We start from the raw sequence: 112,943 nt of genomic DNA, 5'->3' as shown, positions 1-112,943 counted from the left end.
GTGTCACGTTTTTTTTTCTCTCTCTCTAAAGAACTTCTTTTAACATTTCTGGCAAGGCATGTCTACTGACAACAAATTACCTCAATTTTTGTTTGTCTGAGAAAAACTTTATTTCTCCTTCACTTTTTTTTTGCACACTATTTAAAAAATTATTTTTTATTGAGGTATAGTTGATTTACAATATTATATTAGTTTCAGGTGTATAATAGTGATTCAAAATTTTTATAGATTATACACCATTTATAGTTATAAAATATTGGCTATAGTCCCTGTGCTGTAGCTTATGTCCTTGTAGCTTATTTAGTTTGTGCCTCTTAACCTCCTACCCCTATCTTTCCCCCTCCCTCTTCCCTCTCCCCACTAGTTACCACTAGTTTGTTCTCTATATCTGTGGGTCTGCTTTTTGTTATATTAAATAGTTTGTTTTATTTTTTAGATTCTGCATATAACTGATAACATACAGTATTTGTCTTTCTCTGACTTATTTCAGTAAGCATAATACCCTCCAGGTCCATCCATGTTGTTACAGATGGCATTCTTTTTTATGGCTGAGTACTATTCCACTGTAGGTGTTTATGTATGTGTGTGTGTGTATGTATGTATGAATGTATGTATGTGTACATACCACATCTTCTTTATCCATTTGTCTGTTGATGGACACTTAGGTTGCTTCCATAACTTTGCTATTGTAAATAATGCTGCTATGAACATTGGGGTGAGTATATCCTTTTGAATTAGTGTTTTCATTTTCTTCAGATATATACCCAGGAGTGGAATTGCTGGATTATATGGTAGTCCTATTTTTAGTTTTTTGAGGAACCCCCATACTGTTTTCCACAGTGACTGTACCAATTTACATTCCCACCAACATTGTACAAGGTTTCCCTTTACTCCACATCCTCACCAACATTCGTTATTTGTGTTCTTTTTGATGGTAGCCATTCTGATCAGTATGAGGTGATACCTCAGGGTGGTTTTGATTTGTATATCTCTGATTAGTGATGTTGAGCATTTTTTCATGAGCCTGTGGGCTATCTATATGTCTTCTTTAGAAAAAGGTCTTCTGCCCATTTTTCAATTGGGTTGTTTATTTTTTGAAATTGAGTTGTATGAGCTGTATGTATATATATATCTATAGATATAGATATTGATATTAACCCCTTATTGGTCATATCATTTGCAAATACTTTTTCCCATTCAGTATGTTGTCTTTTCACTTTGTTGATTGTTTCCTTTGCTGTGAAAGAGCTTTTAAGTTTAACGAGGACCAATTTGTTTATTTTTGCTTTTGTTTCCTTTGCCTTAGGAGACTGATGCAAAAAATATTGCTATAATTTACGTCAAAGTGTGTTCTGCCTATGTCTTCTTATAGAAGTTTTATGGGTTTTGGTCTTATGTTTAGGTCTTTAATCACTTTTGGGTTTATTTTTGTATATGATGTGAGAAAATGTTCTATTTCATTCTTTTGCATGTAGCTGTCCAGTTTTCCCAGAAGCACTTATTGAAGAGGCTGTCTTTTCTCCATTGTATATTCTTGCCTCCTTTGTTGTAGATTAATTGACCATAAGTGCATGGGTTTATTTCTGAGCTCTCTATTCTCTTCCATTGATCTATGTATCTGCTTTTGTGCCAGTATCCTACTTTGATTACTGTAGCTTTGTAGTGTAGTCTGAAGTCAGGGAGCATGATTCCTCCAGCTTTGTTCTTCTTTCTCAAAACTGTTTTGGCTACTTGGGGTCTTTTTTGTGTTTCTGTACAAATTTTAAGATTATTTTTTCTAGTTCTGTGAAAAATGCCATTGGTATTTTGACAGGGATTGCATTGAATCTGTAGATTGCCTTGGGTAGTATGGCCATTTTAACAACGTTAATTCTTCCAATCCAACAACATGGTTTATCTTTCCATCTGTTTGTGTCATCTTCAATTTCTTTCATCAGTGTCTTACAAGTTTTCTACAGGTCTTTTACCTCCTTAGGTAGGCTTACTGCTAGGTATTTTATTCTTTTTGATGTTATGGGATTGTTCCCTTAACTTCCCTTTCTGATAGTTTGTTGTTAGTGTATAGAAATGCAACAGATTTCTGTGTATTAATTTTATATTCTACAACTTTACTGAACTCATTGATGAGCTCTAATAGTTTTTTGGTGGTATCTTTAGGATTTTCTATGTATAATATCATGTCATCTGCAAAGAGTGTCAGTTTTGCTTTTCCCTTTCCAATTTGGATTTCCTTTATTTTTTTCCTTGTCCAATTGCTGTGGCTAGGACTTCCAATACTATGTTGAATAAGAGTGGTGAGAGGGGGCATCTTTGTCGTGCTCCTGATCTTAGAGGAAATGCGTTCAGCTTTTCACCATTGAGTATGATGTTATCTGTGGGCCTGTCATATATGTCCTTTATTATGTTGAGGTATGTTCCATCTATACCCACTTTCTGGAGAGTTTATATTATAGATGAATGTTGAATTTTGTTAAAAACTTTTAACACATCTATTGAGATGATCATATGGTTTTTAGTCTTCAGTTTGTTGATGTGTTGTATCATATGGATTGATTTGCAGATATTGAACTGTCCTTGCATCCCTGGGATAAATCCCACTTGATCATGGGGTCTGATCCTTTTAATGTATTGTTGGATTCAGTTTGCTAATATTTTGTTGAAGATTTTTGCATCTATGTTCATCTGTGATACTGACCTGTAATTTTCTGTGTCTGTGTGTGTGTGTGTGGTATTTTTGTCTGGTTGTGGTATTAGGGTGATGCTGGCCTCACAGAATGAGTTCATAAGTGTTCCTTCACCTGTGAAGCAAATCTGGTCCTCAACTTTTATCTCTTGGGAGGGTTCTTTTGTTTGTTTTTAATTACTGATTCAGTTTCATTACTGGTAATTGGTCTCTTCATATTTTCTATTTCTTCCTGGTTCAGTCTTGGGAGATTGTACATTTCTAGGAATTTGTCCATCCCTTCTAGGTTGTCCATTCTATTGGCGTATAATTGTTCACAGTAATCTCTTATGATCCTTTGTATTATGTGGTGGTGGTTGTAACTTCTCCTTTTTCATTTCTGATTTCTTTGGTTTGGCCCCCCTCTCTTTTTTTCTTGAGGAGTCTGGCTAAAGGTTTATCAATTTTCTTTATCTTTTCAAAGAACCAGCTCTTAGTTTCATTGATCTTTTTTATTTTTTAAAGCTTTATTTCATTTATATCTGCCCTGATCTTTCTTCCTTCCTTCTATTAATTTTCGGTTTTATTCTTTTTTCCTAGTTCCTTTAGGTATACGGTTAGGTTGTTTGTTTGAGGTAAGCTTGTATCACTATAAACTTTCCTCTTAGAACTGTTTTTCTTGTTTCCCATAGGTTTTGGATCATCGTGTTTTCATTTTCATTTGTCTTCAGGTATTTTTTTTAGTCTTTGATTTCTTCAGTGATCCATTGGTTATATAGTTGCATATTGTTTAGCCTCCAAATGTTTCTGTTTTTTAGTGGGTTTTTTTTTTCCTCATAGTTGATTTCTAGTCTCATAGCATTGTGGTTGGAAAAGATGCTTGATATGATTTCAATTTTCTTAAGTTTACCAAGGCTTGTTTTGTGGCCTAGCATGGAATCAGTCTATCCTGGAGAATGTTCCATGTGCACTTGAATGTGTATTCTGTTGCTTTTGGATGGAATGTTCTCTCTCTATATATATATATCTATTAAGTCCATCTAGTCTAATGTGTCATTTAAGGGCAGTGTTTCTATATTGATTTTCTGTCTGGATGATCTGTCCATTGATGTAAGTAGGGTGTTAAAGTTCCTTACTATTATCGTGTTACTATAAATTTCTCACTTTATGTCTGTTAATATTTGCTTTATGTATTTAGGTGATCCTATTTTGGGTTTATATATGTTAACAATTGTTACGTATTCTTCTTGGATTGATCCCTTGATCTATATCCCCAGAGTGAGCTCCAGTTGCCACCTTCCTCTCCAAGACTCTCCAAGATCAACAGGTAGGTCTGAACCAGGCTCCTTTCAAATGACTGCTTCTGCCCTGGGTCCCAGAGTATGTGAGATTGTGTGTGTACCCTTTGAGAATGGAGTCTCTATTTCTCATAGCCTTCTGAATCTCCTGAAATTAAAGCCCCACTAGTCTTCAAAGCCAAATGTTCTGGGGTTTCATCTTCCTGGTGCAGAACCCCTGGGCTGGGGAATCTCATGTGTGGGCTCAGACCCTCACTGAGGGAGAGCCTCTGCAATTGTAATTATTCTTCCCGTTTCTGGGTCACCCACCCGGGAGTATGTGTCTTGACTATACCACGACTCCACCCTTCCTACCTGTCTTGTTGTGGTTCCTTCTTTATATCTTTAGTTGTAGAAGATCTTTTCTGGTAGGTTCTGGTCTTTTTCATTGATAGTTGTTCCGTAAATAGTTGTAATTTTGGTGTGCCCGTGAGAGAAGCTCAGGGTCTTTCTACTCCAACATCTTGTAACTACTCCTCCCTTCACTTTTTTTTTAAATCTTTTTTTAAAGGTTACATTTATCACTGCGTGATTCCATATATTTGATTTTTTAAAAAAATTATTTTATTTATTTATTTTTGGCTGTGTTGGGTCTTTGTTGCTGCGCGTGGGATTTCTCTAGTTGCAAGGAGCAGGGGCTACTCTTTGTTTTGGTGTGCAGGCTTCTCATTGCAGTGGCTTCTCTTGTTGCAGAGCACAGGCTCTAGGCGTGTGGGCTTCAGGAGTTGCAGCACGTGGGCTCAGTAGTTGTGGCTTGCAGGCTCTAGAGCATAGGCTCAGTAGCTGTGGCGCACGGGCTTAGTTGCTCCGTGGCATGTGGGATCTTCCTAGACCAGGGCTCGAACCCATGTCCCCTGCATTGGCAGGCAGATTCTCAACCACCGCACCACCAGGGAAGCCCCACTTTTTTTTAAAAAATGAATTTATTTATTCATTTATCTTTGGCTATGTTGGATCTTCATTGCTGCACGCAGACTTTGTCTAGTTGCAGCAAGCAGGGGCTACTATTTGTGGCAGTGTGTGGGCTTCTCATTGCAGTGGCTTCTCTTGTTGCAGAGCATGGGCTCTAGGCACATGGGTTCCCCTGGAGTTTTAAACTCAGAGTTGTCCACACTGAACCTCCAGCAATTTGTCAATTATGATTCAGGTTTCCCTACCCCCAGCTCTGGTTCCCACAGGGGTTACTGCTCCAGTATGTTGTGGTTTTCTGTATATGTCGTCTCTCCAATTTTGGAGACAGTACTTTGCCCCGTGACCTTACTTTACTTCCCTTATAGATCTAGGAGGAGTTACTTTCAGTTTGTCAGCTGTTTACTCACTGTTATGATGGACTGGCAATGTATAATATAACCTTCTTACATGCAGGACTGGAAACTGGAAGTCTAGAATTCTTGGGTCAAAGCAATTTGCTTTGTCATCATAATTATCAAAGGGAGCCCTGATGACAACAGTGTTAACTTGTACATAACCTGTTTTTTGGCACCTGGCAGCTTTTAGGATTTAATCATTGTTATTTTGAAATTTTGCCTTTTAAAAATTCATCTAGTTCTGTGCTATATGGGGATGAACCCTTTAATCCTAAGACTTTTCAGACAAAAAAGGAAAAATAAATCCATTCTACTCTGTCTCTGTACATTCTTTTATCTCCTTTCTGTTTAGTCATATATTGGAATATTTGAACCTATCCCTGTGTCTTTTAGCTTTCCTTGATACTTTCTCCATCTATACTTCTAGGTTGTGTAATGAGAGTCTTGCTGGATCATCCTGCTCACAGCTTTGCTCTTAAGTTGTATCCCTCTATCAATCATTCAGCCTGTCTTATTTTCGTTTTTATTTAATGGCTATATCTTATTCTATGCCCTTGGGATATCAAATACACTTACTTACTTATTGTCCTCATCTGTGGACTTTTTTTTCCGAAGCTTTTCTTTGGGCCTTTCTTGAAGTATTTTGGCGATTCATAGTTGTAATTTGTTTAGTTGCTTATTTAGTATCTGATTTTTGTATTTGAGAGTCCCTTTTTATGGATCTTGTTCTAGTTATCAAAGACAGTGATGAGAGAGGTAGGCTGTGCTGCCAGGTAAGGATAGATCAGTATTTTGATTCTGGGTATAGGCTTCTCTTTTCTTCTTGATGGTAAGCAAGTACTTGGGGAGCACTGCCCTGCTTCTCCAGCTCCACTGGCTTCACCCACTGTTATGTTATAGGCTGGGTACAGACACCCCATCAGCCCCCAACTTGGCCCATGTTTGGAGGATGGGACTTGTTTAGTTATTCTCAGTCAGCTCCCTAATGACTCACCCTGCCCAGCATCCATGGGCACCCTCCTGCTTTTTGCATCTATTGATTCTGGGTTCCAAACCATTCCTCCCTTTGCAGTAGTCTACCTGTTTTGTGTTGTGGTTTTCTTTTGTTTTATTTGCCAATAACGTTGATCCCATGGGCTTTTTGGCATTCCTCAAAATTTCAATTCCATTGCTAGCCCTCTCATTTTTCAGTGCTGTAGCAGATTTTCTTGTTCTACTCTAGCACCTTATGGAATTTAGGATTGAGAGAGACAGTAGATTCTTCTGTTCCACCTGCCATCTTGATCCAATCTATTACCATGTTAAGCAACAGAACAAAAACATTTGTAGCCTTCCTTTTGTTCCAGTTAATTTTCTTGAAAAGAACTAGTGTTGCAGTGGCTCCTGGGCTGGTCCTATAGTTACAAAATGTGCTGTACCACTAGCCATTCACGAAAAGTATTATTTACAAGGAATTATTGAAATATCAGCTGTTTGCTTCCTAGTATGCACAATTTTGTGATGAACCTATTGATACTCAAAAGCATATCCTAGCAGTGAACACTCTTGGGGTCATAAAATAGTATTCAGTAATAACCAATTTTATTTGCAATGAAAGAAAGATTAGAGACAATAGAACTATCTATCTTAAAAACTACTCAGTTGGTCAGCATCATGGCAGGGTAAGACATTCCTCCTTTTTGTCCCTCCCATTTAAACAATGAATTAGACATCCATCCACAAACAAAAGCACTGCTGTGGGAACAAGCACCACATGTCAAGGGACCCAGGAGGAGTCTCACTGACCTGTTAATCCATTAACGGGCTGTGGAACAAGCAACACTGTCCCAAACTCTCTTGTCCAGTTGGAAAAAAACCCTGGAGAGTGCTGACCTGGGCAGATACACATGGTTAGGAGAAAATTTACAGAAATCCAGACTTCCCAAGGGGAGATTTCAGCTCACCATGAGAGAAGGAAAATCAAACAAAAAAACCCCCAAAGTCTCGTTGACAGTTTGAGGGACTTTCCCAGTGCTGCCCCCCACCTCCAAGGCAACACTGCAAGGGGCTGAACTATCCAGCAGTGGCAACCTCTGCTGGGAAAAAAGGGAGCAGTGGGTGAGTGCCCAACTACCCCAGTGATGTAGAACACAGCTGAAGAAACCTGTTTCTCTCCAGCAGTACCCAAAGTACTGAGGCAGGACCTCTATGACTAGGGGGTTAGTAGGAAAGAGGCAGATAAGAATATCAAAAGGCATTAAAGGAATGCAGTTTCTGCTGACAGCATTTAGGACTTTAGCAGGAAGTCTACCCACAAGCCTCTGGAAGTGCCTCACCCAAGGATCACCCTACTGGATCCATGGGCATCCCCAATGCCCCAGGTGCTAAACTCATACCTCCCCCACTCTGTGGCCAGCTCCTTATGCACTCTTGGGGTGCAGCTGCAAGAGCAAGTCCAGTGAACACTATCAGAAAAAAAGACCAGGATAGGTGGGCAAGGGAGAAACCACAAACTTGAGGTATAGCGCCACCTTCTGGAAAACAAAAGAGACTTCCTGCAGCCAGTCTGGTGAGTGGTAAGAATCAGAGAAGACATAAAAGGTTAAGAATTCTAACCTACCTAAGGAGACAAAAGACCTGTATGCAGAAAACTATAAGACACTGATGAAGGAAATTAAAGATGGTACAAACAGATGGAGAGAGACACCATGTTCTTGGATTGGAAGAATCAACATTGTGAAAATGACTATACTACCCAAAGCAACCTACAGATTCAATGCAATCCCTATCAAACTACCGATGGCATTTTTCACAGAACTAGAACGAAAAATGTCACAATTTGTATGGAAACACAAAAGACCCCGAATAGCCAAAGCAATCTTGAGAAAGAAAAACGGAGCTGGAGGAATCAGGCTCCCTGACTTCAGACTATACTACAAAGCTACAGTAATCAAGACAGTGTGGTACTGGCACAAAAACAAATATAGATCAGTGGAACAGGATAGAAAGCCCAGAGATTAAACCCACGCACATATGGTCGCCTTATCCTTGATAAAGGAGGCAAGAATATACACTGGAGAAAAGCCAGCTTCTTCAATAAGTGGTGCTGGGAAAACTGGACAGGTACATGTAAAAGTATGAAATTAGAACACTCTCTAACACCATACATAAAAATAAACTCAAAATGGATTAGAGACCTAAATGTAAGGCCAGACACTATCAAACTCTTAGAGGAAAACATAGGCAGAACACTCTGTGACATAAATCACAGCAAGATTCTTTTTGACCCACCTCCTAGAGGAATGGAAATAAAAACAAAAATAAACAAATGGGACCTAATGAAACTTAAAAGCTTCTGCACAGCAAAGGAAAACATAAGATGAAAAGACAGCCCTCAGAATAGGAGAAAATATTTGCAAATGAAGCAACTGACAAAGGACTCATCTCCAAAATTTACAAGCAGCTCATGCAGCTCAATATCAAAAACACAAACAACCGAATCCAAAAATGGGCAGAAGACCTAAATAGACATTTCTCCAAAGAAGATATACAGACAGCCAACAAACACATGAAAGAATGCTCAACATCACTAATTATTAGAAAAATGCACATCAAGACTACAATGTGGTATCACCTCACACCAATCAGAATGGCCATCATCAAAAAATCTACAAACAATAAATGCTGGAGAGGGTGTGGAGAAAAGGGAACCCTCTTGCACTGTTGGTGGGAATGTAAATTGATACAGCCACTATGGAGAACAGTAGGAATGTTCCTTATAAAACTAAAAATAGAACTACCATATGACCCAGCAATCCCACTCCTGGGCAAATACCCTGAGAAAACCATAATTCAAAAAGAGACATGTACCACAATGTTCACTGCAGCTCTATTTACAATAGCCAGGACATGGAAGCAACCTTAGATGAATGGATAAAGAAGATGTGGCACATATATACAATGGAATATTACTCAGCCATAAAAAGAAACGAAATTGAGTTAATTGTAGTGAGGTGGATGGACCTAGAGTCTGTCATACAGAGTGAAGTAAGTCAGAAAGAGAAAAACAAATACCGTATGCTGACACATATATATGGAATCTAAAAAAAAAAAAAAAAGGTTATGAAGAACCTAGGGGCAGGACAGGAATAATGACACAGATGTAGAGAATGGACTTGAGGACACGGGGAGGGGAAAGGGTAAGCTGGTACAAAGTAAGAGAGTGGCATGGACGTATATACACTACCAAATGTAAAACACATAGCTAGTGGGAAGCAGCCACATAGCACAGGGCGATCAGCTCAGTGCTTTTGTGACCACCAAGAGGGGTGGGATAGGGAGGGTGGGAGGGAGATGCAAGAGGGAGGAGATATGGGGATATATGTATATGTATAACTGATTCATTTTGTTATAAAGCAGAAACTAACACACCATTGTAAAGCAATTATACTCCAATAACGATGTTTAAAAAATAAAAAGCTTAAGAATTCTGCCACAAGAGGGAGCAAGAAGAGTGCAGCAGGTATTCCTATACAAAGGCAAAGGAATCTCCAGATATAACAGCTCCAAATAACAGTATACCCCCAATCTGAAGCCAAACAGTAAAGATTTAACTAAGATGTCAGCTACTTCAAATGTGAAAGCAGCAATACCAAACTATAAGGAACATGAAAAATCAAGGAAACATGTCATCACCAAAAGAATAATTTTCCAATAACTAAGCTCAAAGGTATGGAATTTTGTGATGTAGCTGATAAAGAATTTAAAATAGCTGTTTTGAAGAAATTCAATTACAAGAAGACACAATTCAATGAAATCAGGGAAAGAGGTACATGAACAAGATGAGATATTTACCCAAGGGATAGATATTATAAAAAAGAACTAATTCCAGAAGGAGTAGAGAGGGAGAAGGGGAGAGAAAATTTATTTAAAGAAATAATAGTTGAGCAGAAACCTGGGGAGAGATTTGGATATCCAAGTTCATGAAGCTAACAGGTCACCCTATGATCTCAGTGGAAAAAGACCTTCTTTAAGACATTATATAATGAATCTGTCAAAAAATCAGACAGAATTCTAAAAGCAGCCAGGAAAAAAGGTTGTAACCTACAAAGAAACCCCCATTAGGCTATTAATGGAAATACAAAACAATCAGAAAACAAGGAATAAGATGGCATTAGTAAGCCTTTACATATCAATAACTCTAAATATAAATGGATTGAATTCACCAAACAAGAGGTACAAAGTAGCTAGATGGATTGAAAAAAAAAAAAAAGATCCAACTATATGCTGCCTACAAGAGACTCAGTTCAGCTTGAAGGACACACAGGCTCAAAGTTGCAGGATATACGGATATAAAATCAACACACAGAATCAGTTGCATTTATATATACCAGTAAGAAAACATCTGAAAAGAAATAAAGAAAATTACCCCATTTACAATAGCATCAAAAACAATAAAACATTTAGGAATAAATTTAACAAAGGAAGTGAAAGATCTGTACAGTGAAAACTACAGGACTTTGATGAAAGAAATTGAAGTCACAAACAAATGGAAAGACATCCTGTGCTCACAAATTGGAAGACTTAATACTGTTAAAATGTCCATATTACCCAAAGACATCTATAGATTCAATGCAATTCCTATCAAAATTCCCATGGCATTTTTCACAGAAATAGAAGAAACAATCCTAATATTCATATGGGATCAAAAAAGACCCCAAAGAGCCAAAGCAATCCTGAGAAAGAAAAAAGCCAGAGGCATTACACTTCCTGATTTCAAACTATACTACAAAGCTATAGTAATTAAAACAGTATGGTACTGGCATAAAAACAGACACATAGACCAACAGAACAGAATAGAGAGCCCAGAAATAACCCCCTGCATAAACAGTCAACTAATATTTGACAAGGGAGCCAAGGACACTGAGTGGGGAAAGAACAGTCTCTTCAACAAATGGTGTTGGGAAAACTGGATAACCATATGCAGAAAAGTGAAATTGGACCCTATCTTACACCACTCACAAAAATTAACTCAAAATAGATTAAAGACTTAAAAAGAAGACCTGATCCCATAAAACTCCTAGAAGAAAACATACAGAAGAAGCTCCTTGATAATGATCTGTGCAATATTTTGGACATGACACCAAAAGCACAAGCAACAAAAGAAAAATCAACAAGTGGGACTACATCAAACTAAAAAGCTTCTGTACAGCAAAATAACTAATCAAAAAAAAAAAATGGCAACATATGGAATGGGAGACAGTGTTTGCAAACCATATATCAAATAAGAGATTAATATCCAAAATATATAAAGAAATCATACAACTTAGTAACAAAAACTCAAATAATCTGACTAAAAGATGGATGTAGGAACCAAATACACATTTTTCCAAAGAAGACATCCAGATGGCCAACAGGTACATGACAAGGTGCTCAACATCACTAATCATCAGGGAAATGCAAATCAAAACCTCATACCTGTTAGAATGGGTGTCATCAAGAAGACAAAAGAGGGACTTCCCTGGTGGCACAGTGGTTAGGAGTCTGCCTGCCAATGCAGGGGACACGAGTTCAAGCCCTGGTCCAGGAAGATCCCACATGTCATGGAGCAACTAAGCCCATGCGCCACAACTACTGAGCCTGCACTCTAGAGCCCGCAAGCCACAACTACTGAAGCCCGCATGCCACAACTACTGAAGCCCACGTGCCTAGAGCCCGTGCTCTGCAATAAGAGAAGCCACCGCAATTAGAAGTCCGCACACTGCAACGAAGAGTAGCCCCCGCTCGCCACAACTAGAAAAAGCCCGCGTGAAGCAACGAAGACCCAACGCAGCCAAAAATAAATAAATTTATGAAAAAGAATTAAAACAAAAGATAAGTGTTGTGAGCATGTGAGGATAAGGGAACCCTTGTACACTATTGGTGGGAATGTAAATTGGTACAGCTACTATAGAAAACACTACAACAATTCCTCAAAAAATTAAAAATAGAACTACCATACGACCCAGCAATTCCACCTCTGGGTATATATCCAGAGAAATGAAAACAGGATATTGAAGACACATATACACTCCTATGTTTATTGCTGCATTATTCACAATAGCCAAGAGATGGAAACAACCTAAATGTCCATCAACAGATGAATGGATAACATATATATTATCATATATATATATATAATATATATATATAGCTTTATTCACACACACACACACAATGGAGTATTATTCAGCCATGAGAAGGGAGGAAATCCTGCCATTTGTGACAACATGTAGCTAATGCTACACCTCTGTCATGCTACACCTATTTATATATTGCAATATATAAACATATCAAATCATCACACTGTACACCTTAAACTTGTACACCTTAACAATGTTATATGTTAATTATACCTCAATAAAAATAAATTTTTAAAAACCTACTCTGTTGACTTTAGGAAAAGGCCCAACACTGCCCTTAGCTGCCTCATTTGAGAGGGCCTCTTAAATCAAGAATTCTACGTCTAGGCCCTCCTGTAGCTGTGTCCCCATCTGCAGGGCCAATAGGATATGACCATATGGAGCCCATTTCGTTCCATTCCAGGTCATGTTCAAGGCACCCGGGACTCAAATTTCCTGCCTAGACAGCTCAGCTTCCATGGCCTGCATAAGCCTCTTCAGTCAGGCCCATTTTCCCAAAAACGCACCCTAATATCTAAGGGTGGCCAAAAGGTGGCTATTTGCAGGGGGATAAAACTTAGGCATGTAGGCGGAAGAATCCACAAATGTTCCTTAGTGGCTGGTTAAGAGATGGAGCGGTGGAAGAGAAGGAGAGGAATGGGCTGTGGGCAGGCTCTCTCCTGGCTGCCACCTTCTGACATGGAGTTCTGAGAAGTCTGAAAATTCTAAAATCCAAGCTGTCTGTGCATGTTGTTGTGAACATAATTTAATAGCTTGTTAGCTTGATTTTATTACGTAAAAATATTTTCACCTATTGTCTCAGGCCCTGAAAATGTTAGGGGAGGACCTAGGAAGGAGCAAGGTAGTGATTGCTAAGTGGATTTCAGGCAGAGTCCTTGTTAACAGAGATGCCACAAGGGAGTCCTGATCAGTTGTAGGTTAAGTTACTTACAGCTACTGCCATCTTCTTTAGCCAGTGGACACTTACATTCCATATCTAATCTGTTTCTTCCTGAAGTTTGAGTCAACCAGAAGGACAACAGAAAGTTCTAGAATCACTTTGTAGATTCCTAGAAGCCAGAAGACTAATCCTAATTCCTCTCTTTCTTACAGAGTTACAACACCTTATGGTCTTTAATGCCTGTGGCACTGTATGTAGGCTTATCTGAGTAAAAAATTGATTCGTTGACTAAGATCATAAAGGCAGTGTAGTATAGTGTTTAAGAACACAACTCTATAATCAGACTGTTAGGTGTAGTTCCTAGATTGTGAGTCAATTAATGTCCCTAAGCACAGTGACAATATGCTGGACCTGGCGTGCACCAGCTCAATGAGAGCCCATTATATGTTTATCTTCCCAATTCCATGTTCAGTGACATTACATTGGTAGTCTGCTATTGGCCATGGTGGAAGCATTGACACCACAGAAATTGGTTCAAATTAGTTTCTGTTTTTTAACTTAGTAATCACAATAGTTCCCACATTATAGGGGAGCTAGGATGAGAATGTGCGTATGCGAGTGTGTGTGTGTGTATATGTGTGTGTGTATAATCATGTAGCAAATGCTCAATAAGTGCTACCAGTTATTAATACATGGTCAGAATGTACTAAGGCCAGAGTTTATAAGGCAGAGGAAACAAACTTTGGAAACATGAGACATACACTTCCATTAGGTATAAAGTGTTGGTACAAGATCTTTGAGTAGATCTTTCCAATCCTATTCCTTGGAAACTTACTTCATACTGGTTTTGTGGTCTTTCTCAGTAGAGGAAGCAGAAGAAAAAAAAAAAAAAAAGCTAAGATAATATTAGACAGGAATCCTAACTGGTCAAGCCTTTTGTGGTAAAGCGTCAGCAGAGATCTCTGAATTTGTAAATGCTTGTTTTTAACCTCTAACAGCCAAGAGATAGAGCCTATAAACTTGTAGGACTACTGAAGAGCAGCAGTAAGTGAACCTGTTGAAAGTTAGCATCACCTCTCATTACAGCAATGCCTCATATTTGTACAGTGCTTCATTTTCACATATATTCTGGGTTATTTCCATAACAGCCCTGTGAAGTGGTAGATGTGGAAATAAGCTTACAGAGATGAAGCCCTCTGCTCAAAGGTATGGTTAACTGAATTTCAACACAAGGTGACTCTAAGTCTAAGACGCTTTGAACTAGAAATACAATCTAAGCACCCCCATGTTTTGAAGGGGTTTATCTACAAACCAAACATTAGGATTTAGTAGTCAGTTGTTTCCTCCCAGTTGATATAATTCCAACTAAAGCACAATATCTTGATATTCAATTAGTCTTTAGGGCTTTTGATCTATGTGGATGTATTATTCTAGTTATTCTCACGTAACACTGATGTGATAGCAGCATCCATTTTACAACAGTTGATGAAGGCCTAGAGAAATGAAGGACTTGCCTAAAATAAGGAGCAGGAAAACCCAGGGGTTATCTTCTATGAATCACACTGTACTCCTTATCTGATTTTCGGCACAAAATACAAAAGTCCTTTTTCTCAACTGATACAAATTCTCCTTAAGCTCCTGAGTTTCTGAAGGGCTAAGGCCATTTCTTTTGCCTTGGAAGATGAAGGGTCCTCCAAATCCATCTAATGACCCTCAATGTACTGACAAATTCAGGAGTGTATCAAACATTACTAGAAATGAGGCCCATTAAGAAGGGCCTAGTTGGGGCTTCCCTAGTGGCGCAGTGGTTAAGAATCCACCTGCCAATGCAGGGGACACGGGTTCGATCCCTGGTCCAGGAAGATCCCACATGCCGCAGAGCAACTAAGCCCGTGCGCCACAACTACTGAGCCTGCACTCTAGATCCCGAGCCACAACTACTGAAGCCCGCGTGCCTAGAGCCTGTGCTCCGCAACAAGAGAAGCCCCCGCAATGAGAAGCCCACGCACCGCAACGAAGAGTAGCCCCCGCTCGCCGCAACTAGAGAAAGCCCGTGTGCAGCAACGAACACCCAACGCAGCCAAAAATAAATAAATAAAATATAAATAAATTTATTAAAAAAAAAAAGAAGGGCCTAGTCATTTTACCAAGTTTCTTGCTCAATTACTATTCATTGACAAGTCAGGTTTTGACTTATTTCTGGAAGTCATATTTTGGATACAATGGGACAGCAGAGATCTGCTAATCTAGATATGAGTTAGATAAAAGCTATTCCTGCAGGACTAATTTTAGGGCTTCCTCTACGCCTGGCAACCAAACACAGGTCCTCAAGGACTGAAGCTCCTCTTTCTAGTGACCATCTTCCTAAAATGAGCCTGTCTTATTTCCAAGGGGACTGACCCTAGGGAAGACGGATGGGTACTTCATAAGTTTTAACAGTTGAGTTAACTATTGTTCCCCAGATTTTCGTGGAAGTGACTGATTCCAGTTCTACTACTATGTAGCTGAATCAAGTTTGTTTTCTCATTGATTTGAAAAAGGGGTTCCACCTCCTCTTTTCTAAGTCTCTAGATATTGCAATCCATGTATGTAACTAACATAAGAGCAAGAGCTGAGTATCAGCTGGAAATTGAGTGGGTCATTTTTTTCTAGCATAATTTGTAATTCTACCATAGAATGCAGTAAGAGAAAGTACTCCTAGGAAAAGTATTATTAAGGACAATTAATATTTCTCCCTCAGTTCACTGCTACTCCTAAACATCTGAGAGTTCAAGCTGTGATGTGATTTCTTAAAGTTAAAAAAATTTTTTCTTGAACACCAAGCCACCTAATTCTTAGAAGATTAGCTCTTGTTACATTGCACAGATGGCTACATAAAATGGTCTCTCTCCATTCTTATATTCTTAAAAAAAAAAAAAAAAAAAGAATCCCTTATTTGTGTGGTACTTCATAATATACAAGTCTTCACATATATAATATCTCATGTAACCTTCACAGAAAGCAAATATTTTCATCACTTAACATGAGAATACTGATCCTTGTCCCAGGTGATATTACTGGTAATGGGGAGTTTCAGAAATAGAACTTGGGACCTTTGAACCCAGTATTCTTTTTTTTCATATACCAAGCCACCGTTAAGTCTAAAAGATTTTGATCCAAAGCATTTCTATTTGTTCAGAAAAAAATTTTTTTTTAAATCTACTACAAAAATTCACAAAAGATAAAATTACTCGCCATCAAAGCCTTACTGGTGGTACACTGATTTCCGGAGTCACAGAGTTCGGTCTCAGCATGTTCAGCACCACGTGGGTGTGTTCCACACCTACACAATCACTGCCCCACAGCTTTCCAACCAAATCAAGTGCATTACAAGAGAGGCAGGATAATACATTACCACAGACCTGAATAAACGACCTCACAAAGTGAAACAGACTTTTCTGAAAGCTTACCTGAGTGCAAGCTGATTCCATCCTCTGACTGGGAACTGGTAATGGAATATTAAGAAGCCGAAACTGAGATTCCTGCTATGAAACTAACAACACAAAATACTGTAATTTTAGAAAAGTTTGTAAAAGATTGCTGATTGGCTATGTTCAAACTATCAGTGGCTGGAAGCTATATACTGAAAACTTAAATACCAGAAATCCATTTGGACTTTAAGAAGTTTGGGGATTGTGAACATGGCAGGCAGAAAGAGAATCTGTACATCTAAATTCCAACAAAAGGTCTGAGAGCACTGGCCTATTGAGAAAAGCATTGCAATGTGATGACTATTCAAAGTCTTCCAGTTGGCATTCTGGTTAGTATTGTAGGATCTTTCTCTAAAACGTGTATCTTCTATGTGAAAAGGATTTAAAAATTATAATATATTAAGTGCAAGCAAATTATTACCTTCTTAGGGCATTAAAATTGATTAGTTAAAAGAATGTTAATTGTAATCCTCTACTTCAAAAGAAATAATGAACATGGCTGTTCTTTTCTTCTTGCCTTTGGGGCAACTTTCCTATTCTTTGGTAGCACTAGAGGCCCCCAGAACCTGTAAGCCAGATCTCTAAGTAAATAATTTCCTAGCATTTTTTAATGAATCAAAAATAAGATTCCCACTGGGACTTCTCTGGCAGTCCAGTGGTTAAGACTCCGTGCCTCCAATGCACGGGGCGTGGGTTCGATCCCTGGTCGGGGAACTAAGATCCCAAATGCCTCGTGACCAAAAAAAAAAAAAGAGAGAGAGAGAGATTCCCAGGTATTTTTCCCAAACTTGTAAGGCCCCTAGTTGCCTAGCAATCAGCAAGATAATAGCAGGAAAGCAAGAACTCATTTCTTGCCTCTATCTTGGGGTGGGGGGGGTGAATCTCAATAGGAATCCCATCACTAAACCATCAAATGAGGCAAAGCCGATGGCTTTTTACCTAGACTTATGCCCAAGATTCAGGCATAATACCACCACCTCGGGCACTATGTCATGTTTGAAACAACTTGGTTCTCACAGCCACTGAGCAGCTGGAGCTATAATCAGAGCGCCATTCTCTCCAATGTACTTAATTGTACACCGTTTTCTAATTATAAAATATCACAATGCCAATGTTGAAATACCAGGATTGTGGGAAAGACATTTAAAAAGCATTGCCCGACAAAATGGAAAGATGAAAAATTGTACACGGCACAGCAGATTTTCATTCACTCACTCAAGCCCCTTCCTTTCCATGTGGTTCAAGTGGTAGAGGTTACAGTCTATCAGTACTAGCACAGAACAGAATGAATCAACACTCTTACAATATTGAAAGACTAGGACCATCCCTAACACTACTTTCCTATAGTTCCTCCTCCTAAATTTTAAGTCATCCATTCCTTCAATATTCAATATGTCAGCATCACTGCAACAATATTTTATATCTAGAGATTTTCTAAACTTTGTAGGCAACTGGATCAATAAACCGGAAGATGGCTTCTACCAATGAATTTTTATTTTTTTGGCTTAAATGATACCAAAAAATGGTTATTTCTGAGGTTTACTGCAAGTTAATTATTGTCTGCAAAACTGAGTATTCTTCCTCTACACAAACGAGGGTAACCGATAATCTTTAACTTCTCATTCAAAAAGAAAACAACCAAACAATAAACACAAAACAAGAAATTAGCCAGAAAGCTATGGCTTGTTTCCCACTCAGAAAAAAACTATAACCGGTAACAAATAAGGTACAATTTCCGTAAGTGGGTATTTTTTAAAATTATAAGGTTTTCATTTCTAAAAGAGTGAAGAGCTGCAACACTTTTCTAGTCAGCTTAATCTGTCAGAAGATTTCATATCAATATTGACAGCCTCAGTACTTTCTTTTTTGCTATTATATAGTCAACTTTTAAAAGGCAATTCCTCACATTAAATTCATGTGTTCTTAAAAATGTAGACTAAAGTTAAATGGGCAAAGATAAAGGTCCACACTGCATTTTTGGGGAGGGGAGGGAATGTTGTTTCCAAAAAGCAAAAACTCTTTGGTGAGAAGTATTTTACAAACACTTACCAATTCTATTCTTTCACAATTGGATGCATCAACTTGAATCCAATGAGCAGCTGGATTTGCCACATCTCATGATTTCCAACCTTAATCATAATTATGTTTTCTCTTTTTCTAGTCATTTATATAAATGGTGGGCAAGAATGCAATAACTATTTCAGTGATTACACGAATTCTATACTAAGACAGTGTGACCCTGCTAAAATTGAATTTTTGACTCACAGACATTACTACCATGAGATAACTTATTTATTTGCCTGCTGATATTAAAAAAAAAATCTTTGGTCTATAGTAGGCAATTATGGGGTGTCAACTTATGAAAACTGAATATATAAAAATAGAGAACTGCCTGAAGTAATTACAATCAATAATTTTAGAGCTGGAAGGAAATTTAGAAATCATCTCATCCTAACTTAATTCCTAGATAATAAAAAAGTCAGATGGAAAGACTTGGTTGGCTAAAATCACACTTCCCATGAGTGCCAGAGCTAGAATTAGAGTTTGGGTCTAATATTCCAGGTCAATTATTCCTCACACTATACAATACTCATAGTTAAGAATAAATTACTTAAAAATTCATTTCCCAACAGATCTTTGTTAAATTAAGAAAAATCAAACCAAACGAAAATGTTCAAAATCTGGCATCTACTACTCTTCCTTCCTAGTTCATGTTGTTGAATAAATGACAGTTAAACTTTGGAAAGGCAAAAGGTCAGGATCAAGGAAATGGACAATTTAAAGTGGATAAATTCAGTATCTGAGCATAACCCTTTTCTCTAGTCCTGAAACAGGTTGACTGCAACACAAATCCTTAGATATCTGCCACTTACCTTTCAGGCGTATAGATGAGGTTGTAGTAACAGATCTCAAGATGTGCAGTTGATCCAATGACAAAATTCATTTGAGCACTTTCCTTCATGGCTACTGCAACCACAAAATCAATTTCTCTCAAAGGTTTCAGTCTCAGAGGGCTCACATATAATCTCAACCAGTGAGAATAATAGGCAGCTTTCTGTTTATTCTTTAAATTAAATAGATCTTAGATGGAAAGAAAAAAGGGATTAAAACAAAAATTAACCTAGGAAAAATTCGGTCACTGACATAGATTATCTAGACATCAGCTCATAATGCACTGGGAGATCTACAGTATACTATATGGTATATTTAAGGCACAAAGCTTTATGAGGTTTGAGGTGGCTGCTTACAACAGGAGCTTAAAGAAAGAGATGAAAAAAAGATACTTTATAAAAGCGGCAGAATTTAATAAAATTTTAATTGCAAGGAGTAAATCAAAATGAAAATTTGAAAAGTTAAAGCATATTTGTGTTTATTTATAGATTGTTATCACATGAATTATAAAGGAAAAAAAGAATATCAGAATGGAACTGGATAGATGTATTCATGCTATGGCTAAGAATAAACAATGTTCCTACATATTATGGTTAGTGAGAACATTATCAGTGTAACAGGGAATTGTGATTATTTAAAAATATGTAGAACTTACTTAATCTGTGCTTTAGAAATAACTGTGTATAGTGTTATAAGCTGAAAAGACTTCAAAAGAATACCAAATATACACCTGTGTATAAGAATTCAGAAAAGGCTGCATTCTGTAAAGTCAATCAGCTGCATTAAAAATGACACAAATCCAAAACAAGATGCATGTTATATAAAAAAGGACTTTGTAAGATTTGCTTGCTGCATTAAATCCACAGTTTAATCCACGAAATTTCCTTTTAATTATCATTTAGATAGAAGCATGCAAATAGTTCTAGGATCTACTTAGAGTGTTCCCCAAATCCACTACGGCTACATATTCCCTTTTCAGGAGCTAAGCAGGTATTCGGGCAGCTGCTTCCTCCTCTGCATCCGCTCGGTTTGCATTAATTTCTGCAAGTGTTCGGCCGAACCGTGTCCATTCATCATTTCGGGGGACAGCAATCTGCTGTTAAAAAGAAATACAATGTTTTATGTACACTGAAATAAAAGATCATCTTACCTACTATTATTCAGTGTTTTCAAATACTTTTTCCATTAAAAAGTAATAATTGACCTGAATGGCCTTTCCATAATTACAGAGACTATACCAATGATCTATAACATTTCAAAACAAAAGATAGTGTTTGGGAAGTGTGTTGTGACAGCCTCAGAAATGATTTTGCTATTATCATCATCCATGGAAGAGAGAATGACAACGATGCTCTGTAAATATAACTCCTAGGCACTATCTCATGGATTTTGCTGGTGGGCAGGAATTCCTGAAAAATTTTTACTTCTTGCACCATTCCTAGTATGAAATAATTTGTGAAGCATGGTTCATAAGATCTGGTTTCTTGTAAGTGTTTATTTTTGTTTGGAACCTAAGATAACCTTTCCTGATATCTTAATCCATCTTCATCAAAAGGTATGCTACTTCTTACCACTTTAGTGATGTAGCAATAGCAAAAGGGGAAAGGAGGCGTGTGATGCTTTTGCCTAACTAAAGCAGTCCAATAACCAAAAATTTTTGACAGCTGTCATTATAATATTTGAGGAATCTGGCATGCCATATTAGGGCACAAAACATTCAGTGTGGCAAATGGATGTGCCTGCTTCTAAACCTACCATATGACTTTAGACTAGATTGGACAGTGATGCCCAATATGGTAGCTACCAGACAATTGTGACTATTTACATTTAAATTACTTAAAATTAAATAAAATAAAAAATTCAGTTCTTCAGTTGTTCTAGCCACATTTTAAGTGTTCAATAGCCAAATGTGGCCAGTGGCTACCACGTTGGATAGTGCAGATACAGAGTAGTTCCATCTGTGCAGACAGTTCAACTGGCTGTTCTAAATGATTCACTCTACCTCCCTCCACATCTAATTGCTAGAGGCTGTGGGGTTTCCAGAGAGAATGGGGAATCATAAGGCAGAGCAAAAGAAGGAGTGACTAAGGCGCTAGCCAGGGCTAAAACATGAGGAAATCACTCCTGAGCGTCGTGTACAGTCAACCCAAACAGTAAAGATGAGACAGCTGCAAGTCATCCTGTTGGGTTCAATAATAATGGCTTTGCAACAAGGCTCAAGGAGTCAAGACTGACATTTCACATAGTCATCAGATAACTCTTAAAAGATATTACTTTTGATTTCCACTACCTGGCCCAAAGAAATCTATGAATACAGAAAAATAAAATCTTATCTCAATAACAATTCTGTAAAGCCCCAAAGTCCAACTATAACTCTGAATTTCTTCTGCCTGAAGAATTTCTAATTTCCAGCAATGCATGCTTGAAGGTACTTCCAACATATGGATACTACCCTCAAAATCTGCTGCATGGGGACACAGGACATTCAGTTTAGAAAGAAAATTAATCTCAAGAGTTGCTTCTATAGTGAAAAGTAAGTTTTATCAATTCATGAACTTCAAAGACTAGTTTTAGCCACAAAGATACTGCCACTGCAATGCTGTGAAAGCTAAACAGATGTGTCAAAATTATAGGCAGTGAGCCTCATACCTCTCCCACATCATATATAACAATCTGTCCTTCAGAATCACCCACGGCAATCTCTCTTCCAGAATGGGTCCATCTTACGCGATTAAGAGCAGGATTACCCTCCACAGAAATGCTGGCAGTTGGCACCTAAAGTCATTTAAAATATAGTGCAGTGTTAAAAGTTTCATCAGGATTTCTATAAACATGTAAAACTAATTCTTCTTTCCTCCAATCTGGCTACATTTTTAAAAACAAAGATGAAAATAGATAAAGAATTTTCCCAACTTTCTTCCTGTTCAGTGATACATTCTGAATGACATTATAGTCAATGCTTGAAAATGGTTTGGGAAAATAACTTAAGTCCTTGTATAAGAAATTTTCACATGACTGGATACATCATTTTGAAAGATCTTCTCTTTAATAAAGGATTCTTTGTTGTTTTAACTTCTTTAAGAAGTCAAGCCATTTGAAAACAGATGGTCAAAACCTCACTTAAAGAAACATCTCAAAAGCCCTCATAAACAGATTATGGTTCAATTTTAGAGGACAGGAATTACTTTTGTAGCTTGCATCTCTGTTAGCTAAAACCTGTGATTTGATCCACAGTTGCTAGAAACAGTTCATACTAAAGCTGCAGTATGGGTCTTTCCAAAGCCCCTGTTCCCATGAACTGCCTGGAGCAGGGCAGGATGATGTCACCAACACAATGGCACCATCCCCTGGAATCTGACTGTACCCTCTGCTGTGCTAAGGAAAAAAGAAATTATTTGCCACGCATGGAGCAAACCTTCAATGTCTGACTCAGAACAGTATCACAATAACTTTTAAATTTCTGAAATCTGATTAAAAATAATCCTACTATTTGACACGAGTCATCCTCAAATGATTAATTTAACCTTCTAGAGTGCCAAAATTGTTCTAAGAGAAAAATTATAACTTAGATATTTTCTCTGAGTTAGCAAATTATAGAAAAGATCCAAATTTTACTGTAACCACAAATGTCTAACACCAAAATCCAAATTAAGAAAAAAAATTGGTCTTTCTAGGTAACTAGAAATGTATCATCAAGTCCAGTCATCTAGCCAGTCAATACCTTTCCCTAGCAGTATCTGAATGTTCCTCTTCAACCTACTAAAGCACGAGTTAGCAGTGTTAAAATTCTTACATTTCCAGTATATAATTTCCTTGTCCTGTATAACCAACTAATTTACTTCAAGGGATTTTGGACACTTGTCACTAGAAATATGAAGAGATGTGGGAAAGGGTGGGCTGTGGGGGAAGGCACCAAGAGACTTTCTCCTCAAAAACTTTTATTGGCAGAACTGCTAACATTACTTCTTACCACCACACAGCAATACAGAACTCTAAGAACACTTTAAGCCTCTCCACATTGGTAAAAATAAACCTGGTTAAACATAAATAATAGCTGCAGTTAAATTTCATTCCTAATAACTCATTTTAGTATAGCAGTTAGGAAATTTGATGATTTCTATATTAATTTTATAGTAACAGTAACACTCTGTTTTCAGTGTTTCATGGAACAAGTCATCAAAATACGTTTTGCTTCATTCAAATAAGTCAGCCTACGACTAATATTTATGGATAATATACAATTCTATCAAGGCTAAGAGATAATTTAGAAATTCAGAATTAAGGTTAACATATGTCAACGATCTGAAACTATCTGCTTTCTAGCCTATGAATCAAAAATATCCCAGTTGCCTTATGAATGAGACTTTGCCAGGACATTAGAGACAGGATAGTGCTTTTTAGAAGTAAAAGGAAATGCCCCAGTCCTCTTGGCAACAATATTTCTCCCTTCAGTTCTGCACAGCATGCTGTTTATTATTTAGGGTACAAAGCTTATTTGGTTTCTTTGTGATGAAGCTACAATCACAGAGTCCTTTTACATTTCTTGGGATAAAAGGAATTTCACAAATTATTCAATAAATCTCCAATTTTCTATTTTTCAGTGCAATTTTTGTTATTCTCCTGCTCACCTCTGTGTCATTATTGAGATTCCACAAATCCAGCCTACCCATGCCATCCACACAGGCAAACAGGGCTGGGTGGGTGGGTGACCACATAACATCATAAACATAGTCCGAATTATCTTCAAATGAGTACAAAGGCTTGTTATTCTGAAAGGGAAAAGTTGATTTTTAGCACAGTCAAAATATGACATACATTCAACAGGTATGATAACATTTTATGATACTTAACTCAGCCTAGAAAAAGTTCCTATAATTTGTTTCACTAAAGAATTACCTGGAGTTATGGAACTAAGAATCAATGACTGGGGCTTCCCTGGTGGCGCAGTGGTTAAAAATCTGCCTGCCAATGCAGGGGACATGGGTTCGATCACTGGTCCGGGAAGATCCCACATGCCGTGGAGCAGCTAAGCCCGTGTGCCACAACTACTAAGCCTGCGCTCTAGAGCCTGCGAGCCACAACTACTGAAGCCCATGCGCCTAGAGCCCATGCTCCGCAGCAAGAGAAGCCACCGCAATGAGAAGCCCGCACACCGCAACGAAGAGGAGCCCCCACTCGCTGCAACTAGAGAAAGCCCCGCGCGCAGCAACAAAGACCCAACACAGCCAAAAATAAATAAATAAAATTAATTAATTAATTAAAAAAAAAAAAAGAATCAATGACTGGACTGCATTTTCTGTTTAACTTGTAGACACCATACTGTTTAAAAAAAGGAATAGAATGTGCTTTAAAAACATTTCAATGAGAGGATTCCGGAAAGATGGGAGCAATGGCAGTGTACTTTTTGAATCTCCTCTAAATCTCCCCATAAACCCAGACAAAGCAATGAGGATAGCAAAACCAAAGATTCACAGACAACATATACAACAAAATCAGGAGACAAAGCTCCAAATGTAAGCAGGTGGAAACAAACCCTGGACTACTATGAGATCTGCACAGTACAGCTGTGCGGGAAGAAGCATGGGAAGGCACGAGGGCTTCTGACAGCTGGAGAACAGAACAGAAGAGCCTCACAGTCCACAGCGGGTGCTCACTGGACAGTGTGGGGGTCAGTCTGAGAGCAGCAGCAGAGACTGGGAGGGAGTTCAACAGAATTCGATTTATAAATAATTGCAGGCAGACTCCAGTGTGATATAAGTAAGGTCTAATGATGCAGTCTGAGCCTGATAAACTTGCAAAATTAACAAATCAAAGCTCCCTTTTCAAGACAGTCTCACCAAAAAGAAACTGCCAGGAATGGAATCCAAGTTGTGGAATACAGCACAATAGGGACAAAGGAAAGAGACGGTTCAGATAAAGGTGGTGGAGAGGAACGGAAAAAGGTACATTTCAGAAAGTACAAGATAGAGGGATATATACCCATTTTGCAAAAATCCCAGAAGAGCTTTAACCTAGACTATGAAACCAGAAAAGCTAACCTTGCCCATTCCCTTCCTCTTAAATGTAGAGAAAAACTCATTTCACTACTAGACAATAACCAACAAAAAAAGGATCTCACTCAAATCTTACACAAAGTTATTGTGGCAGATCTTTAATAAGTGTGTCATGACAACTAATGGGAAAAGAATAGCCTTTCAACAAATGATGCTGGGACAACTGGATATGCACATGCAAAGGAACGAAGTTGGACCCCTCCTTCCTCACATTATATACAGAAATTAACTCAAATGTATCTTAGATCTAATATAAGAGCTAAAACTATAAAACTTAGGAGAAAGCATAGGAGTAAATCATTGTGACTTTGGACTTGACAATGATTTCTTAGATGAGATAAGAAAAGCACAAATGACAAAAAAAAAAAAAAAGATAAATTGGGCTAAATCAAAATTAAATACCATTATGCTTCAAATAACACCCTCAAGAAAGTGAAAAGACAACCTATACAATAAGCAAAAATATTTGGAAATAATATACCTGATAAGTGGGACTTGTATCTAGAACTCTTACAACATTTTAATAAAAAGGCAAATAACCCAATTAAAACTTGGGCAAAGTTTTAATAGACATTCCTCCAAAGAAGATCTACAAATACAAATAAGCACTTGAAAAGATGCCCAACATCATTCTCCATCAGGGGAATGCAAATCAAAACCATAATGGGCTATCATTTCATACCACCAGGATGGCTCTAATAAAACCCAAAAACCAATGAATTGTACACACTATAAAATGGTGAATCTTATGGTATATGAACTATATCTCAATAACACTGTTATTTTAAAAAAGAAAGAAGAGATAAAGTGAATTTTTTAAAAAATTGATAGACAAAGAAGATTAACAAAGATATACGTATAATGGCAGGCCCTAAAAAAACCCAAAGCAATACTATAGAATACAAAAATCTTAATTTAAGCGAACTCTCCTAAAAGAAAAGACAGCTTGAAACTTCATATTAAAGAAAATCCTGGGCTTCCCTGGTGGTGCAGTGGTTGAGAATCTGCCTGCTAATGCAGGGAACACGGGTTCGAGCCCTGGTCTGGGAGGATCCCACATGCCGCGGAGCGGCTGGGCCCGTGAGCCACAATTACTGAGCCTGCGTGTCTGGAGCCTGTGCTCCGCAACAAGAGAGGCCGCGATAGTGAGAGGCCCGCGCACAGCGATGAAGAGTGGCCCCCCCTTGCCACAACTAGTGAAAGCCCTCGCACAGAAACGAAGACCCAACATAGCCATAAATTAAAAATAAATAAATAAATAAAAATTAAAAAAAAAAAAAAAAAAAAAAAAGTTTAAGAAAATCCTGTGTATCTAGGACATTCAACCCTTAAAAAAAAAAAAAAAAAGATTTGATCATCCAGATTTTTAAAGACCAAGTCTTGAGTAAAGAAAAAAAAAAAAATCAGATTGTCATCATACTTTTTGACAATGCTTTTTGCCAGAAAACAATAGAGTAACATATTTAAGGTAATCAAAAAAAAAATGTAAACTGTGGATTTTACATACAGCCAAACTGACCTTCATAAATAGACAGACTCTTCAGAATATGGGAATAATGCACCCACGAGCACCTCCTGAGGAATCTACTGCAGAGTAAGCTTCAAATGACCAAAAAGAATGAAGAGATGTCAACATAAGGACTGGGGGACACCAAGTGATTCACAAGGGTAAGCTTCTCTTTACAGAATTATAAACATCTACAACTATACACGACAATATGAACAGTACCATAAGAATGCAAAACCCAGGCTGTGAGAAACTAATAGGACAACCAACGTGGTTTCTTCAACAACAGCAGCAGCAAGAAAAAAAGACAGGGAAGGAAACCCTATTTTAAGAGAGCGGCTCAAAAGATATGTCAGTCGCCAATAAATGAACCTCATTTGGATCCTGCTTCAAACAAGTAAATAGTAAAAAAAATTTTTTAATGGAACGCTGGCTATTTGATGAAATTAAGGCATCACTATTCATTTTTGGGGGATGTGACAATGATATGGTAGTATTACAGTTTTTTTTTTTTTAAATGACTACTTTTTAGAGATACATACTGCATATTTATAGATTAAATGATATGTCTGCATTTAAAATAATCCAGGACTGCGGAGGGAATGTAAGCGGGAACAGATCAAACAAGATTGGTCACATGTTGATAATTTTAGAAGCTAGGTAATGAGTACAATGGTTTCGTTATACTCCTCTTTCTGCTTTTGAATCTACTGGGAATTTTCCATAATAAAATGTTTAAAATTATAAATTTAAAATTCTCAGATATCAATGTCAACTGCATGATTATCTTAATAGCCAAAAATGTCTGTTTGTAATTAAGAAAACAAAAATTTTAACAAAACTTATAAGTAAGCTAAAAACAGAAACTAAGAGGTTTTTTTTCCTTCTTAAGATCATTATTTTCCTATAACTCTCCTTGGCAACAATGCCAAGTGAAGTCTCCCTCTGAGGTAGTTTTCAACTTGGGATGAGTATCACAATCATCTGCAGAGTTTTTAAAAAGTCCAGATGCAGGGCCCCACCCTCAATGTACTTCATCAGTCTTTTTGGTGTTGCTCCACTAGAGATTCTGATGCACAACAACGATGAAGAAACACTGTGCTAAGACCTGTAAATCCTGAGGCGATTGTATACTTCTTCAAGAAAATCCCAATTTTAGGCAATTTTATGGTCTCTCATCAAAGACTTAAAAGAGAAGTTGTTCACAGTCTTGTGCACATGCTCGACTCTATAAGAATCTGTATTGGTCTACAAGATTTTTTAAATTAATGTTTAATTTTTATTTTTAAAGAAGGGGTTAGCAGAGAAATGGGCAGACTTAAACAGGCACTTCACGAAATGGCCAATAAACACATGGAAAGGAGCTTAAGATAACCTCTTCAGTCTCAAGGTAATACAAATGAAAACCAAACTGCAATGCAACTATACCCATCAGAGTAATTAAAATGAAAAAAAAGGCAGAAAATACCAAATGTCAGCAAGGTTGTAGAGCAAGGAAAACTTTCATATGCCACTGGTGAATTATAAACTGGTAAAACTATTTTAGAAATTTGCTTGGCAGTATCAACTAAAGCAGAATGCATGCGTACCTTATGGCCAAGTATTTCCCTCCTAAGTATACGCCCAACAGAAATGAGTGCTTGTGTCCATCAAAAGACACCTACAACTATGCTCATAGCAGCATTATCCATAACAACCCCAAACTACAATCAACCCAAATACCATCAGCAGCAGAATGGATAAATTATGGTATATTTACATAAGGGAATAGTATATATCTGAGAGAATAAACAATCTACAACTACCTTCAACAATATGGAATGACTCTCACAAACATAATGTTGAACAAAAGAAGCCAGATACAAATAAGTACATACCATATGATTCCATTTTTATAAAATATGAAAAATGTTATATACAAATTAGATTAAAACTTACATAAAAATTATCTCTCAAGTGAAAAAGAAGATTGCTGAATATCTCAGGAAATTATTAAATAAAATGTTTCATCTGTTCAGGGGACTATGATGCAGCCAGAGGCAAAAAGCAGGATGCATTATAACTGGGTAAAAGATTATATTAAAAATAAAAATACAATAAATGGCAACATGTTCCCAAATTTTAAATGTAATTAGAAACCTTTGAATTTTTTTTCAAGTTTAATTTAAAAAACACAGTCATCCAAGGATTAACAATTTTTCCCCCTCAAAGAGAAAGAAAGCACACAAACAACACCAAAATTGTTTCATAATATATTAATTTCATATATGATACTGCAAATTAAAATCCCAAATGGATCATTTCAAGTACTTTTTAATAGTAATACTTTTTCTTAACTTGAAGAGAACTTCTGCCTAAATGGAAGAGAGGCAGCAGGAAAGAGCTGAAGAGGGGCGTAGGATATAAACTCTTATCTCAGGGCTACCAATAACTAGCTTTAAGGCTTTGGAGAAGTCACTTCATCATTCCAGGCCCCTATTTCCTTATTTACAAAACAAAGGTTCTGTATCAGTGGTTCTGAAACTTGACTATACATTGTAATCCCGCTAACCCTGGAGGGATTTTCAAAATTATGCTGTTGCCTGAGTCTCTTTAGATATTATGATTTAATCAGTCTGGGGTGCCAGGTGAGCACTGGAATTTTTAAAAATTGCCAAGGTGATTCTAATGTGACCAAAACTGAGAATTACTGAACTACATGATGTCTAAAGGTCACTGCAGCTCTAAAATTCTTATGAACAAAAGGTTTGCAAACATATTTTTCAAAAGAATGAATCAAAAGAATGTATCATTCTTTGAACAATAGATAGCATTTGAATAATCAAAGGTAACTCATTCTAGTACAGTGGTGAATAAATAAATAAATAAATAAATAAATAAACACTGTATGGTCAAGGGACAAACCATATTTTTTTCTGAGCTCTTTACAGTAATGGGTTAAATAGTGTCCCCCCCACCTCCCAGCCCCCTGCCAAATTCCAGTCCATTTGGAACCTGTAAATTTGTCGATATTGGAAAAAGGGTCTTTGCAGATGTAACTAAGCTGAGGTTATACTGCTTAGAGTAGGCCTTAAATCTAGCACAACTGTTGTCTTAAAAGAAAAGAAAAATTTGGACAGGGCTTCCCTGGTGGCGCAGTGGTTGAGAATCTGCCTGCCAATGCAGGGGACATGGGTTCGAGCCCTGGTCTGGGAAGATCCCACATGCCGCGGAGCAACTGGGCCTGTGAGCCACAGCTACTGAGCCTGCGCGTCTGGAGCCTGTGCTCCGCAACAAGAGAGGCCGCGACAGTGAGAGGCCCGCGCACCGCGATGAAGAGTGGCCCCCACTTGCCACAACTAGAGAAAGCCCTCGCACAGAAACGAAGACCCAACACAGCCAAAAATAAATAAATAAATAAAATTAAAAAAAAAAAAAAATTTGGACAGAGACAAGTAGGAAAAGCTCCATGCGATGACAGAGGCAGAAACTGGAGTGATGCAGCTGGAAGCCAAAAAGCACAAGATTGCTGGCAACCACCAAAAACTAGAAAAGAGGCATGGAAAGAGGAACAGATTCTTCCTTAGAGGCTCCAAAAGTAACCAACCTTGCTAACACCTTGATTTCAGACTTCTAGCCTCCTGTGAGAGAATAAATTTCTGTTATTTTAGTTACCCAGTTTGTGGCAATTTGTTACGGCAGCCCCAGGAAACTAATACAGTAATTCTGTATTTTTCTGGGGGTAACTGGGGAGTTCTAGACTAATAACCAAAAGAGTCCCTATAGTAAATCCATCAACATAACAGTGAGGTGCTCTCCAGAGAAATGGGAAGTGAGTGTGTCCTCACTTGGATCGGGACAGCAATAAACAGATTCTCATTAAAAAGAAACAATTCCAAGGGCAGAAATACCTTCCTATATAACCTGATGGAAGATACTAACTTTTTCAGAAGCAATGTGTCTATTAAAAGCAATGGAAATATACAGAAGCAGTCTTACAAGAAAAATGAAGACAGTGCCCAATTCAAGCACTGCTCAGGAGACAGCATCTCCGTCAATGGATCCTGAGGATTACCACCCATGGCAAGGTTATCTCTATGTGAAGATGAATGAATCACGCTGTCTTTGCTTGATGCCACTAAACATTCAAATCAGAAACCTTCTTTTGTTCCAATTCCTTGCTCACCAAGCAACCTTCTGATTATAATTTGGCTTCCCATGTGGGTTGTCTACAGGGAAACAATGAGCTGGTCAGGCGAGCATGAGTATTTAGGCCTTCTGGCAGTTGTTTCTCACTGTAAATTAATAAATTGATCTTCTCCAATGCATCAGTGTCTTAGAAGCCTGTGAGTTCTAGTCAGCACTCCGTAGCTAATCAAATCTAGTAGACTGACAAAATTGAGTTTCTGACTATGCAAAGAACAGGCTGGACACTGGCCAACAACACGTTACTATGGTATTTTCTAAGAGTTAAAAAGGTTAAAGCTTTTCAAATAAGTGTTGAGCCTGGAATATACTGTGCATACATTAAAACATTTTGTCCTCCAAATAAATAATTCCTATATTTTGAAAGTAATCTGTAACAAGTATGGTTAAATGTGGTTGGAATTATTAAGCTCATTTATCAGGTCTACCCCTAATCAAGTGCTTATGGAATCCTCAGGTTACCTTCAAGAAGCTTCTACTCCTCACATATTCTTGCTACCATTTTTCAGGACTGCCAAAGTGTTTCTGTTGTGAATTTTCAAATTTGGTATTTTAAAAAGTTAACAGTGTCCTTCAAATATATTAGAAGCAATGTCCTGGTTGGTTTAAATTAACCTTCACCAAAATGTGGAAAACGATCTATCTTCATTTTCTTTACTAAAAATAACTGAGTTCAAAAAAGTAAACAATTTGATGATCCAGAACTCTGTCACTACATTAAAATTCCTGACTCTGCAAAAATTAGAAGCAGACGACAGAAGTAGATAACTTGAAACTAAATTTGAGGCAGTAACAAATTGAGATTTCTAGGGATTTTTTAGAGGACTTAGAAAGGGAGAAAAAGAAAGAATCTCGTTTCGCTATTGGGGCAGAGACAGATCTTAAAGGATACAAAGACACAGCAATATCTAGCGATTTGTTCTCCCCGTTTATGGGGGCTCAATTCCTAGAGTCAGAAAACACTTAAAAAGTAAAGGCAAAGAAAAACATTTAAAATCTGTTAAATTCATGAATGTGAAGATACTGGTGTAAAAAGCTTAAAATGGAACTGGAACAATGTCTTTAAGAAGAGATTATTTTAAAACCTTGCCCATTATTCATTATCATTGTGTTGGAGAGCACAGAGGCTCTACCAAGTTTTCAGGGAAAAAAATGAATACCAGCAACACAATTAACTATGAAGTATAAATCCAAGATCAAAACAATGACCTTGGGAGCCATAATATGGCCAAATAAAAAAAATACTCAGCAGACTGTTGCTGCTCCACCCTTCATAGAGTAGAACTATTTGTGTGAAGATAAGTCAGAATAAAAGGTAATTCTTCTGATAAAGTTCTAGAGGGTACTTGCTATTCTATAAAAACACCCTGTTCTGTGTTGTCCTATCCTTTGGCCACTAACATTGGAGAGGTATGTATGCATGGGGGGGGGGCGGGGAGTGGAGAGCCATGTATCACAGATGAATGAATAAATGAGTTTTCTATATGAAGCTCACAGAAGGAAGCAATGCCTAGCCCAATTAGCAAAGAAAGAGATATGCCTGGCTGTCATTCTTATTCAGTAGGCAGTTCTATGTTGAAATACAGCAAAATACAGGAACAAAAAATATCAACCACCAATCAACCAGCTGTGTAGTACCACAAAAGCAAGCATCAATCAGTCTGCTATCATAAATATAAGTTCTGTTCTTGCTTAGGCAAGATGAAGTCTTCATTTTCCAGTCCTATTTGGTAATATATGTAAGAATGGAAGCCTCAAATTTAAAGGTAAAAGAAGGATGGCAAACTGAAGCCCTGAGATATTAAAAATAATAAATCTACAAATAGATAAAAGATTCTTTTCAATTACTGAAAAAGGAAGCTGGCCAACAATCTAAGAAAGATGTAACGTTTCCTGTGTCTCTATAAAGGACTACTAAGGTGAAAGCATAACCAGAAATCTAGCCACTTACATGGCTGCCTACAGCCTAGAGAGAGAGAGTTGGCTTCATCTTTCCAATTCTGCATCTTGCTTTGGTTTTACTAGCTGGATTATGCGTTTCTTTGCTGGTGGTTGTTAGAATCTTCTACCTCTACCTTTTTCCACTGTATAAATCTCATTCAAAAAAAAAAAATCCAAGAACAATCTAGGAAAGAAAACAGATGATTGACACTATATGCATTCAGACAGAGCGTCTGATCTCCATGAAGAGGAAAAGGAGGAACTGAATGAATATTGTTAAGTGCCTATCATGCTAGACACTGTGTTAAGCCCTAAGCACTATTTAATATGTTTTCCTTCATTAGACTTAAATGCTATTTTTATGCCTGCTAATTAATTCCAAACCTGAAAACGTTCAATTTTAAGAGACAAAGTTTTCTAACTCACTAAGAAAGCATCAAGAAAGGACAAGAGTGAATAGTGAGTTCATTCCTGATTTCTGAGGCTAGCATTTGATAAATAAATGAGTTTCACTGTAATAGTGAAGAATATCTCTTAAGACCACTAGGTTTTCTCAAAGAAATTGAAGAATCAAATAAAGTTAGAATAAGGCAGACGGAAACATGAAAAAACACAGCTTAAAATTTAACTTAATTTAAATAGAATCTGATATTCCAAGTATGCAGCTTTGCCAGCAGCAATGTAATACTGCAGAAAAGCCAGACAGAAAAGTCAAGGCACTTTAATTTTTAAATGGGGCCAAATGAAACTACAAGGCCTATCACAGGAAGAAATGTTCCCTACCTGGATTTGCCTTGAGACTTTCAATGAGGCAGGGCAATGTCACATCTATCTGGAATTGCTGTAGGATCAGGAAGCACTTTATAACATAAATGGTTTTTCAAAGCTTATTAAAACCCAAACAAACTATTTAAATTATGTATTGCAGAAAACAAAAATATATATGCACCCACATATATTTACACAGAAGTATTTACACAATACTTTCTTAATGATTCCAGTTTATGATGTATAGTCTCACTGTATAAGACTTACTGTACATCAGGTTTTATCTATCTTTTCTCCGGTTTCCATCAGCTCTGTGAGCCAATGCAGTTCTGAACAGCCTCTAAAAGCTCTTCAAAGAGCAAATGCACAGCTTTTGTGTTGGGCTATAGGGCAGCTACGTGAGTGCCATGTGAGATCCTCAGGGGCTTTTCCTCCAACTCAGTTCAGGGTAAGCAGTTCTGTGCTTGAAAAGCCTGAAGTGGTGGGAAGATTGGTGTTGGTCATGTGTGGGATTACCACACTTGTCAGCATACTTTTAAGAAAACTTCAACATCTAGTTGTTCACTCATGTTGTGTGTAACGTATTAGGTTTGATCTATCAGTAAATCATTCTAAGCTATTAGGAGGCTTTTTGTCTTTCCCATGTAGTAATAGAGCACCACCTTGTGTCAGAAACCTGAGCACTTGACTAGACATCTGTTTTTAGATACCTTAGTTGTCCAAAGTTTTACTGTCCAGTCAAATGATGAAGTGACAAAAAGATGTGAGAAGTCCACTGCTCCAACAGCTGCATGACAATGAATGCCAGTAATTGGTCCTTGATGTCCCTCGAACATCTCACTGATTCCAGCTTTGCTGTTTCATAAGAGTGAAAATAGGGAAATCTCTTGTAAGTAGACCACTTATAAATATATGTTATCATGGGTTTATTTATTACACTTTGACATAATTTCAACAAACTTAACTCTGTGCTCGTAACACATCAGAATAATTATGTTGAGTGTTACCTATCCAGATTTGATAAGGCTACTAAAGTGGTTAAGTACATTTTGGAACCATAAGCATCATGCTATTGATGACAGAAATCAAAAGTCCAATATCTGAGGTTCTGAGGTGGTGGAATAGAGATAAATGAATGCTACATGTAAGAGAGAGAATCTGGGCTACTTTTAAATCAAAAGCTTTGAAGTGAAGGTGATCTGTACTTGAGATGAAATCTGGACACTCAGTTTTTTTTTAAAGGAAGCAATTGATAAGGTACAGCTAGACAATTTCAAAACAGGTTGAACAGCAGGAGAAATACTAGTCAATTTAAAACGTGTATGTGACATCACTGTACAATTATCAGGAGGACTGAACTAAGGCTCAAAGTCCAAATAAATCAAGATGGAAAAACAGCTGAAAATCTTATTTACAACTTTAAAGGTCAGTATGTGGCATGTGCATTTTGTATTTGTAATTGCTGAATGCTACTTCCTACCACTAACTTTTGTGAGCATGTCCACACGTACAAAAATCACAACACACCACAACCCTCAAAATCCAGAACACATCATGATCCAAAATAACCTTTTATTTTAAAAAAGTATTTAAGTTTTAATTTTATATACCTGAATTTAAATAATTTGTCACAAATAACAAGTGGCTCTAGGACAGATTTCTACTTGAATAAGAGGCAATTTGTTTTAATACGATTATTCAAGGGAGAATTTTAAAGAATTGTAAATTCCTGTTTAGATTTACCTGCCATGGCGGCATGCTGTGTACACAGAACCTTCTTCACTCCCAACAACGAAGTTGTTGACATCTCCAACAGGGAAGGACATAGATGTCACAGCGACTGCCTTTGACTGTTTATGAACCAATTCCATGCTATCCTACAGAGAAAAAATTGAGTAAATTATTTTGTAAACTTATAATTTTTAATTTTTTAAAGAAAATTTTCTAGTCTTAATTAGTTTGTAAACAATTATTTTACTATACTACTTACATAAATTTAGTTTGATTAAGTGAAGCAGGTTTGAAAATGAAGTATATATACCACAAATTACATTTATACATGTTTAGATTTATAAACTATTACTATAATACTATTATAAAACACTTATGAAAAACATAAGCTAGGGTTTATACAGACTTTAAAAAAATACCAATATTTCCCTCAAAATTTCAGAGCTTTCCAAGTTTAACCTACCTGTGGATGGGAAAGCATGTCCAGACTCCATGAACAAATTTTTCCATCAGTAGAGATACTAATCAGATTGTGAGCATTCTGTGTTCCAACAACATTTACACAATATACAGGATGCTAAAGAAAGAGATATTAAAGAAAGTTTTCTGGGATTATTTTACCAAAAAAAAAAAAAAAGAAATAATTTTTACTGTATAATCACAGGTATTCTGTTTCATATCCAGTCTCGTATCTTGACGGCATTTTTAATATGAAGTTTGATGCTATTCCGTAGATTAGCAAAACATTATCTCAGAAGAGAGGTGAGTTTCTAATAAAATAGATTTCCAAAAATACAAAGAAAAAAAAAAAGCCTTCAGTTTTGGTTGCTAAATGATGAGAAATTCACACATCAAAGGAAACACATTTTGAGACTACTCTGATGGACACTGCTAAGTATTTAATGGTGAAAGAAAACAGAAATCTAATGGAAATAACCCCTTTACTTACTGTGTGTGCTGCAGCTGACAGTGGAGTTCTTTGCACTGGAGTTCTTTTATTGCTACGGTTATCCCACAGCACAATCTGGCCTGAATATGTACCACCAACAACCAGATTTGGATGAAATTTTGCAAATGTAGCAGACATAACGGCTGACTGCAAATAAGCAAGATTTTTATATTTAAGGTTCAAATGGAAGAAGCGTGACAAGTTATAAAAATAAATCTATATCCAAAACATTTTCCCCTTTATTGTAAAGTATCAGAGATTATAAAAACCAGTAAATATACTTATAAATTTCATTTTGCTTTAGAACATAAGATACAGCTTTAGAATAGTTTTGCTTAAAAGTCAAATGTAATGATTGTTTACAGAAATGTTTAAGCAATTTATCGAAGAAAGCAAAAATTATTTAATTTGATTACATCATTAAACCAGAAGATAACTGGCTCTACTTTAGCTTCTGACAGTACTCTGACAACAGAGTATATGCTAGTTTTGATTCAGTTAAGTGTTTTTACAGAATTATGATATTATTAAAAGATTATAACTTATGCAACCAGAAAGGCTTGCAAATTCTAACCTCCCACTAAATCCACTTTAAAAATCTGCATCTGTTTCCTACTTCAAACATATGTTTCTACTTAAAACTATCTAGTTCCAACTCCTCAGGCCATGTATAAGTAATTCAGTGGGCCAACCATCTAATTGTATATTCAGCAAATAAGTTCCTGAGAAACTCCCTGTAGAAAAGACATTTTATAAAAGATTCCTTTTATACAATCAATCACAATAACAGAAAATCACAACTGCAAAGGACTTTAGGTGTGATTAAACATAAGAGATGTCAGAAAAGCTAGAAAACGCAGATCATGTTGAACTGAGAAGTCTTCAGTTTTTCGTTAACATCTGTTTGCAAATATGGGGTGGTTTAGTAAATGCCAATCCAATGAAATCATTATGTTGACAAGAAAAGAAGAAAGGCACTTGTCTAAATTCATTAGTGAATTCTTAAACTTGGGAAAGACTCCTAAAAGACCATCTTACCTGGCAGTGAAACACATACTCTGGAGTAGTTTTTTTGTATTTCATATTCCATACAAGGGCCACCCCATCAGGCTCATGAGGAGCATCTTCGTTGTTATTATAGGAAGCCACAAGTAACTCTGGATACTGCTCGCAAGAATCAAGTGGGAAAAAAACGCTATGCATAATGAGAACTGTTTTACATTCCTAGTTACTCAACTGTCTTTATCAAATTATTCTGAAAATACGAATTCCTAACACTTCACCAAGAAATATATCTCTAGAGTTATGCTTGCTGGAACATTAGTAAAACTTTAAATTAGTTTAGTTATTTTAAATGTTTTAATGTTAAAATATGTTATTAAAAATATGTGTTGCAATTCTATCCAAAGGATTTGGTGAGCAATTAAAATTAGTAAAACTGGGCTGTGGCATAAATAAGCTCTTGATTTTTAAATATAGTGTTTCCAATCCTTTCTTCCTAAGTACATAAGACAACCATAACCTTAGAACCATCATCCATTGTAATTTTCAATAATATACATTTATTTAATTACACAAAGTTTCCACAATTAAAACTACCTGCTTACTGGAATTCAAAAATGAGTTAATAGCAACCAATTATGTTATAATTTACCTGAGATGACCAATCCAAACAACTAACAACCCGATGCTTTGACCAACGTTCGTCAAAAAATTGTCGATTTAATGACAGTTTAGCACCTGCTTGAATCTCTCTACAGAAAAAGACAAAAAAAAAAAAAAACAAACCAACAACTGTGTTATAACGTCCCACTCTTAATCTTAAAGTAATTTAACATTGCTGAACCCATAATTTTAGCAATTAAACATTACCCTTCTTTGTCTTCCAAATCTCTTCCACTGTAGTCAAAGAAGATGTTAATCTGCTCAGAAAGAGCTCTTTCTACAATTCTTGTAGAATGGTCGAAGAAACTTAAAAATTCCTCAGAGTGCAAGATTTGCTGCTTTTCTTCTTCAGTCAGCTCGTGCGGGGGGGCTGTGAGGCAAACGTTTTTCTGAAGTCGGATTTATGCCACTCAAATCATGTCACCTCACTATCACAATTTGCGTCAATGAATGCCACTCATTTTTTTCCAAGCAGATTCACCTCTTTGATTTAGAGCATTTTAATCTACTTTAATATATAAATAATAAAAGCAGTCTTAACAGGAATCAACAAAATTTTTTAAATTCTTTTTTTTTAAAGTTGAATTCCTTAAGATACCTTTACTATCACTTTCTTCATCTTTCTTTAAAGTTTTCTCTTCCTCAGGTTCAATAGGTGGTTTAGGAGTCACTACGTCATCTTCTTCCTCTTCATCTGAAAAAACAGAACAATAACACAAAAATTATTCTTATGAAAATAACTGATAACTCTTGAGGTAATTATTTCAGAAAGTATCACAACTCTTTAGATAAAAGCAAAAGTGAACTACTGATAAGACAGAACAAGTACAAATAATATAAATTTTATCAATACAATTTTAAAAAAAGAATTAAGTGGAACTTCTTGGTTTTTATACATACCTATGTGGTAACTCAGCAAGAGTCATATCAAATTCTGTAGCAACATAAACTGAAATAAGATATATAAGCAACTAGGATGAGTCCCTCATGGAAATCTCTAAAAGCTTGCAAGCATTTATCATTCCAGACAGAACAACATGTAACTCCTACATAGTTTTATGTAGCATGCTGACACATTAATGCTGTAAAATGAAGAAAATCAAATGTCTAAAATAGCCTACAGAGCTGGCTGCTTACTTGTGATCTGAAACCATCAGTGTCTAATGGGTCTTCATATGGCATAAAGACGGCTTACATTAACTCTCAGGTTGTTATTTGAGAGACAGATTTTAAAGATAATAGCTATGAGACCACATTTTCTATTCTGTCATTTTAAATGCAAGTCTCATTATCTACCGTTACATGATGTGGCAATAAGCACTTAACATAATGATTTCTTAACTTGAATAAAAATACATATTGAGATAATATACAATGTTTATAAGACTTTTAAAAATTATTAAATCTCCCCTTATACTCCCAAACCAGGAAATAACTTTAAATTACTTATTTTAAAATGTTCTAGAACATACAACTCTGCCTACCTTCTCTTTCACTACATACTGAGATGGATTTTTATTAAGCAAATGCTTATTTTTATTGCCTAAACAGATGTGTCATTTGTCTATGAGGGAATGGCAGCAGGCGTCTGCAGCAGAGTGCATCTCAAGTAATAACAGCCCATTCAGTAAGGGGACTTTACTTGTTAGTTATAGTCATTTCCCCGACCTATGTTCAAAATTATCTAAAACACGCATACATACGACATACACAAAAGAATGGTCAAGGATGGGAACCAGCTGCCAAGTCATGGTCCCAGCAGCCAGGCCAGCTGACTAGATAGCAACAACCAGATGGCACTGCTGGGATTGTGTCTTTCTGCTACAAGGTGGCAATGGGATGGCATAACATTCTTCCGCTTGACTGCTTCCAATCCTGTCTCTCCCCAATGGCGAGCCTGTGCAATTACCCGCACTCCAGGAGGCCTACAGATAAGCCCTTACCCTGCAAACAAAATGCAGCTTGTAGGCCACACCAGCTGCCAAACCACACACATAGTGTTAGGTTTGGAGAGCTATGAAAATCTTTCTAACTCTATAGTATAAGCAATAAAAATGTAACTGTACCTGTAGGAAAGAAAGCTTTAAATGACACTGTATACTGCACACAATGATACAACCTCCAACTTAATCAAAATGATAATGACGTATGCCAATCCTACATTACTTGAAATTGAGCGATTTTTACGTTCTGACAAGTTTACAGAACTAGGATAAATGGCACGAATGATTTCAATATATGCTCATACTTTTGAACCAAATGGTGAAGGTTAAAATTTTTCCTTTCAAGGGCCTCAATCAGCCACAAAGGAAAACAGTAATCACTGTCTTTTCAGCCAGCCCAACCGCATTTGTCAGCCCTTTCTCCGTCAATGCAGCCAGAGCAATCAACCTGCCAAACATTCAGAATGGAAAAACAATCTGAAAATACAGGGTATAATGCACCTGCCAGTGAAAATGGCCATTTCAAGAAAAGCTAGTGATCTCAGTGACCCCGCTGAGGAGGCGGTGGTGCAAAGGGGAAAGAACACGTAAAAGAATTCTTAGTGATCACCACTCTCTTGCACACTGACACTTCCTTACAAAGCATGCCAATTACAGCTTTTGTGCTACTTAAAAAAATGAAAGCTTTTTTTTGGGCAAAATAATCACACAGAAAAACAGAAAGACAGTACTCCTTTTTAGATGAATTCTCATATACAACGGATTATTAATCTGAAAACAGTGTAACTGGTAACAATTCTATACTGTACTGCTTCAACATTACAATGAAATTCTACCATAAAGTCACCTGCCAGTGTAATGTAATAAAATAATTTAACTGTACTTAAGTTGACTTTTAGAATAACAGGATATTTACTTCAATTAAAAATTAAGTCTGGGGACTTCCCTGATGGTGCAGTGGTTAAGAATCCGCCTGCCAAGGCAGGGGACACGGGTTCGAGCCCTGGTTCAGGAAGATCCCACATGCCGTGGAGCAACTAAGCCCGTGCACCACAACTACTGAGCCCATGCGCCTAGAGCCCATACTCCGCAGCAAGAGAAGCCACTGCAATGAGAAGCCCATGCAACGCAACGAAGAGTAGTCCCTGCTCACCGCAAATAGAGCAAGCCCGTGCGCAGCAACGAAGACCCAACGCAGCCAAAAATAAGTAAATAAATAAATTTATAAATTATCTATAAAAAAATTAAGTCTGAAAATACGTATTTTTCCATTTTCTGCTAATACTGTCAGTTATCTTAATCAATTTTGTCAGCTAGTAGGGTTCACTGTATGTAAATCCTAAAATCAAAGAGGGAATCTGAGTCACCCTGGACAAGTCATTCTTAAGCACTGTGAATTATAAATTACAGCCTCCTATCCACATCATATTTCCCTCCCTCAACTTTGTTGCATTATACGGTTTCTAAGTACCATTTCCAATGACAGGTGTCAAATTCCTGTCATAATGCATATGGTCAGTACTTCAGTGCTAAGTGACCTCATAATCTATATATTTAACAGAAAAGATCGTGCTTATAGACACTCTTTTCCTTTTAAAATTTAAAATGTAGATGAAGTATGGTAAACAGTGATCTGTATCTGCCTGCTTTATGGCATTTGCCATGCTAACTTGCCCATATAGATTACTTTAGTTGTATTTGAATGATGAGTATAATCTATTTAAATACTTGTTTTCAGGATTTTATTTTAGAATGAATGTACATAGCTCTCTTTCTAGATGAATTAAAAACTGATTTAAAAACTATGATAGACACTTAAACCCAAGCTTCATAAAAATGACTAAGCTAAATAAAAATTCCAGGAACATTACAAAAATGATCTGTTCTTTAAAAGTACAAAACAGTATTTTTATTATAAAGCTGATTATCTATATATACCAAATATTTGGCAAAAAATGCCTAACATCACTAACATCAGATTAGAGACTGCTCCTCTGAAACAAATACACTTCTCTTATTAAAAACTAATACAATTAGCTACTAAAAAACTATTAACATGACCAAAAATATAGTATTACAATTCTAAAGATTTTCTAGGCTAGTCCCTATTACATGATTATCTATAATATATTTAAAACTAAAAAAGACTGCAACAGAGCAGGAAGACTGAAAAATGGGACTGCCATGTCACATCAATTTATTGATGAATATTCATCACAATATGCTAAGTGGTTAACTCCATGCTTTCTCTGACAGGGAATCTAAGGTTATAAACTGAGCAGTAAAGAATGCATAAAAGTAGCAGTTACTTTTAAAATGACAAATCTCTTGTCAATGAATGCTAAGACTAGGTTTAACGAACCACTGAATTTTTACTGAGTTAACATCAAAATTGTGATGTATTTTGGTGAGATGGAAAGAAAAGCAGGTTTGTAAATTAAGCTGCACCTAGAAATAACACCAAAGAATGAAATTCCAGTTGTTGAAATAATCTGTTACAGTGGAGTAGGTTAATCAAAGTTAAATCATCTGTGAAATGGGTGGCTTTTGTTAAGCTGAAGGAAGGAGTCTTCAGAGCAAGTTTTCTCATCTGTATGTCACGCTACGTTTAAGAGACATCTTAAGAATAAGCCACAAAGCACGCTACAAATTATTTTAAAATATTACAACATATTTAACAGGTAATATGAAAGATCCTAGAAAATCCTCACTAAACAATGATACTCTTTATTCTATCACTTATCACAATGCTCAGTATGAGGTCAAAAATAAATCTCATCATCAGGGCATTAATGTTGTTTAGGAAATACATTTGTTGTCTATAAATTTATTAACTAGTTTCATCATACTGGTGTACTGTATTTTAATATAGTTTAATATCTTATGAAGAATTTCTAATTTACAAAGTAGTCTGATTACTCATGATACAAAGGAAGTTGCCACTGAGTTCCAAAAATCAGGAAATGTGTTGCATATAAAAACATAATTTACAAAAATTCAACTTATAAATAACTTCACAAACAAAATGAGAATATTAGAGGGAAATGCTTCAATCATAAGTTGAAAAATACATGTTAGATATGAATGATTTTCCTTTAATATTTTCAAAATAAGCCTCTCTTTTCTGGATCAACATCCTTTTGAATCACTTCATTTTGATCCATTTGTCCATAATTTCATCTTCTTATACCTTACTCTTTAAAATCAATACTAAGAAAATCTTATATTAGGACAAAACTTCATGAATGTATCAATGGAATTCATTCCTTTTATTTTTTTAAACACCCAGAATCAGATGCAAGGTCACTTGGATTTCCTTAATAATTTAGATCTTCAACAAGGGAAAATTTTAATTGGGAAATATTTTGAATATAGATCTAATGCTAATTTGGAAGATAAATAAAAAGGGAGTAATACTTTAATTATACCATTTACTTTAACACAGAATTTGCCTCTCTACATTGTCTCTTTTTATGTAAAATTCAGATTTTATTTAGGCAGTATTGGCATCATTAACACAGATCCTGTTATCTGCGATCTCATAAATATTACATTTTTCTGAGGCCACAATTTCAGATATGCTGATTAAAGTCTTTCAATCAAGGTTATGAATAAATGCTTCAATTTTCAATTATTTTTATATTCTCACAGATTCTCTGAGGGTTAAAACTAATTTATTACATGTGTTATTTATCCCAGGATTTTTTAAAAAAATCCATTTTAGACAAGGGCACTACTAAACCAGAAGGCCCACAGATTTAGTCTACTTGGGAAGTGTGGATTCCAGATGTTAAGATCATGCAATAAAAAATTAAGAGCTATTTTACATATAACATTTTTCTACACATTATAAATGCTGATCAACACATACCTGAGGAAAAATATCTGACTACTAAATCAATACCAAAAATAATTACAAAACTCCACAAAGATAAGAAAGTGGAATGATATGAGAAACACAGCACTTCACTGGAAATCAAAAACCAGGTTCTGGCTGTAGTCTGATATTCTCTTATATTGTGACCATAGGGTCATCAATGAACTTCCTGGGGTCTCAGTTTCCTCAGGTGTAAACAAGCTGATTAAACTTTGGAATTTCTTCCTCTTTAAAAATCTGTGTCTAAAAATTACAACAACAAAAAAATCCATACTGACGAGGTGAATAAGAAAAAAATAACGCCATTTTCAAAAGAGTTAAAAACTTTTAAAAGAGAAGAAAGTAACTTTTCCAGGAGTGTATCTGTGGGCACCACACTCCTGCCATGAGAAGTTTTTTTACCTGCCGAGAACAAAATTGACTGAGGTCACATGTTCCTAGTCAATTTCATTCACAGTAGGTGCTTTAAGACAGCAAAGCACCTCAGTTCAGAAATGGTACTACCAACTTACAGAGTAAACTTGAAAGCAAGAAGATGGCTAGAATGGGGAAAAAGGAAAAAAAGCAGAATAAAAATTGCTTTTTAATAGAATAGATTCAGCCATTTTTAAAAAATGAAAAAAAAGAGTTAAGCCTAAAACCAATTTTTATCTTCAATTTGGTAACTCACGTTTCTTCTGCACTAATTACACTGCCTACCCAAGTTCAATTTACTGTCTGTTACACTCAAACTGTGATTTCAGCAATATTGTCTCATGGTGAGTTTTGGAATTTGTTACATAATTCTTAAATGCGAGCCAACCAGGCTAAGTTTGAGAGGCACTGTATTAAACCAATGGATAAGCAGACGTACAGTTATGCACAAAGTGTTTTCATTATAAAACCTTAAGTTCAGGTTTTTTTTCTTTCCCTCTTTCTAGAACCTCTACAAATTAGGAAAAGAAACAATGTAAGAGCCCTGGACATGAAAATAATTGTAATGATACAGAGAGGAAATGATTTCATTTTTATCCAAAGGCTAAGGATGGCTCCATGGTACTGGGGTACATTTCGCATTCTCCCTCACTTATATACCTCAGGTTATATACCTGAGGTTATATACCTCAACCTGAAACTAAAAAAAACAAAGAAATAATCGAGTATATAGCATATACACAATAAACTTGCAGAATGCGTGAATTCTTGTTAGGTTGCAAATGAATAAACGTGGACGTTCATAAAACTAACATCTAAGTCTAGTCCACACAGGAAAATTTTTAAGATAGTGGTACTAATACAGACGTACCCATTAGAAACTGGGCTCAGTTCACCCATCTTGCCACTTTCACCTTCTATCAGTGAAGATAAGAAAAATTCTATTTAACACCATAAAAGATCAAAGCTGTTTATTCATTACTCTTAGCCAATCACTATAAAATATTATCCTGATGCAAATTTATCAATAAATAAGTTAATTAAACCATGCTATCTTTTAATGAAGTAATTTTCAAACTACAGGTCTGAGCCAATAAATTTAGTGTATTATGGTCAACACTGAAAAAAATGAAATATAGCAAAAGCAGAGAAGGTGTTATTTCATAAAACTTTTGTATCAGTTACAAGTTTCCCCCACTATTCGAAAGTACAGCAATCCTATGAAACCTTTCTTTCTTAAGCTAAAGTGGTGTAAAGTGAAGAAGTAATTACTTTAGACACATCTTGTTAACAGATGCACAAAATAAATACAGCACAGATGCTCAGAGACACAGTTCAAAACTATGGCAGCTTTCTGCCGAGATGCTGAGTGTAGTTCCCAGGGAAGGAGCTCTCTGCTCTGGTGGATACCACCTCCCAATGTGGTGTAAAGTGAACTTTTGAAATTCAAGGGACAGCTGTACACATCTGTATCTATGTTTGTACTGGATTGTAATATAAATTGAATTTCTTACCATAGGTGACTATCATAAAAGCATGAAAGTGCTGCTTCAGTGACAGCATGAGAGAGAAAGCACACCTTGGAATCAGTCAGACTTGGTTTAGAATCTTAGCTACTAGCCATGTGACCCTTGATAAGCTATCTCTTTCAGCTTCAGCTTCTTCATATGTAAACAGAACCGATATTTAACTCTCAAGGTTTTGGTAAGAGGATCAGAGATAACGTAAAGTGCCTTACACTATACCTGATATGTAGTAGGCACTCTTTGCTGTTAAAATTTTCAGTCATCAACTTGAACGTGAGGTTTGAAGAACCGTTACAACAAGTAGCTAAGATAATATATTTGAAACACGCTAAAAGGTCCAATTTTGTTCATAACATTCAGAGGGATACATAAAACATAAAATAACAGCACATGTTTGTATCTACATACTATGTCATCATGGAATTCAAGAAGGCTATAAAGGAGAATGTATGTTTCATATATGGATCTAAGAGCAAATAATGATTAGAACATGATATGTTCATATTAAAGCCAAGAACTGAGACTAAGTGCCTTTTCACCCAATTTCATCAATAATTATGTTGTAGCATTAACACTTGAAAATAACCTATTTTCCCAGTAGTTACTTCCAGAGTAAAGGCATGAAAAAAAAAAAAAATCCCAAGTAAGTAAATCATTCTCCTGAGTAGGTAAAAGCAATTAATTCCTTCACCAAATATTTACTGAGTTTGTACTCACTATATGCCATACACTATTCAGACCAGGCATTACAGCAATGAAGAAGAAACAATCCCTATACTCATGCAAAATTTGGCAAAGAAGCTGAAGTATGATAATGCTAAAAGCCTTGCCCTAAATAATTTCAAAGTGAAAAAAATACAGTTTATCTTGAACTTCCGGGTCATCAGCTTACTTTACAAATCACAATCTTTTAAATTTTCCAATTACTTGCAAAATAAAAATGGGAAAAAAAATTTTTTGAAAACTGCCAGGCATGTACTATGTAGCTATACATTCAAATTAGTTCAAAGACATTGTTACACATTCACACTTTAAAATTTATATGCATGACAAAAATAAGCAATTAAAAATGCAAATTTCAAGTAGGATATAAAACCATATGTGTGTATATACTTATGTTTGTGTGTGTGTATGTATACATATATAATTTTTGAAAAAAATATATCATGGAAAACAGACTAGAAACAAATGGCTATTGCACAGTGGTATAATAGACACTTCCTACCCTTTCTGTCTTCTCTAAATTCTCTATGATACACTACTACAATTATTAAAAAAAAAGAAAAAAATTTTTTTAAATGGAAGTCTTCACTTAAACTAATTATAGGTATATTATAATAGGCATTACCCAAAATAGCTTCAGAATGCTTTACATTTCAAACAATCCAAAAAGCATCTCAAAGTAAAGCTAAATCTCCAAATTATTATTAGAAGGAAGAAAAGCATAATTTTTTTTTTAAATGAGTCACTGTACCCTCATTTTGGCTATTTTACTCACTTTCTGAGTTAACATATCTAACAATGTAGCTCCCAAAAGACAGACACTATAACACCTGAATATACTAGTTAATAAAATAATATTTTCTGGAAATTATAGAATCCTACAGTATTAGTTTTTTCCATACTGGTAGTTCAACACTTTATCTTTCCTGTTTTCTTTTTCAAAAGTGGCTTATGTCTCAAACAAGTTTACCATCAGGGTTTTTTTTTTCTGGTAAGATGAGGAGTTTGCACCTGTGAAAGCTATCTTACCAAACGACAGAGCAGCAGGAATGAAAAAAATGTATCCATAGAGATGAACATTCACATGGTCAAGTAAAAAAACAAAACTCTTGGATAAAAATGTTATACTGATTTCCTCAAAATTTTCAAGTTTAACTGTATGTACGATAATGTCAACTCCTTTCGGGAATAAGATGAAATTGAAAGGAAAAGTTTAAAATATTTATTTCATGTCCATCCTTAGTAGGCAGGGAAAGGAGAGTTGTTAAAAATGCATATGATGATCTACCATTAAGTTAAAAAAGGTTGTAAATAGTTATAATCCTAATTTTCTTTTGAGGTATATATAAATATGAAAATTTGAAGATTTTCATTGCTAATAGCTAGGGATTTCAAGGATTTTTCCCCCTTTTGCTTACTTGTATTTTCTGGGCTTTCTGCAATGAATATTACTTTAGTTTCTCCTTAATGGAAAAACGTGGTAATTTAACTGAAATTTTAAAGATAAATTAATTTAAACATTTGATAAAGTGCTTAGGTTTGATATTCTATAATTAAACAGGAATAAATCTTCCTGGCTAAGGAGAAAAAAATGTTCTTTATGCACAGACTGCTAAAAGGATTATTTATTATAGGCCCATAATTCCAAAATATCATCAACTCTAAAATCCATAACTCATTTGGTGGTAAACCCTGACATGACTGGAGGTAAAGCTATCTTTAATCATTATCTCACTCAGTTTGAATATTCATATCTTTTGCTGTTGAAATATTAATGCCCAAGATGCTGCTGGAGTGTTTTCATATGGTACATATACTTTATGAAATGTGAAAAATTCTCTGAAATGTGAAAAATTCTGAATTCCTATATATATACCTCCAAAGGTTTCAGATAAGAAACTGTGTATCTGTATTAAGGATATTAAGTAAACCTCTTTTATGTCTAACACATTTATTAGCTTCCCTTGGAAAAGCAAGAACTATCATATTAACTTTATGCTTAAATCATTAGCTATCTGATGAGAATTTAAAAATTAGTCCCCACTGTAAAAATGGTAACTCCTTCTCGTTTAAGAATCAAAGGACTCCACATTCAATATAATGTATACTCCCTCTGTTTCACAGAGATTAAAAACTGCTATATAATCAACACAGTAGAGCCCTTAGATCATAAAAGAGGAAGTTTATGAATTAGGTCTAGATTTGTTCATTAATATGGATTAACAATGACAGTATAACAGAATACAGTATGCTCCACAGAAAATATTGAATAATTTACATGATTTCATTTACTATGGGATATATTGATACTCTCATTTTGGGAAGAATTATGTTCATGACACAGAAATAGAACATGCTTAAGTTTTTCTGCTTCTAAAGCAGCACATGGTAACGACAATATGAAAACGGAAATATTTACATTTAGGTCAACAAAATTAAAAACATACATACAGCTTATATTTCTATTAACTTTTAAAAGAAAAAGTTTTAAAACTCTAAAGAACAAATACATAATACAGAAATCCAAAGCATTACTTTTATAATATTCCCCTAAGAAAATATGCCAAAAAACAAAAAAGGAAGAAAAAAAAAAAAAAGGGAAAGAATCCACTTGTTTAATATGGTGGCTTAATGACAATCATATTAAGGACAGATACTCACCTTCTTTGGGTTGAGCCATAACTGGAGTCTGAGTTTCCTTCGTATATGTGACGATTTCACGAGGTGGAAAGTCAACTTGCGTAATTTTAGCCATTCCAAGTTTAATAGGTCCTCGTCTAAATAAAGTGAACACAAATGTTTTTAAATATTACAAATGATACATTTTAACTACATCAAATAATGTTACTTTAGAAAAGTAAGAATTAAACACTGTATATCCAACAGTGTAATTTAAATCCCTGTTTTATTCAAGAAATTTTAAATGAACAATTGGCTTTATTTTAACAAAAGAATTAGAAGGTAGCAAAAACAAAAGATATTTCCGAATCATTCAAGGTGTTTATTTTTCACTTTAAAAAGGCAAATAATTTAGTTTCTTAGAACAAATGTGTGGGTAATAACAGTGTAAGAGGAGAGGAATTTCAGAGTAGACTGCTGAATACGGTTGGTTATGAGAACTGTTTTTAGCAGGGATACGATTCTGGACATTTTTTCAAGAGTCAAATATGTGGATCTCACTCAGACCACATTTAGTTCACTTCACCATCAGAAAACTTCAGCTTTAAGAGTGAGAAAGAGGTTTCTGTTGAAAACCGTTTTTTCTACTTATACTCTGCAGAAATGGAGAATCATACAGTCAATTTAGGTTTTAAAATAAAATATTTAAACTTTAAATCTCTAATCTCTGCATGGTCAACATGGTCCTTGATTCACATATGGACAAACTATTGTGCAAACATTTTAGACCTAAACTAAAGCCACGTATCTTTTGAATATCATGAAATTACTAAAGTCACTTCTGTTTTAAATAGGGGGGAATACATTCTTTTCTGACAAACAGAAGAAGAGACTTGTGGCTATTACAGTAGATGTCTAAATTCTAAACCAAATATAGCATGCTTCCAAACTCCCAAAGTTCTCAATGATGAATCTGTCTTAAAAGAATATCTAGTAAAAACAATGGTGGAACTTCCAGAATATAAAGGAGGATATCTGAAATATATATATACACACACATATATATATATCATTGGTAATATAACAACTTTTTTCTTATATAAACATCCTTTTCAAAATCCTGTACAAAAAAGTTTAATAAAATTAGTACATTTAAAGAATTAATTTTCTCTAAGGTCCCAAATGTGGGCCATAAGAAATTTTTAATGTGTTTTCTACCTTGGGAATATCTAGCCTTAAAGAAAAAAAAAAGCATAATCAAAGAATTAAATGGGAAAATTTAAGTACATTTGAAGTAATCTAGTATTCTAAGAACAAAATATGAAATAAGAAACTTTATATTCTGATATTTAAGATGTAAACCATATGACAAGTAAGTCACTCACATATCTGATAAAAAACAGTGAAGCCAACATTAGGAACAAGTTACTAATTTGAGTACATATAGGGTTTAATAGATAAAAATCACAATACTAGAACAAACAAACAAAATATTCTAAGATTTAGGGAGGTAATACCTCAGTTAACCAAAGCCACTTTTACTGAGAACAAGCAAGCAACTGGGGGTGGGGAAGCCTCAGGGCAGCCAAGAGAGAGGCCTACCAGCTAATGTACAAGAAGCTCATATACTTTTCTTATATGGCCTAATTCAAGGCTTATTAACTCTTAACTTTAGACAGAATTCCTAAAGGTGTTGGTCATATGTTTTAGAAGCTGCAAAATATCAAGGGAAAAGAGCTATCTGAGTCAGGCACAATGGCAGCAGCAAACATTTACAGTTTGCATTGGAGACTAGAATAAATAAATGAATGAATAAATGAATTAATGAGTAAATCAAGAGCAATCTGGAGCCAGGTGTAGAAACCAACAGCTCTGTTCCTCTCAAAACCTTAGAAATCATCAGGGAATTTTAATATAGGAAAATAAATTAATATTCATGTTGAGTAACCTAGAAAAGGTTCAATTACATGTAGCGTATTTATTAGAAAAAGTTTGGGAAGTTTGTAATACATTGTAGAAAAACTTACATCAAAAATATAGAAATAATAAAAGTAATTTGGACATCTAAATGGGTAGACTTAGGGTACCTCTAAAATCAGATACATAAAATATGTCTTTCACAAATGATAAGAGGATAAATGAGGTGTCACAATAAAATATCACTCTTCAAAGTATTACCTGAATATTAGAAATTTAAGCAAAATAAAATTAGGACAATTTCACAAAGAATCAAATTAATTATAAAAGAGGGAAGGTAATAAATCTATTCAATACCCCAAATCGGAATCTGAGTGAAGCTGAAGAACTGATGGATCTGTATCCCAATGCAGCGTCCTAAATGGTTGTAGGACAACCATGAAGCATTAGCAAAAAAGGCCATAAGTTAGTCAAGCAAATACATTCTATGAATAGCTAAAGTACGGTTCACAGTTAAAACCCACATGTTCTGGTTAGTACAAAAAAACACCAGGTATCACTCAATGCTCTAGTGCATGCAATAAGCATAATATGGTTAAAGATGCAAACATACAACCTAGAATAGTTAAAAGACAGTATTTTCAGATTTTGGGAAACTAATATTGCATAATAATGGCTAAGAACAGCCAAAACATTAACATCCCAAATAACACATTATTTTTGGATGATAACAAGCTAAGCTATAAAAAAAACAGTTGAAATTTTAAGTTTCCTAATGAAAAAAACATTAGTAAAAACATCTTAGTTAACATATTATAATCTTGCCCAAAGCATTAAATGTGTGCAGGAAATTGTCATATTGGTAAAGGAAATGAGTCAACACATAAGCCTTTCGGTAAGAAAACCAAAGACTATTCCACTGGGATACAAAATAGCTAAAGTTTCCAAAATGTGACCCTTATGTAATTTATGGGTTAAGCACTGCCTTGGGCTTACATGTCATCTGCTTTAGAAAGCAGCTAAAGATTTCTGTCTCTAGGAAAAAGTAGATTATTTCCCCCAGGAAAAATATTTTATGTTCAAAGGATTTACCTAAACTAACTAAACTTATGGAGAATATCAATCCTAAATAAATATTCGGTTGTGTTTTAGCCTTGCCTATTGGGTAAACAACTTACATGGGATCTTTTCCAAAAGATTTAAGGAAAATTTAGTCATTACTAGAATAAAAGCTACTTTATGACACTGGTACTCTTGTAAGGTTAGAGATGTATAAGATAATTATGTACAGTACTGTAAGATGCTCATAGTCCCTATTAAAAGGTTAAGCACAATACATTCGGTGCTACCATCTTAGTCAAATATATTTGTTTCTCACATATATAACAAATTATAATATACAACTAAAACTGCTATAATACTTAAATACAAGAAATGATTTCTATACTTGCCTCTACAATTTATCAGTAAAAGCAATCAGATGAACTGAACTAGAGAAATCCTTCATTTTAAAAATATAAAGAAAGATCTTGGGATTTAAATGGTATTGTGTGTACGCAAAGAAGGAAGAGGCCACAGTGAAGATTTACTTTATACTAAGCATTGAACAGAAACAAACTTAGGCTTTGTTAAACCAGAAGGAGTTTTATGAGATGCTCTCCAAAGAATGTTCTGTACATAGCCTTTACATTCTTTAAGAGCTCTAGCTGTTACCAATGACATAGAGCTCCTTGTTGAGGATGTCATTTTAGTCTAAAATCAAGTAAAACTCTACCTCAAAATAGAACCAGTACTGAAAACACATGGCACAACATATGGGATTATATTTATTAAAGGCATCTGCAGACATATAAAGTAAAATTTCAATATAATCCTGAGACATATAATCAAAAGCCTAAGAGATAAACTGATCAAGAATGGAAAAAAGGAACAAGAGGCATGGATTACTCAATTGAGTAACTGTCAACTAAATTTTAGAGATAACAGAAGTGACTAAGAAAGTGAACTAACATCTTAATGAAATGCAACTTCCCAATCTGCAAAGTTAGAGAAATATCATTTTTCATGGCCTCTTATATATTTATTCATAAATTACCACCAGGCCCAATAGAAATTTTTGGCATTTAGTAATAGTGATTCAGATGTTTTGATATCATACTTGGTAATGTCTAATATGTTTTTTCCTACTCCCTAAGTGTAGTAATCTTAGACTGTCTTGGCCAGCTAATGTAAGTGTATAGGTTTACACCTCTCACACATCTTCATGCATTTTCCTGTTTATTCTTTATCATCATGCCTGCTCAATGGAAGTTCATTCTGTTCGTTCTCAGACTCCAGCATTCTTTTTAAAAGCCACATATTTTTAAATGCTATTGTTTCACTGCCAATAGCACCAATTAATCAACAATATTAATCATCTATTATGGAATCCATAGTTTTCTACTGCGTGTGTATACATATATATTAGGCAGTGAACATACTCAGCCCTCCTGAAAATTAACAATTAAAAATGAGTCTGTGCTCACTAAAAAGATATCAAGTCACCTCATTTAAAAAGAGAATTTATTTCCTCTCCTGTTAAACTTAAAAGAAACTAATTTTCTACTCATTCTCTAATAAAAACAAATACCCCTAAAGATATTTAAATACCTGTTTTCTTGTTTTACATCTTATCATTACAAATCTACACTATAAACACAAGTTAGCACACTATTCTTAGGATTTTTCAATACAGTGAATAGCATCTTTAAATTAATGATGTAAATTAATGAACACTAGAATGCAAGTTTCCCAAAGGCAAGGACCAGGAACATTATTTTCTGTGGTAACCTACAGCATTTAACATTAAATTGGCAATTCAATTAATATGTATTCTAACACAATAAATATTTTTCTTAACAGTTATTTACTTCCTATACCAATTTACAATATTCCAATGGGTCTCTCTAATAATCTCTAGGTTTTCCAATGAAACTTGGGAGGACATATTTTAATTCATACAGATGTTACACAGTATTTTTTAAAGCAAACTTGCTGATGTTGCATTAAAATAATCTTTCTACTCCTATTCAAAATCAAGAACAATGAGTTCAGAATTAACACAGTAGAGTATCTGCATTAAAGTAATATATAATATCAAATAAAGAAATTTTTAAAATACCTTTTTTTTTACCTTGGGAAATGTTTTTATTATGGTAATGTATAAGGGGAAAATAAAACCCTTCTCTTGAAAATGCCACCTGTTTACTAGCAAAGGAATACTAACATATTTGCATAAGAATACAGAAGAACGAAAGTATGAAACAAATTTAGCCTTTGAAAATGAATTTAGACTAAATAAATTTAGTTTGGAAAAAACTAAAACAGGTTTGGAAAGCACATCTCAAATTCAGACTGGTCAGCCTTTTGTGCCTTCTAATTATTAATGACAACCTGATTATTCAGAAACTGATTAAAGTATTGAGTTTATGGATTAGCTAGCCCCTTTGCTTCTTTTTTCTTGCCTTGTCTTTTAGATGCTCATTACTTGTAACTTCAATCAGAGGTGCTTGGGCACAATGAAGATAAAACTTCCTAGTTTATTTCTCATTAAAAGGTGTGTTGAAGTTTTCCTGAGGAGGACATTTAACTTCCTAGACCAAAATAAGGATTCTAAATAAAGATTCTAAACTAGCTATGTTTAATCTCATTTCAGCTGCCGTTAGAAGTCAAAATGTAAGATGCTGTTAAACAAAGACTTGGTATTATTGTGTGTGTGACAAAGAGAAGTAATAATACTTTTCTCAGTATGATCTTTGGAAAGAAGCTGAAATCTTACTGAACTTTTGAAAATCAAGTCCCAACATGTGGGCAGCATCCTAAAACAAACATGAAATATTGTTTTATAAGGAAGACCCAAGTTCAGGAAAACTTGGCAGTAAACTTTTTTTTTTAATTGAGGTATAATTGACATATAACATTATATTAGTTTCAGGTATATAACATAATGATTTAATATTTTTATATATGGTCAAATGATCACCACAATAAGTCTAGTTAACATCCGTCATACATAGTTACAAAATTTTTTTCTTGTGATTTTTTCTTTCTTTTTAAGACCTGCTCTCTCAGCAACTTTCAAATATACAATACAGTATTGTTAACTACAGTCTCCATGTTGTACATTATATCCCCATGACTTATTTATTTTATAACTGGAAGTTTGTACCTTTTGACCCCCTTCACCCATTTCACCCACCCCTCACCCCCTTCCCCCACCTCTGGCAACCATCAAAAATTTTAGAAATGAAAATAAAAATGAACCAATCTGTTCTCTGTTATCTATGAGCTTATTTTGTTTTATTTTTTAGATTTCACAAATAAGTGAGATCATACAGTATCTGTCTTTCCCTTTTTGATTTACTTCACTTAGCATAATACCCTCAAGCCAGTAAACATTCTTTTTAAAAATTCTTTAAATTTGTTATTGAAGCCAGTAAACACTCTTAATGTTTCCTTAGCAGTTATTCCTTATTCTTGATATTTTATGCATTATTATTTTCTACCTTAATTAGAAATAGTGACTTAATGGAACAGAATTAGGCTGTTTAACTGAATTGTTTAGATTTTCAACTACTGAATGGAAATTAAGCATAATACAGTAGAGAGGTTTTACACTATCTGTACCCAAAACATTCACATAATAACCAATACAAAATTTGCTTAAACAGAAAAATAATTTTAATGAATTACCACTTCTATTTTTAATATAAAATAATCAGCATAAAATCAGTTAACTAGTCAGTACTCAGTTAATCAAGTGTGACAGTAAAATATTGTTTAAAAAAATTTCCCCCCAATTTACAACAAACAATTTCTGTGCCATTTAGATTTCAAAATGTTAGGACTAACTCAACATAACTATTCAGAGTCCCTGTACAGCACTGACAGTATCTGGGCACTAAATGCATTCTATCATTAAAATACTGAAAGAAAATTACTGTACCTAGATCCCACTGCGCCATCTCCAGAGTCTTGGCTTCCAGCTTCGCTTGGAGTGCTCACAGATTTGGAGGATGGAGACATAGGAGGAGGGACTAAATAGTGAAATAGACAGGTATCCGCTGTTACTACACGGAGAGGTTGCTCAGCTTATGACGTTTCAAAAGTAATTTAACATGAAGTAATTAACAAAAAAGAGAAAATAATGGCAAACCAAAAAACAAAAGTACATGAATGAAAATGAACAGTAGAAAGAAGAGGAGAAAGACAAAGTTAACAATGCATGCTGACGATTCATGCAATTTCTCTGGCAAAATGCATTTGGGCTTTATATTTAAAAAAAAAAGCAAGATTATGGAAGGATGCATCTTCATCTCGGCCAACACCAAATGTGGGTACTAATTTTCAAAGGAGAGCATTCCTTCTCCCTTTTCTAATTCTTTGCTTTTAAGATCACCAGATCATTTCTAACTAGTGTCAAATCAAAACTCTGAATTTTGCTTCAGAAGTCATTTACTGTCTGATTTTCTGAGATTTATTTTAAAATGTTCATTTTTGTCAATTTTTTCTTTCAAAAAGAAATTGATGTCTTAAATGATATTTTCCCCTCACCAAAAATAAAAAGGGCCAATTTAGAGAAATGACTATCACTAAAGGAATGGCTCCTTTAAAAGTCCATTAGTTTCCAGCAATTTGGGTGAAAAATGCAAACAGGCCATAAAACAGCATGCCTTCTAGACATGATGCATAACATAAAGTGATGCATGCAACTTAAACAAGGCAAGACTTAATGGTAACGTCCTTACCCCAGTATTCAGAAAAAACTGAAGTGTACAGACAAAGATACAGACACCCAAAATATTCTTAATCCCTTCTTATAGAAAAATACACATTTTTCATAGTATATAAAACAAACAGCAAATGCTTTCCCCTAACTTGCCACTTTTAACATTATATACCAACAGCTGAACGTGTGTATTTCATGCTATTACATTTGTAAAACATTTTGATTACCATTGCAGGGAGTATAGGAGGATCATCACTGCCATCTTCTGGTTAAATTTTACCATAAATGACCCCAACCCCAAGCATCTTTTTAAAATAATTTTTCAATGTACAATATTAAGTGACCAATATATTTTATGTTGTGCTGCAAGCCCTTCTTTTAATAGTTTACTGAAAAGAAAGTAAGTTCCTAGTTATAGAGAAACCAATCTAAAGAAATATGTATTTAATTAAAAGTCTGTGTTTTTGGAATAGTCACATTCACTGAACCCTTAAAATTATGTTTAAATGTTTATACATGCTTCAGTAAAAACAGTGGGTTTGCTCATCTAACAAAATGCACAAGTATAGTATGATGAATTACATCTTAAACATAGATACAAAACTGATCATCCTTATTTTTCAATGCCAAATTCTACTGGAAACCAATAATAAGATTAGAAGAAAAAAAAATCATAGCTAGAATGTTTGTTTCCTGAGATACAGTGGTTAATTCTTGCTCAAATTTCAAAAGACCATAAAAACATAATAAAAGGTTTCTAATTTTGTGATTAAATCTCTCAGAAACAATGCTAAAACCAGATTGCCTTCATATAATTCACATCATGATACCACTGTGCTAGGGGCTGCATATATAACTCGTAGCTAAACATGACTTGTATCTGAAGTAAAAGAATATTAATGTCCCCTAATTTCTCTTAGGTTACATTTTTCCTCATCTTTTTGTCCAACACTCACTGTGAGGCTTCCCCTAGGCGTCTAAGTTCCAACTGATACAGGATAGTGGTTTGTCTACTACACTGTAAGCACAAATATGTTTATTAAATTATTTAGTATAAATTACTAAATATTTAGTAGTATAAATTTACTACTAAATATTTAGTAGTATAAATTTAATAAATTTATACTACTACAATGTTTTCATATTAAAGATTTCCAAAGAAGAAATTTTGAATTCTTTAAATTACAAAGTTAACTTCAGGCTTAGGAAAATAATTTTTCTAAGTATACATATAGGAAAGATTTGAGGAAAATAGTAATATTCCTATCAATCTAATTATTTGTGATAAATTATAAAATTCTTTTCCAGTTAATGTTTTCTCCCCTTTCTGGTGACTTCAAATATCTATGATTCCACTCAATATGTTCATCACCAGTATCTTAATTGATTAAGACTACATTAAAAGAAAAATACGTTACCTCAAATCCTTTATGAAAACAGGTTAAATAGTAATTATACATACATAAACACACTAAACTAGCCAATTCTCAAAAGTTTCAGAAATAAAAAATAAATTACATGGGTGATGCAACCAAATTATCACAGTTTCTCAGCCAGAAGCAAGATAAATCACCATAACTTCAAATTGGTAATTAGATAAAAATCTCCATCCCAGAACTATATTCTTTCAACCAAAGACAGTTTTCAAGCCAGCTGGTAAGAGACTCATTAAGGACTCAATGTTGTTATCTGGCCCACCAAATTCATCTTTCAATAATAAATAATCTATACCACAGAAGGGACAAACCTAGAAAAAGAAAATTACTATCACTGAAAAAGGAGGAATGGTAATAGGAAAAAAGGGAAAGGTAGCGTTATTTGGTGACTACCATATTTTAACCCAATTAGTCTAGAAAAATCAAAGCATACAGTAATTGCACAATAAGGCAATGTCACTATATTCCCAGACTCCAATAAACGACCCCCCAAAATGAATAAAAGCATGCATTCAGGGAGGTTAAAAAAAACCTAAATAACTCATAGTCTCTCAAATCTCAGAAAGGGCTTAATTCTAGAGTTCATTTTTAAAGATGGTTTAAGAGTACAATCAGCTTTAGAAATAACGTAAGTTATTATTAATTAGCTTTCGCCAAATATCTGAGATATGATTTGCATAGTAAGAACAGTGATTCAATCAGATTACCTTTACTCCACAGTTCTGTATATAAAATAGCCTAAAACAAGGCTTTAAAAATGGTACAAAATAAAAGATTTAATATTAACATATACGAGTTAATCATGTGAATGTTTTTAAACTTCTTAGAAGTTTAGAGCAAAGATACCTATTTCTTTCTTAGAAAACCAAGGAAGAAATGTAAAGTAAACTGAAAGACAGATCTACACCATGGCATTCACTGATCATGCAAGTAATACTGAAAGGCTGTGACTCTGATTCTTTAGGACAAAAAGACAACCAAGAACCAAGAAGGCCTTTCCTGCTAGCTTAGATCTTGGCCTCCCCCAAAGATATAAAATTAACACTACTGCCATTTGGCCTGTGAAGGAACAACTAGAAATTTTACAACCACAAAGGACCTGGGAATGTATCTAGATTTAGAAACCAGAGTTAAGTTTGAGTCAACCACTCAGAACTATACCAAAGTCTCAGAGATGAACAAGGATGGTGCACAGCTCAATTACTTTTTAAGTAGAAAAAAGTCTCTAGCAAGAAGGGGCTCTTGCCAGGAAGAAGAACCTAGAAAAGGTGGACAGCCAAAGAAAGTAAATGTAGGGAGTGGGAGTATTGGCAGAGCACAAATGGGAAGAGAGAGCTTCTGAGATAACCAAAAGTTGTGAGGCCTCTTGTAGCTCATCTATCTATGATACTCAGCACTCAAACATAGTCCGAGTTACACAGTAATGCCCTCTTGTGGATACAAGTGCTCCTAGGCTGGAATATTAACATTTAAATATCTGTTTAAGTTTTCATACTTACTCTTTTTGTCCTGAAAGATGATGCTTTAAACCTCAATTCTCTGACACAGATGTAGAGAACAAACGTATAGACACCAGGGGGGAAAGTGGCGAGGGGGGCGGATGGTGGTGGTGTGATGAATTGGGAGATTGGAATTGACATATATACACCAATATGTATAAAATGGATAACTAATAAGAACCTGCTGTATAAATAAATAAATAAAATTCAATTTAAAAAATCCTTAATTCTCTGAAATATTAATTTCTCCCTTTCATATGACACCTTCTCCTGATAACTTTAAATATCCTCCCCTTACCTCACCTAAATGTTTCCTTTATTCTCTTCAATGTAATTCAGAGCATCAGATAAATTTTTTTAAAAGAAATTAATAAAAATAAAATTTTATAGTATTAAAATACTATAAGGAACTGTTCTTAAAAATAGGCTAAACTTGAAAAAATGACTTGATAACATGGAAATCATTCTATCTAAAAATCAGACTTACTAGTTAGAGAAATAAGTGCTAGGGATGTGATGTACAACATGATGACTACAGTTAACACTGCTGTATGATATATAGGAAACTTTAAGAGAGCAGATCCTAAGAGTTCTCCTCACAAGGAGAAATTTTTTTTCTTTTCTTTTTATTGTATCTATGAGATGATGGATGTTAACCAAACCTACTGTAGTAATCATTTCACTATATATATAAACCATCATGCTGTACACCTTAAACTTACACAGTGATGTATGTCAGTTATTTCTCAATAAAACTGGAAAATTCAGATTTAAAATATTCAAAAGTTATAAGGGAGGGAAATAAATGAAGCAATACTTATTTTGACTACTGAACTTATTTTGTTTATTCCTAATAAAAAAAATTGATTATCACACTAATCGATGTACTGTGCCCTACTGATACAGACTCAGGCTACAGAGTAATGGACAAAACCTGTTTTCATCTCTTTACAAGATGGTTAAAACAGTAGTTACACATACAAAAAGAGATTCACTTTATTTATTTATTTTTTGATCATCAGTGTTTACTAACTCCACATTTGATAAAACATGTCTTGAAAGTTGTGCTTAAAATTAACTTTCTGAAGACTGGCCACTTAAATTTTGTTAAAAAAAAAAAAAAATCAAGCCATACTTCTTTAGTGAAATATTCAAATTTCAATTTCCACTATGCATTTTCCTGAAATTTAAACAAGATTTTGTTGTTATTGCTTTTAAAGCAGATGGCTTTTATTTGGTCTTACCAGGTGGAAAGACACATGACCTAATAATAATTGAACAAACATTTATGTGTCTAGTCTGTGCTGGACACCAGGGATAAAAATGTAATATACTGTCCCTGCTCTCAAGGATGTCTGACAAAAAACAATCAAAGGATCAAATAAATAAGAATCTACCAGCAAAGAGAAGCTAAGAGAGGTTTTATTAGCTGTCTCTTTTTTAAAAAACGAATTCTTTTCAGCAGAATTTTTTTTAAAAAGGGAAAATGTCCATTTTAGGTAAAACCAGACTGATGCTTTTAATAAATCCTTTTGAATATTTTAGTGGTGTTTTTATACTTACTTCTACAATTTAAAAATATTTAATAAATACATTTGTAGTGAAAAGAAAAACAAGTATCCATCCTGGGTCATGATATAAAATGTATTTTTATTGTTACTGTCAAGAAAGTTTGATAGCCACTGCTTTCACCTGTATCCTGTATTCTCCAGGCTTAATTTTCAATAAAATACTGGAAAGATCTTTAGACATCTGTGAGAAAACAGAAGGTGGAAAACTGCACAACTCATTTCATGATGCTACTATAACCATTATAATAAAACCAGACAAAATACAGTAAAAGGAAAAAAACTATAGGTCTGACTCTCTTATGAGTATAGATGAAGAACTCCTAAATAAAATATTAGCAATATATAAGAAAAATATTCTCATAACTAAAATGGGTTTATTCCAGAATGTAAGCATGCTTTGAAAACCTACCAATATAAATTATCATATTAATACATCAAAAGGGAAAAAAAAAGCATATGATCATCTCAAAATATTAGGAGACCTATGAGTCTGTCGTACATATTTTGGTGATTTTAAAGGATGTCGAAATTCTTTGTGAATGTGGGCTGGACTTAGTGACTCTCTTCCCATAGACAGAATGTGGCAGAAGCAATGTCCTCTGACTTCCAAGGGTAAGGATAAAAGGATAGCTTCCTTCCGGCTCTCTTTGTCTTTGGATTGCTCACATTGGGAGAAGCCAGCTGACATGCTGCAAGGATAAGGATACTCAAGCAGTTAGTTCTATGGAATGGCCCATGTGGATAGGAATTCAGGCCTCCCACTAACAACCAACACCAACCTGCTGGCCATGTGACTGAGCAAATCACATGGCCAGTAAAGCAAATCCTCAAGCCCCAATCAAGCCTTCAGACGACTAGAGCTCTGACTGACATCTTGACTTCAACCCCATGAGAGACCCTGAGCCAGAACCACTGAGCTAAGCTACTACCAAATTCCTGACTGGCAGAAACTGTGAGAGATAATAAACGTTTATTATTGTTTAAAAAAACTATCAAACCGATACAAAAATAGAAAACTTGAATGGACTATAACCATTAGAAAAACTTGAAACAGTGAGTAACTCCTGCTCTCCACTATCCTCTGGGGAAAAAAGCATAATCTGAGGCAGTTTTACAGTTGAATTCCACCAAGTGTTTAAGGAACAGGTAATATCTATCTTTTACAACTGTTCTACAAAAGAGCAAAAGAGAAAGCTATCCAATTTATTTTAAAACCACAACCATGGTGGCCACTGAACATGAACAGCACAAGAAAATTATAGGCAAATTTCATTTATGAGCATATATACAAAAACCCGAAATAAAATATTATATAATCTATTCTTTAAATACATGGAAAAATTCATCTGCCACACCTGGATGTGACTACTAGTAACTAAAGTGAAAAAAATTAAGTATGTTTTTTGCTTTCTAACAGGAAATGCATTCAGGGTAACCAAATAGCCCTAGTTAGTGATGGAAACCTCCCCTTTACAGAAGAATTTCAGTCAATAAATGTAGAAGGAATGATGGAATTATAAAAATAATTTTGCAACTCCTAATTAAATAACTGATTTAGAAAAGATTCATCAATAAGTATTAAAACTAGTTGGTAAAAAGTTGACAGAGAAATGAATATTTCCATGGTACCAAAGTATCACCTCCAGATATTACTTGCTAGTCCAAAGGGAAAAAAAGTAACTACAATGGAGAAGCCTGGCTGTCACAATTGTAACCCAGCGATCAATCTCAGCATCACTGATAACAACCCAGACATATGTGCTACTGATGTGACACAATATGAAGTACACAGAATCATCTATGAGATCTTCTTGCCAAAGATGTTCAACCTGAAGCTAATCAAGTTTTTAAAATCTAATTTCCAGTTTAGAGGAAATAATAAAGGATAGAGGAACAAAAGCTTAAATGTGAGAAAACCCTCAGAAAAACCCAAAAGGAGAGACATTCTAGAGACCAATTGGCCCACTCTCCTCAACCAGTCGATGACATGGGGCAAAAAGGAGTATGTGTGTGGAGGATCTTCTAGATTTAGAAAGACTAAAAACATACAACTAAATGCAACATATAGTGCAGGAAGGTTTTCAGGGGAAACTTAAGAAACTAATTTTTTTTGAAGGGAAGAAAAATTTTGTGAAGCTATGGCTATTTTGAAAAAGATGGAAAAAGAAGGGGTCATTTTCTATATAAGAAATTAGAATATACTAATATAGAGCCACAGTAATTAAAACTGTGTTAATAGTATAGAATCAGACAAATGGGTCAACAGTGAACATACAGAGCCCAGAAATGCCCATGAATATATGAGAACTGACTGAATGACAAAGTTGGCATCAGATTATCAGTGGGGGAAAGATGGACTATTTAACAAATGGTACTGAGAAAATTAGGTAACTATATGGAGAAAAATTAGGTTGTATCCCTACCTCATATTATATTCAAAAATATAACACAAATATCTAAAGGTGAAGGCTAAAATAATAAAGAAAATGTAGGAGAATATATTTGTATCCTCAAAGTAGGAAAGGATTTCTTTTCAACGAAAACCAAAAAAAAAAAAAAAAAAAAGTTATAAGTGGTAGATCTGACCATTATCAAAATAAAGGATGTGAACATATCAAAATGAAGGATTCTGTTCAATAGAAGATACTATGATGGAAGCAACCTAAATGTCAATTGACAGAGGAATGGATAAAAAAGATGTGGTACATACATACAACGGAATATTACTTAGCCATAAAAAGGAACAAAATAATGTCATTTGCAGCAACATGGATGGACCTAGAGATTGTCATACTGAATGAAGTCAGACAAAGACAAATATCATATGATATTGCTTATATGTAGAATCTAAAAAAAAATGGTACAAATGAACTTATTTACAAAACAGAAATAGAGTCACAGATGTAGAAAACAAACTTATGGTTACAGGGGCTGGGGAGCGGGGTGGAAGAAAAGGGGAGGGATAAATTGGGAGACTGGGATTGACACATACACACTACTGTATATAAGATAACTAATATGGACCTACTCTATAGCACAGGGAACTCTTCTCAATACTCTGTAATGACCTATATGGGAAAAGAATCTATAAAAGAGTGGATATATATATATGCATAACTGATTCACTTTGCTGTACAGCAGAAACTAACACAACATTTCAAATCAACTATACTCCAACAAAAATTAACAAAAAAAATACTATGAACAGTTAGTAGATGATAGACTAGGAGAAGGTATTTTTTAAAAGACTAAAACAGACAAAGAAGTCCTCCCTTAAGTATACAAGGAATTCCTACAGCAAGGTAAAGAACCCTAATAGTAAATGGGCAAAGGATATGAATATGCAATTCGTAGAAGGGAAAATCTGAATGGTAAATAGATATATGAAGAAATAGTCAATCTCACTGTAAACAGATAAATGTATATTACATTTTGACGTACTACTTTACACTCATCAAGTAGACAAAAATTAAAAAGTTGGATAATATCAAGTTATGTGGATATAGTGAAACAGTTACTTTCTCATCCACTGGTAGCAGGAGCGTAAACTTACAGTCATTCTTGAGAGTGGTATGTAGAACCTAATAAATGTAAGTCAGCCTACACACAATAACATAGCAAGTCAATTCCTCAGCATACGTTCCAGAGAAACTCTTCCACAGTCCTTTCAAGGAAAAAGAATATATTCTTTGCAGTGTTGCTTGGGATAGCAAAGCAAAGAGACAGAAGCAATCTAAGTGCCTATCACTGGGGAACAGATAAGTAAAATATAGTATATGACAGAATATTATGTACCAGTCAGAAGTGAATAACTAGATCTATATATAACAACGCAGGTAAACCTCAAATACAATGCTGCTTGAAAAAAAGGAAAAAACAGAGTGAGACATATAGTACAATGTCATTTATGTATATAAAACATACACACTTAGATATATGAAATCTTAAAAAATGTCAACACATGTTGGACAGATCAAAAGGACATATGTTTAAAATCCAAGAATGGGTACTTGATGCAAGACTGGAAAGGACAATGGAATTGGAGATGGGAAATGAGGGAGAAACACACACACACACCACACCACACACACACACACACACAAACTAAAGAACAGTCTTTCAAGAACAGGTGATGGAGGTGGGCCATAAACTGAGAAACTTGAGCAAGTGAATTTAGTGAAACTAAAGTCCTAAAAAGAATAGAAAAGGAAAACAAAAATCCTACAGGAAAAAAGGAGCTAAAAGCTCAGAAAAAAATGATCACTTTAAGACTATATAGCTGGGCTTCCCTGGTGGCACAGTGGTTAAGAATCTGCCTGCCAATGCAGGGGACACGGGTTCGATCCCTGGCCCAGTAAGATCCCACATGCCATGGAGCAACTAAGCCCATGCACCACAGCTACTGAAGCCCGCACGCCTAGAGCCCGTGCTGTGCAACAAGAGAAGCCATCGCAATGAGAAGCCCGCGCACCACAACGAAGAGTAGCCCCCCTCGCCACAACCAGAGAAAAGCCCGCGCGCAGCAACGAAGACCCAACGCAGCCAAAAATAAAATAAATAAATTTATTTTTTAAAAAAGGACTATATAGCTAACAAGCAACTTGGTTTAGTTACTAGGGTATTTTTTTTAACAAGATAAAAGTGTTCTAATTCATTTACTTTTAAAATTGCAATATGCCACGGAAGCTTATTAAATAAAGACAGAAAAATTAAAGTACTTCAGTCTTCAAATTTTACCAATAAGGAAAAGGCAAATAAGCTGAAAGAAATAACAATGAAGCCGACCATGAAAGTAACCAGCTTTTTCATCTTGAAACCTTTTAGAAATTGTAGCTCTAAGACAGTTATGCTGCAGTTCACAATAGGCATACAGCAGATACTACTTCTGGTATTTGTCCCCTGGACTAGATGGAATTAGCCCACAAACTAACCCTGAAATTTTAGGTCCTTAAATGACAAAGGCCATGTCAAACTAAAATACTGTGTAACAGCACCCAGCTCAGAATTATTTTAAGTAAGTATTTAATGCTTTCTTATATGAAACCAGATTGTTCTCAATACCTCTATTATTTCAGCTTTTTGGTCTAGTATTGCTTTAAAGTGAACAGCCCAGAAAAAGAATAAGAATAAGTCAAACTGCTGCCAAAATAAGCTACAAATATTATTTCCCTTACTAGCATTGAGAGCAGAAGGCTATAAGCTTCTCCTTCCACTCCTATACCTTTGAATATTGACCTACTTTTAGAACTTTGATTCACTATACCTCTCTTCGACCTATAGAAAGGATTATAGAGTTAAGATGAGTAATCACAGTCATTTTTGAGCTTAATATAGTATGGCACAGATAACTTGTTCAACAAACGTTTGTTGAAATAGATTACTGATTTACCAAGAAAAGTCAATTGGTTTATGTTAATAAATATAGTCTTGCAGCTCTTTGAACAAACCAAATAACTATATATTAGCACATCTGAAAAAAGTCAATTCCAAATAAATTATAAGATTAATAATTTTTAAGAGACACAAATAAGAAAAATATACAAAATACATTAAATCAACTCATCTCACGTATGTCTGGGCTGAATAAGATATATGCCTATCTCTTATAAATGGATATATTCTTATCCTTACCAATGGGGGATTCTGGAGTTAGCCCCATGCTTTGAAGCAATGCTTCAGCTTCTCTTCTTTTTTTTTCAAGATCTGATTCTTCTTGCACAGGAGCAGCTGCTTCCTTCTTCTGATCAGTCTAAATTTTTTAAGTTAAAAATTTAAGTTTACATATGGTATGAAACATTTCTGTTTGCAAAAAATATAAATTTTTAAAATAACATGCTAATACTGTATACTTCTGGAGGTGGACTTAGTTTTGAATACACATTATAGTCATTAAATGAAAATCATTCTCAATAGAGTTTTAGTAAGAATCTCCAAATGATATGTATTAAATTGATCCTTTAAAAAATTTTTTTAAATTTATTTATTTTATTTATTTATTTTTGGCTGCACTGGGTCTTTGTTGCGGTAAGCGGGCTTCTCATTGCAGTGGCTTGTCTTGTTGCAGAGTACGGGCTCTAGGCACATGGGCTTCAGTAGTTGCGGCACGTGGGCTCAGTAGTTGTGGCTCGCAGGCTCTAGAGCGCAGGCTCAGTAGTTGTGGCGCACGGGCTTAGTTGCTCCGCGGCATGTGGGATCTTCCCGGACCAGGGCTCAAACCCGTGTCCCCTGCACTGGCAGGCAGATTCTTAACTACTGCGCCACCAGGGAAGCCCTAAATTGATCCATTTTTATACGTAATCAAGGAGTTCTCACAAAAATTTTCTGAACAGATAAATTCAAAAAGTACAGTCAATTTCTATTTATTTACAATATGAAATTGCTATCCATGGTCAGGAATTGTGGAAATCTCACAAATACATAAATACCACAACATTATGAATAAAAAAAAAAGACTGAATCATTTAAGAGATAACAAATTTTAAGTAAATGAACAATTTGATTCATTGAAAAAGTTCAAGTACCTCAAACTTCTTTATGAAGTTTTCATTGTATTTATTCAACTTTATGTAAAGGATGTTTGTCAAAAATTCATCTGGAGACAGGTTTTGTTTTTATTTTATAAACTATAGGTCTTATTTTTATGATGACAAACACACGGTTTGGTTTGGTAAAATTAAAATTTACTCTTGCATAGCACAAAACATTTTTTTGTTATTGAAATTTTTGCCTACATTTATTTCAGCCATTTATAGTTTTAGCAAAATCTTCCAGTTAAACTAGATAAGCCTCAATACTCTCAGATCATCCAAAACATCTCAAGTGAAATTTAGGCCTTCAAGGAAAAAGTTTTATGTATACACCTCAAAAGTCTATTTCAGCTAGACAACTATTACTCATACAATCGTCTGAGGTAAATTTTGTTAGTCATAATATTCTGATACCATTTTAACTTAAAGAAGTCATCAGAAAATTTCATCAAAATAGCCAAACAGACTATACTATCAAGTAGACACTTTACCTGTATATAACAATATATTAGTAGACTCACTGTTTAATAGTATTATAATTGTAATGTCTCTGGTAATGTTTGATAACCTTTAAATCAGATATAAAGCATGTAATAGATATCCCTTAGGGCCACTTATGGCCATCTTTAGAAAACAAAAACCAAATTTGCCCTCAACCCTGAAGGGTTTAAGGCTACACATACTAGTTTGGAATGGCTCTGCCAGTCTGACTCATGCTTCTATCAGTTAGCTTTTAATCAAATAGAGAACTTAAAGGTCCAACCCTCTTATAATAATGGATCACAAAAAGGTTCAGAATAAACTAGAAAATTCTTCAAGTACAGGCCTTTACAGTATCACAGCAATGCCGCACATAAATTGTACCTCCAGTTTTTCTTTTTCCCTAAGAGATTCCTAGAAGTCTTGGCTATTGCTTAGGCTATCACATAGAAAAACTTGGTACTAATGTCACACTTAGAACAAACTATCTTAACACTGGCCATTTAAAACATCTATGATAAAAGTATACAAATCTGCCTAAACAGTTTCCATAGAGATAAATGTACATTTCAATACAGGAGAAATTAAAATATCTCCTGCTCAGGGTCAATGTATATTTGCCATACATGAGGAAGTGGTGATGCCAAAAATCAGAAGATGCAAGTACCTAGTCCACATTTATGATAGTATCAAACCCACTACTTGGTAAAGATATTCCAATGACTAACTCATGATAAAGGAGATACGATCAATTAAATAATCCCCTAATCAATTAATAATCTATTCTATATTTCTCTTTGCCATTACTTATTCCAACAACCAGCAGTTCCAACGAGTAAAATATTCAGATAAGTTCAAAGTCCAAACTAAGTTATGATGTATATGCCATGTTTTATGAGCTATTACAAGGCAGATGCCCCTTACTTTATATAATAAACATATCCCTAGAAGACTAAATATGCATATTGAACTTTTCACCTAAAGTGCTATATTTGCAGTCACAACTGCTGGAATTTTAACTATTCTGAAAGTATTACATAAAGGTATGAGTACTTAAAATCCAATTATTTTATATTATCTTTAAAAAAAATCAAACGTACTTCCTTTTTTTTCCTTTCTTCTTCTTTCCTCTTCTTTTCCTCTCTTATTTGAGCCAACCGCTGCTTCTTACGTTCCAACTCTGCCTTTAATTCACTTTTGTCAGACATGTTTGCGACCTTAAGAAGCATATAATCATTTACAATCATCATTACATTGGTAAAAGCAGCACTCTTCAAAAAAAATTAGTCTTTCAAAAAGAGAACTGTCTCGAGAGCCCATGTAGTTCAATGCTATCTAAAGAGAACATATAAACTCTACTTTTAAAATAACGGAAGCATATATATTACTACGACCTGAAAAAAATTATCAATATAAACAAATGTATATAAGAAATAAATACCCAGAATTGAGCATAGTAACTAGCACCAGTAAGCTCTTTAATGTTCACATGCTCAAATTCAACACAATGTCTCTGGCTCTTAGAACAGAGGACACGGGTTGGCATTAAAAGCTAAGCTATATGACACAGATCAAATCTGCTATTAGAGTTTTGCATTCATCCCTAGAAATTTGATATAACAGGCGGTCACACAGAAAATTTCTATAAATTCTAAAACTACCATGTAATACTAATACTAAGAAGAAGCAAAACACAAATATTACCATCAATAACTATTAAATATACTTTACGTATGTTTTTAGTCAAAGCCCAACAACAAAGTCTGATCGGATAACTACATACAGCTGACAGGTCCGCTCAACCTCCTACAGGCCGGAGCCTCCATGACTGACACGTTCACTTTCTTAAAACTCCAAGGAAGAGAAAGTCTCAGGAATTTTGTGCTACAACCTCCGCGTTCGGGTACTTTCCAACACACACCAAGTAAAGGAAAACGCTGTCAACGCGAGTAATAGCGACTTTTATTTATAAAATGGAGCAAGGCGAAAAGGAGTCACTTCTCCCCTGGGGTCACGGCCAAGAGGGAGCGGTGCAGGATAGGTCCGGGGGAGGGGGCCTCGAACTAGCCTCGAGGCTCCTCGGGGCACCTCCGGAGGGTCCAGAAGGGAAGGGAGTGGACTCGTCTCCCCTGGCCTCCTTGTCACCGCACCTGGCTCTCACCGCCTCTCCTTCCTGAAGCCCGGCCCGGGCGGCGCTGTCAGCAGGAACTCCCAAGCCGCCCTTAGAGTCCCGACGTGAGACACCGCAGACAGAAGGGCCTAGAGGGAAGGACAGTCAACCCACCTGTCAGGTGGTGGGATGGGGAAGAGTCCGCCTGCCAGCAACTTCCTAGTAACGTCCCTCTCCTTTGCCCCCAAAGGCAACAGTCGCGGCCACTAGCTCCGCGGCTTCCCCAAGCACACAAAGAGGGATGGGCGGCGGCTGCTACGGCGAGAGCTGAGGGACAAATGGCTTCACCACAACGAGGTCGCTCCCAGAAAGAAAGGGAGGCGCCCTGCTGCGGGGAACTGTAGCCCCTCTGTGACTTACCTGTGTAAAGCAGAAGCCGAGAGATGAGACAAAGAACCCGCCCAGGGTCCCGAAGTGTTTCCGCTTTGCCAAAACCTGTAAGACTAAGCCTAATAGCCTGGGGCTGGGTAAGCAAACAGCCACCTCGCCTTAAGGATTGACTCGACCAGGGAGAACTACAAGCCCCAGCTACAAGGAAAACCTGCGTACGGCGAGCAATGCACTCTGGGAGTCGTGGTCAACGGTAGTCGCAAAGTATGCTGGGACATGTAGTGTTCCATAGTCTTTCGATTTCCCACTTTGAGGCCTTCCTTCAAGATTCCAAAGAGAAGCTTCCAGCAGTTCTCCTTAATGTAGTCTTGTCCGCTGGTCATTGCTCACAATGTTGTATGTGTTATATCTTAAGATCTTTGACTCAACATTGGCCGAATGTTTAAGAAGTGTTATTTTCAAGTGGTGAACCTATGTATTACACTGAACATTTGGTGAACACTTTCTAGGATATTTATACCAGTATTAGAAAAAAAAACGCCTTATAGAGGTTTAAGCAAAATCTAGAATACAAAATCTAAATTTTGAAAATGTAGTGTAACCTCATTCTGTCAAAAAAATGTGAGAAATTGTCTTTAATTAGAAAAAGATTTGTAAATCTTTACTCAGTTTTCACTAGTGTTCGTGGTTGTAAACTTGCTTAGCTGGGGTGTTACAGTTATGAAAATTAGCAAGAAAACCTCTGATTCCTGTATTTCCTCCCAAATTTCTTTAAATTTAAGTTTCTTTAAATATTCCATGTACACATGGAATATTTATTTGAGCCTGCAAATAAAATAACTGTTGCAATCAATGAATCAATAAGAATATGTTAATCAGCATAGCAAATAATTCCTCAGTGTTTTGTTGCAGTGTGGTAGGTAGCATTTGGGTTTTATCTCAAAGAATTTTTTAAAAGAAAGCATTTCATACTATTGGAATCTAAACCAAGCAAGAAGGTTTCCACAGTTTTAGATGTTTTTAATATACAAAAGTTATTGGAATATGAATTTACCAGAAATGTGTGGATTGATACACATTTTTTAAATTTTTATTTAAAGAATTTAAAGCATTATTCAGCAAGAATTAAAGCTGACACCAAAGCAATGTCTTTCTTATATTCTAGAAGGACATTGCCCAAGTCTAGGAGTAATCCTAGGTTTCAAAATCTAAGTCCTTGGGCCTGTGTCTAGTCTTTTCCTTGTCTTGCTCTGCCTATATACAAGATAAATATCTCAGAAATAAATTTGAGAAAGGAAATCCTTCAATTCCAAGACTTTCCCCCATAACCTAAAATTTCAAAGAGCTTTATAACTATACTCCCTTTTTGTTTTCTTTCTTTTTTGTCCTAATATTTAGTTTTCATTTATTAATTTGAAGAATTGTTATTGATTACCTATTGTGTGCCAGGAACGGTAAGAGCTAAAATGCATATCTCTGTTCTCAAGGGGGAAGGACAGTTGGGACACTCAGTTCAACTAAGTATTATGATGGGATTAAGTAGGGAAGTGATGGAAAAACTCTGAAAAATGAAATGTTCAGGAGGAGGTGATTCCAGAGCTAAGTCTTTGATTCTGGAAGGTTAAGTAGAAGTTGGCCAAGCAAAGTAGATGCATAAGGTTGCCTTAGGAAGAGGAAAGAATATGGCCAATGTACAGAGGAGGTATGAGATCAGGGACTACTGGAGAATCTGGAAATAATTCAGAATGGCTGTAGGCTAAGACAAAAACTGGGGAAATGAAGCCATAGGCAGGGGTGAAGTCACATATTCCAGTTTAGATTTAGTCCTGAAGATGATGTGAATCCACTGATAGATTTTAAGTAGGAAAATGGTATGATAAGTTTAGCATATCAGACAACTGACCTTTTGAAGTGTCTGAGGAAAAGCTGGTGTGCTGGTATTTTCTATTTGGCCCTTGGACTCATTTCCTGCCCTTCTCTGCCAAGCTCATGCCTCTGGGGGTTGACCTCATCTACTTTGAGGTTGGGTTTAATGAAAGTGAGGCTTAGGTAAGGTTATCAGAAGGCAGATGGAAAGTGAAATTGGCACTTCTTCCCCACTCCTTCTCTCCTTTGATGTTATATCTCTAGCAGTAGCTTCATCCCTCCATGACTACAGCTCCTGCCAGGTGGCCCCTCCTCTATTGCTCTGCCTTTCACTGGGCTCTGGAAACTTTATCTTCTCTCATTGTCTCTTTATCTTCTCCTCTGTCTCTAAGTGTTTCATCAACTCTTATTTGCTCCCTTACCCCTGCTAGCCCCTTTGCAACTGATCCTTTCATTAAAAGACCTTCATTTGAACTATTTGAGTGAACTCTGCTTCTTGCTGAGACCCTTATTGATCCTGCTTGGTTGGAAGGATGGGATATGGAGAGAACAGGCAGAGTAGAGACTAGAAGCAGGGAATGCAGTTGGAAGGCTTTTGGATGGAACCAGAAATTACATGTGTATGAGCCAATGCATTAGCAGTGGGGATTAAGTAAAATAGATTAAAGAAATATTAACATTGTGTAAGACTTTTACAGCAATAAAGCAGACTACCCCAACTGACCTTCCCACTGAAAACAACTAAAAATGAGGATAAAACACCTTCTTTCTTGCTTCAAGAAGTTGGCAAGACAGTAAAGAATACTTAGGATAAAAGAAGGTAGGAATCTTGAGGGCATTTACCTAACCTTGTGAATTTTCACAGCTCTGTAGGGGTCAGAACATAAAAGACAAAGCCCAAGGCCTACTCTAGACTGGGATTTTAAAAAGAAACCTCCAAACACATCCTTGATATAAGAAATCCACTCCTACTCCTGAAGGACTGCCCAACAACTTTGCCACTGAGGTGGGTGGGAATAAAGAGGCAATTCTCTGAGAATGTGCAATCACAAATGGGCCTTCATGTGGATTTTCAGCCTGAAATGTCAGTACTTGGATGGTTCGTAAAAACACAGATGGAAAATTTTGTTTAAAGTTGTCCCAGACTTGTCATGTACTCAGGTGCCTAGGAGAAGCAAACATGAATCTTTTTTATAGGAATCCATCCTTATTCCAGGCTTTGGAGAATTCTACACAGACAAATTTTAAGAAATTTGAGCTCAAAAATCACAAAACACATGAAGAAAGAAGGCACCAAAAGCAAGAGCCAACCAACTAAAACAACAGATAGCAGAATAAGACCCACAAGGACTTCAGATATTGGAATTATCAGACACAGAATATAAAATAAGTAAGGTTAACATGTTGAAAAAAATTAAAGAAGGAACTTAAAATATGAGTAAAACAGAAGATTGTTAAAAGAACCAACTGGAACTTCTAGAAATCAATAATGTAATAACTGAAATTAAAAACTCAATAGATGAGTTAAACATAGCTAAAGAGAGCAGTATTGCCCTTACACAGCATTGGACACTATACTTTGGAGAATGTGCAGGCCTTCATCCAGCCACAAAAACTCTGCATGGCTAAGGATATGGTAAGTCACACAGAATCTATATGCCCCCTTCTGGATCATACTTCTGCTACCAGGGGCCCTGAAATTCCCAGTTCAGATGGCCCCAAGCCTGCTTCCGGTTCCTCATGCAGACCTCTTCCTTAGGTCTCTCCCCCTGAGAGTAGACTGTGCCCTCAGGGGGTGGCCAGGAAATGGCTCTCATGGGACTATGGATGGAATTACGATTTGTAAATTGGGTGTCTAAATGTGTACATTTGATGTCCCTTGCAGTGTGGAATGGAGCTGAGGAGAGAAGACAGGAGTTTGGGGTTAAGAGTTAGGAGTTAGCTCTCCCTATGCCACTATATTATAGGGCAGAGCTCTAGGTATCCAAGAATTTTAAATTCAAACTTGGTCTTTGTCAAGATCAGAGGATGGAATCTATTTTATTTAATACTTTATTAGCTTGATTGCTAACTTTTATATATTTATATAGTATGTTGCCTTCCATTTGTACTCTTTCCCAGGGTCCTAGAAATATTAGGAACAGGTCAAGAAGAGAATATTTGTGTATTGGAAGATAGTACTAAAGAAACCATCCAGAATGCAATATGGAGAGAAAAAAAGATAGTATGTTAGAAAGATTTAGAATCATGGCAGATAGGAGAAGTAGGTCTAATGAGCATGTCATGAAGTTCTAGAAGGGAAGGGGAGAGAGAGTAGAGCAGAGGCAATTTCAGATGTAAAGACAATTTTCCACAACTGGTGAAAATCACCATTCCACAGATTCAAGAATTCCAATTAGTTGCAAACAGGATAAATGAAAAGAAATCCAGAACTTGACACAGCTGAATATAACTGTAAAAAACAAAAAACAAAACAAAACAACAAAAAAATCAATCCTGAAAATAACCCAAATATCCACCAACTGGTGAATGGATAAAATTGTAATATATTCATACTGTGGAATACTACTCAGCAACAGAGAGGAATGAACTACTCATATACACAATGGCATGAGTGAATCTTGAAAACATCATGCTAAGTAAAAGAAGTCAGACATAAATGACTACTGATCGCATTTCTATGAAATTCTAAACAAGGCAGAATCCTAGACAATGACAAAAAGCAAATGAGGGGTTGCCTGGGCTGGGATGGAGAGAGTGACTAATTGCCAAGGAGGCAAAAGGAAACTTTTGGAGTCATGGAAGTGTTCCTGTGGCTTTGTAGTATGTTTTGAAATCAGGAAGTGTGAGACCTCCCACTTTGTTCTTTTTTGAGATTGTTTTGGCTATTTGGAGTCCCTTGAAATTCCATATGAATTTTAGGATAGATACTTTTATTCCCGCAAAAAAAGGACATTGGGGTTTTGGTAGGGATTGTATTGAATCTGTATATCGCTTTGGGGAGTATTGCCATTTTTTTTTTTTTTAACTTTTAAACCTTTAGCCAGACTCATCAAGAAAAAGAGGGTGAGGGCTCAAATCAATAAAATTAGAAACGAAAAAGGAGAAGTTACAACGGACACCACAGAAATACAAAGAATCATAAGAGACTACTAAAAGCAACTATATGCCAATAAAATGGACAACCTGGAAAAAATGGACAAATTCTCAGAGAGGTATAATCTCCCAAGACTGAACCAGGAAGAAATAGAAAATATGAACAGACCAACCACAAGTACTGAAATGGAAACTGTGATTTAAAAACTTCCAACAAACAAAAGTCCAGGACCAGATGGCTTCACAGGAGAATTCTCTCAAACATTTAGAGAAGAGTTAACACCTATCCTTCTGAAACTACTCTTCCAAAAATATCACAGAGGAAGGAACACTCCCAAACTCATTCTATGAAGCCACCATCACCCTGATACCAAAATCAGACAAAGATACCACAAAAAAAGAAAATGACAGGCCAATATCACTGATGAACATAGACACAAAAATCCTCAACAAAATACTAGCAAACTAAATCCAACAACACATTAAAAGGATCATACACCATGATCAAGTGGGATTTATCCCAGGGATGCAAGGATTTTTCAATATATGCAAATCAATCAATGTGATACACCACATCAACAAACTGAAGAATAAAAAACCATATGATCATCTCAATAGATGCAGAAAAAGATTTTGACAAAATTCAACACCCATTTATGATAAAAACTCTCCAGAGAGTTCTGCCAACTTAATACGAAGTCTTGCCATCTGTGACCACAGACTATCTTTCCATTGATTTAGTCCTTCTTTAATCTCTTTGAGTAAGTTTTTTTTCTTGGTTTTCAGTGTACAGGTCTTGCCCTCCTTGGTTAAATTTTACCTAAGTATTTAATTCTTTTTTACGTTATTGTAAATGTATTGGTTTTTTAATTTCCTTTTTGGATTGTTCATTGCTAGTATATAAAAATACAACTGAGTTTTGTGTGTTCATCTTGTATCCTAAAACTTTGCTGGATTCGTTTATTTGCTCTAAGAGCTTTTTTGTAGATTCTTTAGGATTTTCTATATATACTATAAGATTATGGGCCTCCCTGGTGGCGCAGTGGTTAAGAATCCGCCTGCCAATGTAGGGGACACAGGTTCGAACCCTGGTCTGGGAAGATCCCACATGCCATGGAGCAACTAAGCCCATGCACCACAACTACTTAGCCTGTGCTCTAGAGCCTGCGAGCCACAACTACTGAGCCCACGTGCCACAACTACTGAAGCCCGCACGCCTAGAGCCTGTGCTCCACAACAAGAGAAGCCACTGCAATGAGAAGCCCGTGCACTGCAACGAAGAGTAGACCCCGCTCGCCACAACTAGAGAAAGCCCACACACAGCAACGAAGACCCAATGCAGCCAAAAATAAATAAATAAAATAAATAAATTTATTTTTTAAAAAAAGATTATGTCACTTGTGAATAGAGATAGTTTTACTTCTTCCTTTCCAGTTTAGATCTAGTTTATTTCTTTTTCTTGCCTAATTTCTCTGGCTAGAACTTCCAGTACTATGTGGAATAAAAGTGATGAAAGAGAGCACCCTTGCCTTGTTCCGTAAGGGGCAAAACTCAGTCTTGAAACTACTGCTTTTTTACAAGGTCAGAATATCTCCTCTTTTCACTGGAAGAGTAGCCAAAATTATTCTGTGGAGTCTGGTCTCTCTAAGACCATGGGAAACCTACTCACCCAGGGAACTATGTCAGCTCTGGGCTGGAGGAACTGAAGACTCCTGCGTGGGAAATACCTAGATATTGTTTGGAATTTCCATCCACTTAATAGGGAATAAAAAATATGTGAAACCCTTTAACTGGTTTCTATATCTTAGTGTCCTGAAATTTCTCTCATTGTGGTTAAAGAATCACTGGCCAAACAGGGATGCATATCTGTTTTTCAAATTCTAAAATCTGATTAAGAAAATAAAGGTATAGCCAGAGAATGCAGTACCATGAAACCTTTAAAATTAGCATGGTAGTTCTCTACATGCTGATGGCAAATGACCTCGATCATAATTTATAATTGAAAAAAGTAAGGTACAGAATAATTTGCATAGAATTATTCCATTTCTGTAAAAAAGGAGAAACATATCTGTGTGTATTATTTTTGCAAGGATACACAAGGAGTAATAATGAATGTCTCTAGAGAAGAGGCTTAGAGGTCTTGGGATCTAGGATAAAATGAAGACTTTGTCCTGTGGCCCATTTGAATTAAAAAAAAAAAAAGTAAATGTGTAATAACAAAAAAATCCCCACACAAGTTTTTATTTCGTTTCATTTTTAACACTTTTTAAAAACTCATTATCAGCATTGATTAGAAAGACTGTAATGGCTGAGAAAAGGTCAGTACTCCAGATATTATTTAGTTCAAACCACCATGCCATTCCTGCTTCTGAAATTGGCAGGGCTGAGGAGGAATCATAGTAAGCAATAGTACTGAAGGGGTTTTTTGTTTTGGGGGGAGAGAGAGGGAGCTTGCATTTTCAAACTTCTCAGATGGGACTTCCCTGGTGGTCCAGTGGTTAAGACTTTGCCTTCCAATGCAGGGGGTGCAGGTTCCATCCCTGGTCAGGGAGCTAAGATCCCACACATCTCGTGGCCAAAAAACCAAAACATAAAACAGAAACAATACTGTAACAAATTCAATAAAGACTTTGAAAATGGTCCACATCAAAATAAATAAATAAATAAATAAAACTTCTCAGAATAGTTTGTAAGAGAAAGTAAAATAGATAAAAACTGCATTTGCTGAACACACTCATATCTAGAATTACACTTGAACTCAATATGCCAACATTTAGAAAATTTTATATAAGTAACATATTGAACACACTGGAGGATTTCATTTATATGAAAGTTTAAAGCAGGAAAAACTAATCTCATGATATAAGTCAGAATAGTAGCTATGAGGTGTGGGGGTATTGATTTGAAGGAGAAATGGGGAGGCTTGTGGTGTGCTGGTCATGTTCCGTATCATGGTCTGGGTGGGGGGGTTACACAAATTTATATAATCTATAAAAAATTCATTGTATAACTGTACATTGTAAAATTGTATCAATTTTATGGATTTATATAATCTGTAAAAAATTCTACCTTAAGCGGGGTCCTCTTTACTGTTTATAAGTTATATTCAATAGAGAAGTTAAGAAAAAAGTAGCATATTAAACTGTGGCACTTAAACAAACTCACAAACTGTCAGAAAGATGCAACACCCAAATCAGAAGAGGAAAGAATTTGAAAGGGTTAGAAATGTGTCACCCAGTGATCCAGGCATCACAAACTATTCAAGGAACTCCAGTAAGTCTTTCCCAGGTAGTCGAATAGCATTTAAAACTGTTGACAACTGTTGTGATATATACCCTCATTGTACAAAGTTTATGAAATTATGTTGTAAAAGAGAAACTTATAGCTGCTTTAGTGATACACAAAGCTTTCTGGTAATTATACTTTTAGTATTTTTCTGTAAATGTCACTTTGGTTATAAACTCTGCTAAAATGAAATGTACTAAAATTTAATATATACATTCCTGTGATCTTTTTATCAGGCAAAGAGCATTTTCCTGGGATCTTTTCATAAATATTGCATCTCTCCTATTTTTTTGACATGTTAATCAAAGGTCCTGTAAGATTTCACTTTGGTTTTGTTCCTGATGTTTCCACCACCCTGCCTTTGTGCCTTGAGACTGCTCAACTTTTGCAAGTTAACAATTATTTCCATGTCGCTTGCATTTTTAATACTTTCTAAATATTTCCACTTCACCTTCAGGAAATGTATTTGACCTTGTCTTTTTGAAACATTGGCACAACTATTTTATTCCAACTTTGGAAACCATCTTAACTTTCCCATTTCCTCTCATGCCTAAGGGAAGCTATTTAAGAAACTATCTTCACTCAGGGAAGTGTTCATGAGCTGACCAGCAAATCTCTCCTCATAATTTAACAGCATTACTTTTCTATTATCCTTATTATTGTTCTAGTCTGTATTTTTCCCTTTGGAGTGTTTGCTGCATTGTTAACTTAATATAGTTTTTCTTTTTTTTCATTATTTCCTCTGCTTGTCTTGATGCACATATTTTCTCTCTTAGTGTCAAAATAAGGTGATGGTGAATTATGAGTCCCTTCTGAGCTGAAGATACTTTTGTAATCTGGTAACCTTTGGCAGGAAGTACATATCCTAGTGAATGATGGAGCACTTAAGAGTGATTCACCACCAAGCATTACAGAAAATAGGCTGAGGGTTCAAAAATTCAAGGCACGTTTCCTCTCCTCAGCATGGTGTATATACTGTGCTCTCACTTTTCTACCCCCTATGATGTGGTTAAGAGAGAGGAGATAATGACGGCTTCTTAAAGTTACCTATAATGCACTCAAAACTCTGTTAGGTGTAATGGTTTTAAAAGGTAGAATGAAAACACAGCTAGGAGATCAACACAAAAGGAATCATTTTCTGATAGAGACAGCAAGGCTTGTGTGCTTCTCGATACACACACGCAACTCCCATTAACTGTAATGGGAATTATGAGTATCCCTTTAAAGGAATACATACCCCCCACCCTGAGTGTGGTAGGGAGATACCTTTCTCCCCCAGAATTTCTTGTATTGATTTACTTTCTTGTGGTAGAATCAAATCTTGTAACATTTTTAAAAAGTTACTCTTGCATATTCAATATGCTGTCTCTCTAATGTAAGGGTGGAAAACAACAATTACTAATTGGCAGGTGCAATATAGCTAAACAACCACAAACCCTATGTAAAGCCCAAACCAGACCCAGACTGACTGATTTTCAGGTTAGAAGCATCGATCTGTAATATTCCCCTTTGAATAAATATTTATTCAACATTTGACCTTACTGACTTCAGGCAAATTTCAGGGTGGTTAAGACTTTTACATTAACATGGAAATGAGCTTCCAATTATACAGAACTGTTGATTAACAACATGTACAGACTTGCATAATGGGAAAAGAACTTTGGTTTGCTCAGTGATCTTTTCAGCTACATATGAATATAGAGATCTTGGTCACTGACAGACGCTGAGCTTTATATATCTCTCTCACTATCCCCCAAGCTCCCAAGCCATACATCCAACTCTCCACTGGATGTATCCTGGAGATCCACAGGCACCTCAAATTCAGTGTGTCTAAAACTGACCTGTCATCTTTCCCAGCAAGCCTGCTCCTCCCCTGTTCCCCATGTCACTGAACGAAACCACAATTCCTTCAGTCATTCCAGCCACAGTCCTGCAAAATCATCCTTTTCACGCTTCATATCTCCCACATCTATCACTGTTGATTCCATCCCCTAAATATTTTCTGGAGGAAACAGAAAGACATCTGTGGTGCTAAGCGGGCAGGCTGCAGCAAGTGTAACTCTAGCTAGCATCAGATCCAGGCAGATGGCCTTCATGAGGGAAGCGTGGTAGCAGGAAATGAGAATCCAGCCACAAGGACTAAAGGGGTTAAGGTTCAACCAAGACAGCCCTGGGCACAGAGAACTAATAGATTAGGGGGAAAATTAGGTAGTGGTAAGGGAAACCAGGGGTGGAGACACAAGATAGGGGTTCCCAGAGTTGGGATGGCAGGCAGGGACTTGGTCACACGTGGCCTGAAAAAATGAATCAGTTGCTAGAAGATACAAAGTGAGAACTTGATCAGCATTAAGGGTGACTTGAGGCAGAGCCACAGAGCAGTAGATCCCGTAGTCCTTATGTTTCCCTGGCCTTGGAGCCAATTAACCTCAGAGGCTGGAATAGGAATGAAGGAACAGGTGGAGTTAGATCCCAACTTTTGGCTTCTAGGACTTCAGGGCCAGTCGTCATCACATCAGCTGTCGCTGGGTGCTGTACTATAACTCTCTCACTAACAGCCCCCTCGTTGTTTTAACTTGCTGCCTAAGAAGCTTTTCTCTGAATGATTGCACAGTTTCAAAAGAACAGTATTCTGCCATTGATTTGACTGTTTCAGGTGTATTCTAGACTATCAAGGTACCAAAGTAAAGACAGTAAATTGCAGGGGCTAGAGCTCCCCTCTTGCTTGGTGTCATGGTCTCCCTAGCCCCGAGAACAGTGTCTAGCCCATGGTGAACACTCAAGAAATAGTCATTGAATTTTGAACGAATTACAATGTAATTATAGTGGTACTTATTACTTTGGACCTTACAGATTTACAATTCTAATAGTTCAAGACTCACAAACCATAATCTCGCCTTCACATTGTAATACAACAAACAAGGAAACTTAGAAGTGATGGCCAATAGGTTGTTTCCAAGCAGCTCTGCAGCAAACCATTTGTATTAAAATCAATGAATGTACTACTTATAAATTATTTTTGACATTCAGAGAACTCACAGAAGTCATAGAAAAATTACTAGAAGACTAGGAAGTAAATAGGCAAAGAAAAAGACAGTTTGTAACAGAGTAACAACGAATGGCTAATAGGTGTGAAAATGTCCAATTCCTAGTAGTGATGCTATGCAAATTTAAACAAGGAAATATAACTTTGTAACTCAAGTTAGAAATTATTTAAAACTTCTAGGCCTCAATAGGTAGACAGACACTCTTAGATGCTTTCAGTAAATGTGCACATTGTTGCTGTCTTTAGGAAAATAATTTTCAGTGCTTGAAAAATATTTGCATCATTCGGCAGTTGGTTCAATACCTGAGAGTGCATCCTAAAAAAATAATTTAAAAAAATATTTACAGAGCTTTCTGTGACTTTTAAAATAATTGTGAACAATTAGAAGCAATCTAGATGTCTACAGAGGATAACAGCATCAATTATGGTACAGGCAATACGGTGGAAACATTTACCACGGCTAAAAATGATGCTTCTGAGGAGCGTGATGATATGAGAAAATCCTTTGTTATAATTGCAAGTGAAAAAAGAAGAATATAAGTTTGTATATAGAGTATGGTTGCAATCACTTGTAAACAATTACGTGGGGAAAAAAACTAGAGGGAAATTCACCAAAATGTCTCACTGCCTCTAGGTAATGAGACAAGGACCCAGGACAGGAGTTGGCAAAGGAGAGTCGAATTGTCCTAGAGGAAAAAGTTTTCATCAACTGGGTGAGGATATAAAACCCCTCAGGGAGAACCAAACCTTTTGGAAAGCATAGTATCATCTATACAAAGGACACAGGGAGTGTGACATCAGAGAACGTCATTATCGTTAGCAGCTTTTAGACAGTTAAGGCTGAGAAAGACCTGCCTTGTGGGAAGAACTCGATGCCGAAACAGTTTTTGTCAAACTGTGTCTCATAGAACCTAGAATTCTATACATAATAGTATTTTAGGAAGTCCATAAGCCTCCGATTGAAATCTCTTCAATGTTTACATTACTAAGACAGCAGTTATCATCCATTAACCCCATTTTCAAATGCATGTGTTTATCCAAAGTGTGCTCTTTGATTAACTTTATAAGTAAATGTTAAATGTTACAAAGCTGACTGCATAAAATAAATCTATGCTGATAAAATGCTGGTCTTATCTATCTTCTATATTGGGGTTTTAATTTTATTTCTAATAAAATTAAAATAAAAAAGAGATGACACACTCAAATTAGGATAATTCAGCGAGGGTTTATTTACCAAAGGGACCATAACTTTCCCAGGTACGAAGGGTTATGAAAGAACCACGAGTGATACTGCAGGATCCAGCATGGAGCTCATAGCTACAGAGCTGTCACCAGCCCTGAGGCTTGAAAGACGAGAGGAAGGAGAATAACAGAATCCAGAGAGGAGAGAAGATCCTAGTGTGTGAGCTGCTTTGAGAGGAGCAGTGACCTTCTTCCCAGGAACCCAGGCACCTAAGTGTATCTTACAGGTAAGCAAGTACGGGAATAAGCATCCTGATGTTACTCTCACTCTGATCTCCTCCTGGGGCTGCCCGTTAGGCAAACCCACTTGGAAGCCAGAGAGCACAAGAAGTGATCCATGCAGGTCAGCCTCTTGAGGCAAAACGCAGGAAGGAGAAGGGTAAAGCACGGTGGAGGGGCAAAGTATCAGATGGCATATTATTTCATTCAATTAATAGAATAAAGTGCTTGTTTCTGATAGATAACCTTGCATTATTAAGTTTTGGATTTCAGCTAACTGTAACTACTGGCTTCATCTCAGGGTAGATATAATACATGTCACAAAACACTTAATAGAAATTAGAACAATGCCTGCAAGGAGTGTATGTGTGTGTTTCTTTTCTAGCCAAGGCAATATTTTCCAGGAATGAGAACCATGTATATTTTGTCACTTATAGAAGAAATTGCATGTGGAAACCTGAGTTAATCGGCACCATATTTTTAATTAATTCTAATTAATTAATTAGAAATTGGGCAATGTCTCAACCATGCCCTTTATTTGGAACTGACTGGATACAGAGGAGTGGAGGAGGTGAAGGACTCTAGAATTCTTTAAAGGCATTGTATTTGATGGGGGTGGATTCATAGCACTCCTTTTTCTCCACTCAAATTTAAGAGAGAGGGGGAGAAAGAGACAGAGAGTCAGAGAGACAGAGACGAAGTCAGGCAGATGGAGATAAAAACATCACCTTATTATTGGTAAAGCTGTTGGATAATGTGGCATGCTAATATTCACCTCTGAACTAGGCAGCCTTACCCAGTCAGTCATTGGCAGCCCTGAACAGCACCTGGTCTCCTTGGGGAGGGGGGACCACTTCTATAAAACTCACAGCAGAGAACAGAGAGTGTACTTTCTTTAAGTACACAGATGCCAAAGGAAAGAAGAAAGAACCAAGGAAGAAGGAAGCTGAATATACTCAATTTTTTTCTCCCAAACTCTCCTAGTATATAATTCTCTCTTCCTCCTACAGGGAGGAATGAGAGAAGGGATGGAAACAGGCCAGGGGTTGTACTCTGGAAGAGATCCTACCACAAGGAAACATAAGGTGAGGAGAAAGGAATCTCTTCTCCAATAGAAGCCGATATCTTGGCTAACTGGATGCTTTCAGGGAATATAGGAGAAGAGGAAAAATTGTGACTTATTTTGGGAAATGTTTGACTTGAGAAGCCAGTGGGCATCAAGATGGGGATGTACGCAGGCAGTTCCATATACGGATCTGGAGTTCAAGAGAGATGTTGGGCTGGAAATGTAGATTTGAGAGTCACATACATATACATAAATGAAGATGGATATGGATAAGATGGACATGTATAACAATGCCTTGGAGTTAATGTACATAAAAAGAGAAGAGAACTCTATATGGAACCCTGGAGAACACCAGCATTCAAGGAACAGGTGGAACAAAGTGATTATAAAATGGTAATGGAGAAAGGTAGGTAGGAGAAAAGCCAAGAGAAGGTGATTATGTAAGCTACAGATTCCAGAAGAAGGAAGCCACTACCTGCTAAACTAGGCTGCTCAAAGTTGTGAGACCATCTTAGACTATATTGTTCACATCTAACTTGGTCAAGGTTACCTTAGTAAACTAGTTTTAAGAGGGACCCAATGACTCAATTGGGATGAGAGAGAAAACACGGGTGAAGGTATTCAGAAGAAGAGTTTCTGAGTTCAATTCAAATAAGTGGATTTTCATTATGCACATTTATAAGGTGCAGTGATTGAAGGTGTAGTGGTGTAGGGAATGCAGAAATTAGGAAGACGTGGGAATTGGCCCAAAGTTGGGGAAGATTCCTTGATTTAATTTTTCTAGTCTCTCCTCAGGCTCTGGAACCTCTGACAGTATCTGAGTTAAGGTAGTGACAGTGGGGAGTCATTCAAGAGTGTGTCTTGGTCAGCTTTGGTAACAGTGAGATAGGGCCCCAAACTTAGGAAAGACCAAAAAGTCAATGTCTCTATACCTTATTCATAGAGATTTTTAAATTTAGGCAGGTTTAAAGCATTAATTGGCAAACCATCAGTTAATTGAAAAAGTAAATTATTATATCCAATTTCTCAACCAGACCAGTTTATTAAAATGTATTGTGTCAAATCATAAATTTTGACAGTGTTGGATTCTATTTAAAGAAAAATCAAAGGAAATACATATATAAAGAGTAAATGGATCATCACACAAATTCTTGAAGCTAAGAACTAAAAGAATAACAAGGTCCATGCCAAAATACGTCTGTGTGTGTGTATTTTTTAAGATCATTCTTCAATTGACCTATCTCTCTTACAGGGTTTTAGGGTAAAATAAGAAAAAAGAAGAAATACATGAAAAGTATTTAGAAAAATGACTATCACACAGTAAGTGTCCATGAACATTTATTATTACTATTATTATCATTACTGTTACCACTACTTCTCCTCTTTTAGGAATACAGGGAGAGAGGAAGTGTGCATGTAGGTAGAGTTTTTCTCCACCTATACTTCCGACAGACAATTTGAGATTTAGAAGCCTCTGGAGCAGTAGTTCTTACACTTCTCTAACTCAGAGAGGCTGGTGAAAATTACAACCTCTCCTTGAATAAATTCACCTACACACAAAATATTGTACACAATTTTGCGAGTGGGGTAACACCCTTAGAAGGGATAAGCCCTTTTAGCATAAACTCTAGACTTCCCAGGGTGGTGGGACAAGGAGCCAGTTGCAGTTACTGTAGACAGTGTTTACAAGCACTACATTAAGGGTGGAGATAGAACACAGACACATTTAAAAGAGACTTTAAAATAGCCACTGACCTCATGTAGCCAACATTCAACGGACTAATAATTAATATGTGTCCAGGCCTCTGTTGAACATTCTGGAAAATGCAAAGATCTATAAGACTCCAGATGTCAGGGTCTCAGATTCTTGTGGTGGAGAAGTACTAGACCAGAGTCATGTTCAAAGTCCAGAGGCACAGGGCCAGGAGCCAGCTTGCTGGAAGTGGCGACTGAGTGGCTACACTCACTACTGTAAAGCTAATGATGAATTAAAAACGTATTTACTGAGCTGATGCAGTCAATAAAAGCCCCAATTAAGGCATCATTAAGGGACTTAACAGCGTAGTGGTGGGGAAGACATTCCTAAAAAGGTTTAATGATCTCAGATCCTGACATAGCCGGGAAGTCATTAGTCATTAATGCCACGTCTGGATCTCAATTATGAAGTTCTCTATAAGAAAACACTTGGCATATAATAGCACACAAGATTATACCTGATTTGTTACAGAGAGCAAGATACACCTTTTCAAACGTATTTTTAAATCTCTAGGTTTTCAGGTAAGAAAAGTGGCCAATTATGAGCAGAAACTGCCGAGTGAAAATCCATAGCATGATCGCATGCCAATTAGATAAGCATTACCATTCAAGTAAAAAATAATAATAATGGAAATACAAAATGGAACATGGTATTGTACTGATTAATAAGACTGTGACTGTGCCTATAAAGTAATTCGATTAATTCCCAGTGTAATGTGTGGAAACTCCTTCAACATAAAGCTACATTGAATCTAGAGAAAATTAAGCAGATAGAGTCTCTGCCTTCTTAAGTATTCATGCACTTACTCCTTCATTCAACAGCTATTCACTGAGAGCATCTGTGTAAGGCTTGGTCGGGGGCACTAGGAAACAGGTGAACAAAGCAGTCAAGGTACTCATGAACGGTACAATCCAAATAAATGATGATCGACTGTGATAAGTACAGTGCAGGAACAAACATGGTGCAGGTAACAGCAGACTGAAGATCTTTTAAGATAAAGTGGTCAGTGGGAGGGAGGGAGATGCAAGAGGGAAGAGATATGGGAACATATGTATATGCATAACTGATTCACTTTGTTATAAAGCAGAAACTAACACACCATTGTAAAGCAATTATACACCAATAAAGATGTTAAAAAAAAAAAAAAAAGATAAGGTGGTCAAGGGAAGGCCTCGGAGGAGCTGGTTCAACAAAGACCTGAACTGTAAAGAGGCCAGACTTGAAAAGGCAAGCAGGGGAAGAAATGAGGGGTGGAACTTTCTGGCTATTTAGCATCTGAATTCCTTCCCTGAATTCCTTCCCACGGTGTGAGTCTTGGTAAGGGGCACGCTTCTCCAAAGCCCACCTACTCACTTTCCTAGCCTTCCTTGCAGTTAGAGTTTGGGAACGTGACCCAGACTTGGTCAGAGTCATCTGTCCAAGGCAGTGAATCAGGAACTAGTGATACCAAAAAGCAGAGCTGAGAATTTCTTTTGGTGGCGATGAGTGTGGTAGCAACATTCAGCTTCTGGAGCAGTGATTCCAGGATATCCTTGTCTAAGGGAGCGTTGCATTCAGAGGCAAAGGCAACAGAGCCCTCTTCAGGCTGGTTCTGGGTGTGATTTTGCCTGAAGTTCTGTTTGTCCAGCTTTGCTTTGTCTCTTCCTAATCTCCAAACCTCGTGTTGCAGCCTTCCTGGAAATTCTGTGAGCCACCCAATACACTCCATTTCTCTTAGGCTTAAATCAGCCAGAGTCGGTTTCTGATGATTCCATCTAAAAATCCTGATAGATTGGAATACATTGCAGGTAGATGCATGTGCAATAGCCCTAAGGTGGGAGGAGAGGGAGAGAGAGCTTGGAGGAACCGAGAAAAACCCTGAGTGGCAGCATTAGTGAAAAAGGTAGCAAGTGAATAAGATGGGCGCAGCCGGCGAGCCAGGCAAGAGCCAGAGCAAGCAGGTGTGCGTAGCAGAAGCCGGAACTGTGCTGGGCCTAGCCTTTTCTCAGGGATACTCAACTTGCTCCCGTGTCCTGATGGGATGTGTCTCTACTGGTCTCTGAGGACTCTGAGGCAGGGCTAAAGGGTTCTGGTTTGGTGGTTGCCACTCTCTGCTGTGCCAAGGAATTCCAGACTGTTCTCTACTGAGAAGTCTAAGCCTGAACTTGCCATTTCCGGCTCTGTGAGATGGCTCTCTCTTTCTCTCCTTGAAGTACCAAGATATGTATCTCTAAAGGCATTTATAGCATTAATTGGGTTATATGTTTTTGAGTGTCATATCCATCATTAGACACTAGCTAACTCTCTGGGGTCACAGTGGGGAGGTGGGATGATTACATGCTTTGGATTAAAACAGATCTGGATTTTATCTCAGACAAGTTGCTTCACCTCTCTGAACCACAGTTTTCTCATTTGAAAAATGAGGATACTAGTACCTCATTGAGGATTACATGCAGTGTAAGTTACTACACAGTGCCTACCACATAGTAGGCACTCTGCGATACTAGTCCTTTGTTCCTTAGTATTTCATGGAATTGAACAGAATCTTCTGCAGCTAGGAAAACAATATAAAATCCTTGCTTTGGTGCTTACCTTATTGTAAAGTGCTAATTTAGAATAAACTAACTTACATTGCTTTCTTAGTTCAGAATTTGATCATGAAATTTCCTTTTTCTTAAAAATTCCCTAAAGTTATTGCCATTCACTCAGTTCACTCCAGCAAAATTACTAGCCAAAAAAAAGAGACCATTTTTCCCCTTCTAACATCCTTACGTTAATGATGTAGAGTACAGTTAAAACACTGCATCCAAAACCAGAAGGTAGATTTTGTTATTCTTGAGAAACAGAGGAAGATATTACTCAAGTCCTGATTGTCTTGGCCAAAATATTCCCTTATGTAATATTCCTTGGGCTTGAGTCTTTTTCATTTTAAGAACTTGAAATCATAGATGTTCTATAGGTTTGTCATTGATTGACCAAGTATGTAACTCAGCTCTGAAGATATTAAAAATTTTAAAACATTACAAAACAAAAATCCTAGCGCCTCCCAAGCTCCTTGCTTACTGACTTAAACACCTTAATTTAACCTAATGAATTAACAGTCTTTCAGAATCCTTTTCTTTCCTCCTTGGTTCCTGATCTTTAACATACATTTTCTGATCTCCATCTTCCTCTGATTTCTTGTTTCCTTGGTTTTGGCGTAGTTTCTCTTTTTGTGTCTGGGGCCGTGTTGAGAAAAAAAAAAGGTTACGTTGCAAATGCGTGATGTTTCCCTTCAAATGGCAAATGAGGCAAAGCAGCCAGGATGCAGGATTCATTTGTTTTTCTTCCTCTAACTACTTTCTGTAAACCACAAGACCTTGCAACCAGTGAGAGGCCAGTCAAGGAAGGTCTTGATTTACATAAGGGGGTTGATAATGCCATTTTTGAAAAACCTACACTCCTCTCTTTAAAAATTCCCATATTCTTGGCACTGAAGTAGCACTCCCAGCACTGAAAATTCCTACACAGCCCTGGTGATTCTGAAATGGAGCGGGTCCTTGCCCCCCATGTCCTCCGCCTGCCTTTTGTCTGTGAAAAAAAACTTTAGCCAAAGAATAAGTTTAATCAGAGAAGTGAGAAAAATGCAGAAGCAAAGAAAAACAGGACAAAACACTAAGAGTTTAGTCGGTAAGCAAAGTCAAGGACCTAAATAGGTAATATTCTGAGCCATATCCTGTGAGCTGTCTTACAGATACTGAACCTCCACCAGGTAAAAGAAGTTAACTACATTGTGACTAGACTGTAGCCACGACATAGGCTACCACAATTCTGAGGACTGGGCTCAAGGAAATGGGAACAAACCGACCCAGAAACTGAAGATTAACTGTACTTAAAACAATCAAGATGACGCTGGTCAGACCACCGATGACCAGTTTCAAGATGACTGTCAGGGCTGACGGTGCTGTTTCTGCATACAGGTCCCTCCCTCCGTCTATAAAAGCTCTTGTGGGCTGATTGTCGGGGGGCGGGGCGGGGGAAAGGGGGAGTCGGCCTTTGGACAGGCGTCCGCCCTCCCCCCACCCCCGGTTGCCAGTATCCAAAATAAAGCAAACTTTCCTTTCCACCAACCTGGCCTCTTTATTGGCTTTTGAGTGGTGATCAGTCGGACCCCACTTTCGTTTACAATTGGAGCCTCAAGTGAAAACATTATCACAACTTCCCACAGAGGGAAGTGAAGAAGCTTTTATTGCTGCTAAGTACAAATGTGACAAATAATTAAGAACTGAAGAATATTCTTATAGGATAATCAGGCGCTCGTAGTTATTTCTTGGCATGTTTGCCTTGGAATTCTAATCACTAACAACAGTTCAGATTCTCAGAGAAAAGATTCTCTGCCTGTGAAAACCCCTAGGCAAGACAATTGGAAATGCTTATTGCAAAGAAAAGCAAAAGTACAGCAAGATATATTTGTAGCATGTGAGAGGAATGCATAGGTGAGCATTGGAATGTTCTTTTGGTATTGGTCCTGAGGAGTAACTGTTTTAGGAGGATTTAACCAAGTCAACTTTGAAAGCATCTTGTCTTCATCTGAAGGGTTAATCACGCTTAATAGGAGGAATCAATGCTCAATTCTGCTCTTTGGTATAAGTTTTATTCACAAATAAGTAACTGATTTCCGGACCTCCAAAACCAAACTCTAGTTAATGAGAGAAAGTGAAATCCCTAACTCAACAAACAGACTAATTTAGGGGACTAGTGCAATTATTCTTTGTTTAACTGTAGATTTCAGGTGGCATGCATTCACCTCACCTTCTGCCTCTCACATCTACATTTAAGGACCCATGTGATTTCATTGGGCCCACTGGAATCACATCATAATCATCTTCTCCTCTTAAGGTTAGCTGATTAGCAACCTTAATTCCCTTTTGCCATGTAACATAACATATTCACAAGTTTTGGGAGTTAGGACATGACTTGGGAGGTCCTTATTCTGCCTACCACACTTCTCAATCAGACTGTAAACTCCTTAGGTGTCTTATATTTTTCTCTGTATTTCTCATAGTGACAAGAATAGGTCTAACTATGTTTGTGTTTTGGTTGATTCTTGAACTAATAGAATAAAGGTTCTCAAATGGTGGTCTAAGGAGCTTTGGTGGTCTTTGACTTTCAGGTATATTGCAAGTTGTATTAAAATTCAAGTCTGAAAAACATGTAGCTAAAAAACCCCCAACAAGTAGTTTTCATTGCCCATACAAGTTTATATTATTTTAAGAAAAGAAAGAAAAGAAATTTTATGACACTCTTCTGCAGAAACAAAGGAGTAAGCCAAGAAAGAAGACATAGGGTCTGGGAAACAGGGGAGGCAATACAGGGCAGGGGAGAAGACTGTTCTCAACATCTAGCAGGACTGGACACAAGCAAGCCAAATGGGAGCTGGAGAATGTGGGACTCCATCAGGATGTCTGTAAAATGATCAAAATGGAACAGCTAGATTACTTGGTGTGTCTCATGTACTGGAAGGATATTTACACTTCTTTCAGAGAGTTTGGGGATGAATCACAGAAAATTAAGCAAATAAAAATATGAGGCAATTGTTGTACCATAAAGAAAATGTATTTCTAGAATACTATGTAGCTTAGCTGTGAATAATATTAACAAAATGATGAACACTGAATTAAATGAAATACTGATTAAATTGATATTGAATATTGATAAAATGAAAATTATAAGTACATAGGAGAATGAAGAGAAGATGGAGAAGTACATAGGAGAATGAGGAGAATATGTGGATAAGAATTAAATTCTCATCTTCCATAGTAGGAAGTCAGATAAAATCTAAAACTGAAAAAAAAAAACCAAGAAATAGTAGCCTAAGAATACTATTTAGAAATAAGGATAAGCAGCTAAAAGAAGAGATATTACTAGTAGGGAAGTTTGGGGCAGAGTCCTTGTATTATTATTTGACTGTTTAAACTACATATGTGCATTAATTAATTAATTAAAAATTAAAATTAAGACAAACTGTAACCACATTTTGAAAAAGAAAAAAGAAAAATGGAGGGATTATTTATAAAGGCAAAATTCTTTTACATGTTGCCCTCTCTCTCTCTCTCTCTGTCTCTTTCTCTCTTTCTCTTTGTCTCTTTTGCCTGTGGCAAGCAGTCCACAGGAACTTTTATTCTAAACAGAGTGATGTTTATTTTATTCCTTGATTCTAAAAATTGAAAGACTTCAGTATGATTTAGCCGATTAACAAACCAACGTGGCAGGCCAGGTAAGGGTCATCAGGTGGTGCCTGCACAAAGTGATCAGGAAGAACTGTACTAGGAATAGCAGGGCATTGCAGGAAAAATGTCTAATGGAGATGAGAGGTTATTGTTAAGGAAACAATCTGGCTTATGTTTCTGTCAAACTGAACTATTCCCGGTTGCCTAAGTGTGCCATGTTTTCTTTCCAGTTGGTTCTTCATATACTTTTATAAACCAAACATAATTAGTCTCATCACTATTGATATTACCTTGGATATCAGAAGACGCTGAGCTACCTATGCCTGCATTATTAACCCTTTTACCTTATTTGTGGGAGGCTGTCCATGCTTGCTTGGTCGGATTTTAAATAACTCTCAGAATGATATATCCAGAGGAGACAATTTAGTTGAATTAAGCTTTGGCAAAACCTCTTCCCTCCTTCCTGTTATCTCCCTACCTTCCAGTCTAATTATAATGAGCTTAACTATAACTATAACATGGTTAAGCAATGATTTAAGGGGCAGTGAGACAAGATTTTAAAAGTTAGAACTGTCTCAGGAATTCCAGCAAATACGGTTATCCCAGGTTCTCAATTATGTTTGTTTGTTTTTTAAGTAAAGTTTGTTGGGCAAGATTATCGATTTATAGGTTAGTTTTCTTCTACTTGTTTTTTTGAGTTGAGAGGCGCTAATCTTCATTATACATTTTCCCATTAAGTTGTGCAGTTTGATTAGTCGATCCTAGGAAGAGGTGTTTGGAAGCAGGAGGAACTGGAGCAACCAGCCCAAAGAAGCCAGTCAAAGAATGGCAGGCTGTGGATATAACCAGGCAACAGGGCAGTGTCTCTCCCTGATACTGAAGATATCCGATGACAATGGTTCTGTCCTATTACAGTTCACTCGATATTTACTGAGCTTCCCTGTGCCTGCCACTGTTCTAGACGCTGGGGATACAGCTGTGGACGGTGTCATAATTCTGCCCGATCGTATATTTTTCAGATGCAGCTGTGCAAATTAGGAAGAATACAGTTGAATTTTCTACACCCTAATCAAAACTTAGTCCAGGGGTCTTACCTGGCTTCATTTGACCAAAAACTTCAGAGGAAAGAGCCCTTCCCATGAAATCTGCAGTGTTCCCAGCTTCTGATCCCTCCGGGGGAACAAGGTTTATTTCTGGAGTAGTTTGCTCCAAAGTGTTCTCCCACCCCACCACCTCTCAGATAAAGGACTAAATTCCTTGAAAAGCCACGGCTACCCCGAAGTAGAAATCAGTCCCTAATGATATTACACTCGCACAAATTGAAATGGGGTTAAAAGCTCAGATTGTGGATTCTTAGATTTCTTGCTAAGCTGGAAGCTTTTATGGGCTCACTTTAAATTGAGAGGCAGAGTTTAGATCCTTTTGTTACTTAAGAGACTGAGCAAATTAGCAAGTCCGAGGCAAATCTTTTTTGATTACTGAACTATTACAAATGCCTCCTGGCCAAAGAATAACCTCTCTCCAGAAGGAAATGTTCAGCGGGACCTTTTGCTTAAATTCATAAAATCTGTTAAAGCAAATCTCTCACTTTTCCATTAAGTCGGTAAATTACTTCTAGGGGAAAAGGATAAAATGCCGGCAATAAAATGGCTGGACTATATTAATCATGGGAGGTGGGGCTGCAAAGGTGGAAGAATTGATGCTACATTTATGGTGCAGAGAATTTCAGGCTTTTTCACATGTTGAACTAAATGTAAATGATGTCACCTTTTCCTCCGCTAGTCAGAGGCAAAGTTATCCGTCCGCAGAGGCTTCACCGAATGCGTTGCGTGGCTGACATTAAAATGACTACAAGGTTATTTCTTTCCATATCTATCCCCTTGGAAAAATTTTCAAGATTTTATTGTAGATGGGAAAAACGCATACGAGAAACAAAGCCCTCGCTACATTCAAAGCCCTCGCTACATTCTTGCTACTGGATTATTGCCATTCTATCTCAATGCTGATTGAAATCCAAGATTTTGTATCGGTGCCTTAATGAGATGCTGGCAAATATCTTTCTGCCCCACTGGAAATGTAATCTTTCTATTGAACATTTTGTCCCAGTGAATTTCATCTGCAGTAGCATTTTGCATTTGAATCAGGGAGGTCAGTGCTTGATAGCAGACCATGTGGTGCTGGCTCTGTTCACTTTTGGGTGAAATTGAACCCTGAAGGTGTTGAAAGTACAGCAGTGAGTCATTATCCGTAATTATCTCATTGCTTCATCCAAATGATTAAAGTCATAATACCACTGCCCAATTTGTTGTGTTTCTAAAAATCAGACTTTCCTATGAAAATGACATGCCAATTCCCATGTCCCCAATGCTTCCCAAATATATGAATTAGCATATTGTCTCAATGCATCTTGTATACAGGCATTACATTTACTTAGGGAAACTCATGCATGTCATAACATTTGTCCCTAAAAGGGTCATATTTTTTTACATTTTTCTCAGTTTGTGTGAGTGAAGAAGTAGTCCATGCTGTGAACTTAACCCAAAATTTAAAGTTAAAATATTCTGTCCCTTGTCTAACCATCAGCATTTTCTGAGCCTTTGAAAAGAGTCAATCATCAAGCAAAGTGCTAAATTATACTCTTGTTTTCTAAGGTTGAGATAGCAGAAAAGAGAGTGTCTAGCTAGTGGTTTTTTATACAGACTAGAAGCAGCAGCAAAACACATTTGCAAATATTTGGCTTGGTAGTTAAATAATTTATTCCATATCTGTAAGCAATAAAGCATACCCCTAGAATGCATCTACACACTTATATGCATATTTTTAAAGTAAATGTGTGCTACCAAGATATAAAAACTTGCCTTTCATGCTGTGCTAATATGGAAAGACTGAGCATTTAACTGCTATGTGGACAAGGCTTTTACAAGTAAATTTGCACATCAAAAAGGCCTAGCATATTCTAATTTAAATTCACCTAATTTAAATAGTGACAGCTTATGGTTCTTTGCAATATGATTAATTTAATCAAAAAATGTATATAACTACTAGAGAGATTTGCCTATATTAGTAGACCAAAAAATTGGGTTACAAGCCCAATTATTTAAATTCCAAGTGTAGAAGAGATTCAAGAAAGTAAGCAGCTGGTAACTGCTTTAACTTTTAGTGAAAATAAGACCTAGTACAATTTCCGAGTAGTATATTCATTGTCATCATAATGTAACCTTAAGTGTGGAAAAAGGAAGTGAAAATTTTGTATGAATCTGTTAAGTAAAGAAAGAGGAAGTGAAAATTTTGGTATGATGACTTAATAATAGACCAATAAAATTTTCTCTGAGTAGAGAATATAATTCATAAAAATATTTAAATGTGCCTCAAATTTTTGTGATACATATTTAAAAACTTAACATTGTACAAACACTTTGAAGTACTGATGAACGTAGTGGCAGGGCAGGAATAAAGACACAGACTTAGAGAACATACTTGAGGACACGGGGAGGGGGAAGGGTAAGCTGGGACGAAGTGAGAGAGTGGCATGGACATATATACACTACCAAATGTAAAATAGTTAGTGGGAAGCAGCAGCATAGCACAGGGAGATCAACTCGGTGCTTTGTGATGACCTAGAGGGGTGGGATAGGGAGGGTGGGAGGGAGGCTCAAGAGGGAGGAGATAGGGGGATATATGTATACATATAGCTGATTCGCTCTGTTGTACAACAGAAACTAACACAGTATTGGGAAACAATTATAATCCAATAAACATCTATTTAAAAAAAAAAAGAAATTATACTAAGGAAATTAGGAGTTTAATAAGGATGCTTAAAGGAGTTTAGTTACAATTATCATAGTGCTGTTAATTATAACAAAAATAGCATTGGAAGAGTCTAAAAATCCTATACTGATGATTTGATTGTGCACATTATTTCCAGTATAGAACATGGATTCTATATAATGGAATAGCATGTAGCTATTAAAATTATGTTGCAGAAGTATAATTATAGAAATTTTTTTTTGATATGGAAATATATTTGCAATGTTATGCTGTGTAAAAAAAACAAAAGTTCAGTTTATACAATAGTACGTAAGTATGATCCCATGAATATATGTATAGGTGTGTGTGTTTGTATTCAGGAACAGTTGTCACCAAAATATTAAGACTGGTGGTCTCTGAGTGGTAGGGTATGTGTGATTTTTATTTTCATTTTGCTTTTCTATTTTTGATTTGCAGAATTTAAAAATTTAAAATATAACAGGAATGGATTGCTCCACAGTGCCAGAAGTGTTATACATTATTCTAGCTAGGATTCAATCTGGCTTTGCCATTATTCTCTTAAAATTGAGGGAATCCAATCTAAGTAACCTTCCAACCCCCTCTCTTCTCTTAAGATTATAAAAGAACCCCCAGGAAATTGGAGAAGAGCCTGTGCTCTTCAGTTCATTGTGGTTGGCACTTCTGATACTCCTCACCAAGGGAGCAGCTCCCTCTGAAGGTGAGTGGCTTTACTGGTGGTCACGTGCTTCCTGCTCAGTGTGGCCACAGGGGCCTTCATCGGGGTTTAGGGCTCAGTTCCCAGGCACCCATTCAGCCTTTTAACTTCATGGTGGTGCTGGTGGGGACTTGGGAGGGGCCGGTCTTTCTTTCCCTCCCTTAATTTAACAGTATTCAACAAACAGTAACAAAAATAAAAAGGAATTCTTTTAAAAAGTAAAATTACCCTGTTATGCCGTTTATTTTAAAAAATGTGCTTAATGCCTTTATTTTGAAGATAATGGCATTTAAATCTTAATTTTAAGTTTATAAGAACAACAACAACTATTCTTAATATTTTCAGGCGATGAATGATACCAATGAAGACACAGTTCTTGTCCCCAAGAAACATAATTAAATTAGCCTTGTTTTTTTCTTTGGAGAAAAATAAAAAGCAGGTCTATGGACAAGAGAGACTTGTTCAGGGCAGGCAGCTACATTTCCCCCTCAGCTTCCACCTCTTCTTCCCATATCCATCCTGCTGCTGATGCAACATTGGGTGTTCTGATAGTCAACTAGATCATACAGCATTAGATTGAGATCCTCTTCCAAATGAATGGACAGGATTTAATGCTGGGAGATCTAGTGACTGACCATATACAGCCCCTTGTTAAAAACAGAACAATTTGCCATAGTCTATCGGGGGCTGGCTCTAAAGGATTTGGTTCTGCAAGGTTAGAAGAGGGAAGGAACCAAAAGGTGCTGGCATCGGTGGCACCTACCAGATTTGAAAAGAGCTCATCTGCAGAGATGAGACTGAAGCCCAGACAGCTGACACAGTAAAGACCACCCCAGTGCCTGTTTGTTGAACGTGTGATGGTGACATCTGAGCCCTACCCTTGTCACACAACTGTGTTCCTTCAATAAGAGCACAGGTTAACTGGACATAAGACAAATAGTTCATAGTTTTGGTTTTAGATATTTAGTTGAGATTAACAAACAAGACTCTTAATAATAATGATCTTCCAGAATATAATGGATTGTTTCACAAGCAAGAAGTGATCAATTGTCTTCCACCTTCACTCAAGACAGGTTGAGAGCCTGAATTACAGCCTGAGAAAGTTCGATTGCCATTTCAAAGAGCCAGTCATTTAGATATCGATTATCTATGTTTCTCCTTATTGTTACAATGTACTCTTTATTTTGCACTTACAGTACATCAGGTTCTGTGCTAAACATTTCACATGCTTTTTTCTCCACTAAATTTGTACAGTAACTCTGTACAGTAGGTATTACATACCCCAATATACAGGTGAAAGAACTGATGTTTAAAGATTTTAATTCTTTTTCAAGTTTACATAGAACAAGTAGGAAACATGTTTGCCTGATTTCAAAGCCTTACCCTTAACTGCTGCTTTTCAAACATTTAGGACGCTTTTGGCTGCAAGTAACAGAAAAACCCCAACTCAAGTTGCTTTAAGGAAAATGCTATAACTAACATAACCAAAGGTCCAGAGGGAATGTGGACTCAGGGCAGTGTGTCAGGGCCCAGGCCCTCTTCACAGAGCTTCCCTTGACTCTGCCCTCACTCCAGCCCACCCCCTCCAACCCCCTATGTTTTGGCTTCATCCTCAGGCTGATACCAAGAGGGCTCATCAGTTCCAGGCATCATATCCAGGCAAAACAACATCCAGAGGAAGAAAGGGACTATGCATTTCTTGTCTCTCCTTTAAGAATAAGAATGAGAAGACCTCTCCTGGAAAGCTCCCCAACCCCCAGAAGACTTTCTCCCACATCTATTTTGCCAGAAATAGATCATATACATTCTTAATCAACTTACCGACAAGAGGAATATGATTACTGTGACTGGCTTAGATCAATCACCTGGGGTGAAACAGATTCTGATGATTTGGGAACTTGGACAACTCTATTGTTATTAATTAATTGTAATGCTCAGAGCCACATTTTAGGTTTACCACTAGCAGCGTCATGAACTTTGGACATTAACATTACCTTGAGCTTTATCTTATTTTCTACCTCAGTTTTTTCATATTCTTACTTTTCAATATATTGAAATATGTGTTAAATTGTAAGTGACCTCAAATCCTTTTTAGAATGAGGTGGAGTAAAAATAATAATGACTAAGTAGCTATTTAGATACTTAAATTTTAAAATAGTGTTGGTTTTATTGCTAACCTGCTTTATTATCTGTGAACTTCTTATGAAGGAACAGGGCTAGTTTAAATTTTGTGCATATTTATGACATTTTGGGTTATTCTGCAAGGCCAGGTTATATTTTTAAGAGGAACTCCTTGACAGTGATCATTGTTAAACCTATGATTTGAGTGATGAGAGAGATTATTGGATTTCCTCTAGAGGTCTTTGCATATAAAAAAATTAAGACTCTAACTACCCGTGTGATTGAAGCAGTTTTGCTGGATGAAGAGGGCTTGATCAGTCAATTATTTATTCAAAACCCATCTCTTATTTTTCTAGACACTGAGCAGACTGGAAAAGTATGAGGTTCAGATTCTGCCCCAAAGGAGTTTACCAACTAGATGGAGAGGCAACTGCTCCTACACAAAATAATCAGATAAAAGTCACAGACACTGCATGGTTCAGGCAACTGTGGGATGAACTCTCAGTTTTCCCATCTACAGTGAAAGAAGGTTGGGCTGCCCACACAACTTCTTGGTTCTGACAGTGCTTTAACCTTCTGTAATCCTGTGATGCTTCTAATGCTATGACTCTGTCTCTATTTCCTCTTCTTTCCTTATCTCCATACTGAGATTTAATAAGGTTAAAAGATGGGCCTAAAACAACACAAAGTCTAGAATCAAGGCAAACCCTGATAGATCAGGACACTCAATTGATAGATTTTGTGGGTCCCTTTGTTAGGGGGAAACAAAATCACAGCAAAAGAATTTTATGTCTGGTTGGAATTTATTCAAAACAGAAGAGAACTTCCAAGACAAATTGTGAGGTCTTCTCCTAAGTCCTTACTATCTACAACTAACAAATGAGGCCTCAGGATGGTCAGCATTAGGTGCTGAGAGATCCTGATTTACCAAAGAAAGATTCAAATATGTTCATTGTGCCATATGTATTTATGAAAGAAAGCACCTGGCACATAGTAGGTGATTAATAAATATTTATTGATGTAATTAAATAAATTGAGTGAGTGAATGAACCAATGAGTGAATAAATGAATGAATAATTTTTATCAAAGTGTTTCAGGCTGATAAAGAAGATGTGGTACATATATACAATGGAATATTACTCAGCCATAAAAAAGAACAAAATAATGTCATTTGCAGCAACATAGATGGACCTAGAGATTGTCATACTGAGTGAAGTCAGACAGAGAAAGATAAATATCATATGATATCACTTATATGTGGAATCTAAAAAATAGTAAAAATGAACCTATTTACAAAACATAGACTCACAGACATAGAAAACCACCTTATGGTTACCAAAGGGGAAAGGGGTGGGGGAAGGATGAACTAGGAGTTTGGGATTAACAGATACAAAATACTATATATAAAATAGATAAACAACAGGAACGTACTGTATAGCACATGGAATTATATTTAATATCTTATAATAACCTAAATGGAAAAGAATCTGAAAAAGAATAGATATATATGTATAACTGAATCATTTTGCTTGTACACCAGAAACTAACAGAACATTTTAAAAAATTGAGCTCTAGTTGATTTGCAAAGTGTTTCAGGAGGGGTTTCCTGTTAAGCAGAATCAAGAGACAGAGAGGGAGGCGAGGGAAGAGGAGGAGGAGAACGACCAGGCAGAGAAGGTAAGCTCTGGTGCAGCCTGAATGAAGCCTTCTTCTGACTACAGTGGAACTGGAGTGGTCTTACAGAGTCATTCCAAGTCGGGCCAAGAAGGCCTGGCCTTTATACTCTGATCAGTTTTGGATGTGGGCCGCCCATAGAAGGCAGCCCTGGACGAGGCAGTTCCTCAAAGAGACAATTTCCAAAGAGAGTTGATAGCGGAGACTGCCTTCTGAGACTCCTACCAGTAGTTGGGGGAATAAGTCTGCAGTAGATTGAACAGTAGCCCCAAAATGATATGTCCACATCCTAACCACCAGAACCTGTGAATGTGACCTCATTCGGAAAGAGCATCACTGCAGATGTAATCAAGTTAAAGATCTCAAGATGAGACCATCCTGGATTACCTGGGTGGTCCCTAAATCCAATGACAAGTGTCTTTGTAAGAGACAGAAGAGGAGAAGACCCAGAGACACAGGGGAAATGTCCATAAGACAGAGGCATAGATTGGAAAGCCAAGGAGTGCCTGGAGGCACCAGAAGCTGGAAGAAACAAGGAGAGATTCTACCCTAGGGCCTTCAGAGGGAGTGAGGTCCTGCTGACACCTTGATTTCACACATCTAGCCCCCAGAACTGGGAGAAACTAAGTTTCTGTTGTTTTAAACGACTTGGTTTGTGACAATTTTTCTTGCAGCACCCCTAGAAACTAATACAAAGTCCTTCTTCCTGAATGGGGATCTGGGTAACTCATCACAATGTCTACCAATACTAGGATTGAGAAAGAGGGGGTTTCTGGTTAAACCCATGAAAACTCAGAAACCTGTTTTTGAATATTCCAATTCAGTTAAGGTTTTTTGAGGAGGGACTGCTCACGAGAAGTGACACAAATCAGACATTAGTAATCGTAACAATCACCATACATGACCACAGAATTAATCCAGATTCCGAGGTTGGTGTATGTTCTCAGTATAAAATGACCTAATTAACTGGTAGGACCCCTGTAGAATTCCCACAGAGGCAGGCTTGTTGGTATTCTTTCAGAGACACCTACTTTACTTACTTTATATTCTTACCTAGAAATGACAGTTTTGCTATATCTTATTTCCAAAAAAGAATTATAATATTTCTTATTCTAATGTGGTAGCTGTGCATTTATAGACCTTCTCCAAAATAATTCCAAATTATATACATTATGTGACTATAATTGCTTATAAACTGTGTGTGCTATAATTTAATTATATTTTGAATAAAAAATATGCATTTTGTAAGAGAATTTGGTATTTAGCTACTAAGTCACTAAAAGAAAAGAGATCAAATTGATATGGAGGGTTTAAAAATATTTACATTTCAACTAAAATAAAGGAAAAAAAGTCCTGGATTTTTCCTACAGAGAATTAATCTTTATGATTCAGAAATAATGTTCCATCAAGAAAATTGCATGTGTGCTATTTGAAAGGAGAGGAGAGGATATATATCTATGAAATATAAAGCACAGAACTGAAGGTTTATAGAAAAACCTGGAAAATCATCATAGCTTATTTTTGAAAAGGCTCTTGCCCCCCATGAAATTTTGATGTGTTCTTTACATAGCTGAATTGTTTCCCTTCATTGTTGAAAGTCACAAGGCAGAGAGGTCTAGAATTACCATGTTATGAATGTGACTGAATTGGTTTCAAAAATATTTCAAGATAGGTAGTTATCAACAGAGGATTGAAATTCCCATTTAACAATCAGTATTATTTTAAAATGACTGCAAGATTTTTTTTCACATCTAGGCAGTACTAATTAGTCACACTGAACACAAAGAAATGTTATATTTGGAAAAGTTAAAAACATCAGTTAAAAACCATCCTGATACTTGGGCTTCAACCCAATTTCCTTGGTGCTCTTTTTTTTTTAAATTTTATATTTTAGGCCACGCCATTTGGCATGTGGGATCTTAGTTCCCTGACCAGGGATCAAACCTGTGCCCCCTACAATGGAAGCATGGAGTCTTAAACACTGGACCACCAGGGAAGCCCCTCCTTGGTGCTTTTAAGTCAAAGAAGCTCTTTAAGGAATAAGAAAATGACTATAGGGCTTCCCTGGTGGCGCAGCGGTTGGGAATCTGCCTGCCAATGCAGGGGACACGGGTTCGAGCCCTGGTCTGGGAAGATCCCACATGCCGCGGAGCAACTAGGCCCGTGAGCCACAACTACTGAGCCTGCGCATCTGGAGCCTGTGCTCCGCAACAAGAGAGGCCGCGACAGTGAGAGGCCCGTGCACCGCGATGAAGAGTGGCCCCCGCTTGCCGCAACTAGAGAAAGCCCTCGCACAGAAACGAAGATCCAACACAGCCAAAAATAAATAAATAAATAAATAAATAAATAAATCAGCTCATTAAAAAAAAAAAAAAAAAAAAAAAAAATCTGTAAAAAAAAAAAAAAAAAAAGAAAATGACTATAGCAGGAGGGAACAAATAAAGAGAGAGGAGGAAGACTGAGGAGATGAGATGAGAAGAATCAAATTAAAAAGCTCAAGGACAAATGGGACAAGCATTCAAGGAAGAGATTTCCAGTCTTAAACTCTTCTAGAGAATAGAAAAATAGAGAACACTATTTAACTCATTTTATGAAGCTAGTATACCCTTGATACCAAAACCAGACAAGCGCAGCATAAGAAAGAAAATTTACAGTGCAAATTTTTCTCATAAACATAGATGTACAAATCATAGGTAAAATGTTGGCAGCCTAAATCCAGCAAGGTGTGAAAAAGATAATAAACCATGATGAGGTTAGGTTTATTTCAGGAAATAATAGTTTAACATAGTTTTGTTATCATTACCATATTAACAAAACAAAGAAGAAAATCACGTGAACATTTCAATCCATGTAGAAAAAAGGTTTGATATATGGCAAGAAGAATTCATGATTTTAAACAATGCTTAGCAAACCAGGAGCAGGAAGGAACTTTCACTCTGATGAAAGGTATCTACCAATTATATAGAGTGAACATTAAATGTGAAATGTTAAAGTCATTCTCTTTAAAGTCAAGAATAAGACAGGGATGCCCACTATTATTAGTACTTCCAGTTCAATATTGTACTGGAGGTACATTGGGGGAGGAAGGGAGAAAAAGAAATTAAATTGTCAATATTTTCAGGGGATATAATTGTATACATAGAAAATCTAAAAGAACATACAGATAAGTTATTAAAAATCCAGACCCCACCCCAAAGTCAGTACATTTCTAGAATCCAGAGACAGAAAATGTATTTCTAAAAATGTTTATCATTTAAAATATTGCAAAAAAAAAATACCTAGAAATAAATCAAACAAAAAATATGCAGGATTTGTATAGAGAAAATTATAAAAGTTAATTGAAAGACATTAAAGATGATGTACATATATGGAGAAATACATTCTGTTTATAGATCAGAATATTCAAATTTATAAAATGTTTACAAAGTTAGATTAATAGATTAAAGAAGAAAAACTATATTATCACATTGAGAGATGGGGAAAAAATCAATAAAATTCAGCAGCTCTTTGTAATTTAATAAACCTCTCACCAAAGTAGGAATAGAAGGAAACTTCATCAACACATAGCAAACCATATACTCAATAGTGAAATAATAGCATTTTCTGTAAATTGAGAACAAATCAATGATGTCACCACTCTGTTCTACATTGTACTGGAGGATCTAGACAATAATAAGATATGAAAAGGTAGTAAGTTACAGACACGTTACTGAATGAATAAGAGAGTTTACTGGGGTCATTTTATACAAGATAAATATAAAAACTGAATTTTTACTTCTATATATCAGTAGCAAAGAGCAAGAAGCTTAAGAAGAACAAAAAATGTAGATAACCCAAGAATTAACCTAACAATATAAGTGCAAGATTTTAATAGACAAAATTATGAAACTCAATAGAAAGATATTAAAGAAGACAAGTAAAAAGAAGAGAACTATGATAATCATAGGAAGAGAGAATTAGTACCGTAATGGTATAAATTTTCTCCAAATTGATCTAAAAATTCAATGTAATTCCAACTAAAATCCCAATAGAACCGTCAGTAGAACTTGGTGAGTTTGTTCTAAAATCATATACAGAACAGCAAAGGTCAAGAATAGCTAAGACACTCCTGAAGAATAACAAAGTGAGGAGACCTGCTCTACCCAGATACCAAAACTTAATATAAAGCTGTAGTAATTAAGCCATATGATATTGGTGTAGGGGTAAACAGGATGGAGACCCCAGAAGCAGACCCACATATATGTGGAAACTTGCTCTAGCACAGAGCTGGTATTGCAGACCACTCAGGAAAGGAGCATTAGTCAATTGACAGTACTGGAAAATTGGATATCCATATGGAAAACAAATTGAAATTGGATTCCATACCCCACACCATACCCCAAGTCTCAATTTCAATTTGGATTAAAGATTCAAATGTAAAAAGCAAACTTGAAAAGTTTTAGAAAAAATTATGGGAGAATATTTTATTACCTCAATTTTCTTAAACAAGGTACGCAAAGTTCTAACAGAGAAGTTTGACGAATTTTATTGTATAAATATTAAGAACTCTTGATCATCAAAGACCACCATCAAGAAAATAAAGACAAGTCGTAATCTGGAAGAAAATGTTTGCAATACACATCATGAACAAATTATTGGCATCAAAAACATATAAAAGTTTATAAATCAATATAAAAAGAAAAAACCCAATAGAAAAATGAACAGAAAGCTTGAACAGGCATTTCACAAACAGGAAATACAAATGTCCAATAAATGTATTAAAGGTTGCTTAATCTTATTAGTAATCAGGGAAACACAAATTAAGATCACAAGGAGATATCATTTTACATCCACCATATTGGCAAATATTTAAAAGTTTGAAACTACCAAATGCCGGTAAGGATATGAAGCAGTAAGAACTCTCACATACTACTGGTGGGAATACAAATTAATATAGCTACTTTGGAAAACAGTGTACCATGATCTAATAAAGCTAAAGATGGGCATACTCTGTGATTCCAGCCTTTCTCTCCATATGTCCTCAACAAAGATACATTCATATATTTTTTTTTTTGGCCGCGCCGAGCGGCATGTGGGATCTTAGTTCCTGACCAGAGATCGAACCTGTGCCCCCTGCAGTGGAAGCGCAGAGTCTTTACCACTGAACCGCCAGGGAAGTCCCTATATTCATATGTTGATCAAAACATAGCTATTCATAATATCCAAGAATTGGAAACAACTCAAATGTCTCCCAACAGAAGGATGGATACAAAATGATGGTATGTTCATACTACAGACTCCCATGGAACAGTGAAAATGAACTATGGCTGCTCAGATCAAGAGCTGAATCTTATAGACATGACACTGAGAGGAAAAGCAAGCTGCAGAAGCATAAAGTATACTATAGGAAATCCAAAAACATGCACAACTAAGCCACATATTGTTGGCACGGTAACCATATGTAAAAAAAAATAAAACAAGAGAATCATAAACACAGTTTCAGGATAGTGGTTATCTGAGAATGAAGGTGGGGCTAGGGAGAGGCAAACAATGGACAAATGTGAGTACATGAGATTTCATTTTTTTAAAAATTTACTTAGATAAAATATACATATATTTTTAGTTTATAAAGTATTTCAGACAGAGGACGCCAACACCACCTTAGCAATACTCCTAGAGCTAAAATAATTCTGACTTTAACAAATGGGACAACTGTGGCCCTTACCTGTGCTTGTTAATCTCAGTCTGTGATGTACTGATGTTAAACCTTAATAATCCAAGGAAAAAGGAACAAAAAATCCAGATGTAAGAGGAAGTTAGAAAGTAGGATGATGGGCAGAAAGACAGAGGGGAGGAAAGAAAATATTTCCAGGTAAGGCAAGTTTAGAAATATTATTGGTGTTTGAAAAATCTGGTCACTACCTCTTTAACCTACCACTTAGAAACATCACCAATTCACATTCCCAAATGCAGAGAGTAAACACCTGCTTGGTGTCTTGTCTCTGGAAGGTTCCAGTTACAAAACACTGACTACCTGGGAGAGCCCTTAGTCTTCTTTCATTAGCACGTTATTTTTTCACTAAGACAATTTTTTTTTAGAGCAGTTTTAGGTTCAGGGAGGAAGGTACAGAGATTGAGAGGGAAGTACATAGTCCACCTGCCCCTACACATGCACAGCCTCCCCACTATCAACATCCTTTACCAGAGTGGTATATTTGTTACCACTGATGGACCTACATTGATACAACATTAACGCCCAAAGTCCATAGTTTGCATTAGGGTTCACTCTTGGTGTTGCACATTCTACTGGTCTAGACAAATGTATAATGACATGCATCCAACATTACAGTATTATTCAGAGTATTTTCATTGCCCTAAAATTCCTCTGGGCTTCACCTAATCATCTCTCCCCAATACCTGGCAACCACTGATCTTTTCATTGTATTGCATAGTTTTGCCTTTTCAAAAACGTCATATAGTTGGAATCATTCAGTATGTAGCCTTTTCAGATTGGTTTATTTAACTTAGTAATATGCAATTAAGATTCCTCCATGTCTTTTCATGGCTTGAGTGCTCATTTCTTTTTAGTGCTGAACTAATATTCTACTGCCTGGATGAACTTCAGTTTATTTATCCATTCACCACTGAAAGATGTTTGGTTGCTTCCAAGTTTTGGCAATTATGAATAAAGCTGCTATTAACATCCATGTTCAGGTTTCTCTGTGGACATAAGTTTTCAACTCCTTTGGGTAAATACCAAGGAGAGTGATTACTGGACCATATGATAAAAGTGTGTTCAGTTTTGTGAGACACCACCAAACTGTCTTCCAAAGTGACTGTACCATTTTGCATTTCCACCAGCAACGAATGAGAGTTCTTGCTACTCCACATCATTGACAGCATTTGGTGTTGTCTGTGTTGGGTATTTTGGCCATTCTAATAGCTGTGTAGTGGTAGCTCGTTGTTTTAATTTTCACTTCCCTAATGACATCTAATATGAAGCATCTTTTCATATGCTTGTTTGTCACCTGTATATTTTTTTGGTGAGGGGTCTATTAGGGTCTTTGGCCCACTTTTTAATCGGGTTGTTTTCTTATTATTGAGTTACAAGAGTTCTTTGTATACTTTGGATAACAGTCCTTTGTCAGATATGGCTTTTGCAAATATTTCCTCCCAGCCTGTGGTTTGTTTTCTCAATCTCTTGACATTGTCTTTCACAGAGCAGAAATTTTTTATTTTAATGAAGTCCACTTTATCAATTATTTCTTTCATGGATTTTGTGCCTTTGATGTTATATCTAAAATGTCTTTGCTAAGCTTCCAGGTTGGTGAACACATGGAAATTCCAGGACAGTGGTGCATCCAGAGAGGGCATGGAAGTTCCTTGCCCCTTCCCACATACCCACCTACCTTTCCCTATTCATCTCTTCCACCTGACTGTCTCTGAGTTATGTTTTTGCATAATAAACTGGTAATACAGAGGCCCCAGGGCATGAGGGAAAGATATGAGCTCTGTGACTAGTTTTTGGTTTTGTTTTTTTTAATGGAGCATCTGGACTTTTTTGTTTGTTTTGTTTTGTTTTAATTGAAGAATAGTTAATGAGACCAGACAGTCTTGGGCTTTGATCATGTCTCCCCTCTTCACAGCACTGAGGCTTTGGGAAGTTCACTTATGTTGATTTTTGAATGTTGAAGCAACCTTACATACCTGGGCCACTGGCACATTTTAATACTGATTAGTTAATTACATTAGTTAGTCGAGATGTTGGACCTGGAGAAGATGAAAGTTAGGGTCAGTAAACTAGGGAAGTAGTGCAGCAGGGAAGGAAGAAAGCCCAGGAGGGTGGGTGTGGAAACTCCAGGTTGGGGAAGGAAGAGGTATGATGAGAGAGCAGAGGAGAGGGTGCCTGGAAATCCAGCCCCAGATAAGGAAGGGGTGGTTTTGTCCAAGATCAAACCCAAACCTGAAAAAAAAAAAAAAAGAAGGAGAAGGAAAACAGATCATCACTACGTCAACACACACTCCATTAACTCTGTGCTTCCATTATGGATTTTGTTGTAAAATGGTGATAGAAACCTAATATCTACCAAAGGTTGGATCATAAGATTCCCTTATATGTGGTATGATTTTGGAAGGTTGGTGATGGTCCCAAATCTTGGCTAAAAGTATCTCCATAATCCCCATACTAGATATCTGAAATTCTGTTACAGGATATCTTCATGAAGGATGTCTTTTCCCTCTGCCAAGGAAAATGGCAGATACTCTTTTTTTTTTTGAAGCTCTTTTCCTTTGAAGACAGAAAGTTTTATGGGCTGACCTGTGGAATATAGCCTGCAAACTGAGTGCAACATAACTTTGAGGGGACAAGTTATAATACCATCAAGCTTAGTGAGAGAAATATAGTGGCAATTTTTCAACATGCAGATCCTCTCTTCTAAGGAGAAACCAGCACAAATGGAACCAAACCCACAGGAGGAAAGCAGCTAACTCCTTGCCACCACACGACCACTGCTGTCCCTGATCTGCCTTTTGTCTCCAAGTCCCTTGGCAGACAAAATTCACTAGACATTTAGTTTATCGGATTAAAGATTTGTCCCATCCAGCAAAACTCTTTTTAGAGATATCTGTTGAAAGATTAACATGTTAAGAGAAAATCTACTATTGACATCTTGGTGAGGATGAGTTGATGGATTCTTTCTTTCTTGAAAGCTATCCAAGAGCAGGGCACAGAGAGAATGGGAATGTAGTTGGGGAGCACAGAAAAGAAAGGAATCAGTTTTGAGTACAGGGCAAGGTCCAAGAGGGGGGGTCTTATGTAATGCCAGGAAGCAGGGTTTTGGCATCAGGGAGGAGAATAATGACAAAGAGAGCCTGGGAGAGGCCACCCAAAGGACTTGTTGAGAGGACCTGAAGACAAAGTCATACGTCTTGGTGCATTACTACCTTAGTCCCATGGACATAAGGCCTTGTGCTCAATGATCTGTGTGGTCTCTTGAATCTTGCTAAATAATTTCATACATGCTTTTCAATATAAAGCAAAGAAGTATGGAGGAATACACACAAAGTATAAATGTTGGTATACATTGGTTATGTCTAGGGAATTTTTAGGTTCTCCACTGTTTACTTCTTCATGGTTGAATTTCTACAGTGACTATAGTCATCACTTCTTAGGAAGCTGCTTAACTCCCCCAAATTTCTCCTTTTCTAAGAATAGCCCCAATATGTAGAGGAAAGTACCTGGAGATTTTGACTGCATCATGTAACACTGTCTCTCTTCCACTGCTGATGGATCCAGGGGTGAAAATTAAATTAAGCTCTCTTTCCTTAATTATCTGTTAGGAGTATCTGGGCTACAAATAACAAAAAAATCCAAATTCACTGCTTTAAATATGAAGGGCAATTATTATCTCATATAACAAGATATTCAGGGCTTCCCTGGTGGCGCAGTCATTAAGAATCTGCCTGCCAATGCAGGGGACACAGGTTCGAGCCCTGGTCCGGGAAGATCCTACATGCCACAGAGCAACTAAGCCCGTGCATCACAACTATTGAGCCTGCGCTCTAGAGCCCACGAGCCACAACTACCGAGCCCATGTGCCACAACTACTGAAGCCCACGTACCTAGAGCCCATGCTCCACAACAAGAGAAGCCACCACAACGAGAAGCCCGTGAACTGAAACAAAGAGTAGCCCCCGCTCACCACAACTAGAGAAAGCCTGCGCAGAGCAACGAAGACCCAATGCAGCCAAAAATAAATAAATAAATTTATTTAAAAAAAAAGATATTCAGAGGTAAGGTACTACATAATGACATCAAGGAGATATAAACATTCCACAATGACATCAAAGACCCAAGTTCCTTCCCATCTTCAGTTTGGACATGGTTATGTTCTCTTTGATTTTGGCTAGCATTCCTCATGGCTGCAAAATAGCCACTATAGCTTCAGGCATCACATGCAGACATGACAACATCCAGTCCAGTATAAGAAAATAAATGATTATTTCTTCTGTTTCTTCTTTCCAAAGCCACTCAGCAGACCTCCTCTCACATATCACTGGCCAGAACTGTGCTCTGTGCCCACCCATAAACCAATCACTGACAACCAGCAAGGGATTATCATGACTGGTATGGACAAATCAGGATTTATTCTTGAGTCAGGCTGGGAAGAGGGGGACAGCCAAGTAAAATTAGACTCTGCCATTATAGAAGAATTATTTTGCAGCCAGTGCTCTAAAGACAATGTCCACAAGTATTTGCTGTTGAATCCCTGGAGTACTCCTGCTTCTTACATCGCCCAGGTTTCACTGTTAGCTCTTCCTTGAAATCCAGAAACATCCTTGGAATATCTCTAAGAGATTCGTTCTCTCTGATGCTTAAGTTAATTCATGTTGATTTCTGCTCTTTGCAATCAAAAGCACCTTTCCTCGTTCATTAAACATTTTACAAATTAGGCATATAAAACAAAAAGCAATACTTTGTAAACAGACAAAACAAATACAGAAACAAAAACTTTTATTCAGTTATAGGTTATCAGATAATATAGATTTGGAAAGGACCATTTATTGTTCCAATGCATAATCTATTGTCTGAACCTAAAATTGGGCCCATAATTGACAAATCATAGACGCATTTATGAAACAGAATATTTGAAATCATGACGGACTTGGCAAATGGATATATGGTTGCTGTAATTAACCAAGATTGATTGTATACTTCCTAGAATGGTGCTTCTTAAAATTTAGAGTAATAAGAAGCATGGGCATTATTTTGAAAATGTAGATTTTAGGCCCAATCTCAAGAGATTCTCATTCAATGAATATAAAAGGAAGGCCTAGGAATGTAGGAATTTTAAATCAGCACTGACCTGAAATGTCTGGGAACAATGGACGTCTGCATTACTGTTATGTAGATTCACACAAAAGGGTATAGACAATTGTATACGTGATCCTAGCTTGCAGCTAAAATCCAAAATGTGCTGCAAACCAACTCCTTCTGAGCACCTTTAAATACTATACAATATGGGTCAATCCTAAAATGGTGTGGAACATTTTCCCTCTGAACCACTTCATTAAGTTACCAGCAACTGACCCATTAATAAACCAATAACAGAGAAAATATTCCTATTTTATGTAGGCAAAGCATAAAAATCTTTGGGGGAAATTGGCATCTGAGTTTCCACTTGGCTGCTCTCAAAGTTAATTCACTCATACACATAACTTTAAAGACTGCACACAAAAAAAGGAAAATATTTTTCAAAGGGTTCTTTTAGAATAAATTTTAAAAGTCACTTTTGGGTGTTTTTCCAATTTTCCCAGAAACTTTGGTCCTCAAAAATAAAATCTGGAAATGTAGGTAAATGAGTAATATGAATAAAATAAGCCCAGCTTTAATTGTAAAGGAGAATTAGAGTCTAAAACAAGCCTTATTGGGGTGGAACCAAGATGGCAGAGTAGAAGGACATGCTCTCACTCCCTCCTGTGACAACACCAGAATCACAACTAGCTGCTGGACAATCATCGACAGGAAGACACTGGAACTCACCAAAAAAGATACCCCACATCCAAAGACAAAGGAGAAGCCACAATGAGATGGTAGGAGGGGCACAATCACAGTAAAAT

The 112,943-nt window shown here is 36.3% G+C and overlaps 1 protein-coding gene across 8 annotated transcripts; it reads right to left on the bottom strand.

Moving 5' to 3' along the window:
• Positions 1 to 18,847: 18,847 nt before the first annotated feature.
• On the bottom strand, positions 18,848 to 71,496 carry DYNC1I2 (dynein cytoplasmic 1 intermediate chain 2). 8 transcript variants are annotated; one of them, XM_036858228.1, is made up of 18 exons: positions 71,337 to 71,496; positions 70,957 to 71,065; positions 69,907 to 70,023; positions 67,431 to 67,548; positions 56,511 to 56,601; positions 51,884 to 51,943; positions 49,652 to 49,767; positions 39,106 to 39,201; positions 38,715 to 38,877; positions 38,497 to 38,596; positions 37,881 to 38,006; positions 36,843 to 36,989; positions 36,357 to 36,470; positions 35,906 to 36,039; positions 34,873 to 35,017; positions 24,337 to 24,477; positions 22,358 to 22,483; positions 18,848 to 20,804 (listed from the first exon to the last, which is right to left on the bottom strand). In XM_036858228.1, exons 3-18 carry the CDS (start codon positions 70,012 to 70,014, stop codon positions 20,691 to 20,693), a joined length of 1,899 nt encoding a protein of 632 aa, XP_036714123.1. In that variant the 5' UTR covers positions 70,015 to 70,023; positions 70,957 to 71,065; positions 71,337 to 71,496; the 3' UTR covers positions 18,848 to 20,690. The 8 variants fall into 8 exon arrangements, with proteins under 8 accessions (XP_036714123.1, XP_036714129.1, XP_036714124.1 ...); XM_036858234.1 differs by lacking the exon at positions 51,884 to 51,943 and having other exon boundaries at positions 71,337 to 71,495; XM_036858229.1 differs by lacking the exon at positions 70,957 to 71,065 and having other exon boundaries at positions 71,337 to 71,493.
• Positions 71,497 to 112,943: the final 41,447 nt, after the last annotated feature.

This window comes from Balaenoptera musculus, chromosome 7, assembly GCF_009873245.2.
Source record: "Balaenoptera musculus isolate JJ_BM4_2016_0621 chromosome 7, mBalMus1.pri.v3, whole genome shotgun sequence".
NCBI lineage: Eukaryota > Metazoa > Chordata > Mammalia > Artiodactyla > Balaenopteridae > Balaenoptera > Balaenoptera musculus.
The sequence above is the reverse complement of the archived record's forward strand: the minus strand, read 5'-3'. Positions and strand labels throughout refer to the sequence as shown.

What these genes read in the sequence shown, in the direction of transcription:
- DYNC1I2 (XM_036858228.1), bottom strand. Translation starts at nt 70,014, where the DNA reads ATGTCTGACAAAAGTGAATTAAAGGCAGAGTTGGAACGTAAGAAGCAG. An exon ending in TGAAGAAAGTGATAGTAAAG is followed by an intron (nt 38,878 to 39,105) that starts GTATCTTAAGGA and finishes TTTGCCTCACAG; the next exon opens with CCCCCCCGCACGAGCTGACT. An exon ending in ATCTCAATAATGACACAGAG is followed by an intron (nt 22,484 to 24,336) that starts GTGAGCAGGAGA and finishes AAATGACTTTAG; the next exon opens with GTGCCAACTGCCAGCATTTC.